This window comes from Uloborus diversus, chromosome 5, assembly GCF_026930045.1.
Source record: "Uloborus diversus isolate 005 chromosome 5, Udiv.v.3.1, whole genome shotgun sequence".
Lineage (NCBI taxonomy): Eukaryota > Metazoa > Arthropoda > Arachnida > Araneae > Uloboridae > Uloborus > Uloborus diversus.
Window position 1 is genome coordinate 117,543,967 of NC_072735.1, and position 138,527 is coordinate 117,682,493.

General features: G+C 32.5%; 2 protein-coding genes and 1 long non-coding RNA gene across 5 annotated transcripts; 2 read left to right on the forward strand and 1 right to left on the reverse strand.

Annotated features, from left to right (window-relative positions):
* Nucleotides 1-26,487: 26,487 nt before the first annotated feature.
* LOC129222840 (son of sevenless homolog 2-like) lies at nucleotides 26,488-110,115 on the reverse strand. The gene is made up of 27 exons (XM_054857391.1): nucleotides 109,982-110,115; nucleotides 101,999-102,056; nucleotides 95,738-95,815; nucleotides 91,670-91,841; nucleotides 84,239-84,499; nucleotides 81,473-81,556; nucleotides 81,302-81,382; nucleotides 80,584-80,778; nucleotides 78,067-78,207; nucleotides 77,356-77,466; nucleotides 76,293-76,391; nucleotides 76,065-76,192; nucleotides 74,322-74,452; nucleotides 72,406-72,600; nucleotides 71,994-72,111; nucleotides 60,300-60,383; nucleotides 59,608-59,817; nucleotides 57,034-57,174; nucleotides 55,071-55,227; nucleotides 49,006-49,113; nucleotides 48,769-48,924; nucleotides 48,502-48,684; nucleotides 45,977-46,094; nucleotides 45,204-45,373; nucleotides 37,555-37,671; nucleotides 34,726-34,984; nucleotides 26,488-27,475 (listed from the first exon to the last, which is right to left on the reverse strand). The coding sequence occupies exons 4-27, from the start codon at nucleotides 91,766-91,768 to the stop codon at nucleotides 26,850-26,852; spliced, it is 3,972 nt and encodes a 1,323-aa protein (XP_054713366.1). The 5' UTR covers nucleotides 91,769-91,841; nucleotides 95,738-95,815; nucleotides 101,999-102,056; nucleotides 109,982-110,115; the 3' UTR covers nucleotides 26,488-26,849.
* Nucleotides 110,116-110,966: 851 nt separating this feature from the next.
* On the forward strand, nucleotides 110,967-112,675 carry LOC129221941 (uncharacterized). Of its 3 annotated transcripts, none has more exons than XM_054856328.1 (4): nucleotides 110,967-111,581; nucleotides 111,770-111,858; nucleotides 111,988-112,095; nucleotides 112,372-112,675. In XM_054856328.1, exons 1-3 carry the CDS (start codon nucleotides 111,299-111,301, stop codon nucleotides 112,024-112,026), a joined length of 411 nt encoding a protein of 136 aa, XP_054712303.1. In that variant the 5' UTR covers nucleotides 110,967-111,298; the 3' UTR covers nucleotides 112,027-112,095; nucleotides 112,372-112,675. The 3 variants fall into 3 exon arrangements, with proteins under 3 accessions (XP_054712303.1, XP_054712302.1, XP_054712301.1); XM_054856327.1 differs by lacking the exon at nucleotides 112,372-112,675 and adding an exon at nucleotides 112,345-112,360; XM_054856326.1 differs by lacking the exons at nucleotides 111,988-112,095; nucleotides 112,372-112,675 and having other exon boundaries at nucleotides 111,770-111,921.
* Nucleotides 112,676-116,548: 3,873 nt separating this feature from the next.
* Nucleotides 116,549-133,955, forward strand: LOC129221942 (uncharacterized). The gene is made up of 3 exons (XR_008580554.1): nucleotides 116,549-117,724; nucleotides 121,020-121,157; nucleotides 127,889-133,955. It is a non-coding gene; the product is annotated as an uncharacterized LOC129221942 (long non-coding RNA).
* The last annotated feature ends 4,572 nt before the right edge of the window (nucleotides 133,956-138,527 follow it).

Genomic DNA, 138,527 nt, shown 5'->3' on the forward strand with positions numbered 1-138,527 from the left:
TGGAAGACATCAGGAAATTCAAATTGTTGTTTAATATTCTGGACGAACTGCATAGAACCGTTTTGAGTTTTTAATTTCTAGAGTTACTTGGGTATTCAATCCAATAAGGATTACCAGACGTAATTAGTTTTCAAAAAGAATAAGGGCTTTTTCTTCTATAATGGGTTTATTTTTGGCCAACAAAGGCATCAATTGGTGTTCATTTGACGGCCCCAGAAAAAGCTGGTTTTGCAAACGCTCCAGCTTTCCCAAGTTTTGATCACTTGCCGAAATAAGTGGCTCACAACAATAACTAACCAAAGACAAGATGAAAGTATTATAAGTAGTGTTTAAAGTTGATCTATCACAACCGAAAGGGAATCAGCTAGTCTTGTTAAAACAGTCAATCTGCTCTGAAAGCGGCTTGAAATTGAGTCAATATGAAACTTCCAGTTCAATTTTTCGTCGAATGTTACCCCCAAATAATTAAAGCTGTTAGTATGGATAAGAGCAGCATTTTTGTATTTCAGATCTGGGAGGAATTTCTGATGGGTCAGCGAAAATGACTGAGTAGCAGTCTTTTCCAAATTCACTGTTATATTGTTTTCAGAGTCTCAATCTGAAAGTATATCAAGATTCCGATTGGTTGTAGTTCTAATCGCAGAATTTGCGTTTCGCTTTGGTGCCTGTGTCCAAATAAAATAACAAGGTCATCTGCAAAGAGCAGACAATGGGCACTTTTAACGGTCTTTATGGTAGATACTAAATTATTGATATACATGTTGAACAAGGTGCAACTCCCGACTGCACCTTGTGGCAGACCTGTTTGAAGAATAGAATATCTGGAGAAATCTTTACCATATATCTGACTCTGCAGATGCGTTGATCAGTGAAAGACATATTTACACTTACTCCAGCATCAAGTAATTTTTTGTGCATTTTCTTTCCCCAGCACTTTTAAAATCAATAAAAACAGCTGTTAAAATGTTTCGATTGTCCAAAGCGTCCTTTATAAATTGGTTTAAGTACGCAACCTGATCTTATGTTAATCGGTTTTTTTTTTTTTTTTTTTTTGTTTTTTTGTTTTTTTTTTTTTTTTTTCGAAATCCAGCTTGTTCTTTGGCCAATGTTTCCATCTTCCAAGAACAAGTTTAACCTGAGATGTTTTTTTCAAAGGACACTAGTAAGAGAAAGCTATCAAGTTGCTTTGGATCCTTATTTTCCTTTAGGGTAGGTGTGACCACGGCTCTTTTCCATTGCACGAGTACACAACCTGTCTCCCAAATTTTATTAAAAATGTATAAGGTAGTATATCTGGCATTGTCACTCAATTGCTTACGAAATTCTACGTGAATATCATCCTCTCCTGGTTGTTTTCTTACTCCCTGACATACAATGGCCGAACATAATTCATCAAGAGTGAAAGGAGTCGTGAAAATAGCATGACTATTTCCAGAGCTATTTAACGTTTGTTCAGCTTCTTTAATTTTCCTAATTTGTCTTGACATATTTCGAGCGTAAGGCTCTTTCTTCTGCATCATAGAGTAAGTTTGGCCAAAAGTATTAGTTACAGCTTTAATTTTGAAAAGGCAACAAGAATTTGTATGTTTTCGTACTATCTTCCTTATAATTGATATTAGAAATAAATCTATCAAACGATTTCCGTTTTGCCTCCAGGATGACTTTTCTAAATACAGCCACTTGCTTTCTCCACAACGCTACTTCACCCTGTCATGTTTTTTTAGATAGTTCTGCTTTTCTTCTTAAACGATCCCGCTTAGCTTTAATTTAAATCTAGTTCTTCAGACCAGAAACGTTTGTAACACTTTACTCATCCTCTTGGGATAGCAAGCAACAAGCTAAGATAGCCTTGTTTATGAATGATACAGTCCGGCCGGGATGAAGGGAGGAATCAAAATTATTCGTATGTAAGTTTTCTTCAATTAGTTTCCGTAAACCTTCTCAATCTGCTTTTTTAAAGTTTCATGATTTACGTTGACTAGGTAAAGACTTGGTCTTAGCTTCTGGTAAAACAGTAAACGCAATAACTTGTCTATGTCCAGAGCCCGGGTCCTCAATGAAAATTAGTTTCGAAAAGGCAGTCAAATCAGTAGAAATACACAATAAAACTGGTGTGCTTCCATATCCATTGTGGTGTATATAAATTGGTAGTTCAGAAGAATTATAGATAAGCTCAAGAGAGCTAGAATTTAGAAGGTACTCAACCTCCTTTCCAGCAGCATTCAAATCACTATATCCCCACCGCATTGAAATCCCCAACAACAATCGTCTTTTTATCGATGGATAGTGTAGTCAAGTTAGGTTTGCTTCATGGGGGGGGATGTAAATAGCATAAGTCTTAAAAAGAAAATTCTCCTTCTAGACCTTTATCTTAACAATTTCACTTTTGTCAGCGGAATCTCCCATTTCCTGCAAATTTCAAAGCCTGACATCAAATTACCTTTAATACCCACCAGTATTCTACTTGCGATTTTCCGATACTTAGGGTGGAGAAGATAGACATTGTATCCTGGAAATGGGTAGAATTTAATGGTGTTAATAAAGTAAGGTTTGCTTCCATAATGGCAAACACATCAATCATTTTCTCTGATAGTGTATGAATTAGATCAATCCTCTTGGATTGGGACATGCCACCAGCGTGCCACTGTAAGACAACGAGGCCATCATTAAAAACATTGCCAAAATGACGGCGGGAGAAAATGCCGAAAGTTGTAGACCATTTTGCCGTAACAAGAACGTTGCCCAGGATGCTCCTCCCTTTTCATTTTAAGCAAACCGAATTCATAGACAGAGAAAACTGGGAAATTTTTGCTTGATTTTCCCACCATTTTTTTTTTTCACAAGAACGATTTTTTTTTAATCGTACATTACCTACTCACGTATAGTTCCAGAAATTTAGTTTAAAAAAAACGAACTTTAATGTTGAAGGGTCATCTCAGACACGCGGCAAAATTTACGAAATATATTTTCCCGAACGAAACTTGAAAAGGACACTCTAAAATCTGATATTTTTTCTCTTTAATTCGTACTGAAAACGAAAGAAATAAATTCTGACACTTTCTGGTACCTTTTTATTTATTCGAATGGTCGTAGGCGCTTAGAACTAGAGCACAAGTGATTAATCAAATTCGACTAGAGCGCCGAATACCAAATAATTTCCGAATAGTTGATACATCGTAAAATCTATAGATCGTCGAACGAAAGACTGTAATAACACTGCAAGAACTTAAAAGGCACATTGCTATTGACATAAATTCAATGCAAAAGCTACAATTAACAACTATTGAAATTGCGAAAACGAAACCATTGCAAACAATAATTGCTTTCACGAAAACAAACTCTTTCCAGTAGTAAAGAATCGTTTTTTTTTGGGGGGGGGGAGGGGGTTGAATAGTTTAGGTTTTAAGCTTTGAAGTGGTTCTTTCATTTAATATTTTTTAACATTTCGAAATTTTTAAGCATCTCTGAACTGTTTTCTTCATGTTTTAAGAGGCATTACTACTTATTATCGTAATTTGGGTTTATTAGACAATCGGGATAAAGCGTTTTTTTTAGAGATCCAGAAAACTGAGAAATTCGGATATCTATGATAGCGATGGTCGCCGAAAATCCCCGATAGTTGGTTCTCCACTGCATAAAATTAAATGAATGGATTAAAAACTACAAAGCTTGAAAACAAAAAAAAGTCGAAATCCTGTCTTTTAAGATTTTGTTTCATAAATTTTTATTTAAAGGGGTTTGTTCCGAAAAAATGCTGTATTTTTTATCAATTCGTGAGTAAATTGTTATTTTTTTTTTTTTTTTTTTTTGGAATATTATTGAATTAAATCTATCTAGGTGATTTAATATTTACTTTATTACTTTTGAGTTTTGACTCACCGAAGAGCAGATTAAAAATAAAAATATACAGTGGACTCTCTGTAAACATTGGACACATTTTGATGGTCCCGGCGAAACTCCATAGACTTAACATAAGCTGAACTCTGTAAGCTGAACGCCTTATAATATATGAACATCCCAGTATTATGAACGCTATTTTTAACCCCCTTCAATTGTCATCTCTCAATGTACTGAACTTGTTCACAATCAGTAATCTGGAATTGCTATGAACCAAATTGGAAAACCTGAAATACCTTCACAATTTTAGCACAGTTATTGAAGAGTATTAAGAAGTTGAAGAGAAGAAGAAAAAATATTTTTGCGGATATTGTGCTACATTAACATAAAATTATTCAGCTGAGCAACCTTTTCACTTAAACAGTTGGATGATAACAAGTACCTTGCATGAGAAAACACAATACAAAAGCAAGTTAAACACTATTTTTTTTACAGGCATTCTAATATTTTAAGGATGAATGTTACTCAGAGTTGTGTGGAGTCGGAAGGAAAATATGCCAAAAAACTTCCAGGAAAGCGCCCTCACCGTAATCCAGAAGAAACACCATTCCCCCATTCTCAAAGATCTTCTTAACTTTCGTTTTCAGGGCTTCAACTGTGAAAATGTTCCAGAGATCCCCTGAACCTTTCCTCCCACCCACTAATAGCACCAAAGGGGGCCTAAAACTTCGTGTTTAGACCTCGACTTAGGAAAAAAAATGAGAATGAAGTCTTTAAACTCGATTTCCCAACACCATCGACAGTCATCTATATATAAACTCAACTTTTTCGGAGCTTCAATTTCAAAAAATTGTTTGTTCCCAAACATGGCCTAGAATCGTATTTTTAAAACTTCGATTTTGAAAAAAATCCGGAGAGGGCCCTCGAATCTCTTCACTCAAACATCACCAAAAATTGTCTAAAGCTGCGTTGATAGAAAAATAATTTTGAAAACTCTCTAGGGGAGAAAAGTTGGTCCCCCCCCCCCCCACAATAAATTTCATCTGACGACGCCAATGGAGAAAGGCCGGGTACATGTACCCTTGGAGCAAATTTAACACAGCTTTTTACGAATAGCTCTTACTATACTTATATTTCGACTTCGCTTAATTTTAAATTTTAATTTCACATTGGCTACTTTAGAATTAACCTTAAAATTCAGATTTTAAGATTAACCGCAATTTTTCTGTGTTGTAACCTAAAAATCATATGCTTATTTTATTTCATACTTTTTAGTGAGAACCAAGCTTATACATATCTTCTTCAGATTAAAAAAACAGAAATATTCTATCGGATCTTTTGGATTCGCGCTTTCACAACAACACTTATTTGAACTTACCCAATACCCTCAGAAGTTTCCTCCCTAGCTACGGTTCCCGATTTGTTCAAGGGATAAATTCCTTTAACTATTTTATTACTAAGATCGAAGTGAAAAATAAATTATTATTTTTATTTGAAAGTGAGCAAAACCGTTTGCCGACAGTTGCTATTAGTTAAAGCAAGTTAAAAAACAAGCAAACTAGCTATTACAGAAAGTTCAAGAGCCAGTTGGTTGTCAACGAGTTATTTTCTTATTAGTAGGCCTTTATACATGTAATTGAACCAATTGGTAGTTAGTGTTTAAAAAAATGCAAGGAGAGTCAGTCAGAGCATTTTTTAAGGAATTTTCACTAGGCGACATAATAAGTTGAAAATAATTAAATGTCTAACTGTTGCTATAATATCTTTTTATATCCGTCGTGAGATCAAAAACGTAGGGAACGTATGGAACTAGCGGCTCTTTAATTATTTCAAGCGTATCTTAAATACATACAAAGATAATAGGTTCAGCTTCTGGTTTATGAGTAAACCTTTAATAGATCTAAATATTGACAAAAAGATCCTAATTGTAAGTAGTCGAGCTCGCTTATTAGATTACCAGGAAAAGAGAATATGTTGCGTTATAATATTAACTCCGAAATAAAGGGGTCCAAATTTTCAAATTTGTAGTCTTAAAAACCCATTTTAGACGATCTTTGGTAATGTTAGGAGAGAAGTGGCTTGGTGGCGCTCCCCTATCTATGGGGAGATTTCAAGGCTCTTCCCAGGAAATTTTTCTCATTTGTAATCTTAGAAATGCATTCTAACTGTCTTTCGTAATATTAAGGGGTCGGAGGACCCCACCGCCCTCTCTCACTCATTTTTCAAAATTGAAACCTTTAAAAAACGCAAATATTATCTCCAATTATGTAAAGAAGAGTGAGGTTCGGGGGTTCTCCGGCGGAATTTTTTTGCAATTGTAGTGCTAAAAACGCAGGTTAATACCATATTTTCATATGTTACGTGAAGGAAAGACTCGAAGCCCCTCACTAGGAAATTTTTTTTCCTAACTTGCTGCCTTAAAAATGCATTCTAATTATCTTTGGTGACGGTAGGGGAGAAATGTTTGGAGAGCCCCCTCAGAGATTGTTTGAAATTGTAACTCTGAAAATGCTGTTTTAAACGATCTATGGTGATTTAAGAGGAAAGGAGATTGAAAGGCCTCCCATCCCAGAAGATTTCCCATCTCGGGAAAATTTTCTAATTTTTAAACATAAAATCGCATTCTAGACTACCTTTGGTAAGGTTAGGGATATAGATAATTAAAAAGAACACAAAACACACTGCATATTTTGAACAAAAGCAATTTTGTTTGCTAAAGAAGTAATGCTGGAGTCAGATGCCCAGAGTGGCAGAATACATTTAACTCGCTGGTTTCGAACTCAAAGGAACGTATTATCGCGGTTCGTTCACTAATTTTTCTTTGATAGAATCAATAATATATATATATATTTTTTTAATGTGTAGTTAAAATGAAAGAAATCATATGGCAGTTTCTTGGAGAAACCACAATTATTAACGGAAATGGCACATCTTAACAAAGTCTAACCATATGTGTCGTGAGTGTTACCTAGTAAACAAGTTCTAAAATTCAATTCAAAAAAACAAAAGAAATGCATAATAACTCTATTAAAATTTGTAGCTTACTTAAAAGCAATGTTATCTTCCTAACAATATTATTTTAAAATATTTTTTTCTTTTCATTTATTATTTTGACAGGTAGTGAAAATATGATACTTGGTAACACTCATGATGATGAATATTGTGCATTTTTATTTAAAAAATATTATTTTTTTTAATGCGATTCAAGGGACAAATTTATTCATAAAATATATGATTTTTGTAAAAATAAACACTTAAATACTTCGTAGAAATACTGTCATGTTGTCCAGTAGCACTCATGACATTGAAGGTGAAAAATTTACTTGTAAAGTAAAATATCTCTAGTTGTATGAAATACTAAGCTCAAATGAGGCAGTGAGAAGCAAAGGGATGCACGTGGACATTTTCAAGTTTCGAGTAAAGCGCGTATAAAGATTACGTCCTAGGTAGGCTTTCATTGGATTTTTTTTCTAAATATGCTATACAGCAGCACCTACCACGGTACTCTACTAGTACCATCTCTTGCCAGAAGACACAGAAGGGGTTCACCTACCATTTGCACTGGTTATCTCCAAATTTTTAATTTTGCCACTTGCATCCCTTCGCTTCTCACTGCCTCAAATATGATTGTACCCTTAAAAATAAACTGTTACAAGAAATTTTTCCCGAAAGAAATAAAACAGTTGATGATATTTATGTTTGAAATTTTTCAAATGTTGTTTAGGCAAAAGTTTGGAAAATGCCCCTGGTGATTTATTTCTGCATAACCAAGAACAGACGCATCAAATATGCACATTTGAAACGAAACAGATGTGCTTGTTGCAAATAGGAACATATAACAATTAGTATTTTTTAAATATGTCGAGTTGTGATACAAGCGAACGTTTGGCTAGCATTTACCACTTTCTAGAAGTCAAATAAATGCATGGTCGCATCCAGCTTTCAGTTTCGGAGGGATCATATCCTCATATATATAATAGCAAATGATCGAGTAACCCGCGTGTTTCAACAATGAAACTTGCGCCACGGCATGATAATTTGATAATATGTTTTGGCAATGTTTAACATGCAGGGAAAGACTTTATTGTGACAAGGCTGAACTCGATCCGGCAACTTAACAGTTTTACTGTTAAGACTGTCATTTCAAGGGGATAAAGAAAAGAAAAAATGGTCAACAATGAACGCTACCTACTAGAGTTTTGGGTTAATCCACTGGAGTTATGGTTACAATTTTAAGTATCAAAATATCACCAAACAGGCATCGGCTTCGTTCAAATGTAGAAGCAATTTTCACCCGTCATACCTTGACGGGTGATTTTCTAATTAGTAAATAATATTCATGAACTTATAGAAGTAGATTCATATTGACCAGAAGGAATATTTAAAAAATAAACAAATAAATAAAACATTTTAAAATAAATTCATGAAAACTTTGTTATGAAACATCGAATGAATGTGTGTTTGGGGGGGAGGGGCATTCAATTTACCGGGCCCCTTCAAAAGATTTTTCTGTATCCGCCCCTACCCCATGCTACTGAGCGTTTATTCTAAAAAGAATTATGGATGAATGTGGCAGGTTTAGGAGGGGGGGGGGGAGTGCGAACTAAACCATATGAACTAAAGTAATGTTGGCCCGCCTCATCTCCAAAAATTTGCAATGTGGCCCATGAGTAAAAAAGGTTGAAAACCCCCGCTCTAAACCATATCCCGACATTCTTCTCCTTGTGAATAAAATATGACAACGTATATAAAGTACAAATACAAAATGAAAAAAGGTTAAAAAACCAGCAAACAGCTGTTTCGGCACTCTAAAATACAAATGCCATCATCAGTGCAAATAAAAACGAAGAGAGGTTCAACCCGACTAAAACACAGTCGAGGCAAACATTGGAATGAGAGACGAGTTGTAAAAGATATGAGAGCAGTACCGGAAACGATGACGTCAGGGTTACGTCAGAACTACAGAGGACAGTTGCACTCAGGAGAAAACGTCACGGACAAAAAATAAATCAAATAACAGACTTCCAAACATTAGGAAAAGGGGGAGTGCTAGACAAATCATTGACGATTAAATTAGCATTTTTCCATATGTAATATGACTCCCAAAAATCTAAATCATGAATGGACGAACACTCGTGAATAACTTTGGCGGAAGAAAAAATAAAATTATGGCCACAAGACCAACAATGTTGAGCAATAGAGGAGCGTTTGAGATCCTGTTTTTTGACGTAGTTTTCGTGTTCTTTTATCCGGAATTTGAGGGATCGTCGAGTCTGCCCAATGTAGGCTAATTTGCACTGGCAGGAAACACTATAAATGCCCCATTTGTCAAGGTTCTGAACAGGGTGTTTAAGCTGTGAAAATTTTAATTTATTAACAGGAGAAAAAGTGACGGAAAAATGAAACTTTTTTAAGCTTTAAGTTCCACACAGAAGGATTCAATCCGTCATCTCATTTCTAACAACATCAACTTCAATTCACAGTTCCATAACAACAAGCTATATAATGTAACTCGTACCGTAAGAGATTTATGTGCTAACTCTGATTTAGTCATTACAAACGCTGATAAGGGGGGCCAAATTGTTGTTCTAAACAAAAAAGATTATATCAACAAATGCAATAACTTAATTTTAGACGGGCCATATGAAAAAATCAAACAAGATCCTTGTGGTAAAGAATTAAAAACTATCAGTAACGCCATTAAGTCATCTCCGTTGATTCCAGATTTTCACAAAAAACGCTTGATTCCTTCTGTTGCACAATGTTCCAGATTCTACGCTTTGCCTAAAGTGCATAAACCACTCATTCCTCTCCGTCCCATTGTTTCCAACATTGGTAGTGCTTCTTACAAATTGGCCAAATTTTTAGTTTCCGTTTTTTCACCTCTTCTTTCCAGCAATTGTTTTACTGTTCGGAACTCTCTTGACTTTGTTCGCAAACTTCGAATTTTTCGGCTAAATAACCATAGAATGGCCTCTTTTGATGTGAAATCACTCTTCACTAACGTGCCTGTTGAAGGTGCGTTAGACTGCCTTAAAATGAGATTAACTGAACATCACTTTTCCGATTTTGAGATCAATGAATTATGCAATTTAACACGTTCTTGCTTAAAACTAAACACGTTTATTTTCGACGGTAATTTTTTCCGTATGACTGAAGGTCTTGCTATGGGCAACCCTTTGAGTCCAATTCTAAGTGATTTGTACATGCACTATTTCGAACTTAAATTATTTAAAATTATACAATTTGATTTTTACGTCAGGTACGTTGACGACATTTTTGTGCTTTTGGACTCATCTGTCAGTGACCTTGATAACCTTTTATCCATCCTAAATACTATTGACCCACATATTCAATTTACTGTTGAATTGGAATCTGGAAATCATCTTTCTTTTCTTGATGTGTCCATCACTCGTCATAACAATATGTTTACAACTACTGTTTTCCGTAAACCCTTTGCTGTTTCTCTTCCCCCCCCACAGGTTATCCGTTCACCCTCCTAAACAAAAATTGGCTGCTTTTAGATCTTTTATTTACCGTGCTTTAGCCATTTGTTCAAATTCCAATTTACTTTCATCAGAACTGAATTACCTACGAGGTATTGCGGTTGATCGGGGATTCACATCAGATATTATTGATACCATTTATAAGAAGCTATGTAGCTCAGCTAACAAAAATCAAACACTTGCTCCTGTGAACTATTCGAGTTCCGTTGTCTTACCCTTTTTTCCTAAAATCAGTCTACAAATTGCCAAAATCTTAAAAAAGTTTCATTTTTCCGTCACTTTTTCTCCTGTTAATAAATTAAAATTTTCACAGCTTAAACACCCTGTTCAGAACCTTGACAAATGGGGCATTTATAGTGTTTCCTGCCAGTGCAAATTAGCCTACATTGGGCAGACTCGACGATCCCTCAAATTCCGGATAAAAGAACACGAAAACTACGTCAAAAAACAGGATCTCAAACGCTCCTCTATTGCTCAACATTGTTGGTCTTGTGGCCATAATTTTATTTTTTCTTCCGCCAAAGTTATTCACGAGTGTTCGTCCATTCATGATTTAGATTTTTGGGAGTCATATTACATATGGAAAAATGCTAATTTAATCGTCAATGATTTGTCTAGCACTCCCCCTTTTCCTAATGTTTGGAAGTCTGTTATTTGATTTATTTTTTGTCCGTGACGTTTTCTCCTGAGTGCAACTGTCCTCTGTAGTTCTGACGTAACCCTGACGTCATCGTTTCCGGTACTGCTCTCATATCTTTTACAACTCGTCTCTCATTCCAATGTTTGCCTCGACTGTGTTTTAGTCGGGTTGAACCTCTCTTCGTTTTTATTTGCACTGATGATGGCATTTGTATTTTAGAGTGCCGAAACAGCTGTTTGCTGGTTTTTTAACCTTTTTTCATTTTGTATTTGTACTTTATATACGTTGTCATATTTTATTCACTATGCAGTACAAAGTTTTCGACTACTTTTTATGTATTCTTCTCCTTATTTATCCAGACATATATTAAAACAAAAAGCGTATGTATTTGAATTAAATAACAAATTAAAATCAAAGTCTAATCATTTATTTCTCTTACCTTTTTGGTGAAGGAAAGAACAACGTTTCATGCTGAGTGGTGGCGAGAAAAAAAAAATTCTGTCAACAGAAACGCCTTTCGTTCTTACACTCTTACTCTAAACTGCCCATTTTGTTTAGAAGATAGAAGCCCTCAAGTTCCCGCTAAAAATCATCACACCCCGAGTGAATCACTGATTAGTCTGGAATTTACACCACTGAGAGTCTGATCGAGGTAGAATGATGACTGGATGGCGACAACGATTAGCACCCCTTAACCCGCAGGGGATGACATGTTTTCGTACCCAGTCGGGCGATTTTAAACGAGTAGGAAAAAAAGAGAAAAACTGCTTTCGGTTGAGCGCTGGAAAATGCCCGATGTCTGTTGCTCAAGAGGAAAAAAAAAAGAAAGGTTTGAAATCCGTTTAACAAAAATGAGGAGTGGAATCATTGTTGAATTTTCCAATGTCGCCCAGTAGTTTGATTTTGCATCTTCTAGGCGACAGAATTTTTTCACTACGCGACATTGGTGTCGCGTAGTACCTATGTTAAAAAATGCTCTGGAGTCAGTGAAAATTAAAGAAAAAAAGGAGCCCAGGGTCGGCATGTTTTTCAGAGCCCAGAAATTTTTCAAGGAGGGGGCGGTTGATTAATTAATTTACCTACGTGTTTAATTAAAACATGCTTGGGGGGGGCACAATATTTTTATCTACTTTGGGCACAATATTTTTTATCTACTTGGGGAACAATATATTTATCTCTGTATTCCTTTTTCCTAACATTGCCAAAAATCGTCTGATACTGTATTTCTGAAACTTCAACTCTGAAAGATTTCCGAGAAGGAGATTTTAATTCAAACCCTATTTCTTTAACCTATTCTTATAAATATTAATCTATTTTCTCTAAAATAATTTTTACTTATTTACTTTTCTAGAAAAGTTCTGTGTTACGCCAATGACATGCCACATACACTAACAAACACATACACACAAACTAAATAAATAAATGAAATAAAATATAAACAGAATAAAATAAAATCATTTAAATTAAAAATAAATGAATAAATTTAAAATACCCCCCCCCCCCGTCTATCTTAAAAACTGGTAGAGCTCACTTGGAAAAGTGTTGACCATAGTCCATTAATGCAATAGAATACATATGCATGCATTTCAGTCTTCCTATATAATGAACAAAGCCTTAATCTGAACTCTTGTTTGGTCCCATGAGTGTTCAGAATAGAGAGAGTCCACTGTATTCCACTTTTACTTTCTGTTCCTCTTGAACTTGTACTGTGGGGTGTTGTTCCTTTTACTTCGTTTTCGAAGTGAAGGAAATATTGTGTTCACGAAAATATTTCCCCAAATTACAAATTAAATTTAGAAATTAGTACACTGCGTGGCAAAAAAAAAAAAACTCTCAAAATGCTTCAGACATTTTTTCTGCCGACTCTTACGCAAAATGAAACCCTGAATCCATTTATAACAACTGTTTTCCCCCATCACCCACCACTTATTGGAGATAGCGCCTTCCGTTTTTTTCCCCTACTGTTTCATAGCCTTTATTTTTATTTGAAGGGAACATTTTTTTACCAATAACAATCTTCTGAGGGACTAGAGAGGTAAAAAGTTCAAAAGCATGAATTTTTGTAGCAAGGAGAGAGACCTTATGGGGGTACCTCCCCCCCCCCAAAAAAAAAATGATTTTTAAAAAATCATCAAAAACTATCTCGTTTTTTTCTAACCCGAGTATTGACCTTACTCCTACAAGATGCATATCCAAGAAAATGTCATGTTACACATTTTTTTTTAAATCTTGGAAGCATTGCATGTTACATACGAGTCGCATTGCAGATCTTCAGTAAAAAAACATTTTGTATCACAGTGCCATAGCCAGACTTTCGTTTCGGAGGGGGTTTTACCAATACATTCTTTGAAACATTTATATGGTCTACCAAATTTCGTTTCATGTGTATTCTATTGATTTTTGTTTCAATAGACTATCTAAATGGAAGGAGGGGATGTTCGTGCAAAACACCATATTGTAACATAATAAATGAATTTCTCAATAACTACCATCAACACACAATGAGTGTGTACAATTTTTCAGTCATACTAATTTCATTTCAAATGAAATTGAAATAATAATAATAACAATATTATTTTTGTCACTGAAAAATAAATTAAAAAAAAAAAAAAAAATAATAATGTGTTAATTTATGGCCTTTTCTTTTGGATGAAAAATTTCGGAGGCGATTTAAACCCTATTAACCAAACCACCCCCTTGCATACGGCCCTGCTGTATTATTTATATTTCTTCAAGTTACATTCACAGATATAATAAGGATTGGAAATATAGCTTAATGTTGCTTTTGTCTTGTGTATGAAACTATAATAAGGTCTTTAATATTTCCAAAAATTTGGGGGATGGATTTTGCGAGTTCTGGTGCCTGTAGTACAGGCCTTCTCTTCACTTTTTTTTATAGGTGGATTACCGAATTTGGAGACTTTCAAGAGCCATCTCACATTGTAATCATTTGAAACCCCTCATCATATAAGTTCTCTTATTATAGACATTATAAAACTCAAACTTAATCTAATCAATTAAAATTAGTTGTCTACTATGTTGTAGTTCACCAGTATCTAGAACAGCTAATTCGTCAGTGTTATTACATCAACAAAGATTGTATGAAAAATAACTTTTTAATCTCTCAGATTAATAATAAGTTACTAGTTGTTTTGAAACGAAGTAATATTTGATCACTGCAAAAATGGTTTCTCTAGAAACTTTTCTATTTTATGCATTTGCATTATTGTGGATCACATAATTATGTCAGAACACATTCAATACAAAAAGCTTAGCTGTGATTGTCTTTCCCAATGAAAAATGAAATATTCAAATAATTTTCATATTAAACATTTATTACAAGAATTGGTACAAAAAACACCAAAAGTAAAGAGCACAATAAAATATCATTAAAAATAGGAATACTGAAAGTACATAAGAAAATATTCATTTCTTAGAAATTGGATCTCTAAGGTACTGCTTCGGCAATACCCTCACTTTCTATGATCAAAGCTCGTTCTAAAATCACTCTTCCTTCTTTGTAGCGTTGATTTTCTTCTATTGCGTACTCGTAAACCCAGCCCAACTTTTTATCACAGCCTTTGCAAGAAACATCTCGTACCAAATGGCGTCCAGTGAGCATTATACGACCTTGAACTTCACTGAAATATGAAACAATAAATTATATTTTACACTTTTAAAAGAAAGATATTTAATTAATAAAAAGAAAGCAGTGCTGAATATTTAAAATTGGAAAAATTAACACATTGGACAGTTAATAAGAAATAAATATCTTTGTGCAGAGAAATAAAAGGAAGTAAACAAAGTTTTTTCAATACACAGGGTCAGATTAAGGCATGGAACACTGGCCTAGGGCACCAAATTAGTAGCAAATGTTCTTACTAATTGTAGTAATTTCATGCTTTTACTAAACTAAGATACAAATATTAAATCTAGAAAACCCCATTTTCTCTAGAAAATTTTATTGTAAATGGTTCTGAATGCTATTTTTTGAACTTCATTCAGAGGGGAAAAGTTAAAGTAAACTCTTGTTCTATCAAATTTAGCATTATTGGTTACTAGTCCTCTTTGGCGACCAGATGGTTCTCCTTTTTACGCCTTCGCTTTTCTATGCAAGCAGCTACCTACGGCTGCTGTTAGGCTAACTTGTCATTCACCTTTTTATGCCAAGTTTGCCACCTTTGGCAGAGGTATTAATCAATCTATCTCTATCTTTTTCAATATTGATTTGAATAAAATGTTTTTTATATCTATCTCCAGTTGCGTTTTGTGATATTCACCTTTTTACGCCAAGATTGACGCCTTCGGGGGCTATCTACCCATGCGATCTATTATCTCTCTCTATTTATTTTAACCTTCCTGCTCATTCCCTAATAAAAACGAAGATCACTCAAAAGACCGCTTTTGTTATTTAATTAAAAAGCACAAAAAAAAGGTCCTCTCCTTTGTTCCCATAGTGTGCAAAAAGTAGCATTTGCCAAAGAGAAGAAAAAAAGAACTGGCTGTCTTAATTAAATAAAATGCGTACAACCATGTTTCGTAAGGTAGTATTGATACAGCAAAACGTCCAGTGGGGAGGGGGGGGGGAGAAAGAAAAGAAATAAATGGCTGCAATCCCAAGTAAAACTGGTATGTTGTGGCCATCACGAAACTTTTTTCTATATCTTTCTTATAATTCTGATCTCTCCCCATGCTTGACGAGGAAGCAGTATTCCTAAAGAAATTAAACTGTTCAAGTTAGATGTCTAAATCAGGTGTATATATATATATATATATATATATATATAATGAAAAATACATATTACTTAAGTTGGCCAGATTGAATAATTTTATCTCCATCTGATAACCATGAACAGCATATCTGAGTTTAACAAAAAAAATTACAACAATATAAAGTCCCATATCCAAATGGGTCTATTTCTCAGACATTTTTTAACAATCTAAGTATACAATATCTTCCCCTTTGCTAATTATCCTTAATTTCTCATGAAACAAAGTGCCAAAAAAAAAAATGTGTTTTTTTTAATGTAAGAGTAAGGGGCATATTCAACTATAACAGGTTTTGATGTAATTGAATAAGATCAATTGTATCTACCAATAGTGAAGCCAGAAATTCACGTTACCCTACCTAGAAATAAATTCCGTTCTACACTGCTGATAGATAAAATTCGATCGAATCAAACATAATCCAGTAGAATGTGACCTTTAGACAGAATACAGGAACTGAATTACAAGATGGTACCAAACATTTGAACGATTCATAGTTGCATATTTCCTAATACATGTGAAAATTAGAAACTCACAAAATGTAAATACATAAGAAATTCTCAATGTAATTAAATATACCTGCTAATGGTAATTATAACTTTGTTGAGCTAAAAGCTGGCCCACTACTGCAGGCCAGATTTTATGAGATCACGGATATAGTTTGGAGACCCCTGGCTAAAAGAATAGCCATCTTGCAAATGACAAAGAAAATGCTTCAAGTTCTTAGCTGAAATGCTTTGCTATTTAATGTTATACATTTAAAGTTAATAATATGAAATCACAAGAAATTTTCAAATAAAAGCTTAGTACCTATAAACTAGATTGACAACTTTGTTAAACAGGAAAGCTCGGCCTGTTGCGCCAGTAAATCTTGTGCTAATAAGTTCATTTCTGTTAGTTAAAACAGTTTCACAGCTGGCACATAAAATTAGTCGAGAGCCACCAATGTGCCTCAAAAACAGCTTCCCCATTTTTTTGACAAAAATCTGAAAAATAAACAAAAACCTTAATAGAAAAACATGGTTCAACTTGAGAACATATTCATAGCATGATTTTTTAATTTTGCTGTAGATCTTGAAAGAAAAACTATTTTATAGTAGAAAATCTAACTTGCTCAAGAACATCTGAACTAAATTTAAGAGCTAAACTCTACTCTTCAGAACTAACCTACCAAAAAATGACGGGAATATCATTTTTTATTTTCAATTACCTATCTACTCGAGAACCTTAGTTATGAATTTTAAATCTGATACCAAATTAATTTTAATGACATTTAAAGATTCCCTGCTTCATCAATCAAAAGAACAAATTCATAAAACATCAACAAAATTGCCTTTTTCTTAACTTATTTTTTAAGTTTAGAAATTAATTTCAAGCATAACAAAAAATAAATAAAAAACAGCTCAGGTAGAACATCCAGATTCCAGAGGCTGCAGTCTCACTTGTTTTTGGCTCATCATTCATTAATAGCCATAATTGAGATACAAACTAATAACCTCAAATGTAAGTTGAGTATGTCTTCCCAATGGCAGCTTAAAATATTTTAGCACACCAGTGAGAGGTCAGTAAACATAACTTGGCTCACTCCAGAAAAAGAGCTGATAAAAGCTAGGGTATAATTCAATACTCTAGTTTAAACTTCACTTCTTTTTATCTTGCTAAAATATTTTTAGCTACCAGTAATATACTGAGCTTCTAGAGGTTATTTGTTTGTAGCTTGTTTATGGCTATTCTAACAAAAAAAAAAAGGCCAATTTTCTCAGTTACCTAACTTGTCCCGGTAGTTAATTCGAAATAAAACATAGTATATAAAATAAAATTTATACGGTTTATATACATAAACAATTCCTTTTCAACTTTTGGACCGAATAGAATGAAGCTTAACAGCACAGGAAACGTATTAATTTCTTGTATAGATGGCATATTTAAAATTTAATGCTATACATCCGAAATAACTTATTTTATTTAACGATTTCCTCAATTTAATGATACATTTCAGCGGTCCGGATCTAACTGCATAGAATATATATGTTCCTCGATTTAACGATAACTTTTTCCAGTCCCTTGACAATCGTTAAATCGGGGTTATACTGCATGATAAAAAGTATACAAGCGACTTTTTACGGATTTAAAAGAATTTTAAAAAGATAAAATGGCATAGCATGTCTTTTAAACCATCGAAAATTCTCAGTTTCGATGTCACTGCAATATTTCCTATCATAAACCCGACAAATGAGTTGAAAATATTGAAATAAAACTTTACATGGGCAGTCAAACACAGAAATACCGAAACAAAAACGAAGACAAAAAACAACGAACAACGGTTGATCTTGTTGCCAATCCTACCAAAATCTATGTTCAGAAGATATCCGCTGAGTTGCAGAGAAATCTGGAGCGCGAACTGAGCAGAGCAGTCGAACAGTATTCGCAACTCCAACAAACTATAGGCGACGCTGCAGTCACTGTCTAATGGCGGATGAAAAAACTAAAACAAACGCACGCCGTAACGTATAAATTGCTTCTAAACTTAGGAAATGACAGAAATTTTTGTCCGCATGTATGATTTTTTGTTCTTTATTCATTTGAAAAGATTTTTCAAAGTCTTTTGGTTATTCTGACCCATTGAGAAAGAGATTAGAAATCAAAAAGTATTACGAAAGTAAAAAAATTGATGCAGAACACACAGTAAGTTGTTCTGAAGCAGCCATTTTCACGATGTTGAATTCGGTATTCATAAATTTTTGGTTCGCTTCGAACAGCATTTTCATTTTATACTGTTTTTTTATACATTAGTACATATTATGTCCAATTTCGTGACATTTCCGGCATTTATTGACATTTTTGTGACATTTCCGGCATTTGGTGACATTTTTGTCACATAATGCACATGCGTGACAGACTGTCAAGAGTAACATTTAACTCTAGATAATTTATTTCTATGACTATATAATTGGATATCAAAAGAAATCATCATGCATTTAATTCATTCGTCATGGAAATGATTTAACTGATATGTGAAATCTCGTCAAGATACATTCATTCGTTATGGAAATGATTTAACTAATATGCAAAATCTTGTCAAGATACATTATAAAACCATAACCATAGACTAATAATAAGAGTAGACCGAGCTATGGCAACCCTTTTGCTGCTTATAAACCAAACCATGTGACTGGTGGATATTCGGAACTCCAGCGCTCGAATACGCTACCTTGCGGTGATTTATAAAACTGCGTCTGCACCTAAAACATTGCCACGTTGCGCATCACGTGTGTCTGTTGACGTAAACGCGGTCAGTTTGTTCTGAGTAACGCATTCAACATGTCTAAGAACGCCTTCAACAACAGAAATTAATTCGTCCCTTAGTAGTATTCTCGAGCTTCTCAAAATAATTTCGAAAGCTTCTAAGCTTCTCAAAAGTATTAAATGGTGGAAGCGTAAACAAGAAAACTCTGGATTAACAAAATTGGATAACGTTATACCAGGTAAAATTTTTTATTGTTTTGTATGAATTTGTAAGAATATGGGGGTTTTTTTAATCTTAAATTAATTAAACTTACCATATTTTACAGCAGCATTTAGTTGGAATGGACAGTATGCAAAATATTTTCTTGAATATATTATCGTAGAACAAAATGAATAACCGAGAAAGAATTTACTTTATTCCTTTTATTCTCAGCTGAAAGGTTTCGCCAAATTTGTTTAGGGTTATTAATTTTTAGTATTGTGCGAGCAAAGTAGCCTTGGCGAGATTTCGCGTTTTTAGTTAAACCATTTTTAATTTTTATCATGAGTGGAATAAAATGGTAGTAAGATTACAGAATTCGATAAGTGAAAGGAAATAATGGTCAATCAACTGAAAAGAAAACTACCACCATATATCCGTGAGAATTTTGTTGATGATTTGCATAACATGACACAATTAAATCGTAACTCAGAAATTAGAAAAATCGAAACAGAAAATTTTTAAATGAACCGATTCGGGAATTCGAGAGAAATAACTCAACTACAAATGGAAAAAAAAATAAGCTCTAGCCAAGCAAGGCAAAAAAGTATCATCTTCTTTCGATAACAATTTGTAATGTCACATTGAATTTTCTAGCATTAATTGTTATTCTTGTCAGGCCACAATTATTATTTAGTTTTATCAAGAATTGATAAATATCGAATTCAACATCGTGGAAATAGCTGCTTAGAACTACGAACTACGTAGTTTGCATGAATCTTTGACGTTTAGTAATGCTTCTTGAATTCTCATTTCTTTCTACGTGGGCCAGAATATCCACAAGACTTTGAAAATTAATTTTAAAAGAATAAAGCGAAAAAATCATACATAACAACAAAAATCACAACACTTTTAGCATTTTCTTCGTTACCATGTGCGTTTGTTGTAGTTTTCAATTCCGCCATTAGACAGTGACTTCAGTGCCCCCTATAGTTCGTTGGAGTTGCGAATCCTAGCAACAGCGGGCGTTAATCGTAGCAGACGATCAACGCCAGCGCGAAATAAAATAAATAGAATTTATGGAACACGGAAGAATGATCTTTTATGGAGTCCGATTTGTAAATTTGTTATTCTAATTTGTAAATATTTTGTTAATATAGTGAGTTTTTCGTTTAGATAGCATTGTGCATTTTCTTTAGTCAATTTCAATAACTCTCTAAGCAATAAAAGACGCAAGCGACCAAGAAGAATCAGCAAACGGTAAGATTTTTACCTACAGTTTCAATTTAAGATACCGATTAGTACATTTTTGCGTTAACGCAAAACGTTTACGCTATTTCGTTCACGCCAACGCTGACAGCTCCAAATGAAATAAAAATTGTCGAAAACTGATCAAAAACTATTACTAATGTCAAAATAATGCATAACTAAAAGAAAAACAGTTCAATCTCTGCACCTGGAAGTTTTTTTAATGAAAACACATTGTCTTGAAATACATGTCGAATGCCAAACTATAGATAATGCTGCCATCTAGCAACCATGCTGCCAGGGGTCCGGAGGTTTTTCCCCCGAGAAATTTTCGAAAAAAAATCTGTATTTTGAGGCCTTATATTAGGTAATTGAGACTACAAAAATATGAAGAAAAAAAAAGGCAAACAAAGTCTTTTAAAAGTTATACATTCTTTTGCAAATCAAGATCAAACAAAATAAAAACTGCTTGCTCGACAAATCATAGAACTTAATGGACAGAGAGGAAAAACGAGAGAGGAGAAAAGAGAAGCACCCCGCCCCATCTGCTCATATCGGCTTTTAGTGAAGTTTGTTTTTGATCACTTCCCCTACCCCCATTTTTTTTTTCATTAAATGCCCTACAGTATGAAACTTGTACAAAAGGTTTAAAAGAAATGGTGTAGACATTCAGAAAATAAGAACGGAAGAGCAATATTCTGGCCATTTGGACAATTCATACTTTATTTTCTTGATAAGATACAAAATTGAAGAACTTTTCAAGGAATTTCAAAAACTTAAATGATTTTCAAAGACTCTCGAACAGTTGAAATTATTTGAAGCTCTTTATTTACGCTTTTCAGAAGCTGATTGCACAATCTTACAAAATGATTATAACTTTGTAAGACACACCCGTTTTAAGTTAAAAATAAATGCAACGAAATATTTCTTGAAACAAACTTTTTTTTTCAATCACAAGTAGTGCAGAAAATGAAAGAGAGTAGAGTGTTTTTTTTCTCTCATACTAAAGGTATTAACAGTATGCAGTAGAAGTAAGGAAAAAAAAACAAGCAATAACAAAAGAACTTCCATGATACTGAATTTGGCATTAAATAAATGCAAGACAAGAAACATATCAGTCACAAAAATGATCTTGAAAATTATGCTACAAAAACGCGAGAATCGTGATTTTTTCATTTTTTACTCAGGATGTATCAAGGAGCTGAATATGGCACATCTTGGTAACAAAATACTCGCCTAATCGGAAACTAGGGGCCCAGCCTTTGGGGAGTCCCCGGCTCGAATCAGTACAGTGCAAGTTTTATAACAGTTTTAGGGGGAGGAGGGCAGGGTCGTGCACAGAGGGGAGAAGGGACACCTGTTGGCCCGGGCCCGAGCTTAAATGGGGCCCAATATTTTAAAAAGTAGGGTTGAAAATATGGGTAAACAATATGGAGGGGGCCCAAAAAAAAAGCATTTGTGACAGCCCCAAAATTTCTGTGCACGTCCCTGGAGGAGGAAGTGCACAGAGTCAGTTTGGTAGACTTGAAAAATCTACCGAACTGACAAAGGGCCTGCCTTAACCCTGGCCTGCCCTGAATTGAATTGGGAAAGAGAGCAGGAAGTCCTAATTAAAGGTCTAAATTTCAAGTGTGCCTTGCAGCTAATGAGGACTAGAACTGCTTTTTCTGTATTTCTTCAAAATATTATAAATTTTGAATAGTAGCAAAATTAAGAATTAAAAAAAAACTTTGTTATTTTCCTTTTCTGACATTAGGAATTGAAAAAAAAACCATCTTCTGTTTTACGGTACAAAACATTTCGGGTTTCGGGGGGGGGGGCGGGCCCGTCAGGCCCTTCCCCCTCTGGATACGGCCCTGCTATGACCATAACCCTATAAGCAGATTTTTGGCAAAACTCTTCTACCGATAATGACAGCTTTTGCAGAGCAATAAAATAAAGTTGGCGCGATATTTTAGCGATAAAAATTCCAAGCTTTTATTTTTTACTGTTTAAATTCTTAACGTTCTTTTTGGATTTTTCAATCTGTTCTGCGGTAAATATTTTCAAGAAAATTTATTTTGCATGCTGTCCATTTCAGTTGGATGCTATAGTAACAAGGTTATTTAAATCATTTATGTGGAATTAGGTTAAGGAAAAGCAGTAATTTTTCAGCATGGCCCTATAGTGTCCAGTCAATATTGTTTAGTCCGCTTTTTCACATCGAATTGAAAAACTGATATTTATTCAAATTCACTCAGAACAAGATAAATGAAATGTGTACTCACAGTTCATATCAAATACTTTTGATGTTACGCTGTTGCGAATGACGGTTTCAAATGATGAATTACGCAAATAAAAACAAATACACATAACAAACTGTTTGTTTTGCCCAAAATGAACTCGTGGAACTCAATGTTTTAGTTTTTTCGCAGTTTTGTAAATCACCGCAAGGTAGCGTATTCGAGCTCTGGAGTTGCGAATCGCACTTTTTTCAGCCCTGGCCCAGGCTACGCCATGGAGCTATACGCTCGCCGACCTTCACTGGTAGCTTACCTGTAGGTTGATCACATAACGCTACTGAAGTCAGCGCATCGGAACTAACGACATTATTTGTCATGTGATCAACCAGCCGGTAAGCTACCGGTCGATAAACGAACGCAAGCCTAAAGTTCCTCACGTTTTCATACAGGGACTCTATTTCATTCTAGCATGCGATGATTGATTATTCGCAAATAAAAGAGTTTACAGAGCCACCACCTCCTATAGAGAAAGCCCAATCACTAGTTTCGTCACTTGACCGAAAAAGGCTGACTCAGAGGAAATTTCCCAATGAAAATCGCTTTAATTTATGTCTCTTAACATACTAAAGCTATTATTATAACTGCCTTATGAAAGTTTAAAATCGAATACAAAATTTCAGACACACAAATACTAAAACGAAGAATGAAATTGAACGCTTTTGTTTGCTGAAGGTTTATCTACGTTTATACACAACATGCATAAAGAAAACATAAATTAGTTTTGTGTAGGAGCTGGCTATGATAGTCTTTTGGCAGTCATTAAGAATTTTTCTCTGCTATTCTTTGCAGAGCATTAACACATCCATGATAACTTGCGTCATTTCCATATAGAATCTTCCTTCACTAACAAATCAGAAAGATCATTTCTATTGTCTAGGAAGGAATGGCTCAAAATTTTCAATGTGAACGCTTTTGGTTGTGCGTCACCGACGTCTGTATTATCGTTGGTTTTCGCCTTCTTTGTCACTCCTAAAAGCTCTTCTTCCTGTGAGTTCTGAACTGTGTGAGTTTAATAACTGTACTTCTGGAAAGAGTTCTGGAACCAATCGCATAAAATGTCTCCAGTGACCGAAGCTCGGTTATTAGCACAAAGGAAGTTGATTACGCGTAATCTGCAATCTTTAGAAGTTTGGATTTTGAAAGAGGGGAAAATTTTATCTGTTTGCATTGCCGCATCCACGTGAAACCGAAACTCATCCGCGTTAAATAAAATAAAGGTGTCAAATCTTAAACCGCGTAAAATAAACCTGCGTAAAACGAGGGTCTACTGTATTTAAAAGGAAAAACATGGGGGAGCATGCACTAGGCACTGCATGACTATAAGAAGTATAAAAAGTACGTACATATAAATATTTTTACACGAAAAAAAAGCTATCGAGGATTTTGCGTTTTGAATATTTAGTGAATTTACTATTAACAGAATCAAAATTTGATTATAATATATGAAGTTTAAATATTTCGCGAGTCCAGTTATTCACTATTCCAGACTGATGAATTCATAGCAAGGTTATTACCGGTTGTATGGGGCTCTGAAGACAGCTCTTTTTTTTTTTTAATCCATACCAGAAGAGGAGCAATTCCTTGAACAGCACTCCTAGAGTTATTGATTCACTAAAATTACTTTGTAACCACGAAATATTTAACTCGCCACAGTCACCATTAATAAACACGGATGATCTTCGATCTTCTGGAATCGAACCTGAAGCACTTCGCTTTTAAGTCCGCCGATCAGGCTAACCCGATCTTCTCTGGACGTGATTCGAGTCCCTACCTAAAAACGCATTGCAAATTGCATGAAGTTCTGCCCCCGTAAGTCTAGCTTAAAGTTGATAACTTCAGCTTAATACTAAGCTTCACATCACTTAATACTCAAATTTTGTTCATTGTAATGGGAATTTCGTTGCGTTGTAACGAGTTCATTTTTTAAAGTTAGGTTCATATATTCATATCCGCAGTTTCAAATAAAATATCACGCAATCGTTGCGAAAATATTCTAATCGAATTCATTAATTTGTTGCTCTGTTAAAATAAAGAGGCTGCTTTCGGAAACGGTTCAGTGGTTACAATGGGCGGTTTTATACGAGTGTTGGGAGAGGGGCAATACCCTCCCAGTTTTGGGAGGACTTTTTATAGTAACAAAAACACTTTCTAAAATCTCAAAGCAAAAAATCCTGATTTCTTTTTGCTTTTTTTGAATAGTTTGGAAGTGAAAATGAAGAGAATAACAAAGGTCCTTGATAGGAGAGGGAAAAAAAAAAGAAAAAGAAACGAAGCACCTTTCATAATGCACTCAAAAGGACAAAATAACTTTTAGGGTTAGAAAGGAATTGGAATAATTGAAAACTTCAAGAATACTTAAATTGTCCTTTCTGACTCAGAAGTTATTGTCCTTTTGAGTGCAGTAGGAAAAGAGCTTAGTATGTTAAAAAAACTCTGCTATTTTATTCTTTTTAGGGTAAATGTATTTCAAAAATGGAATAATGTTATCATCTAGAAACTTCACTTTATTTTTCGATATAAATGCTTCATACTAAAAGAAAGAAAGAAAAAAAAAAAAAAAACTACATATGTGTCTAAAACTTCAAGCAATTGGCACTAAAAATTAATCCTTGTTCTTCTCTAGGATTTATTTGTGCTTATTTCATTAGAAGCATTTAAATATTCAAGGTTTCCTAAACTAATTTATGTTTCACAACATACAACTTACTCGTGATAAAGATCCTATGTCTCTTTACTTAGCCCTGTTATCGATTATCGGCATAGATGAAGATATAAATCCTAAGAAAGCAATGACAGTATAAATTTCATGCTTGCTACAGAGACGCCTTGATTCAAAATTTTCATAATGATTACTATTAAAATTGCTGTTGTAAGGCAACAAATTTTTGTAACAATTTAATCACTTAATAGGGAAATTACATGAAATTGACTGTTTTCCATCCTATTCAAAATAGTTTTATTTCAGAATTAATATTTTTAGCGTTTTTATTTTTGTATCTAACATTCAACAAATCAATTAGTGAAATCCCCAAGTCTCTAAGTGGTCTAGTTGCTGAGATATAAGCAAAAGCAGGCCTCAGAATTTCTGTGACAAAAGGCCAAGTATAATAAAACTGCTTAAAAAACTTCTATGCAAAATGCTCTATGTGCAAAACCTTTTCCTTTCATTTTAGTACAAAAAATATTTTTCTGCTGCAATTGGTTCAGGGTTGTATGGTAAAAAGTACTAAAAACTGCTAAGAAAACTTTTTTGGAAATAAATTGCAGCCAAAGTTACTTCCTGATAATGTAGCTTTCTATGGAAAAAAATGGTTAAAATCGGTACAGTAGTTTTGGAACCTATTCAATATAAACAAACAAATCTTTCCTCTTTTTAGTAATACTGTAAGCCAAGCGACCACGCCCTTTAGCGAGTAGCAGATTTTTTTTTTTGCAATTATAAATGTTTTACCAACTTAACAAAAGAAATATCAAATTTCTTTTTTTGAAGAAGGTGAAATATTTTTATTATAACATAGTTAAAATTTAGAAAAGGTGCTTTATACCTATCCCGGGATGAGCTTACAAAAAAACTGGAAAAAGAGAACAAAAAGTGCTAACTTGCAGTTTCATCGAATATTTTAATTCCAATCCAATGCATTTTATAATGTAATGTTAAATTGTAATTAACCATATTCAAAACATTTTTATTCACAAAACATTTATGTGAGTGTGGAGATGTTTAGTTCACAAGTTGGAAATTGAAGAACTAATAAATACAACTACAACAAGGATCACTTTTTATTCAATAACGAAGTTTATTCATCACTGGTACTGTGCTTTTTTATATTAATCAGCATCTTTAATGAAAATTATAATACATTATGCACTTCTAAATATTTACAAAGGAATCTGAATTTTGCTTTGAGCAATTTCACTTTTTTTTCTGTACTGGCTTTGAACCAAACATTTAAACAAAATTACTGCCTTAAAAAAATCATGATGTTGAAATATGCCTATATACATACATAAGTGTTATGTACAAATGGAATTCCCATTATTTTTTCATCTTCATTTTGATTCTAGGAAAAATAATTTTTCATATATACACTATAGCACAATGTGAAACTATAATTAATTAAAGGCTACCTAGGAGCATGATTATTCATTAAAAGAGTCTGCCTATGAGTCTTTGGAGGCAACTGTGGCGTTGATCTACCAGAATGTGGTGGTGGCAACAATGTAATAGGATTGTCCAACACTCCAACAGATGTATGATGAGCCACCGGGATAGGAGATAGAGAAAAAGGAGTGCTTGTAGAAGGAACAGTAGCATCATTTAATGATGACTGTGACAAGCGTCTAGGCGTATTTTGTGGTATGTTGGCAACGTCCAAAGCAGAGTTTCTTCTTGGCAAAGTAACTTCACTCGAAGAGTTACACCAACTGCTGCTGTATGGTCTGGGTATAGGAGGAAAATTGGAAGCAGAATGCATTCGAGGCAGAGTTCCAGAACATCCTCCTAAGTCTCTTCGTGGTGGCAATGGTGGAGGACTGGTTTCTCGAGGTGGCAACAAGGGCGCATCTGTTGCTTGTTTACTACGCGGAGATGTGTCCCCAACAGATGACTCTCTTTTCCGTCTTGGGGGCAGAGGAGGAGGAGGCAAGGAAGGCGGGCTGGGAAGAGGAGGTGGAGGAGGAGGAATATTACTTGATGCAAAAGATGGGCTTGATGGATAACTTCCCGGGGCTTCAGGTATAGCTATAGTTCCTGCAAATAAAAATCATTAAAAATAAGTTACACAAATAAATTAGATTAAAAAAAACAGGCAAAACAGCTGGTTAACAGTTAAAAAATGAATTTATTACAATTATTAGATATTAGGTACTGTTAAGCAATTTAAAAGAGAGGGAGATTCATGCAGTCATAAATTTTAAAGTCCTCCTTTAAAAAAATATTTTTATGCTTTAGCAGGTTAGGAATTAATAAACTTGGAAGAGAAAAAAGATTTTTTGAATAAAATAAGCATTCAGTAAAAAAGGCATTTGTTGCACAAAATCAAAGAACTTACAATTCAAACAAAAACACCTGTAAATCTGGTATATTTTTTCATTATTTAGTTGTCTGTAAAGTTAGAAGAATAATCATAAATAGTTATAAGCTTACATGCAATAAATATGCTTTCATATGCAGATTCTTGCACTTTATCATTTGTCTGCTAATATTTCATCTTTTTTGTTCATACGGCAATGCACATATCATCCCCTTAGAGTAACAGTAGGATAACTTAGTGTTATTTCTGGGATTAGATGTCTTAGTGTTGCTCTGAGGTGACGATATTAGAGATGCGCAAGTTGATCGGCAGTAATCAACCATAATCGTCCAAATTTAACAGATTAATCAGGAAAGAAAATATTTTATAAATATTTTTTAAATTTTTATGTATTTTTTGCACAAGAAACCAAGATAAATAAATTTATTAACAATAAATGAATGTAATTTTGTGCAACATGAGTATAACATGTAACATTAAAGTAGTGTACAGCCTAAAATAAAGACAAACAATATAGTCCAGTCAATAGGTAGAAAAAAACGGGCTTGGCTTACAAAAAATGGGGTCCAAGATTTTTTTTTAAATTTATATATACTAGAGCCAATATGAAAAAACCAAGTTATCCAACACGAAAGACCTTGGGAGAAGTTTTGGGGGCCGAAAACCCCCCAAAATGTGTGACTTTTTGTGGTATTTTCAAAATATCTCAAAAATGGTTAAAATTACAAAAAACTTCCAATACAAATGTTAAAGAGGATTAAATTTCCTTCAACTTTTGTCATTACAATATTTTTGTAGCATGAAAAGCAAGCGAGTTACAGCTACTTGAAAGTCGCACTTTTTCTGAACCTCTCAGCGAAGTGCGTGAAAGCGCATCAGATAATGGAGGAAAAAAGTAGAAACGCCGGCAGCCTTGGAAATCATTTGTCTTTCGCAGCAGAGGGTGAATGCCTCTGTTCCCTTTAATTAAAAAAAAACACCCTAGTCCTATCCCCCCCCCCTTTTTTTCTCTCTCCAAATGCGATGTATCGACTCAATAACTAGTCACAGGGGTAGAAGTGATCAACTTGTCACATATAGGACATTTTCCACAAAAAATATAGGACAAATATAAGACACATTATATGAATAGTTTCGCTATGAAAAATAAAATAATACATACATATTATTTATTTATTCTTATCAATGATTTTGTTTAAAAAAAACCTTCAAAAAAAAAATTATAACTTACACCTGAAATGACTTTCCTGTAGTTGAAAGAATAATTTTTGAAAAAAGTGTACTTTGTAGACAAAAAAAAAAAAAAAAAAAAAAGTGAAATTTATTGATAATTAACACAGCAACTCACAATTTTTGCAGGGATAGAAGTGTCTCAAACATAACTTATATAAATAAATAAAAACCGTCTTTGTATTGAGAACTAACAAGAAATAACCAATGCTTTGTAGCACAAACATAGATATTTTGTTCTATAAAATTCCACGAAAAGAAAAGATTGCAAAAAGACTATTATAACATTCCGATCAGAAAATGCACTGAACACGAAAATATACCCGCGAAAACAAAAACCAAAAACATGAAAACAAAACCAAAAAAACCACGCTGGAAAACAAAACAAACTGCTGTTGCCAAACGCAAAATTCTAAAACCAACTTCAGAATTCGTTCTCGAAACTCCACCCACTACAGTGACGTCATATTGCTGTGGCCAATGAGAGAAGATGCCTGTTGCAGGATTTAGTGAGTTGTGTTTTTTAATTTGAAATTCGTTTGCACACGTACTTTCGACGAAAAATCCGATGTCAGATAGTTTGTTTACTGTTGTTTTAAAGAAATAAATTGGATAAAAAACAGGAATATAGGAAATATAGGACATTTTCCAAAAGTATAGGAAATATAGGACAGTTTTCATACTTTTTTTGAAAATATAGGAAATATAGGATATATAGGACCACTTTGACCCCTGTAGTCATGTTGGTCACTTCAGAGTTCGAGCGAGAGTATCTTTTATCAATCTGTGTGATCTGTATTACAATTTTTTCCCCTAGAAATGATTATGCCTGACCAAGTTTTTTTTTTAAATTTAATTTAATTTTATTTTTATTTATTTATTTATTTATTTTTTTGCGAAATCAGTTTGAATGAATGCGAAATAAAGAGTGTGAAGGAGAAGGGGTTAGAAAATCTTCAAAGATGCAGCGCAAAACGTCAAAATGAAGAACATCAGCGTTTTTTGAAGGACCTAAAAGAAGTGACAATTCACACTGCCTGTCATAAATGCTAAATTAATGAGCAATCAATCTCTTCTCTTGAAAGATTTGTGGCAAATTATAACAACAAGAATCGTCTTATTCAACTTCTTGAGACATATTTTGAAGAGTGTGGCATTAAAATCAGGCAGCTTCTAGAAGATGCCAACTTACTTACTACTCTTTCAAAGGCGAAGGAAATTGAAAAGGTTGTTATAGTGGGCGAGAGGATATAGATCTGTTGGTGCTGATGACAGCTTTAGGACAGCCTTTCAGTAACTTGTTCTGTTTAAAACCTGGAAGAGGGAATGCTTGTGATTTGTTTTTCCCCCCCACTAAATCCTTTAAGTTTGACCCCAGCAATATTCTTTTCATCCATGCGTTTATTGGGTGTGACACGACTTCGGCAATTTTTGGTCAAGGCAAAATTAAGTTGTACAACATATCCAAAAAAAAAAAAAAAACTCCTGAAATTAAGGAAGCTATTGAAGTATTTATAGACGCAATCAGTCATCATGATGCCATAGCTGCAACTGGAGAAAACATTTTGAAAATATTATACACAGGTGACGTAAAGTATTTGAACCTATCTTTGGATACTTTGCGATTCAATCTTTTTATAAAACTAGTATACAGGGCTAAAATAAATCTTGCAGGGCTACCTCCAACGTGCGGGGATGCTGGACGTTATCACTCATATCGGTGCTACCACCAAATTCAAAGTTGGTTGGGCAACGTAATTGATCCAGAGAAATGGGGTTGGGAAAGCAGAACGTAAGGTCTAATGCCTGTTGACACGAAAAGAGATTCAGTTACTCAGAATCTTTTGAAGATTGTACCTTGTACCTGCAAGAAAAATTGTACTAGAGCCTGTTCTTGTCACAAGGCAGGTTTAAAATGCTCCAGCACGTGCAAACACTGCAGTGGTACAAATTCTTAAAATGTTGCAGAAATTTCATTTTTGGGTGAGATTGCCGAAGAAGATGATTTGTTCCAGGAGCTTTTGGAATCACCGCAACAAGGAGATGAACAATTAAAGGACCACAGTTTCTTTCCACTCCCTACAGATTCTGAACCCGGAGAACCTGGGCCTTCAAAACGGCTTCGAAGAAGATTTATAGACGTATATATACAGAGTATTTTGTTGTCCTTTCTTTATTTGCTTTAAGGACGAATGAATTTCCCTGTAATTTAAATGTATGTATTAAGCTTCTACAGTTGGATTTTCATTTTGAAAGGTAATTCTTTTGGGTTTTTCATGCCTCAAAAAGTCAGTTTCTGCAGAATTTTTTCATAGTGTTCATTACGTATAACTATTGTACCTTCAATTATGCATTATTATGTCTATTGTTTGCTTATTATCACCCTAATATTTATTCATTCATATTTATATTCAAATATCGCATTTTCGCTTGTAATGGAATAGATGGTACGAATTATGTGCTTTAAATGAATGCGAAGTTTATGTAATTCAATTACAAACTGCAATATAAATCATATGTTTTTGGAGTCTGATGAAGACTACCTCTGTCAGACCAGAAATATTAGTTTGTGAACGGTGGAGGAGGGTTTATTATTATTATTGTAGCATAGGATGCATAATTGTGTTGATTGTGCTTGCTTAATAGCTGCCTAATATTCATTCCTTCACATTAATATTTAAAAATCACATCTTTGTTTGCAATAATTAGACTAGAATGTACGAATTATGTGCCTCAAATGAATGTGTAATCCAGTTACAAACTACAATATATCATCTGTTATTGGAGTCTGATGAAGACTACCTCTGTCAGATCAGAAATGTTACTCTGTGAGCAGTGGGGAAGGTTCTTTTTTTCATTATTGCATCGTCGTATGTGCTTTAAATAAGTCTGTATATATGTATTTCAGTTTCATAATACATAGTCTGTTTTTGGAGTCTATAGTGAGAACTAATTTATCAGCCAGAATTGCTACTCTGTGTCCGGCGGGGGGGGGGGCTGGAGCAAGAGACTCAAATTACTCAAGATGTCGATAAACTCTCCTGAAACTTAAGTTTCTATTCAAGTTCTAATAATTACGACGCCTTGCTTTCGGTGTGAAAGCTTTTTTTTTCGGAGTGGAGAAAAATGACCTATTTTCAAAGAGCTATAGCAAGCTTGCTATTTGCGCTACAAAAAAGTTGTAAATACAAAAGTTGTAGGCAATTTTATGTTCTTTAAACTTTATATTTAATACTTTTTTCTAAGTTGAACCATTTCGGAGATATTTTCAAAAAAACAAAAAAAGTCATAAATTTTTGTGGTTTTTCGGTCCCCAAAAGTTCTCCCGGGGTCTTTCGTGCTGGATAACTTGGTTTTTTCATGTCGGCACCAATATGTACAAATTAAAAAAAAAAAAAAATCTTTGACCCCATTTTTTGCAAGGTAAAATGTATTAGTCTATTTGTATTAGTCTATTGACTGGACTAATACAAAATTTGCATAAAATTGAATGAAATATTGAATCTAACCCTCACAGTTGACAGTCACATAACACTATAATGAAGAATTGAATATGGTAACTTTTAAATTGTAATGTAAAAACAGGAGTACTTCAGGATTGCTAGAATATAAACTTTTTTTTGCTGGTTCATGTACATTTCCTCCCACTAGATAACTCTTCACTTTATTTCATTATTTCAATAATTATTTGATTTTTTAAAATTTCATGTACATGCTTAAAGAGTTTTATATTTTCTGAACAAAAATTGATGGTTAAAGTAACGTTAAAATTTGTTTGTTCTGAAAAAATACGCGTATTTTTAATGTTGCAACATGCTTCGTATGTCAATATATTTTAACAATAAACTGAATATTTGCTCACAGAAATTGAATGAAATTGCAAAAATTTATTTGAAAAAGAAAAATTTGTCAATGCAGAAATTGTAGAACTAAAAACCATCATCATCATTAATTGTTTGCTAACTACCACTAATTGGTAAGTAAGGCAGTGAGAAGCAAAGGGATGTAAGTGGACATTTTCAAGTTTTGAGTAAAACGCGTTTAAAAGATAGCATCCCAGGTAAGATTTCATTGAATTTTTTTTCTAAATCATGCTGCATAGCAGCAACTACCACGGCTACTAGCACCATCTCTTGCCCAAAGACAGAGGAGAGGTTCACCTACCAGTGTGCTGGTTATCTCCAAATTTTTAATTTTGCCACTTACATCCCTTTTTTCTCACTGCCTCAATTGATCAATTTGCTAATCGACACATCCCCAGCACATATCAATATCCCCCTTCCTAACCAAGACTCAGGTTAAGAAGCTACAGAGGCTCAGCTACAGAGCCCTCTCCCTTCATTTGATGAAACTTGCATCTCAACTATGAAAACTACAATTTTAGCAAGCATTTCATGTACCTAATTAAACTTTTAAAATTAATTAAGTTTAAAATTAGGGGAAAATTTACAAAACAAGAATTTTTGAATACAAATAACAGTTTACAAAAAACTAAAAAGATACACTGCAATTCTTACTAATCTCACTCGAAATGCAATTGATGGGTTGTAGTTTTCAAAGGAAATAAGTACAAAATAAATCTTTAAGATAAAAATCTGCCCCCCCCCCCACTTCTAAAATAACTATATTCATTGAAATTTCATGTTTTTTTAAGACATAAAATTGCTATTTTTAAACTGCTTTCATTTTTTATGCATTCGTTACTTTCATTTTGTTTTATATAATGACATCTGAAATAAATATATTTTCAATTTCAAAGTTATGTTATAAAATGTTCAGAGTTTTTGTTGCTTGAAAAAAGAAAAAAAAGCATAATTTTTTCCTGTGACAAATCATTTATTAACATAAAAATCAGATTTGAAAATATCATGATATTTTCGAAAATATCCAATATTTTGATATTTTTCGGATATTTTGATGTATATCCAATATTCAATTAGCACAAACTAAAGTCTTCAAAATAGTAAATGCATCCTCAAATCACTCTTTATTTTCTTATATTATATTTACAATACGTAGACTTAAAATTAAGGTTTCTTTCATTATTTATAAATGCAAAATTTCTTTTACATTTCTATCAATTTTAATGGAGTTGATTTAGCATTAGTTGTTTTACTCATTTTTCTTCTGTTAGCTACTTTTACACTTATAGGATTCAGAAATAAATAATATGACTGCACATAGACTAATGCATAAGACATTTCCTTATTTTCTGGGCAATGTTTAATATTTAACTAGCAATTTTAATAAGAATTAAAATTGTTATATTATTAATAATTTTATGAATATAAAATACAAGTAAAAAAGGAATATTATATGACTATTATATTAATGATGTATTAATACATCATAAAAATATAGTACACAACTTTTTAGTTATTTTTAATCACAAATCAACAATATTACTATGATTAATATAATTTTTGTATTGAAAATACTGTGGTTGAAAAATATAAATATTGAAAATATCAAAATATCATGATATTTTCCAAATAAATATCGGATATATATCATGATATATATCGACCGATATATATCGGCAAACCCTGATAAAAATAATATTTTTCTTCATACAAAATAACATAATATAATTTCTCCTGTGACAAGGTTGTTCCACCAGTTTTGCCATGTCACCTCTTGTTTACAAAATACTAATATAATAATGATCAACAAGTACTGCAAAAAACATAACTCCCCCCCTTTTATTATAAATAACAAGAACATGAAAACCAAATACCTGTGCCAATCATAACAGGAGCAAACACACTATGATCACTATTCATGCCACCAGCTGAAAAGGGAGGTGTAAGAGGTGTTGAAGGATTTGGAGGAGTAACAACACAAGACTGAGCATCATCATCATCTTGATTATTTTGTTGACTACTTATACTAAAACTACGAGAATCAGATGGCAAGCTTGTTGGATGGTGACCAGAACGAGACAAACGTGGCTTTATACCGGGAGATTTTAATGGCAAATCAGGCCATTTGCGAGGCTGTAAATGAAAAAAATGAAATAAAATAAATCAGTATTTCAAATATATAGTGTAGTAACAAAAAAATCATGCAATATGTCAATATGTATCAAAATGAGCATTGTTGAAAAGTTTTTAAAAGTTCAATTGCATTAATTACGTTCATGGATTTTTTCTGGTTTGTTTGTTTCAACTTTGTTTTATATACAGCTTTTGCATAAAAAACAATATGATTTTTGGAAAGGGTTGAGAATAAATGTTAAGCATTCCTATAAATACTACATATTTAACAAACACAGCAGTATGTTTAGTTTTAAAAAATGTATAAGGTTGTTCAGCTGTGTTTTAGTATTTTTTGATTGGTTTTAAATTTGTTGATACTTTCAGTCCCACTTCATCTAGTAACAGATAAACAAATAAAACAAACTTATAAGAATAAAACCCCCTGGAACCAAATAACATGCATAATTAAAGATCCTTGTTTAATGGAATAACTTTCCCGGATAGTTTAATAAGATTGATCTGCTTTGTAAATATTGTTGCTATTTTTTAAAAAATAACAACAAAAGAATAAAATTCATGAAAAGAAAGAAAACCAAATTAATTTTTTTCCTTTTTGGGACAATGCTAAAAGCACTAAGTGGAGGGTTCCATAAGGCTTTAGAATGTAAAGGCAATATTTCTCTCAGAAAACGCAACTGACAAAATATGGCATCTTGGTGGGGATTATAATGTTCTTTATAATTTGAAAAAAGTGACACAAAAGTGCTCTCAAAACACTTTGAGTAAGCAAGCTCTGTTTGACTTTTTCAAAAAATAATGTAGGGAAAGTGTGCAAAAACAAAGATTTTGAAGTTAAGTTAGTAGTTACCATTGAGAAGGAATACTAATGGAGGGAGCCATAGCAAATGTCTCAGTGAAATAAGCTTGGGACCCAATGTTTCACAGGTCAGGTGACTTGTTTCGCTGGAAAGTTGTCGAGTTTTGGCACGCAATCGCTCTTTTGGCACTAAATATTTTTCAGACGACCCGATGGCGCTTATTATAAAGTCGGGGTCTCAAATCAGAGCAACTCTGGCTCCAAATCCTTTACCGCATAAAAATAAATAAATAAATAACGGATATAAATACAGGCCTATCATTCAAACTCCCTCTCCCCACTTCTTTCCGGATTTTAAAATATAATGTAGTTGCATTTTTCATGTATTTTGATGAATTATTCCCTGAAATGACGGGCATGTACAAATAGTTTAAAGTGTTATGTTATTGACTGAAAATTTATGGATTCATATGTATTGTAATCAATGTTTTGAAATGATTTCATAGGCAGGCATACTAGTATTTAAATTGAAGCATAAAAATAGCAAATCTTTATTCTTGCGCATCTGCTGTTCACTGGAGCTTGGCGAGAAGATACTTGCCAACAAAGCAAATGTACACATAATGCTTAAGAGCCGTTAAAATAATTACTTGTTGAGTAAAAAGTGTTTCTATAGAACTAAAATGTTATTTGCACTCAAGATACAAAGTTTTATATCTTTTATAGGTAAAATAAATACAAAAATTTGAAAATTATAGGCAACTGTGGAATATGATACTCATTGAATGCACATAAATGATATTTTTTCTTTATTTAGAAGTAAAAAACATTTGTACATGCTAGGGAAAAGTTACTGGACCTCCTGGTGTGGCTTTTTCCTCACAGTTTACAATGCTAGAATACTGCACTATTACTATAAATCTAATTTTCCCCTTCTACAGTTAAAGGTTGTTATTATGCATGGCTTCAGCTAATGAAAACTTCTTCAGCGGTTGCGGTCAACTCCAAATTGCTCCCCAGGTCACATGGTACTTTTGCCGTATCGGGATAGTAGGGTTGCACTCTCTCCATCTATTCCTTCTCAATGGTAGTTACTTGGCTTTTTTAAAACGTTCATCCGTATTAACGATATAAATTCGTATCTAATTATACTATTTTGTTGTTTATTGAGCTGATTTCAAAAAATGTTAGCCACTAACATTCATGCGCTATTTTAATTAAATCTTTCTCAAAAAAGGAAAGAAATGATAACTTACTCTTATTTTTTTAAAACCAAACTCCATTTTTGCTACATGCAGATCAAAATGAGCTCAAGTGCAAATATTGCATTGCCCACCGATGACTTCATTTGGACAACTGGCTCAAAGGAACTGGTTCGAGTTAAAGTTCTAAGTTTCTTTTTCTAAACCGTGTGAGTTTCTATGATTTTTTTTTTAATTTGGCAACAGCTGTAGTTTTGCACTACCAATAAGATTATTTCCTTTGCATGAGGGAAGAATGCTTTATAATAAGAAAGACTCCCACTTGAGACAGACATGTGACTCAATCAGGATAAAAAATACTGAAATTGCAAGCCTGTGGGAATTAACCACAACATTGTTTGTGTATATTGCACTACAACTAAAAGCTCTCCCATGTATTTTTATGTCTATATAGTAGACTATTTTAATTCAATGCATTAAATTAACTGGGACATGTTGAACTTAAAGTTAATGAAACCTTATTAGTGGATATGTTGGGTTAGGATGATTTAAGTGAAAACAATACTTACAAATTTAGGAGGTTGCTTGCATCCACGAGGTTCTATTTCAAGAGATTTATTGTACAAGTAATCATTAAAAGCTTTCTCTGTGCGTCCTTCCAAAGGATCTAAATTTTCAAGGTACCTCTAAAAGATAAAGATCAAAATGAATATATAAATTAGGAGAGAAGATTAAAATAAAAAACTCATTGATTTAAAATTAAAAAGAGGTGCAGACTGCTTTAGCAAAATAGATTAAATATTTCACATGTTATGGCAATATGAACTCTATGGAGGTGGCCATAAGCAGTTAGTTTACTATGCTATTAAAATCTGTGTGTGTTATCCTTATTTGCATCAGATTGTCAATGTCTCCCAAGCCGATATAGAATGTTCAAGAAAGTCATTCCTTTCAACTCATGTCTTCAAAACTTAAAACGTTCTGCATTAAAATATAAATTTGGTTTCCAAGCTATACAAAGTCTTGAATTTATAAAATTATTTTACAGGAAATTCCCGATTATCGGCGGTTCGGATTATCCACAGGTCTTTTAATTTTTTAAAAAACTTATGAGTGTGTTATTGTTCTCATTTAGATTTTAAATATATATTTTTTATATTCAATGTCAGTACATACAATGTAGCAATGTTTTTAGTTATAATTTAAAAGCATGTGTGAGTGTTATTAATATTTTTTCGCTATTGTATCACTTCTTATCTATTATTTGGATTATCTGGGGCTATCAAGCCACTCTATTTCACAGATAATTGGGTGTTTACTGTATACAATTATTACATCAAGTATATATTATCTTTGAAACATTACTCTATAGCCTCGTTTTTGAATTAGATAAGTCAAGTCTTCGATAACTCAATTTTTTTTTGCTTTTCCTGCAACTTTGACGCATCACATTTTCACTGTAATAGTATTTTAGCAAAGGAACAAGGATTACTTAGTGCATAAACTTAATATGAAGAGTAGAGATGTACCGAGTAGCACTTTGGCCGAGTAGCTGAGTACCGAGTACTCGGCCTTTCACGACTCGGCCGAGTTACCAAGTACCAATTATGTTTTAACAAGAACCACCGACACACATGTGATGAATTTTGAACTTATTGGAATAGTAGTATAGACCTCCTTGTCCATATAATAGTTTTTAAAACTAAATTCCTGGTGAAATTTAATTACGCATTATATAAACAATTTTGTTTGTCAAAAATTTTACCAAAAAATGATTTTTAAAATTAAAAATAAATAAATAAAAGGTATGATTAATCAAGTTGGAATTAAAACAAATTACAGTAAAATCCCTCTAATGCGGACACTAACAGGACAATTTTTTTTGTCCGCAATAGAGAGGTGTCCGCAGGAGAGGGATTTAATAATGTTATTTGCATTGGAACTGGGGAATTAAAAATTATCCGCATAAGAGGGGTGTCCGTTAGGAGGGGTTTCACTGTACACCAATCAATTATAGTTCTAGCCCGCCAAACATAAATATTTTTTTAAAGCAGATAAAACAAATGTGCAAGAACACTGCAGACACATGTTTCCGCCCCCCCCCTTACAAGGAATGTCTTTTTCAGTGCATAACATGCTAGAGAAGGTAAAGACATTCAACAAAAAAAATCCAACTTTTGTCGGATGCTTTTAAATCCACGAGCTCCCATTTTGTGCATAGAAAAAGGAATTCCTTGTAACTTCCAAAACACATATCTGCAGTGTTCCTACACTGTGCTTTTAACATTGTTTTATTTCCTTTAATTTTTTAAGCAAAGGTATTTTTATATTTTGTATAACTAATTTTTGTTTGTAGCAAATATCCATTTTTAATATAAAAATTCCATATTTTCTATACTTGCCTTTTTTTGCATAATTTTTAATAAACAAGTTTAATAAACTTTGGGGACATTAAAAGAAAGATTTATACCATTGAAGCATTACAAACTTCATTATTTTCAAAATTTAAATTTGACTTATAAATTTCAATTGTAAATTATTGCAGAATATAATGCTTGCTCTTTTTTTTTAATATAAATTTTGGTATCTGTCTTGGACAATATTCAATTTTTTGCAACTACTCGGTATTGGCCAAGTATCTGATCAGAATTTGGCCGAGTACCGAGTACTCGGCAAATTGGCCGAGTATGCCAAGTACCGAGTAATTACCGAGTACTCGGTACGTCTCTAATGAAGAGCAAGCAAGATTATGAGTGATGTTAATCACTCATAATCAATCATTAATTGGTTACAACACTCAATAATTGTAGTTAATCCAATACAATTAAAAATTGAGCCAAGAAATGTAGGTATAGTAAAAGCTATTTCTACAAAACGGTATACCACCGCATTTTGTGTAAAATTTACTCCAGATGTACAAGTACCCGACCTCTCTCCGCAATATAGTACAATATTTTTTTTGAAATTTTTAAGATGAATTTGAACATTTATTGGGGAAATTTTTCAAAATTCAAGTACAGTCGACTCCCCTACAACGTGATCCGACTTAAGCGAAATGGCTATAATGTGAGTTTTTCAAGAACAATGAATTTTAGAGCTAAAGCGAATTTCTCGCTCTCAACACGAAAATATTTGGAAAGGAATCGTAATGCTAAGTATCGGCTTTGTTATTGACTACTAAACATTGACTTCGTAAATGTATTTTCATCCTTTTAGCATCACTGACAGCGCAAGTTCCAACCCACCGCACGGCACAGCTTTATTAGTGTATCACCATTCCTCATTTTTCATTTATTTATTCTAAATATGAAAGCTAATGAAATATTGTGGCACCTACATACGCTGTTTTATCTAAAGTTTGAAGATGGAAACAAAAAGCAAAAGTTTGTGGCAATTTAATTAAAGGTAAATATTCTTGATATGTTTGAACAACTAAGAAGTAAATCGAAGGTAGCACGACAATTGGGAATGAGTGAATTTTCCATACGGATAATTAAAAATCAAGAGAAGGCAATCCGTATCAATGAAGACCTTAATATGAAGCTCGCAGAGTAGTTGTTTAAGCAAAATGCAAACAATATGAAATTGGAATCTGCTCTATTTCTGACGGAATCTACTCTAATTTGTATTGTAGTTTATAGAGACCTTGAAAGAGTGGTGTTACCATACACTGAAGTGACAAAAGTCATGGGATACGTCTTAATATCGTGTAGGTCCTCCTTTCGCCCGGCGAAGTGCAGCAACTCAACGTGGCATGAACTCAACAAGTTGTTGGAAGTCTTCTGCAGCAATATTGAGCCATGCTGTCTCTATAGACGTCTATAATTGAGAAAGTGTTGATGGTGCAGGATTTTGGTCACGAACAGACCTCTCGATGATGTCCCATAAATGCTCGATGGGATTCATGTCGGGCGATCTAGGTGGCCAGATCATTCGCTGGAATTGTCCAGAATGTTCTTCAAACCAATCGCGAACAGTTGTGGACCAGTGAAATGGTGCATTGTCATCCATAAAAATCCCATCGTTGTTGGGGTACATGAAGTCCATGAATGGCTGCAAGTGATCTCCAAGTAGCTGAACATAAGCATTTCCAGTCACTGTTTGGTTCAGTCGCACCAGAGGACCAAGTCCATGCCATGTAAAAACAGCCCACACCATTATGCTGCCACCACCAGCTTGAACAGTGCCTTGTTGACAATTTGGGTCCATGGCTTCGTGGGGTCTGCGCCACACTCGAACCCTACCATCAGCTCTTAGCAACTGAAATCGTGACTCATCGGACCAGGCCACGGTTTTCCATTCATCTAGGGACCAACCGATATGCTCACGTGACCACGAGAGTCGCTGAAAGCGATGTCGTGCTGTCAGTAAAGGCACTCGAGTCGGTCTTCTGCTGGTATATCCCAAGGAAGACAAATTTCGCCGCACAGTCCTACCGGACACGTCCCTCGTACATCCCTCATTGATTTCTGTGGTTATTTGACGCAGTGTTGCTTGTCTGCTAGCTTTCACAACTCTACACAGACGTTGCCGATCTCGGTCGTTAAGTGCACGCGATCGACCACTGCGCTGTCCATGGTGGGATGTTATGCCTGAAATTCGATACTCTCGGCACACTCTTGACACAGTAGACCTGGGAACGTTGAATTCCCTAACGATATCCGAAATGGCATGACCCATGCGTCTAGCTCCAACTAACATTCCGCGTTCAAAATCTGTTAATTCCCGTTGTGCGGTCATAATCACGTCAAAATCTCTTCACATGAACAACCTGAACACAAATGAAAGCTCTGCGAAAGCACTGCGCATTTATACCTGTTCTACGCGATGCTACTGCCATCTGTATATTTGCATATTGCTATCCCATGAATTTTGTCACTTCAGTGCAGATGTAAATGTTACAAAAGGAAATGCGAGGCTACTGTATTTAAAAATATATTAGAATGACGATCAGACTGCGTAGCATAAATCATCATCTTTAATTTTTAAGTTATAAATGTAACTTATTGTATCTACTGAAAAAGTACTCTTACAGTGCAGTGCTTTATTATTACTACATATTATCGTACTGTTTTTTTATGTCTATCCGTCCCATTGATCATTGATTTTGTGCATCATAACAGTATTTTACGTTGAATACTGCAGCCTTTTTAAAAAAAATACAGTAAAAATTCAGCTTTTTATGTAAAAAATATTAATATATAGTTACAAAATGGTCTAACAGTTTAATAGGTATTTAAAAATGTCTAACATGATTGGGTATGTTAATAAAAAAATCATAAAAACAACACTTTTGCACAACGCGAAATTTCAACCTATCCGAGAAGTCTAGGAACATATCCCTCGCGTAAGTCAGGATCCTCGACTGTGTGTTTTTCAATTTTTATAAACTCTGAAATTAAGTTGAGGTGTCATCCACCAGATGGGTGTCACCTGGGGGGGGGGGGGGTGACCGTCCCCCCAAGAAAAGTGTTCTGATTTTGCAAAAAAGTTTTTTCTCTCTCAAAACTCTTTCTCTCATTCTTCACTGTGCTTTCAAAAATTGAAAGCACAGGATCTGATCAACATCTATTTGTTAAACAGAGGAGCAAATTAATCCTTTTAGTTTTTTTTTAATGGGATTTTTAAGTAATCTCATTTTAGAAACCGCAACTATTGAAAAAAGTGATTTTCAAATTGAATTTTTAACGTTGTATGCATCTTAGGTTTACAATAAAATACAACGCAAAAATTTCATAAAAGAGAATTGATATTTCAATCTCAGTTTATGGGTTTTCCCCCTTCCCATGAGAGGGGGGGGGGGATGGTTTGAAAAAAAATAATATAAAGCCGGAGTCGGAGGTTTCAAAATTCTGGAGTCGGAGTCGGCCAATTTTCTTCGACTCCGCAGCCCTGAGGCAGGATTTACATATAAGCTGAGCAAGCTATAGTTTAGGGCCTCCTTTTTGTTAGGGGCCACCAACTTCTGAAAAGTTGCATTATTCATTTCAAAAAAAGTACTTGCAAAAGTAAATTTCATTTTCTAGTGCTTGAAAACCCTGTAAATTTTTAAAAGTGTGACAACTAAACACGAATGGGGGGGGGGGGGGAAGTACCAATATATGTCAAATTCAGCTACTTGCTACATTTTGCATCAAAAATTTAAAAATCATAGTCCTCATATTTCTGAAACATGTTACAATTTTTTGCGACTTTTATGTTTCATGTCTTGCTGTTTATTTAATTCCGAATGCAATATTTTGAAATTCTTTTGTTACTGCTGGCTTTTTTCTTACTGCTACTGCATATTGTCAGTCCTTATATATATATATATATATATATATATATATATATATATATATATATATATATATATATATATATATATATATATATATATATATATAAACCTACCTCTATTCTTTTTTGTTTTCTGCCCCACTAGGGTTAGGGAAAATAATGATTCCTTTTTGAACAAAACTAGGAGTTTGCAATCAAGTACTAAAATATCAGAGACTGGAAAGTACAAATGAAGAGCCTTAAATCATTTTAATTGTTCTAGATTTCTTGAAAATAGTTAGATAAGTCTTTAAAATCCTTAGCAAAGTGGGTTCCAATTTTATTTCTTATCAAAGGCATTAATTTTAATTTATACACTTGACTATACAATGAATTGTCCAAATGGGCAGTATGTTACTCTCTTATTACCTATTTTCTAAATCTGCACATCACTTCTTTTAAAGCATTTTTTACTGTATTGATCATTTTATTACTGGATTCATTGTGGTATTTGTCGGTGGTATGAAGGGGTGATTAAAAACCAATTGTACTGAAAGCCGATTTGAGCAAGTAACAATGCATTGTCGTTTCTCTTCCCTCAATCTTTCTGTCATTGATTTGTCGAATCGAAAACAATTGTTGCTGTGTTCTAGCTTAATTTGCGAAAGAGTATATAACTTTAAAAAAAGTTTTGTTTGCCTATTTCTGTCCCGATATTTTTGCAGTTCAAACTACACTTCATAATGCTTCAAAATGCATAATTTTATATCTATTTTTCAAAATTTCTTACGGGGGAGAAACCCCCCGGACCTCACACAATGGGGTCGTTTCCAAAATTTTAAAAGTATTTTTTTCTGAAAGAACATGCTTAAAAACATAAGATTTCACCAATTTTTTAAATAATTTGACTAAGTTTAATATTTTTAAAAAATTACTTTAATCGGTGCGCTTTCATTGTTTAACGCTTCTGCCGATGACATCACAAATAATGAAATGCCATTCACTGTTGCCATTCAGAAAAGCACAATATTTAATTTGCATTTTTACTCACGTGTACTGGCAACGATACGGTTGATAGCAAGCGTAGAGGCAATTTTTAATTCGCTGCTTGAATATCATAACGTGGAAACGCAGTGAAAAATGCACCAAAGGACATCATTTGTGACGTCATAAAGACCACGCCCTGTTTGAAAAATTGGACATTTTGAAAAATTAAAAAAAAACTGTTGGTAAAATAAAAGTATTTTCTAGGTCCATTTCATTTTTTTTGCTTTTTCTGTCAATTTCTGTGACCATAGGTAGTACTTTTGACTGAAGGAAACAACCCCATTGGGGATATTCTATGCTCCACTTAAAGGGAAGCCTTGCATCACTCTCTTGATACCATTCCCTTTCTTAAGGTCAATCCAAAAACCACAGCAGGAAAAAGGGGCCCCCTACCTGAAAGAGTTTAGGGCTCCATTAATTCTAAATCTGGCTCTGGTCATGACCCCCACCCCCCTCCTAAATCCTTGACACTTTTATGTATTCATATTGTGTTCAAACAATTTATGAATATTCAGCAGTAGTATATTGGTCGCCAACGGCGGTCAAGCAGCCATATTTCATGAGCCCTGTTGGGAACTAAACACTGGGGGTTCTGTGTTCGGCTGACCACCTAACCTGAACATCTGCCTTGCACCACAGAGCCCTTGAACATGAGAACTGAGAATGGTCCCAATTGGTTGTCGTGCCACGGAATTTAGTTTTATATATTTTTTAGAAACATACGTATGAGATCAACAGTAGGTATAATTTCATTTCGCTTATAATTCAATAAATTTTTTATTTCAACTGTGAAAAAAATAGATCATATTTTACAAATTTAGTGTTGGAAAATTTTAAATAATGCTGAACATACAATAAAAATGCTTACACTTTTTATAATATTTCTTCCAATTAAAACTATAAAATAACGTACCTTAATCTCACTTTGAACTGTTAGACAATAAGGTTGATTTTGATACTGTTGTATTTCACCAGTTATTTCAGCAACTTTGCGACGTTTGCTAAAATTTATTAATCCTTCCACATTAGGTAAAAAATCTGGATTACCTTCCTCAATATGAAGAATATTTGTTAAGTACATACCTGATGAAATAAATCAGAACAAACATAATTAGACTGAATGAAAGACAAACATGTATGATAAAACACGAAAAACATTACAAGGCATATACTAAATTTTTTTATACAACTATTAATACAGAATTTGACTTTACTATAATGTTAAAGCAAATACTAAACACATCAATTTTCAAACACTAACTGCCGTGCAGAAATATCTACAATTTTTTTTTGTTTGTTAAGGGCATTTTTGGCATTTAACTTGCTTTAATTTATAGTGCTAACACGCTTATTTGGTTTCTGCCCAAAATTAAGTATAAAAAGAAACTTAAAGCTCTTATATTTTACTGGTGTTTATGAGAAATCAAAAACTCATTCCTTCAAACAACTCTTATTACTCATTTTTATACATACTGCCATTTACATAATATGAGAGAATGAGAAAATAAGTTCATGCACAAATTTCTTTGAAGCTTTAAAAAATTAGAATAATTAGTACGTATACAAGGGAGCAGTCACGTGTTGCCCACTTTTGAAACTAATTCCTCTACTTTTTTGAAGTTTTATAATACAAGTAAAGTATTGCATCTAACTACACATGCATAATTTTTAGTTACTGATATTTACCAAAAAAGGGAACACATGGAGGGTTGATTGATCTTAGTTTTTCTTGATATTTCTTAAAATGATCCGAGTTCAGTTCTTGAGCATCTTCCAAAGCCTTTTTTAAACTACACTTAACATTCTAAAAACAAAGATGAATTTTCATTTCAATTTCAAACCACAGCACTACATCTAAAACTATTACTTATAATTAGAGATGCACCCAAGGGTGCCCATATGCAAAATGTTTAGGGGGGCTCAAAAATTTTCCCCAAGGTTTAGCCATAGGGTTATCAGTTATTTTACCCATAGAAATCTATTTCAGTACAGATTAGAGATATTAAAATTTGACATTTTTAATAACTTATTCATTAATGGCTGGAAAAGAAATTTTTATACATTTTTGCAAAGAAAAAAAGCATTAAAAGCAGGGAAGATCTCACTTCTAAGGGGGGGGGGCTTGAGCCCCCCTTTGCCCCCTATATGGGCACCCTCGGATGCACTCAATATCATATTTTTTTCACTTTTATCATAATTAGTAACAATTTGAAATTATTTTGCACTGTTGTACTATATTGCAACTTACATCAATGTATAAAAAAATATGTTTGTTTACCAATTATCAAACACTTAAATTTGTTTAGTATTTGGTTACCAAATATTCGGTTTGTCTGCCGACTATGCAGCATACTGAATTAGTGAATCTCTACTTATAACTAACAAGAAAAAAGTTTACCATGACTGAAAAAGACAGTTCAATTTCATTTTGTGCAGGGTTGGCAAGTTTTTGCCGGGGGCAGAAAAAACCATGGAAAAAACCACGGTTTTTACCGCCCGGCAAAAATAGGTTTTTGCCAGTTTTTGCCAAAGTGGCAAAAATAGATTTTGTGTTAACAACTTACGGACAGTCTTTTTTTCCTTTTCATATAAAAGTAAAAGCATGTAAAGATTTTGATAAAAATTTCAATTTAATTATTTTTATACTTTAGAAAAAATTTAAGGTTTAACTTACTTTTAAAATTATGGAGCATTTTTACTTCTAAATTTTTAAACATTAACATAAAATTTCAGTTTGTAACATCTAAGACAAATAATTAACTTACAATGAAAATGTAATTAGTTTGTTTAGTATTCTGTAAAAAATGCTATAAAAAATATCTATATGAAGTATACTTAATCAAGATACAACTATAAAATAAAAGTAATTAAAAAGCAAAATACACATTTCTTTAGATTGAAATATCACTTAAATCATCCTAGTCTATGCCATCTTCGTCAAAACCTATTTGTTGTTAAAGCATGGCATAGCAATAAACTAGTTTCGTGAGAGAAGCAACGGACAATTTTTGATTGTACAAAAGAAAAATTTGAAAAATATCTATTGCAGCAGAACTTGCAGGACACATTTGAAGAGTTGCGATTAGTGTGCAGAAATCTTTAGGTACTGTACTGCATGTAAATGCATTATTTCTTTAGTGAGGAAAAGTTAATATTTTTCTATATTCAACTAAATATTCTGTTATTAAATAAATAGCTAAAAAATCTTAGTGGGATAAAAAAAAAGTGATTAATTAACCCCTTGAGGACCAGCTCTCGGAAAATGAAGCGCAGCTACGGGACCAAACGTTCTGAAATAGAATGCCGCCATTGGCCCGAGCATTTACAGCAGTTAAGCCTAACTGAACAAAAATATTCATATAAAATCAGCATCTCAAAATAATGGCTTGAAATTTTAATTTTGCTTAAACAATGTACTACTGATTACTAATTATTAATATAAAGACTATTACATTATTATAAGGAAGTGAAATAAGTAGAATACTAAAACTTTAACCATGTGCACGAAATTAAATGATATGTGCACAAAAACAAAGTTAGAGTTTGACATCGTGAGTGTGGAATCAAAGAAAAAGAAACGTAGCAAAAAAATATGTTCCTTATGTAATTTTGATTAAAACAACTTAGGTCAACGAATTTAAACTAGTTATATTTCTCACGCGACAAGTCTCAAAACTGCTTCATAATTTACTCGAAAACATTCCCTTTCACTCACTTCGCTAACCATTTTTATTGCAGTTTTCCATTCTCCAAATGAAAAAGAATAAATACAGAAGAACAATATCAGAAAGGATTCAAAAATAATCATAAACTTCTGGCCTCTTGAAATCATTCCTGTACTCTCATTGAATGGGGAATCCCAAAAGTCTGGAACACATACGCAAAAATATTTTAACCTTCCTTCCCTCCCCCATAATTTATTCAACTAGATGTATATCTCTTTCAATTACTCGTAAAAAAAAGAGAAGCAAAGATATAAACAAGAGCAATTGAGACCTCATAAATCATGATCAGTGATTCACTGATGTTTACATAAAAAAAAAAAAACCCATTGAGAGGCCCAAATAAGAAACTAAAGCGTGTACATGAAGGTCAATTACCATGTGACTCGAATATGATCAAAGTTATAGCCATTTAGTGCCATCTATTATCGTTTAAATATTCAATTCAATCGTTAAAAAAGAAAAAAAATCAAAAGAAGTACACCTTACATTTAATGTATGTTCAAGGCGATGTACACAGGCCGAATTCATTGCACCAACTACTTCTAAAACACCAGTAAAATTATTCAAATCTTGTAAAACCATCATAATTTCTAATACTCTGGAAGCTACAGCAACACGTTCTTCAAAATTTTCAGTCTCAACAATGCATTTCATTAACCAAAAACTAAACTGTAAAAGAAAAAAATAATAAGTATGAATTTGGATTAAGTAAAAAAACTTTATTATATGAAATTGAAGTTCACAATTGCTTACATTTGAAGAATGATGGATCATTTTTAATAAATTAGGAGATGTTTTCATTTTGTCTTTCTTTGTCCATACACTTCCAACTAATTCAGAGGGCTTCACACTTCGATACAACTCAAATTCCAGTAGTGTTAATTGCCGAGCTATTTCTATTGGATGCAACTAGAACAAGATTTCAAAATTAGAAGAATCATGCATAAATAAACAAAAGCAAAGCAAACTATTCAGAGAAAAACAACTTACAGTTAATAAATCAAACTTTTCATAAGTATTACTAAGGAACCATTCAATAGGTGGTGGTATCTTTTCAAAGCCAAACGTTATTTCTCGAGGTTCTTCAACAGATTCCAACTAGAAGTAAAAAGAAAAAATGAAACCAGAATTTTTAAAAAATCAAATACTTTCTATGATACATTATATTTATACTTTAACACAATGAAAATTTATAGCAGATACTTTTTTGAAATCCATAACAGAAAGTGAGTAATATATGATTTTCCTTAAAAATGTATGTATAAAAAATGTTTGGCAATATTTATGAATGCAACCATAAATAAAAAGATTGACAAAATAAAATTAAATTCTATACTAAAATATTCAGAATGAAAATCCATTCAATTCAAAATGTAAAGAAAAACTTCAAACATTCATAAGACAGTTTGTATAATCATTCAATTACTTTTATTCACAGCAATATTTGAGCTAGTTAACTTGTTCATCAATTTATTTACACACACAAGTAACACTTGTAAGGCTGAAATGAGAAGGTGGAAAGTGTATCACCCCAGTTATCCAAGCATCAACTAAGATGAGATCTAAAGATCTAAGTAATCTTAATGGGTTACAAATACATTTTTTATTATATAAAGGTCCATAAAAGAACTATAGATATTTAGAAATTCATAATGAGTTAATGGTATGAGTTAGGTTAGGTCAGTTAATTGAGAAGAAGAACAGTAGTTCATCTACCAACAATTTTTTAATAATAATTTTTATTTTAGTATATTTTTGGTTCACAACATGTGAATTCTCACATCCGTAGCATGTCATACACCTTGTGTGACTGTTTATGTTGCTTAATAACTTGTTTATTTAAAAGTATATACTTATTTATTTATTATTCCTTTCACAAGTGTCTCAAATACTAATTGTTTAAGCATATTTAATTTTTTAATATTGTGTTTTAGTTTGTTTAAGTAGGACAAGGAGTCATGTCACACAATAAATTCTCACCTCCATTACCGAAACACAAAATGACATTCCTCATTAATACATGGCAGCAATGACATCAAATTTCATTTTCCATGATGCAAGAGAGCCCCCTTGTTTATGTTCAGCCATAGTGGAAGTTGTGAGATTTTTGTCGAAAAACAAGAAGATAGATTTTGCTTAAAAAACTTAGCGTGGTTATTCTGACTTCTCACTTTCGTGAACATTAATTTCAAAGATGTAAATAAATGTAAAAAAAAAAAGAAGTGAACATGTTTTCATATGCTTAACAAGCAGATTGTAGCAAAAAAAAAAAAAAGCCCTGAAAAATGTATCTATTAGGCCTACATTAATGGAAAATTCCTCACCTCCGTGACAGATCTTATCAATGTCATTATTTCTGAGGTGAAAATAAATGATGGAGGAGAAATACATCAATAATAGGCATTCTACCAATCAATAATAGGCATCAATAATAGGCATTCTGCCAGTATATCCTCAAATTTATTAAATACAGTGAAACCTCCCTTAACGGACACCTCTAATTAATGGACATTTTTGCAAGTCCCAGTCCCTCAATATAGGCCATTCCATGTAATTCACTCTGAATAACGGACACTCCGAATAACGGGCAGTTATTTCACAAAAAATTTCCCTTGGGATCGTGGCACTTCCGTTTCTTTTTCTTTTCACAGAATATCTTAGTAACTGTTTGCATCAGAAAGCTTTTCATCCTCCACAACTGATATTCCCCCCCCCCCCCGTCATTTCCTTATCACTGTTTCTTGGAATTAAAAGGGTGGTGATGGGTAGAGGCAGCGATTGGGGCCTAAAAGTTGGGGGCAGAAAAAAAAGAACTAAAAGGCATGGTACTTTTTGCGGGCAGCAAAAAATGAAAATAAAATAAAAGTCATGATTTTGTAACGGCTAGTTTTGAGAGTATTGAAGCAGATAAGTGAAAACTGATGTCAGTCTAACAATTAACGTACGTTTTTCTTAAGATTTTAATGAATTTTGTACACAATATTTATTCAAAAGTTAAGATAAAAAAGAGGAAACTGGGCGCTTTTTCTGAGGCTCTCGGGAGATGCAATTGAGCAGACCGGCGCCGGTAGTAGTCGGCTTTATGGCGCCGCGGTTTCGTTGGGTTGTTAAATTTTTAGACATGAAAAAGATTTACCCATATTCAAGGTCATATTGCCAACTGTCAATCATGCATCATGCAATAGTGATACTCGAGATAAAATAAATAAATTAACCATAAAAAGTGTGTGTGTGGGGGGGGGGGAAGGGTGCTCCGCCGTTGGTAATGCAAAAAAGAGATGTCAAACTGTTTTAACTGTTTACTTTAATTGATTAAATGCTTTTTAAAACAAGTGTGTGCTGTCAGTATACCTTTATTAAGAAAAAACAGATTAATTACACTTGACGTAAAATGTAGTAAACCTTTTGCAATTGTTTCGATATTGTTCTAAAAAGGGAACAACAGCCCATTTTGAAAAAGGTAAATTAAGTAGTTCCTCCTAATAGCGGACACCTCCCAATAACGGACAAAACTTCTGGTCCCTTGACTGTCCGCTATTGGGAGGTTTCACTGTACTATTTTTGACATACATTTGAAACTATTAATTAAGCCATACTTTACCTAAGAGAGTTTAACATTATGTCCCCACTAATCATAAAAATAGCTACTGTTTGCACCCCCCAATTAACAAAATTACTACTTTGATATTAAATTGGTCTCTATTTTTAAACATGAAAAGTTTCTTATTTTTTTATTTCCGTGAACAAGGCATTTTTTATTTTTTTAAATTTATGAATAAAATAATTGGAACTTTGCTGAGCCATTGTTTATGGTTACTTCTAGTAGGTAACACTTTCATGTAAGAATTAAAAAAAAAAAAGAAAACAAAAGGTTTCTAAATTGTAAAATATTTGCGTTCAAAAGTTACGTTTTCTGGAGAATGACCCATACTTGATTCAGCAATAAGTGTATTGCAGGGGTGCACAGCCCGGGGGGGGGGGGAATAGGGGGTCATAATGCAGACTGCGACATTGAAATTTGTAGGGGGGGGGTGTTTTGAGGGGTATTTTTCTCATTTGGGGGGTGGACTCTTGATTTTGAGGAGGGTCTTCATGATCTTTAGGGAGTGCACCCTTTCTCTTAGGGGGGCACCCCTGTGTATTGGAAGGTCAAGGCCTATTTCTTAGTCTCCCAGAAGCCCTTATTTGACTCCATGAAACTTTTTTTTTTTGGAGGGGGGATACAAGTAAAGAATAATGCTTACGATGATGAGAGAATTAAGGATATAAGAGATATTTGATATTCATGTCCTATTGCTCTCAGGCAAAAGTTTGACAGCATCACATATTATAATGGATTTAAAATTTATAATGCAATGTACCACATTTAGCATGACAAATCAAAATATTTTATTAATATAAACAGGGTGATTGTGTTCCGGTATTTTACCGAATTTCCGGTATTTTTATGTCCGAAAGTACCGAAATTATGTTTTTTTTTTTAATGCTTTTATCTCCCTACCTCCGCAATTTTTTAAAATTATACAGGGTGATTCTGAATTCATCATCAATATTTGGTGGGGAGGTAGGGAATAGGAAAAGAACACTATTTCACATAGGAAAGCATGGGCACAAACGAACGCATGACGGTGTAGAGGGCGGTGTGTGTCCGCATCTCCCATGAACGCGCATAGCTGTCTGCCGTGTGCAGCCAGTCGTCATTCGACAAGGTGACTTCGCAGAAGTAACATGAACCGGTACACGTTTCAAGAACTTGCAGATATGCATCTAACTTACGGTGCCGCAGGAGAAAGCTGTCTTAGCTAGGCAAATGTATGCAGAGCTCTACCCCAACCGGCGCGTGCCACAGCATCAAATGTTTTCACGTGTGCATCGACAACTGTGCGAAACTGGATCATTTGCTGGTATTAATGTTGATCGAGGCAGGCGCCGATCAACACGGACAGTTTCAGTCGAGGAAGCTGTCCTACAGTCTATCGAAGAACAGCCAAGTTCTAGCACACGAGGTATTGCTCGCCAGTTTGGAGTTTCACAATCGTCAGTGTGGCGGATACTACACGAGGAACGTTTACATCCTTTTCATTTGCACACAGTGCAGTTACTGGAAGCAGAGGACTATCCCAAGCGTGTTACTTTTTGTCAGTGGTTCATGCAGAGAACAGCCGTTGATCCCAATTTCCCAACGTATGTTCTTTTCACAGATGAAGCGTCCTTCACTCGTGAAGGTGTCTTCAACACACACAATTCGCATGTGTGGGCTAATCAGAATCCACACGGTACGAGAGTTCGAGCTGCGCAACAACGCTTTGCCGTCAATGTGTGGACTGGGATCGTCGGCGACTGTTTGCTGGGACCGTATTTACTACCATCCCGTTTAGATTGCGCAAACTACCTCATATTTCTTCAGACTGTGTTACCGGGTCTTATGAACGAGGTTCCTGCTGTTATTCTCCGGCGAATGTGGTTCCAGCATGACGGCGCTCCAGCACATTTCGCAAATGATGTGCGTTGTTACCTGACCAGAAAATTTGGAGCTCAATGGATTGGTCGCGGTGGACCGGTTTGTTGGCCACCACGGTCACCGGATTTATCTCCAATAGACTTCTTTGTATGGGGTGCCATGAAAACCATGGTGTACGAGACCCCTGTTGCCAGTGATATGGACCTTGTAGCACGCATATCGGTTGCCGCCGCAAACATCCGGGAAACGCCAGGCATATTCCAGAAAGTTCGGTTGTCCATGCAACGTCGTTGTGAGGCATGTAATCTAGCAAATGGTCAGAATTTCGAGCACCTCTTGTAAGTCTGTACAAAAGATGCACAAATAAATGTTTTTTCTCTTACCACTTTCTTGTTATGTTTTCTTTCCATCATTTAACCGGATTCATATTGCCCTACTATATGACGTCTGCGCCCATGCTTTCCTATGTGAAATAGTGTTCTTTTCCTATTCCCTACCTCCCCACCAAATATTGATGATGAATTCAGAATCACCCTGTATAATACTCATCAAATATACCTGCAAGAGCTTAAGATGGACAAATGTCAAGATAATTTGTATAACACCAGCTCAAAAGTAACTTTGCAACCCATTAAAAATTTAATCAAATGTACACACAATATTTTGAGTCAGAACTATTTAATACTATGGCCAAGGTGCACTTAAGTAATAGGGTCCAAGAGTACCCCCCCTCCCGTCTCTCGCTTTGAAACTTTCAGGTATTTTTTGATGAACTCACAATCACCCCTGTATGAAGTATAGTGGGGGGGGGGGTGCACCAAAAGAAGTTCCTGCCCTGTATCCCAAAAAGTCTTAGTCGGGACTTGCCTGTACTGCTTAAATATGTCCTGATCTTGATTCTTATTAAGAAGACCCAATTGAAGGTCTTAGTTCAGAAATAATGGTATTTCTAATGTGGAAAAGACATATGAAAAAGGGTTAAACATATGTACTGCTGTGGGAAGCTAAAGCACAGTACATGAAATTTTTTCTTTCTTTTTTTTTTTCATTTTTATCATTTATTATACTCTAGCTTTATTGTGCAAGCTTGCTTATTTGATTCCCACTGAAAATAAAGCATGAAAAACAGGTCAAACTCCAACATTTCTCTATTGTTAATATGGAATATAAACCTTGTTTCTTCAAATACCTCAAAACTTCATTTTTGTAGATACTGTGTTTAACCTTCCCACTGCTCTGGACGTGTAATAACTATTTTCTATAAATATATCAATAAAACAGAATAAGGGGAGGGGGTCACCAAATGCACATTTCTTGATCATTTTTGTGTAAGTTTCTTTACTTTATTTTGAAATAATTGCTTATTGAAATTTACAACACAGTATTGCAAAAAATTTTCATATGATCATCCATGTTACTAAGAGGGGAGGGGGGGAGATAAATCATATTTAACATCAAAACAATATATAAATTTGAAAAAAATCTAACTTTAGTGATATAATTACACAAAAAATTATAAAAGTACATAACAAAAGGAAACTATCAAAACCTTTGATGCTTAATATTTTACTGAGGCTTTAAAAGCAAAACTAACCCGTCTTAACACCACTTTGTTGATAGATTCAACCCATTTCCTCATACTTTTGCCTTTCACTTTTTCCAGAAAAGTACGGAGAGCAGAAAGTAGACTTGGATCTCGCTCAAAATCATAGAAGTGGTGGTCTACCCAATGCCGTAGAACATTCAAAACTCTAAAAGATGATTCAATATATAATATTAGCATTTTTTTAGATATCAGTATATATGAAAAAGAAGGCAATTAGTAAATATTTTGAATGTTGAGATTAGTTGTGAAGCAAAAAGATGTTTTCAAAACTAATCGTCAAATAAATCAAGAAGCAATATTTTGAATTTGTTGTGTAGCGCTTGCTCATTGCTCGATGCGCTCATACTATTGAGAAGAGATAAAATGAAAGGACTTTCTTACATGAACCAAAGACCCCAAGTCACATGATTAAATTTTAAAGCAAAGCGTTGGAAGAAATCGGTTTCTTTCACTAGTTATACACAAAATGTGTCAACCATTCACCGTTGTTGAGTCTTCGTGATTTGGAGTCGTAGCCTCAGCTTTTGCTAAGCCAATGATTGGACTTGCTCCCTTCATTCATATTCCTGCTCTACAACTCATACTCAAATCCAGACACGTCATTACAGATTCAGTGCTAGACATCATCTATTCTTTCTTAGTTACTTTTTTTTCCTTTAAACCAGGGGTGCAGAAAATGTTTTTACTGCCAACATTTCCCCCAATCTATATGAAAATTTCACAACATGCTTTATGTTTCAGATAAAAATTCATTCATTAATATAGCTATAGATAATTTTGAAAAAAAGAAAATGAACAGTTGCATCTTTAAAACTTAATAGAATGAACTGGTGACTAGTAAGAACTAGGTATCTAAAAAGTAAATTAAGTAAATACATACATAAGTTTTAATTAAAATCTCCTATCTAATATTTATTATTAAATGTTAATTATTATCCAACAAATAGTTAATGAAAATATAAAGAGTGGTGAAGCGAAAGAAAATGCATTCAAAAGACACTTTCGAAAAAAATCAGAAAATTAAAAAAAAAAAAAAATCGAATCTGCAAAATTCCCTAGATGTTCAAATTTCCCCCAATCCTAGATCGCCGCATCGGACATATTCTGCACCCGTGCTTTAAAACTTGTACACACTCTTAAAATAAATTTGAATCAGCAACTTTTTAAAAAGTAATATAAATTTCAAATCAAATCTATTAATGAGAATTTTTTTCTAAAAAGGGGTATGTGTTAAAATAATATTTATTTGTATGTGTATTATTTTAAATAATACATATATGAAGTAAGATTTAAGATTTTCAAAAATAGAGATTTCTTATTTTTAACTGACACATTATTTTCTCTGATTATCTTTCCCTGGTTTGTACTCTACTTAAAGCTGTAAGCCTCTAGTGATTCATAGGGACACTTTGTGTGTGGACAAATATAAGGGTACAAGGTGGCCAGTCATTTAGGCTACAACTAAAGCAAATATTATCAAATACAATTTCAGTTCACATTTTCTCAAAAATGCATACAATTTCAGACTTTAAAAAAAAATATGCCTTTCTTTAAATGTATTAATTTTGAGTTAATTTTAGGGATAAAAGAGTTGAGGGGGGGGGGATAATTTTACAAACAAATTACAAATTCCAGAAAATAAAGACACATCATTCTTTTTAGGGTATAATAAATATTTATATAATCTTATATCAAAGAGACTATGAAGCTAGTAACGTTTCATACATTTTGTTAAAAAGAATTAAAATAAAAGCCAGTTATGAATGCAATAAATAGAGATTGAACTTAATGTACTAATCTAAAGTTCTAAAAACTAAAAGGTTCAAATCACAATCCACAAACAATTTTGCAATTATATTCTTACATGAAAGATAAAAACTACATTTTTCTGTTGCAACGCTAATGAAAAACAAATCTAAGATAAAATCAAAATTCAAATAAAAGAAATTACCTAAACTGAACTGGCTGGCAATACTCTTTACGAAAACGCTTCAGGTCTTCACGATATGAGTTTTTGTAATTTTCAATTTCAATTCCACACAAGGAACCATCCAAAAGGGCAGGAGGAGGAGGTGGTTCAGTTATTTCAAACGTAAGAATGAGTTAAGAATGCTTAACATGAATAGATAATGTAATGCATGCATATAGTATCACTAAACTTCAGTTAAATTTTCATTAAAAAAACAAATCATATTTAATACATAATAAAATAAAAGTATAGATAGCTTTTAACTTAAAGCATAAGTAGCAGTAGTTATCACAATTTAGATTATCAGATTATTTAAAGTACATTTTAAAAACAAAATAAAATTAATAAAAATACAAGATAAAAAAAAAGTTGAAAGCTGAACTAAATACCATTTTGAATAATATATTAGGTGAATTATAAATGGAACACAAGCATTAGTGGAAGCATTTAATATTTACAGCAATTTGCAAATCAGAGCTTCTTTAAGTTACTGACTTTTTTATATTTTTACAAAGCTCAATAATGAGAACTACAGTAAATCATAATGAATACGTCTTTTTACATTTATACGTTTTTTCCTGATTCATTCCTATTCCTTTTAATGCAAAAGTACATTGTTTAAGCATCACAAAAAAAAAAAAAAAGTTACACTACTTTTCCCTTAATGAAGCTTCAAAATGTTCTGCTTCGTGCAAAATTAATTTTGCACAAAATTACAGATTCCAGCGAAAAAATGTTCAGGAGTTACAAGGAACCAACAGTTAAAAATAGAATTACACAGGTGAACAAAATAATGTTTTTTTTTGGGTGCCTAGAGATTGAGAACTGATTTTGGAAGTGTTTGGGGCTCTAAAATGAATATGAAATTATTTTTTCTCTAGCAGCTCTACTTTTCCATATAAGTACTGCTGTTTTACTCAAAATGGGCAGGTATAACTCCATTTTGCACACTTCTAAAGCAAGTATAGACTTCTGAAGCCTATACTTGCTTAAAGCATATTTTCTTTATAGCCAGTTTGCAGTCCAGTTACTTTGAGGAAAATTCACTACATGGAGTACATATCTAGCAAGTTTAGTAACAATACTTCAACGAATTAATGTTAATTCTCAAGTTCTTGTTTTGCATACATTTGCTTCTAGTGATCTGTGACAAGTTGAATTTTGTATATAATATTTTCAGAATCCGATTAAAATAGGGGATGACTCTGAACGAACATTGTTTGGGGTTCTTGTGCAGTCAAACCTTATAAACATTAACGGAGAAACATAAATGGTTGTTTCAGGGGTTTTGAGGTGTTAAACCACTCATTCAAAACATTTGTTGTGAGACACAGTATCTTACATTTGTAAAAAAAAGGTATATCTTTACTAAAAATAAAGCTGAAAGTTTGTCTGGATCTCTCTGATGCGCATAGCGCCTAGACAGTTCTGCAGATTTTCATGAAATTTGGCACAAAGTTAGTTTGTAGAATGGGCGTGTGCACTTTAAAGTGATTTTTTCGAAAATTTGATTTTGTTCTTTTTCTATTCCAATTTTAAGAAAACTTTACCGAGCAAATTATCACAATGTGGAACAGTTAAATTAAGAAATTATCATAACGTGGAACTGTAACATTATCGAGCAAATGAACATTACAAATTGATGAGAAATTCGTAATCTATTATTTGTAAATATACAGGCGAACTGAATGACCTTTTAATTTTCAATTACGGGCAAAGCCGTGTGGGTACCGCTAGTATATATATAAAGAAGAGTGCCTGAATGTTCTTTATTTTTCTTAAATAGTTGACTACCACAATTTTAGTCTTTTTGGGACCTTTAAAAATCGGGGGGAACATGGCCAAGTGCCTAATTGATCTTTTTGTAAATTGAATTATGATTATTTGTATAATGCAATGGGAATAAAATTTCCATGTTTTGTTTTGTGTTTGATCTACGGTTGTAACTTAAACAATAGTCAAGTATATTTCAATGTTATATCTTAGAAATTCGAGCTCCTGGGCAAAAACTCTTGTCATCTATGGACTCAGGGCACCAATTTCATACGAAATCAGTTCCAAACACCCGGGCACCAAAATGACTATTCCCTGTGTTATCGGAGTTAAATTTGTAAAACTAAAAGTAACATTGCATTTACATACCGTTTCACTCAATCTCTTGAGCAAAGCATAAACGATGCTTTACTGTATATGGTAAAAGCTAAAAATATAGGCAAAAGGAGAAAACTTCTTTTAGCATCACTTCTCTCTAGCCCTAATTTTTAGAAGAAATGAAATATTTTTGCAAAATTCTGTACTTCTTAAAATTTTATTTAGCTTATATCCTTTAGTTTATTGGCTTTTAAAAGGTGTGTGGTTATGAGTTACAGAAGATTTTAACACACACACACACAAAAAAAAAAAAAAAAAAAGTTTATTTCTTTAAAAATGAAACCAGTAATTAAAGCCCTAAAATAAATTAGAAAGGTAAATTTAGTGTCATTATTTTGTAGCACACAACCATATTTGCTCAAAAAGCAATGGTAGCTTTACATAACAGTATTTTCAAAAGGATATCTTTCAATCAATAGGTCAAGTAAATCTGATGGCTGGCAGAAAGACCGATATGTTGTTAAAAAAGTACGCACAAACATAGGATCAGCATACATGTGATAAGTCAGTCTTTCAACAAGTTTCAATAGTGTTGCTCCTTTTATGATTGGAACACCATTATTAGATTTATTTTCTTCAAAAATAATGTTTGTTTCAGAATCTTCCACAGCAAACCTGCAACAAAAAAGGAAGCCAGTTAACCTCAAATACAATTTTTGTCATAACAATGAATTCTCATACCTCAAAACCAGAAATTTTAATATTAAATTCAGAAAATTTTTAATTTCAATTTTGTCCTTTTAAGCATTTTTTTTTTCATATTTCTCTTTTTCTTTCATTAGACGTCATGCAATTTTTGGCAAAGCATGTGCTCAACATTGGTATATTTCCTAAAAATAGTTGTTTTTTTTTCATACTTGATGGAAATGGTGTTTGAAGGTCAATTGATTAATTAGCTTCACTTTTAAAAATCAAACAAGCAAAAATCAGGACAATACAAGTTAGATGGCTGCCTCAGACTTCGAGATAAGCAGAATGAACTTCGAATTAGCGAAAAGAAAATCAATTATACAACCTTTACAGCAATTTGGGACCATCCAAAAACTTTTGACATAAGCAGAAAATCAAATAAATCAAAAGTGAATCAAAATTATTACCTATATTCATCATCAGCTGGCAGTCTAAGAGGATGCTTTTTTTCTTCATCTAATAATATGCTATCTAAAGTTCTTTCCAGCATGCTGTAAACAGACATTAAAAATTAAATGAATTTATATTTAAAAAAAAAGATATGGGTATGATGTAAAAAAACTCAAAGTTTCTGATACAAATGCACTTTTGTGGGAATACTAGCTTTTACACACAGCTTTGCTCATGTTGATGTAGATTTTTTCAATTGATTCAGGTTAATGGTCAAACAGGCAGAGGTCAAATAGTTACTAAAAATTGGTTTGTCCCCAGTTTCACCCACATTTCTAACTTCTTACCCCCCTTTAATATATCAAAAGGTTCAATTAAAACTGAAAACGTTGGGGGGGGGGGGGTAGTAAATGAAATGTCAGTGAAACTGGGGAGACACCCAAAAAATCACACAATATAAATTAGGAAAACGTATAGGAGTAGTAAAGAAGTTAGTACGGGTAATTCTAAAAATTTCAATTCGAGTGAGGTCAACAATTCTTAAATCAAGTCGAATATTTCCCTTATTATCCTGATCCCCATCAAATGGCATCCAGCGCTACGCTGGCTATGTAAACTATTGCATAGCTTCTTGCCGAAGAAAAAAATAAAGCTCAAGCGAAGCATGTCCCTCCTGAATAAATAAAGAGAAATACGACTAAAATTGTAAAGGCAATCGTCCCAAAATAGGGTAAACAGTCACTACAAATCCTGATTCTAATAATATCCCTTTAGAGGGAGAACATCAAATCTTTAAAATCCCCATAGAAGGAAATCAACTGTTTTTAAATAACGTCAATGGTCCTGTTTAAAATACCAAAAAGTTCAGAGTAAAAATACCATTAAATCAGAGCAAGCACAACCTTTTTTTTTTTTTGTTTATATTTCAATGGGACAATAGTACAAAAAACTTCATATTTCAGAAAAAGAAACATTCCTTAAAGTCTATCAGAATGGTGATATCAGCATCTGAAAATCTCGGTCATGATTAATTCCAAAAGTCTTCATCAGTAAAAGGTCAGATAGCATAAAAAACAAATTAAAGAAAAGAACAATATTCTACATTGTCACCAATAAAATAAGGACATTAATTCCAAAAATTCCTAATTAGGATCATCAATCCTTAAAATTCCATACACAAAAAAGAAAAATGGAAATTAAACGTTTCAAAAAATTCAAAATAATTCACCAATGCACTAAAGTAGTCGCCTGACAAGACTGAAAGATTAAAAAAAATGTTTTACTAATTTGGAAGATTAATTTTAACTTCAATACCTTATAGTACAGGGTGGCGACAGGAACTGGAAAAAAAAGTTCCAGACTTTTCCCTGTTAAGTTCACTAAATTTCTCTGATTTACGTTATCAATGATAATGGTTTCCTTTCTTTGCCCTACTTGAAAAGCATTGCATATTAAATAAAATGCAGTGTTTAAAACGGTTTAAGCTGTTAATTAAAAATATATTTTGAAAAAATGCTCCTTTTTTGGTAAAAATAGTATATTAAACTATTGCCAGAGAAATTGAAGGAAATCTAAAACAAATATTTTATTTCCAGGAACCAGTTAACATAAGAATTCTAAGAAATTATTAAAACCACTCTTAAAGACATATCTAATCATGATAAAACAGAAAAATTTTAATGGCAATAATCTTGAACTGAATTTTTCAAACAGTGTAATTGTTGCTGGAAGAATAACAAGCAATAGTTTAAGCATAGAAATAATGTGGTTTTACTTACGTAAATATAGCTACCGTGTGCAGGTAAACGGAAGTATCTGCAGAAATTAGTTTTCGAGATATTTGAAGAAATGTGTGGTAAATTCAGTACTAACAATAGGAAAATGTTAGAATTAGCCGTTTTTTTCGCACCTCTTTTCCAGCGGGAACCAAAGAAGCAAGTGTGTACCGTAAAGATAATGTGCACATAACAAAATGCAAAAAAATAAAAATGTGCAGTTACTGCCCTTTACCTACACACGGCAGAACATACATATTTATGTAAAACAAATTGAAATCTTTCAACAACCAACCATATTGAGCAATACTCTAATCAAGAACTTAGGTTTTAATGAATAAATACTGCATTTTAACTATTAAAAAACAATAAAAATATTTGCATATGTACACAATTTAATTTCAATTGATTTCATTTGTTGTCGAAAAAAATCTTAGATTACTTTAGTAGCAAACAGCATTGAAATGCAAAAACAATTGAGGCAGTGAGAAGCAAAGGGATGCAAGTGGACTATTTTAAGTTTCGAGTAACACACGGTTAAAGATCAGATCCTAGGTAGGCTTTGATTGAAATTTTTGTCTAAATCATGTTGTACAGCAGCACCTACTAGGGCTACTAGTACAATCTCTTGCCCCAAGACAGAGGAGAGGTTCACCTACCATTTGTGCTGGTAATCTCCAAATTTTTAATTTTGCTACTTGCGTCCCTTTGCTTCTCACTACCTCAATTGTTAATTTCAATAATTTAAAAAACAAGATTTTTCTTGAAATCGTGATAACAGTATGCTAATTATTTCAAGACAATGAGTATAGGCAAGGGAGCAAAGTCATTAATGACTGCTTCCTCTTTGCCTGTAGGGTTGTTTATTTTATGTAGCAAGGAATGCATGGAAGGAAAATTCAAGCTAGGTAAAATAAACAACTTTACAGATGCAGAAGCAATCTTAGGAAACTCATCCTAAGATTGAATTATTTGACCTTGAGGAAAGGATGCACAAATATGCAGCACTGTATACTCGCACCTCAATAATTTTACTTTTTAAAACAAATAATTGGCGGAAAATTCGTAGGGAATCAAAGTACAGTAGAGTCTTGAAAATCCAAGTCCCCAAAGTCCGAGGTTTCGCTTAATTCGGGGGTACTTGGTTGATAATTTTAGGATACAATTTTTACAGACAAAAAATATTTTAATCTGAAAATCGAAACATTTTGCTATGTAGCACTTTCTTAACAACATACAATAAGGTAATAACATGATATTGAAAAGCCTATGTCAATAACAGTTGCCAAGAAATATTCATTGACTGTTAGAGATGAAATAAGAGATGCCTTGGAGAAAGTAAAAAGTTAGTTGATACAAAAAATAACTTGAAATTAAAACAGTTTTGCCTCAAAGATCGAACAAACATCTCTTTTAGAACATCCGATTGCAATTAAGATGGGAAGTACAAAACTTGGCGCTGTACGATTCGTATATACGAAAGTTTCTCCTCCTATGACTGACGTTTTTGTATTATGTGAGGCACATACGCACGCTCACACATAGACACAAGCGCAAAACTCATCAAAATTTATTCAAGGACGATCAAAGGCCATTTTTTAGTTGCCTGCAAATTTACACGCAAACACGTGCAGACATCAAGAAAAATAAGCAATCAGAACTCGTTTAGAGTCAATTGAAATATAGATTTATCTTGAAATTTGAGGGATAAACTTTTCGAGGAGACAATATTTCCTTTTCATAGGGTAAGAAGTAAACAGTGCATGTCCTTATGTAGTCCAAACAATTTTTTGGATAATCTGAGTTTTCAGTAATCCGAGGCGGCGCTAGCCCTAATTACCTCAGATTTTCAAGACTACTGCACTTCATTTTGAAAGGGGAAAATTTTTTCTTTTCTTCATTTGATCAATTTTCCCTGAATTTTTGGTAATTTTTCAAAATTTCCTGATATTTCCCTGAGTGATAACGTTCTCTGACTTTTCCCTGATCTGTTCCTGTAGTATTTAATGATTTTTTTTACCAAAATTTATTTGGCAGAATTTTCTACATTTTAATGCAACTTTTGTTATGGCTGCAGCGCCAAGAATTTTGAACACTTGCAGGGGTCGATCCAGGTTTTATTTTTTGGGTCCTCATTTTGTGAAAAGGCAAAATATTTTTGTGAAATTTCGTTATTTTTGTGAAAAAGCAAAATATTTTTGTGAATTTTCTTTATTTTTGTAAAAAAGACCTTCTCGTGATTTTTTTCTTGGAAAAGATTACATTAAAGCATTTTTAGCTGTCGTATCGTTATAGAAAAGCCCTAGACAGATTTCAGGGGTGATTGCAAGTTCTTGAAGAATACCTGAAAGCTGTCAAGAGAAAATGCGCTGGGGGAGGGGGGAAGTAAGACCCTTAACATTTTATTCGTAATTTGACACATATATTACATTTATTGCTTTTTACAAATATACATATGCAAGGCACACTTTCTTAAGGTGAAAGTCTCACAACAGATTTCCTGTTTGCCCCTCTCAAATACTTTAAGAGCAATGAAAATTGCACATGCTGCTGAACGTAATGATAACTCCTAATAAATACAAAATGAACAGACTCAAAGATATCACATATTTCTTAACACAGAAGTGAAATACTCATTAAAGATTCCATGCATGTGTTTGAAAAACTTAAAAGTAATTAAAACCCAAAATAATACTGCACCAGCATTCAGCGTTTAATTTTTTGACTTTTGACGTTCTTGCAGAGTAGGTATTTTGTTTAAAACTTTGCAATTTAATGATGTTAATAAATATATAAGAAATTTTATTTGTTTGCCTCTTAACAAGGTACAGTAAACATCAAAAATGCGAAAAATTCGTTTACCATGGCGGATGTAAGGAAATCAAGATCTTCAAAAGAAATAAAAATATAAAAACAGCATGTAAAATAATTTTATTTTAAGTTAAGTTATTTTAGAATTGGATTTTGAAACTCAACACAAATTAATACTAAATATATATTGCGTAATCAAAGTAAAATTTAGGATTTTCCTGAAAACAAGCTACCAATCACAAGTGTCCCTCTCCCGTCCCCCCTCTGACGCTCTGAAGCAAAAACACCCCACGCAGCAAGCAAAAAGATAAGATGGGGGAAGGTGGAAGAGGCTCCCGCGTAGATGCGTACACATTTGCGGTTAAAAAATATTGTGAAAAGGCTGCCTTCTTATAAATTTTTGTGAAGGGGCTGCTTTTACGACGCGGAATTTTGTGAATGGGGCCGCTTTTGCGATGGGGAATTTTGTGAATGGGGCCGCTTCTGCGACGCGGAATTTTGTGAATGGGGCCGCTTTTGCCATGCGGAATTTTGTGAAGGGGCCGCAAAGCGGCCCCAATTTGGCGCTGGATCGACCCCTGACTTGTCACGACCATGCTATTGTAAGACTTTTCATCAAATAAGTTCTAAAAATGTCATTTTATTTCATTTCATTTTTGCCATTGAAAGCAGCGTTAAAATGTAATGTAACAAATCAAAATCCATTATTTATTGCAAAAGGACCACATTACCATACATTAGCCAAAGAATTGCCAAGTTTATGAAACTGCGTAAAATATTTTATTTATTTAATTCATAAGATATGATTTTTAATTCGGTATGGGCGAGAAATAAATCTTTCTCCAAGGGTAATTGAGAAAAGGGGGCAGACATGATTTAATGGCTTTCTTTATTAAGTTATCAACCAGATTATCAGGGTTCGTACTCAAATTCAGAAATAAAATGGAGGAGTTTAGAAAGAGTATATTGAGCTTTTGAAGGAGTACTAATGGGCTGTCCTTGATTGATGTTACACTTTTTTACAACATTCTTCCCCCTTTCTTACAAAGTGTCACACTTCACGTCACTCATCCCTTTTTCACATGCCATATTTTTTATAAACATATTGTTATACTAACTGTCTCATGTCACTTTTTGTCACCCATTCTCTTTGCCTTGTCACAATTTCATGAACCTCTCTCCCCCTCAAGGCATGACATCACTTGTGGAGGACCCTTTTTGCAATATTATAACTGCGATTTACAAAAACAATTGTTTTTTTTAACACAATCACTTAATATAGTTCATCTACTTATGTATTTTTAAATATTTAAATGACTAGGGGGCTCTGTCCCCTGCTCGCTGACACTCACCAACACCCGAAGATTGCTTCGCAATCTTATTTGATAAGCAAAGATTTAAATCGCCAATTAAAAAGAAACAGATTAAAAACGCATTACGATCCCATCCCATAATCCCCATTTGATCAAAAAACACCCCTTCCCTGGATTTCAAAATAACTTGTACCAACTGGTTGAGTCGTAAGGGCTAAGATGCTCATGAACATTGAAAAACTGCAGTTTTGTATGTTTAAAAAGTTGCTTTCATATTCGTGGTCTCTAGTATTTTCCTCTTTAGCTCGGGGCTTGAATTAAGTTGAACCTAAGATTTTCTGTTAAAATCGAAACCCTTAAAGTTTGAATAAGAAAGAAGAAACATGCGAATCGAAAGACGCAACTATGGCAACGCCAAATAAAACATCAATAATTTTAATGAAGATGAGATTACTCAAACTTGATTTTTAACAGCTTGTAACTTTTTTTCATTTGGAGATACAAGCTTAGTTTTTCAAACAAAGGTCGATTTAGATCTGGAGTAAAAAAAGTCGCTGTTTTCAGTCATGTCGAAAAGAAAACTGTGGGGCAATTCCTTCACTTTTTACTGATAGATTTAATGAAGAAAGTAGTGCCTAATCCTTAGCTAAGCCTAAAAAAGTTCGAGCTAAAAACGCAATTAAATCACATCCTATTTAAGTTAGAGCATTGAAACAAAATTCTACCCTTTCCAACGATATATATAATATTAATATGTGCAAGTAATTTTTCACCCCTTTAATAGGCAATAATAGGTAATTTACGCAAAATTTGAGCTTAAAAAATTAATTACAAAAAAAAATTACTTCAAATTAAAAAAAAAATAAAACCCCATGTGCACATCCCCGGGGCTCGAAGTAATTTTGTACAAAATTTCAAGGCTGTAGGCGCTATGGGGTCTCCTGGACGCACGTCCGCCACAGACTTCCTTCCAGAATTTCTTTGAAACCTTACTTTTATATACTATAAAAAGATAATAAGCCAAACTGACTTTTGCTGCTTAGAGCGTGGTGGAGGGAAAAGCAATAATCATAAAACTTGAAAAAATAGCTAAGCACCATTTAAGCGTGTTTTACTTCACTTATGAAATGTCTTAGTCATCTAATGATACTCTCAACTTCAACTTTTATGCCTTCTTTGAAAAATTTGTAAATCACATCGTGATGAAAAAAATATACGAAATTACTTCATTAAAATCGCTCTTATACGTTCGCCCTTGTGACAAAGTTAAGTTGTCCATCGAAATATTTTAAGTTACTGTCATAGAAAAAGATTATGTAGTTCTGAACTAAAAAAAGAGGAGTTTTGAAGGAGTTGAAACCAAATAAGGAGTTTGAAGGGCTCTTCAAAAAAATTTCCTAAATGAAGGAGTATTGGAGGAGTTTTGAAGGAGCGTACGAACCCTGATTATTGTGCATTTTATCGAAAGTTTTAAGCTTGCCCTCTTGCAACTTTTAAAATCCATCGAAAGTTTTAAAAAATCTCTCCCAAACAGTTTTTTTTTTCTGAAAGTTTGTGAATGTATTGGGTCATTCCATAGAAATGTCAACCTCAACCTCAGAATTTTTTTTCCACAAAGCCTTAATTGTGACCTATCATTTCATTCAGCATACATTCTAATATAAAAATCCAATAACAGTTTGCAAAAATTTCATTCAGTGTTTTTCTTCTGGCTCAAAACGTGCGAGGTTGTAGAAAAGGCTTAGGATGTGCAAAAAACATGCGTCTACGTTTTCTTGTGTAATGTAAAAATCTTTGCAAATTTTTAAAAAAACTATGTTTATTCTAAATGAATAGATGTTGGCCCAATAAAATTGACTGTTCTTTTTGCATGCATTATAAGATAAGTCTTTTAATTAGTTTGGTTATTTCACTGAAAATATTTACGTTACGTTAGTCACGAAAATGTACTATTTTCTGCTTAAAAACTAAACCAGATGATTGATCCAAACAGCACTTTTTATTTTCTTACATCTGTGTCATATCTACTTAAAAAGTGCAAAATATTCATTTTAGTATCAGTAGATGTAAAATAATTAGTGTGACTAACGTAACATTTGAGCTGTGACTAACGTAACATTTGAGCTGTGACTAACGTAACGGTTTGCATGTGACTAACGTAACATTTTAAAAATGACTGCTAATATTTAAAATTTATTTAATTTAATGTAAATTTTCATGTACAATTTTGAACATGTAGGCATTCTATATTGATTAAAAAAATAAAGGGTGAAAAATAACAGTAATATTACAATGTAGACCTTCTGTTTACTTAGAAAAATACAGTCGAGCCTCCATATATCGAACTTCCACATATCGAAATTTTCTATGTATCGAAATCCCAGCAAATTTCAATGTTCGTTACATAGAAAAATTGTTTCTATATATCGAAAAAATCTCTATATATCGAAATACTTTTCGAGACATACGTAGATTTTTTTTTCCACTTTAGACTGTTTAACTCATGAAAAATGAAGGTTAGGGAAGAAAATTATGTTCACTAAAGATTACTAAGAAACTCATAAGAAATCTGGGTTTGAGGGGTGTGTAGATAGGTCGTTGTTCTGGTCTGGAGTTCTTAAATTCCCTCAAGTTTATTTCAAATCTTAGAAGTGACCACTAATACTGTAAAATCAGTTTCAAATTATCCTTTTTGTCTGTTGATTATCAATCCTAGTCTTTTTAGCTTCAGTAAAAATCATTCAAAGTTAAGTAGATTGATTTTTTTACTTTTCTCCCGATTACATTGTCAAAACCAAAATCCAGTCATGTTGCGAATCAAGTTGAACTGCCGAAGAATGAAGATGCATGAAGGCACAAAAATTTAATTTCTGTTAATTTTTCAGTAATTAACTTTCGTTTAATCTGATGCTCGTATAAATTAGAAATTAGGTTTCATGCTCGAAAATTAGCTTTAATTTAAATGTTTTAGGAGATTTTTATGATAAAATAAGATCGTTTCTATATATCGAAATTTCTATATATCGAATTTTTTTCCGGCAATTTGCTACTTCGATATATGGAGGTCCGACTGTACTTTTTTTAATGGTCTTTATGAAGATACTTCCAATTTAAAGAATTATTAAAAAAGAAAAAAGTGAGTAAAGTAAAATGAATACTCTGCTGAATGTGTATTCAACACAAGAATCCAAGCTTAAGAATTAAGATAATAGAAATACAGTCTTAACAAAGAAAAACGTCTCTTTTTTTAGAAAATACATCTCCACTTATTATTAAAATGAAGTAACGGTTGCTCGTTGGAAAACATTTGAAGATGTTATATGATACAGTGACAATAAGCGCTGCTGTCATATATTACAGAAAATGCAAGAATGATCATTTAGAAATTCAAACATTTGCGGTGATATCTGGAAATAAAATGCATTCTGATAAAACGTTCGAATATTTTTTTTCAATATTACATTTTAATTCAAAAGGATGCACAACACTATTCGTTCGATGAATCAGTAAACCTTAAAAAATAATATGCCATTGAAAAGTATTACGGAGTTTCTTATACCGATAACTAGTATATCAGCAGAATACTAGAATTCAGTGAAACTAGTTGCAAAAAGTTAATTTTTTAAAAGAGAGATATTTAGGATTTAATTAGACCAAGAATGATGTTATTTAGTTTGTAAAAGCAGTTTTTTTATTTGTTTTTTTTTTCGCACATTCAAATTGAGTTAATTGAACTGAATCCTTCCATTCAATTTCTTACACTAATATAGAAAAAAAGTAAATAAAAAACCATAATACAACACAAAAAGGTTTCTAAAAAGTGTAAAAGTAATATAAGAGCTAGAAATTAATTATAAAAAGTTTTTTTATATGCATTCATTGCTTGTTATTTGATGGTTACGTTAGTCACAATACGTTAGTCACACACAGTTTTTCGGAAAAGAACCATTTAGGGCCAAAAAAGATTCATCTGTAACAAATCTGAAGTACGATTTTAAAAATAGATTGTTTACCTCTTACAAATATATCGGCCAACTTTAAATGTCTGTGTAAGTTTCAGAAAAAATTAACTCGTAACATAAGCATTGTTTCTCAGGGTTGCAAAAATGTTACGTTAGTCACAATGCCTTTTTTGGTGAAAAAACACCTGCTAGCGTTTATTTTGCTTCAAATTCTTGGTAGAAAAAAAAATAGTCATCTTGTAAATTTTAGATCTGCATATTAAACCAAAACACATTTATTTTTACTCCCGGTGGAAGTAAAAGGAGTTTGAAAATCAGCTGCGAATGTTACGTTAGTCACTATGGAATGACCCTATTTCAATATTGAGACTTTAGTTGGCGAATGCAATGATTATTTTTGATGCATTGATGATTGGTGTCAAAACATTTGGGGACAAATGGAAACATTTCTAAGAGTATTTGAAATCTTCCTGCCAAAATTCAGGGTTGGCTGAGTAATACATAAGGGCCTATAAGTAAAAGGTGTTGATAGATATACATGTATGTTTTTTGAAGTAAAAAGCCGTTTGTACCAGACCCATGAATTTGTTTTCAGCAAAATGTATCACTTTGGCGACAAAATGACTGTCTTAGCAAAAACGCTTTGCAATATAACTCTTAAGAAGTCAAGAAAAGCCATGTTTTATAACGTGAAACTATTACTTCCTGCCCTGGCAAAAACACATCGCAATATAAGTGCCGACACTCGTAAATACTGAAAACAGACAAATGAAGTTGAATGTATATTTACAGATGAGAATATGTACAAATACTTGGTTATAATATGTATGTCTAAAAGAGAAATATCAGAACTCATTTTACAACTCTCTTATATAACGATTCAAATCATAACTACCAGCTTCTTACACTCAAAAATCTTAAGAACTCAAAATAAGCACAACGTCAGACAGTAGCAGCGTCGCCCAGCTTTGCACGGTCTACCTCGAAAATAAAAGTTATGTCAACAATCACTTTTGAACAAAAAAAAAATCTAAAATTTTGGGGCAGATTCCGGAAAAATAACCAAAAAGGGAGCATTTTAAATCCCCTGATCACAGGAAAAGCTTTAAAACTAAACCGATAACTTGATTTGTTCATATTTGAGAAAAAAATGGCAACAGTTCTTTCTTCTCAATGATTTTCTTCATGCTACAAATTTCAATAAAAGCATTGTTACGTTTAGTTGAGATGAAGCACTGAATAATAATTTGAATGGAGGAAAGCCTTTGAAACATAGGAATTTTATGTCGAAATCTAAGCTTCATAATTAATAGTTTTTAATTGATATCTTTGCTAATTTTTATCGGAAGATTATGTTAAATAGCCAAACATGAAGACAGGGAAATTATGAATCCATCGATACCTGGTTCCATGGTCAGTTTACTGGCATTTGGGAGAAATAACACGGACAAATATATACATACATACAAAGATACATATGCTCAGTTTTTAATTATATAAGATTTAAATATAGAGAATTTTTATTCCTCGTCTGAAGTTTTAAGCACAAGTTTTCATAAAATTCGATTTTTCAGATATATCAAATTTAGATCAGCAGCATCTATATTTCAAACTATCTCAATTTGTCTCATAAAATTGAAGCTGAGAAAGGTTTTACAGCATCATTATAACTCAGAAAAATCAAGCTCTAAGTAATAATGAAACTAAATTACAAATTTTTAATCAAAAATTATCAAGCCGACACAGTTAAAACAAAATAAATTACTTTAACACTTGAAAAACATAACCTAAAAAATTAATTTTAAATTTACAATTTAAAAATTAGTTTATTGTAAATGTATTCAGCATACCTTCTTGTATTCAGCATGATTAAATTAGCCATCCAATTACTTTTTTCCTCAGCAGTTTTGGCAAACAAGATAATGTGTAACTGGTCTCTTGGCGCGATTTCAAAAGCATTTTTTAACTCTGAAAAACACAAAAGAAACTAGAAAGTGAGAAACAATAGTAAAATATGAAACAGTAAATAATCATTAAAATATGCAGCATTTAAAATGATATATCATATGTAGTTCTCTAAGAATTTTAGATCCTAGAGGCAAAGAGAAATTAATTTAGACATTGTGTACTGCACTTTCAAGCTTGAAAAAACTTTTCCAAGCCAAAAAAAAAAAAAAAAAAAACCCCATCAAATAATGAAACATTTTTTACATTATATTCTTTCTGCTGTTTTGTTACATTATTTAAGGCATTTGTACTCACCTTCACTATCATCTTTATCAATTATTTCAATTTTTCGAAGATAATATTTTTCTTTAAGGCGATATTCTGCTACAGGGCCAGTAACACTGGAGCGTTTGTTGTTTGGCTTACAAAGAATCATCAAGCCATCAAAGAGAAAAACTTGTCTTTCAGTCAGTCTACGACCACCAGATCCTACTTTTCCTAAAATGCCATCTGAAAAAAGAGAAAAGAATTCTACAAAAACTGCATATTATTTAGAATGATAGGATAACAAATAGGTATGACCAGTGGAATTAAGTATATATATATATATATATATATATATATATATATATATAAAGGAACACCAACACATGACTTTGTTGCAGTTAGGTTTCTAGATCAACCATGATTGCAATTTGAACTACACTGAGAATGAATACCCAACAAATTACAATGACAGCATGCACTCTTTATATTTACAACATTAAATTATCTCCTTCAATCTTTGGATTGACACATTTCTAATTTTCAAATTGCTTTTTAGTAAATAGAAAACTATGGGGGTGTGGGGGGGGATCTTTTGGTTTTTGACAAAATAAATTGTTGATTTTTTTGTAAAACTAGTATTCACTAAGCTGTTTTTGCAGCTTTGATCTAAAATTGGAAATGTGTATTATAAGTATTTTAAATAGTTGTTATTATTCTATTATTCTATTTTAAGATTTTTATTTGTTCTTCAAATTTTCTTCTATAATGGATTCGTCATGCACTGGTAGATATTAAAAGCAGACTTTTGATAACTTAAAGGAAATTGTATAGATGCACTGACATTAAAGTTTTGTTTCAAGAAGCCCAAAACCTCCCAAGTATGTTTATAAAAGCAATCTATTTCCCAATAAGGTCAAGAATACTACAAGTTAGGAGGGTGTTTTAAAGAATTTTAACTTCATGAAATTGTAATGGGTAAATTCTGTGAATTTTAATGAATTGTATGCATTTTAATTGTTGCATATAGGTGATCTGATTATTTTAACTTTTAAAATTTAACATACATTGATAAGACAGCTGAATTGACATTATTTAACAGAAAATATTATGTACATCATATTTGCATATAGTTTTAGCAGTACAGTGACATCTATTAGCAAACTTTCTAACTAGTTCCTTTTTTTTTATAAACTTCAACTGCATAACCTACATATTTTAGCTTTGAAATTTGACCCTTGACACAGTTCTTAAAATATTAACAAGGTTGGCTGTTCTGGACACAGATGCTACAGCAAGGCAAGCTTAAATTATTGTGCCTCTTCCTACATCTGAGAGGTTGAACATTATTACGCTTTGGTAGAAACACTATTTTCTCATACAACTCTTCCACTGCCAAATGCTTAACTGGTACCTTCCCTTTGACCGGCACTAGTTGGCACACTTGTGACAATTAGCGGCCATTTGTTGGACGGCCAAAGGACGACTTATTTTTAAATGGATTGCAAAATTTTATGCGATTCCTTAAAGGCAAGATAATGAACTTCTGTGCAATTTGAGTGAATAATTCCATGAAAAAGAAATTCACGATTTTGCTTGTGCCCCTTGTGTTGAACCTATTCATAATGTGCTAGCTTTTGTTACGTTTTTCACGTAATTTATACAATGCCAATTTACGTAGCAGAAGAAAACAGTTATATTTTTAAGGATGAAACTAGAGTATTTTTCTCTCTTGAGACACAATACAAATTATTAACTATTCATATAAACATGAAAAAAAAATCTATATCAAAATTTATAGTTAACTAGAACGAAATTTCATTTATGGTACTAGAATTTTGATGCTCCCATATGCTATAAAAATTAACAGTATCTTTATCGGCAATATAATACTTTGAAAAATATACAGCACTAATTTAAAATGGGAAACATTTTACATGCATAATAAATGAAAATTTAAAACTTACCCATCACAAAATCATTACAACATTGTCCTATGTCTTTTCCTTCCCATCCATCTATACTCCTTTGTAACTCATTCATTTTCTGAATAGATGCTTGTCGATTAGTCCTGTAATACATCCTAGAAAACGCTTCCCTGAAATAATGAGATTCTTATAAGTGAAGAGCTAAACACATGTACAAGCTAAGTGATTTTCAAACAAATGGATTTTTTTGAGTGGCCAAACATTATCTCCTCTGATAAAAGCAACTTGAAGAAACTGAGGTGATGGGGGCATGGGCAGTGGTGTTCCCATAGGGTATACTCCATATACGCCGTATACTCTCAAACATTATTTAGACATATAGCCCATACCCTAAAGTCTCAAAATGTTTCATATTATAGCATAGTATGTATATGATGGCATACACATATTGTGCTTAACTGATTACTGGGAGTATACCCTCAGAAAATTTGATGGGAACATCACTGGGCATGGGTGTAGTGAGAAAGGAATGATTTGGGAAATAACACTAAAACACTAAATTACGCTTGTACTCGGCCAAGAGCAAGTATCTGTTTTGCGAAATTCTCTCCCTAGCTTTTTCATTTACAATTTTCAGCATTACATTTTGAGCAAATATTTCAATTTTTTGAGTGAACCTTTTCTGAAGAGTGCCATCATATTTACGGCAATTTATAATCTATTGACTAAATGGTCGTAATCAAGATAACCAATGGAGATTGCTGTATTTCAGCTTGTTTTGAGTTAAAATCAGGCTCAACATTTTAGAAACAAGTAAAGTGCTTGAAATGAATAAATAACTTTGTGCAACAAAGTAACAGTAGTAAACAATAGAAACAAAGCACAATCAATGTGTTAATATATGCCTTAATTTCTCTCTCTCTCTCTCTCTCTCTATGCTGTTTCTTGAGTTAGTCAAACGTTTTTAGCAGAAAAATTAGCCTTTTAAATGTTTTAACATCTGCACTATGAGATAGTGATTTTTCTATTACTTTGGTAATTCCGACTAACTATTTATGCTAATAACATAGTAAAACCATGAGCACCTCGCATAACCAATGATTTGAAGAACAAACAAAAGAGAATAAAGTGTCCCTCTTAGCGAGCAACATTTTGAACAATAAACTTCATGGAAGAAGCTGTGACTAGATGGTTTTGTCAAAAGCAATATCAAAGGTTTTAAAAAGTATCTTCTGAGCCTGTAATTGACTAAAACACCTGTCCAAGATTCAGAGCGATCAATATAATTATAATGTATTCTAACAAGAATTTCTGGACAAGAATTCATCCGAAGTGCAGGAAGAAACTGACCCAGCAGAACAGCAATAGATAAGCTGAAAGCAATAGAACTGTTGAAACCATGGGAAATTTCTACTTCATACATAAACAAACATCAAATATATAAGACTTTAGCTACATGTGTTGTGAATTCATTTAAAAATCAGGCCATAGTGCTAACTTGAGAAAATCTCAATGTGTAAAAGATGTATGTTGTTTTGACAACAAACACATAAATCAAGTCATAAATTTTACTAACAGCAGCAAGGGGAATGCTGTTCTTAGCGAACTTGAATGTTCAATTTTCAAAAAAAAAAAAAAAAAAAAACTTTTAGTGTACTATTTGTTTATTATTTCAACAAATTTTTTGGAATACCAGAAAATACATCACTTTATAAGATGATGGCTATCATACTAAAAATGATTACTTCTACAAATTGGTACCAGTGTAAAACAATAGATTACCCTTGCTTCCTTTTGGGCAGTATGTTAGCACACAATCTCTCCAACTCTGCTTTTAATGGTTGAAAAACACCTTCCGCTTGTTCTAAACTTTCACGATCTTCTGCTGATGGTGTTAGCTTTTTTAGCACCTTAAAAAAATAAAGGAACATATAAATAATATTAATTAAAGAAACTACTGAAAGTTTGGCGTTACATTTACAACTGCTATTCTCTGACAAAACAACATACCTTTAAGCAATCAAAGTATTGGAAACAATGAAATACAGGTCCTAACAGTAATTTTGGAAGAACATATTTTACTGCTTGTGTGAAACCATGGCCAGCACTCTGAAATAGTCAATTATAAAATTAAAACAAAAATATGCACTACATTCATACTCATCATTCAACGGATAGGAAAAAACAGCGATATGCATTGAATAGAGTATATGCTCTTGCCCTCCACTCCCCTTACCCTCTAGAAATCAATCAGATTATGAGAATTAGTATAGTATACAATTAAAATTGTTATAAGACATGGTTCATTAGGTGAGAAAAAAAATTTGGAAGTTTTTTTCAACTGAAATTTGTATTGTGTAAATGAAACAAAAACATGATGGCTTAAAAAATTCAAATCTTCCCATTGCATAAAAGTCATTGGTTGAAAACAAAGTAATTTTAATATGCACCATAACAAAGTTGTAACTTTGGATTTTGAACTTTCTGGACCTCAAATTCACTGGAGATAAAAATGTGTAATCCAACATCACATTTATTAGAACAAATGAAAAATTACATAACATAATTGTTGATGTGCCAGTTGTCTTATTAAGCAAAATTATAAACAAATTATTTTCTTTACTTTCTTTTCTTATGAACACATCTTGACAATTCCAGGAAAAAATACAAAAGCATTCAAATACTGATTTATTATTATTATTGATATATATTTTTTTTCACAATAACATATTTTAAAGTTTTCAAGAATTATTACTACAGGTGATGACAGAATTTTGGAATTCTGAAAAAGTAAATACATAAAAATACATAAAAAAAATAACACTAAATATTACAAAAAATTAACTTTCTATTAAACAATATCATATAAGTCATATTTCACAAATTTTCACTATTTTAGGACTAAACCTGTATAAAAGCAAATCAAGCTTTAGAGAGTTCTTCATCAAACTTACACCTTTCATTATGAAATCCATAAACAAAATCATGAATTCTTTCTTACTTTTATAGATTGTTCCACAAACATATAGATTTTTTTAATGTTAAAACATTTTTTGTTGGAACTTTTACTCACTTGCAGGGAATGACGAACATTTGGCAACTGAAGTAATGACATTAATTTTTCTCTACTTTCAGGCATCAATATATCATGAGCATATTTGTCATAGACATCAAATTCTTGATACTGAAAAAAAAAAAAAAAAAACATACGCACATAACATTCAGAATATGAAAATAATTATGGTTCAACATAACTTATTCTTCAGTTTTAAAAAACACTAATAGCAAATAAGTAAAACAGTTAGATGTGAGAAAAATATACTATACTTTAATTATAAATTAATATAATTAAAATAACAGCAATATTACCTCAAAGTTATCACGTTGGTAAAAGGCAGTTCATGACGTTTTTACAGGATTTGGTATGGACTAATTCAACATTTCAAGACAGCTTTTTAAAATTTTAATTTTTTATGTTGACTCTGAGCACAGGTATTACAGAAAAGGACAAATTAATGCCACATTTAATTTTTTTATTATTTTTTTTTATATCAATTGTGCTGTATTGACATTTTGAATAGGGGTTTAAAATGAAGTTTCTTAAAAAAGTATTTTTATAAGAACATGCCTGTTACTCAGATTTTTCAATCATTGGCTTGACAAAGTTTATTTTTTGCAGTTGAATAACTCAAAGGTAGAAGCAAAAATAATTTTTTGTTACACAGATTAATAGTGTAATAGAAACTTTTTTCACAATAAAAGTGCATAAATATATAGAACATACCTCTGCAAGTTCTTCATAACAAGCTCCAATAGAGGGATTTCTATTTTCTTCAGCCATTTCAAGGGCATCTTCAAAAGTACCCAATAAAGTGACAGAAAAATCATAAATTTCCAAAATATTGCTAAATATGGCATCCAAATCCTATAAAAGAAATTTAAATTTTAATACATTTTCTCTTGTAACCAGTGGTATAGTTTAGGGAGAAAGCATCTATCTACCTTTTGAATTTTATACTAGCGTCCCACCACTCCCCAAAAGTTAAAAAAAAGCTTCACCCCCCCACTTATTGATTTCATTATCTTATGCTCATATCTGCATGCCATTTCAAATTTTTTTTTTCTTCCAGGATTACTCAACTACTTGTAACATTATACAAAATATCTCTTTTGTGTGACTTAAACTTAATGACAATTTTTCAATCAAAATGATAAAGCACAAGCTAACTTGAAGTACTAAAAGTTTTATAAAAACAAATTAAACAGAGCAAAATTTAGATTACGAGTTATTCAATATAATAAAATGGATTATGATAAAGGTTCTCAAAGTTTTTCAAGAACAGTCTTGAAAGATTGACGTTCCTTTTAATTTGAGGTTCTTTATTTATATTTTGAGTTAAATATTTAGTGGCTAAATAAATTATTTTTATTAAAATTTTTAAACAATAACATTTTACTGCTGTAAAACTTACATAACTGTACAGCAGTAAATAATAAGAGAGCATTTTGGGGTTTTTATCAACAATACTCTCAAAGTGGTACGAAATTTTCATCAACAACGAGGTGTGAATTTAGCAATCCTTTGGCAAAAATAAAATGATACGTAAAATGACTTATAATTCACACTGATTTGCCACAAGGAATGCATAATTTTGGAAGATCCAATTGTAATCAAGAAAGGATGAACAAAACTTTAGTCCACCCTATATGTAATTGAAATTGAAACCTCTTACAACACCCTTTTTGTATTATGCAAGGCATGTGCTTACGCAAGCACATCAATACAGATCATCACATCAAAACCCAACTCGTTAGAAGGAATTCGGGCAGTTAAAATGCATTCTGCTACTCTACAGATTTTGAAACAAATATGTACAGACATTGGATATAAAAAAGTCAAAATACGTTTATGAGTAATAAGAAAGAAATTTATGTTCAAATTCAAGTGATAATTTTCATGCAATACTTCCTTTTCTTTGTAGAAGGAAGTAAAACGTCCTAGTCCTTTATGTTGTTCGAATAGTGTAAAATTTAAATCAGGATGTTTTTTGCTGCTAATCCGAACGTTCAGCAATCTGAGGTGGTGTTAGCCTCAGATTTTCAAAACTGTATTTACAATTTTCAATAAGCTGACAGTAGTGGTTAGAGGCTGGCCTCTTATACCTAAAGGGGCAGGTTTGAACCTGGTTCGAGTCAATGGACTTTCAAGATGCAGGAAATTAACAGCATTCGTATCATATGATTATCCGGTGGATAAAAGACAAGTACTTGTTTGGCTTTGAGTCCTCTTGGCAAAATTAAGTTCCAAGTGCAGTTTTCTATTGAAGAGAGGTGCTTTCATCTATTGGAGAAACTGGCAGTCGAAAATCTTATTGTAATAGAATCCACTGATAAAAGAATGGATTCTATAACAGGGGATCACATAGTCTGAAAAAGGCCTTTAATGAAGCCAGATTAGAAAGAAGAGAAGACAATTTTTGAAGAAATAAAATCTCGGAAATTAGAGGCAAAAACTTAAAGCTTAAGATTAAGGTTTTCGTTTAAATTTCAAAAGTACTTTAATTGTATTCAATCCATCATTTTGTGATGTAGTAGTGATGCATAGTGAGCTACATCACATCACCCAGTGTGGAAATGAGGTAGTACAACAATAAAAATCTCTAAGCAAACAATATCAAACAACACTCAAATGCAGTTAGTGGGTGGGAAACCTGCTACTCTATTTAATTAAGCACATTGTAGGTGGCGCAACCATCGTCTATTTTACATGAGCGTGTTGAAAATCTAATCATTTGCATAACACAGCACCTTCTTCCTTTTGTGCAAATTTAAAGTGCGTAGCACATTGCCTTCTTGGAGTAGCAGTTCTAATGGCCAGTAGTTATCTCTTGCGCTGCTTCGGCATGTATTGGGCATTTTATGCAACTCTAATTTTGAGACTGACAGAGAACAATGGATGAACTACTCCTCACTGAATGAAGAAAACATAGAGTCAATAATGGCAGGCTAGAAAGTTGTTGCCAGTATACATCTAACTATGTGAGATTTTTATTGTTTTTAACATAGAGGAGTTGTACTGCAAATGCTCAGTTCCACTTTAGTAAAATGAAATTACCGATTTATTGTATTTTGTTGTTCTTCTCCCCTGTTTAGAATTTCCAATTTTTTGCATTCTATGGATTTCGATGAGGAATAATCGAGTGGCTCGGTCAGAAACACACCATTTTCTGCGCTAATTTTTTAAAACACACTATAAAAGACAATTAAGTACACCAAGTACAAATACAACCAAATCACTTACTTTGCTCTTAGGAAAGATTTTAACAAAGGGTTCTCTGAATACTTTAATTATCATATTAAGGTCTCTTATGTATTGTTTTTCTTCATGTATAAGATCTTTTACAACTTCATCATAAGTTAAAGAAGTTCGTCTAGTGGGTTCTTCTTCTATGCTCAATGCTACGTCTTCATCTTGGTAAAACATGTCCATGAGGACCTTAAAAAGTATGAACAATAACAAGAATTAGATTCATATGACACATTAGGAACATTGATGAGCTCTTGGTAAAGACATTAAAACTGAAATTGTACACCTTTTAGAACTCCCTGCAACTAAAACTCAAGAAATTGTCTGCAAATTATTTTTTGAAAAACAATTTTAAACTTTTTTCAAGTAAGAAAAATTTGTACTCCAATATTTTTGCTCAGTACAGATTAAATACATTTTAATAATTAACTTAAGTTTGAGAAAGGGTTTAAAAAAAAAACCCTTGAATGGATCACATTAAGTTTTAATTAAATATGGTAGCATGAAAGTTCAAGCAAATAACATGGGACGTTTGAAATAGAATAGTATTAAGTATTTATTCTTTAAAAATGAGCTTAAAAACAAATAGCAATAAGTATTCAAGAAAATAAAAATTGGCTTCAAAAAAGTCAAATGCAAAATATTTGATAAATTTGAGTGAACCACTTCTTCTTGTAAGTATCAATTTTATAATGTACAGATTTTTATTTACCTTATCAGCACACATAGCAACTTTAATATCTTGACAAGTAATTTCCACATGGCGAATATTTTTTACATAATTTCCAGCCAACTAAGAGAAAAAAATACTAACATCAGATTCTAAAGTTTTTAATGTACTATGTAATAAAAAATCACAATAAAAATGAACAAATGATTATACCTTTAATATATCAGCTGATATATACTCTAGAACTGCAACAATGTACTGCGTCACCTGGAGATCAACTTTATAGCCAAGTATTTCCTGAAAAATATTTATTTAAATATCAACATAGCTACATACAATAAAGCATGTTTAAATTCATACAGTATAAATCAATGAGAATACATATATTCTAACCTCAATTTAATGATTGTCAAGGGACTGGAAAAAGTTATCATTAAATCAAGGATATCCTTAAATCAAGGAGCATAGATATTCAATGGGGTCAAATCGGGTCCAGTGAAATGTACCATTAAATTGAGGAAGTCATTAAATCGAGTATCGTTAAATCGAAATTATACTGTATGCCTAAAATAAAAGATTTAATTTCTGCACAGTATTTTCAAACTGCAGACAATTGGAAGTTTAGAAACTGGAAGCATTTTATACTATAGTTTATATTTGCTGTTTTAGCATTTTCACACCAGATTCTAAGCCATTATAATTCAGTCTAAAATGATTGGATTAGTAAAGTAATAATTAAAGAATTATATTCTTGTTGAGCATTTTATTCATTATGCTATACTTTGACAACATGCCTAAGACATATACAAAAAAACAATGCATGGATTCCAGATAAATTTATTTAAGCATAAGCTTTATGAATGGATTATTTATAGACTTACAGATTAACAGACAAAAAAAGACAGTGAAAGTTAAAGATATTTAAGGGAAAACACAGAAGCGAACATAAAATCATGAAACAGTTGAACAGACATTTAATTTCATTATTCAGGGTTGCCATGGAAGTTCAAGAATGAAATTCCCAGACATTTCTAGGTTTTCCAGGTTTTTTTTTGAGAAAAATTCCAGGTTATCGATCTCCACCTTCATTTTGCAACATTAATATATGCATCTTAAATTTTGATAAAACTTACCTCATTTTCAAACTTTACAAACAATTGTTACCAAATTTAATTTACTCAAGCTGAAATAATCAAAAATATGTACTAAGGGTGGTTCAATTTTTTTTTCTCTCTCAGGTCGAGTCCAAGACACCCCTTATCTTTTTTAAACTTACTAATAGTATTGTGCTTTAAAAGTTTTAGCTTCTTACTCAAATTTTAAGAGGTTGCTCAATGATCCCTTAATTTAACATTAGCCCTAGAATAGAAAAAGTCACAAATTTAGAAACATTTAATTTCCCCAGCTGTTTTTTTTTATGTAAGTAATTATTTTATTGCAATGAATATGCATATAACTCGTGTAGATTATAGTGTGTAACATTGTTTTTTCAGTTCAATGTATTTTTTTAACCCCCTCCCCATACTTATAAAGTTTGGGGAGAGGGTCCAGCACCGGCTTTCAGTTGGAATAGGAAGTTAAAATTCTTCCAGTATTTTACCATCCACAAGTCTAAAAACATTGAGTGGTGTCCTGTTTTCTAGGAGAAACCTTTTTTTTTTTAAAGAGTATTTTTGAACTAACCTAATGTACTAACACAAGTGAAGCAAATAACTGTAATAAAGAATTAATGTAAATGTAGCATATCTAGTGAAAGAACTGTGAAATTAACAATTGTGACATCTGTATCACAAAAATAAAGTTAATTGCTAAAATAATCTGAACTAAAAAAATATGAAACCTAAACTTTTACAATTAATTGCCTTTCACCCCTCCAATCCATTGAATTCAAAGAGCTTTTAGTTTTTGGCCTGTAAAAAAATCATGCATCTTTTAGCTTCACATATTTCCCCTGTTTGTTGCTTATAAAACAGGGGTGCTCCCCCCTTCCAAGTTCAATGGCACAACCCCCCCCCCCCCCCCGCAATATTTCTGAACGCCTTAGCACTTTTTTTATTTTCAACTCTCTTTTTTTATTTATTTTTTTTTACCTATTTATTTATTTTTAATTATTATTGTTTTGAAAGAAAAGTGTGCTCGCTCCTCCACAATAAAATACACACACACAGATGAAAATAATAAAGTAAAATAATATGAGTAAATAATTTGAATAAAAATAAAGTAAAATAAATAATTAAAAAATCCCCCCCCCCCAAAAAAAAAAATTTGATGGCGCAACTTGTGCTATAATCACTCCTGTGGGCACCCTTTCATAAAGTTAAATTTTGAGCAATGATCAGAAACTTCTCTGATGTGCAGATTTTTTTTAATCGGATTTCTTTTATTTTGAAAGAAAGAAGCACATTGAAAGTCTTTAAATATCACTACTAAAATACTAAAAGATTAGCGATACTTCTGTAAAAAAAACTTTCTAAGTTTAAAATTGTCTAATGAACTAAATTTACAGAACAAAATTGTTTAGAAGAATACGATTTCATTCATCAATTTAAAGAAATAATATAAAATATGAAAAGATTATTGCAGTTCATTAAGAACTTCAGTCGCACTCGCAGACAAAACAATGTGCTGTGTATCATAACAACTTCAGAACTGCTGATGTAAACAAGAAGCGTTTAAAAGAACTGCAGGGGGAAGAAGAAAGAGGGGAATGACAAAACAGGAATGGCGGGGGAAAAAAACAATGTTGAAAGTTTTTTTTTGGATGTCATAGACTGCGGGCCGCGCTAAGAACGATCAAGATCGCTAAGAACGATCAAGATCGATCGGAAATATGCAATTTTTCATTTTCCCTGACATTTCCCTGATTTTCGGCCATTTTCATTTTCCCTGACAATTCCAGGTTTTCCCGTGCGTGGCAACCCTGATTATTAAGCTTTTTTTTAAAAAAAACAAAGGTTATGGTGTAATTTTATAGGTTACCTTTTGTAAAAGAGGGTGTATTTTTTCAACTGGAAGAACAAGTGGAGACTTTTTCTTCCCCTTTTCAATAGCATTCTGAGCATCACCAATGGCCCATTTATCAATAGGATGGGGAAAAGTTTTTTGAACTCGTTCTTCCACATCTTGAACAGTATGAGGTTGTGCTGCACACAGCATTCCAAGAAGACGAAGAATCAATGTTTCAATATATCTTAAAGCATCATCTTTAGCTTTTAAAGATGGATGCACTTGAAATTGGACCTTGATTTAAAGAAGAAAAAAAAAGAAAATTAATGTAACAAAATTCAAATACTTTTGAAGGTGCATTTCAAGTTAGTTTAAATAGTGATGTTCCCATCAACTTTTCTGAGGGTATAGTCCCAGTAATCCATTATGCACAATATGTGTATGTGATCATATACATAATATGTCCAGATATTCTTGAGGGTATAACCCAAGGGTGATGAGTTCTGGGTTTTCTAGGGAGAAGAAAAAACTTGTAAAATTCAAGTTTCATATTTTCCTTATGTTTTAAAAATTAACTTTAATTAACTACCAAGCAACAATTAATAACTGCTTTTTATGTGCAGATATAAGTGTCCCTTGGTAAAAATTGTAACCGGTAGCTAAATCATTCCATTGCTTTAAGAAAATTTAAAAATTATGATGATAGAATCTGACTTACAAGGGTAGTTCTTAAAAGGTGGGAACAAAAAGTTAATTCTGAGCAATTTTTAAAATTTTGAAATTTGACATCAATTTTGGTTTTATTGCATAGTATGTACATCTAGAACATCATATACAAACAAAAAAAGACAACAGGTATTTATAAAAATTAATAAATAGCAAATTTAATGATCGGTCTGTAGGTAACAGATTTTGGACATACAGTTGTCCAGTAGGTAACAGATTAACATCATCATAATGAAAGTTTCAGTTTTTGAACTTTCCCAATGAAAATTTTATCTCTTTTTAAATTCTGCAATGAAAAATAGAGGCTTTATGAAGTACATGAATGACTTTATACATTGGTCTTTAAATAATAGAATTTTGTTATGGTTTTGTAGACTTCGATAACCCCCCCCCCCCCCATCCATTTTCCCAGACCAGGTGATAAAGTCAACAAAACCTACGCTGTTGGCGAAAACTGGTATTCCCCGCCGGTAATCCTTTGCTTATCGTACGCTGTGAGTTATCATCAATTGGTGTTTGCTTGGCGATTTTTGCCGCCGTTTTGTTTACTTAAATGTGTTTGTTACGATCGAAACTTTTATTTCTACTGTTATTTATGTAATATTCAATGCATAAAATATTAATTGTGCAAAATACCAATGGATTAAAGAAATTAACATTAAAATAGCCTTTTTTTATTAAGGTTACAAGACAAAAGATCATTTATAATATTGAATAAATGGACAGAATTATAGGCGTCTAGATTTTAACGCAATTTGGACATCTCAAATATGTTTAAGAAAAATGATTTTGCTTCAAAGATACTGCATAAAAACATATGAAAACACTTTAAAATAATTAAAAATTGATTTTGAGGATAAAAAAATATCTTTAAAACATATAAATTATATATTTAGTTCTCAAATAATAACATTGTTCAGATCATAACTTTTGGACATACAAACTTCAACTTCCTTTTTTTCTAAAATCGTAAAAAGTTTTGCAATTTGCAGAAAATATTATCAAAAAATTATTCAGTTTGAGATTCATACCCTTAATTTTTAAACGCGTGGAAATAATTAAAAAAAAATTTTTTTCATGGTTCATTTGCTCAGTTAACGTTTTGAATGTCCAAAAATGTGCCTCTTAGCAGAGAAAATTTTTTTAAAAGGGTATTTGAAGAGCATTTTTTCTATAGTTTATGTCAATTCTTGTCTCCATATAATATTATAATTTAACTCAAAATTTTTTGAGTAAATTAAAATGAAAGTTATTTGGTGTTAAAGCTTCAAAGTTGAGGTCTGTGCTTGTTCCCACCTTTTGAGAACTAACCACAAATGAAAAGTTTTGAAGCTTGAGGGTATAACGCTATGTGTCTAAAAAGAGTTTGAGAGTATATGGCATATATGGAGTGTACCCTATGGGAACATCACTGAGTTTAAATTTAATTATGAGTAGGAAAGACTTACACAATACAGAGTTGTGATTTTCATAAAGTAAATTTCATAAAGTAAAAAATCAGGAGATTTTTGACAGCAAAAATACTAATTTTAAAGATTTTCCTGCATAAAGAATAGATGTTATTGGTATGAAAATCACCAAAGTATTGAAATTAAGCACTTTATCCTTTGAAAGAACTGCAACAGCTTATTACTTTTTCACCTTATCAATGTAAAATACACTTCATAATTTTCTAATCTTTAAATAAATTAAGTCTAACACACTTAAAAAAGTTACCTACTGATATGAAACATTTTTGCTGTATAATCAGAACAAATCAGGTATCCTCGGTAATGAAGTTCATTTCGCAGAATTATAGAATAAAAGTTGGTTCCAAAAAAAAAAGTAACCAGACCCAGTAACCTTGCTTTCCCAAATTTTACAACGTTGAGCTTGATTAAACAAGTTTTGAGTACCCCTGAATTTTGCTACGCCTTTTTTTTTCAAACGTTATGAATAATTACAGGGAGAGGGGATTCAACTTTCTGGCTTGGGATGGAATAATTACTAGAATTATACAATATAAATCTATACAATATGAATTTTGTTTTTTTGTCACTTAGGTAGGGGGGGCCGGGGGTTTCTCCCCGGAAAATTTTCGAAACCAGTTTTGGACGATCTCTGGTGATGTTAGGGGGATAAAAGGTTTGGTGGGCCCTTCCCGGTAATTTTTCAGTATTGAAACTTTAAAAGTGCAATTGTAGATTATCTAACGTTGTGTTAAGGAGGGCTCTCCTTTGTTTTCAAAATTGTAGTTCTAAAAGCGCAGTTTTAGACCATCTGTGGTAACGTTAGGGAAATAAGAGATCCTATAGGGCTCGCCCCAGGAAAATTTTAAAAATTAAAGACTTAAAAACGCTATCTATGGTTGGGGAAAAAGCAGTTTTCTAAAATTGAAGCTCTAAAATCGCAATTGTAGCCGACCTTTGAGACGTTAAGAAAAATAGTTTCCGAGAGCTCTCTCGGAATTTTCTCGAAATTGCAGCCCTGAAAACCAAATTTAAGATGATTTTTTAATAATGTTGAAGAGAGTGGGGGGGAGGGGGGTAGAGGGGCAATCTACTTAAATTTTCGAGCTTGTAGCTTTAAAAACGCAGTTTTAATGGATCTTGAAAATGTTAGTGGAAGGTGAATTTCGGTGCCATTCCCCCGGCAATTTTTTAAAACACCAAATAAGCACTTCTAGGCTTGTCTTTGATTGTGTTAAGGAAGGGGGAATCAGGGGCTCTCTCCTATAAATTTTTCAAAATTGCAGTTCTCGAAATGCAGCTTTAGATGACTCTTGTTGATAAAGAGGGTGTTATTCTGGCGTTACAGTGGAGGCACTCTCCCGGAAGTTTTCTAAAATTGATGTCACATAGCCAAAAAAGATGGATCACACACACCGTGACAGATTTTTTCGGAAATCCTCAAAAATGGATTCAGCAATTCAGCAACATCGAAAATCAAAACTCGAGAACTTTAATGAATCAAATATTCTTCTATACATATCAGACATAGAAGAAAGTAAATATGATTTACGAAAAATAATTTAAACACCTTAAGAACAGACTGTTCTACTTCCATCAGCGAAATCCAACATCACCGAAAGTTTTAATAAAAATAATCTAATGATAAATTGATAAATAATCAATTTAAAAATGGTAGAGAAGATGGGAGTAAAGTGAAATGAGAAAAATTCTTTATAAGCTTAAGCTAGTTAATGAAGAAAATATATTAATTGTCGATTGGAGGGATAAAAAATATGTTATTCGCAAACTTCAAAACTAGTTCTTGACGATTGTCAAGATGCAAATGAATCAGTGAAAAACTAAGAGCATACTGGTCTGAATTATTACCAACAATAAAACATTTTCAATCTCTCTCCCTCTCATCACTGTCACACGTATTCATCATGCAAAATCGTGCTACTTCTAGAAAATTAATAAAAAACTGAAAAGAAATCAAATCGTCTGATCCAGCTTTGAAACGGACACCAACTCCATGCCGTCTATGATGTTCCCTTCATTGAAAAAAGATACACGGTCATTAAATTTTGAAAGAGTACCAGTGCTGTCGCTAGGTCAAAAAACTGGGGGGGGGGGGGGGGGTAAGCTTTTGGCAGCCCCTTAATTGTTTCAAACTCATCATGTTCAAATATGCAGAGAGAGAGAGAAGATTAGGCTTCTGGTTTAGCAGAGAAAGTCATATTACTAGACCTTAGTACTAGCAATATAAATTTAATCGTAAGGATAATATTCAATCAGAATAAGGTTGCGTTGGAGGGCTACCTTCTTGCATTATTTCGAAATTGAGGACATAAAAATGCAGTTTTAGACTATATTTTAAGCTTGGGAGGAAGGGGAGAGGAGGTACAGGATAGCCTCTCCCGATAATTTTTCCAAATTTAAGTTCCCAACACAATCCTACGTTATATTTAATCATGTTCAGAAGAGGGGCTCTGGGGGCCCTCCCCCGAGAGTTTTCAAGATTGTTATTTGAAAAACAGTTTTACACAATCTATGGTGATGTTAAGGGAGGAAGACTCTCTGGGTCATCGTTCTAACATTTTTTAAAATACAAACTTCAAGCACACCTTCCCAATTGTGAATTATTTCTGATTATGACACGTAAAGGGGGGGGGGGGGGTCCGGGGGTATTCCCCCGGGAAAAACTTGAAAATTGCATTTTGAAAAATGCAGTTTTAGACAATCTATGGTGATTTTAAAGGGAAAAGAGATGTGGGGGCCACCCCCTCCCAGAATGTTTTGAAATTTTGAAGCCTTAAAAATGCGATTGTCGATACTTTTGCTAAAATTTAGTGCATCGTCAGTTTCTTGAAAATAAAGCTCCGAAAACGTAATTTAAGCCAACCTTCGATGAAAGGGGGGGGGGGGGGAGTTTTGAAGGGGCTCGCGACCAGAAATGTTTTGTAATTGAAATATTGAAGCACTATAAGCGAGATTTAAGACATTTTTGATGATGCTGGCGAGCGAGAGAGCAGGGTGGGGCATTCTCTGAAAAAAATTTCGATCTGTTGAAACCGCAGTTTTTGAAGCTTTTTTGATAACGTTAAGGAGTGGAGAGATTTTGAGTCCTCCCCTGGCAAATTTTCAAAATTGAAATTCAATTAACGCAATCGTAGATGATTTTAAATAATGTTAGAGGGATAGAAGGTTTTGGAGATCACCCCCGAAAATTTTTTTGAATTGAAGCTTTAACAATGAAATTTTTGAAGATCTTCGGTAGTATTTGGAGGATGACAGTTTCGGGAATTCTGAGGGAGTTTTTTTGAAATTTAAGTCCAAAAGACGAAATTTATTTTGCCTTGAATGATGATGAATGATTAATTGAGAGGACGTTTCTCGGAGGTTACGTCGGGAGCACTCACGGTTTTTCGAAAATTGCAGTCCTAAATACTCAGGTGTAGGCCATCTTTAATGACGTTAGGGTAAAGGATGGGCTTGAGAACGTTTTCCCGGGATTTTTTCAAAACCTAAGTTTTTAAAAACTCATTTCGAGGCCAACTTTGGGGACGTAAAAAGAAGGGTTTGGAGTTCCCCACTCTTCCTTTCAGTTTGGCTACGTCCCTCCTATCTTCATTGTAAATTTCAATTATTGATATACATATTGTGGTAATATTTTTTTCCAATTTTCCTCTGCCAAACACGTTTATATTTGCTTGGATTTTCCATAATGAAGTTTTCCAATTCCCAGCTTAATATTTTTGTTTTCTTGCAATAGAAGTGTTTACGGACTTAGAAAAAGGACTTTTAACATTTTGAACGGATGTGGTAATTTTCTGCGATACCTTAGGTCTCTATTCCGCTTCATTTTAATTTAAATATACCACCTGCATCTCTTGATCAAGCTTTGATTTACTTACGATTTTTACATTCAAACATTTAAAATTTTTGGTGTGAGTATTCATTACAATACTCTGGATCGCTGTTTGCATTTAACTGTTTTTTTTCCCTCTCTCTCTCTATTTCAAATTTATTTCGGCGACCCATACATTTTTGTACTCTTAGCAACGATTTTCAGGAAATTTTTTATCAAAAAAAAGGGAATCTTTCGGCGACTCCTATTCTATGGGCTGTCCTATTTATTCATGTTTTTTTTTTTTTTTAACTGAAGAACCATGAAGCACGGTTTTGTATAACCAGGGCCGCCGAAAGACAAGGCGTGCACCGTGTTAGTTTGGCGCCGGTCCTCCCTCCCATTATGCTAATTTTACTCTATGCACAATAATTTGAGCCGTGCCCATAGTTTCCGACTAGGCAGACATACCCACTCTGCGGCCCAGTGAAAAGTGTGCTGTACTGAATACTCTTTTTTTTTTGTGTTAATAAAAATGTTTGAAGCTTACATTTCTGCGGCCCTTACTTAGATACTCTTAATAAAAGAGAATCATGGATGTTCCTAAATTGTATTTTAAGGTTACATTTTCTATTAAAATTTTACAGAAAAAATACTTTTTTGTCACTATTATTTCAATTGTTCATTTATAACTAATATTTTAATTTTTCAAAACAACGGAGAGTTTCCCTTTTTCTTCGTTAGTTGCATCGCCAAAATGATACTGGCTGCCCCATTTCTGAAAAACTGGGGGGGGGGGGCTATGGGAACGGCCCTGAGGGCTACATGAAACAATGCATTATTAATGCATCTATTTCTTGTTGAATGAGTTAGAATATTTTTTCTTTCCAAAATTCAAAGATTTCATGTTCTAAAGAAAAAAAAAACCTTCTGGAAAAAAAATCCCCCCAAAAATTTTGATGGCGCAACTTGCGCCATATTCCCCCCCCTGTGGGCACCCCTGCCAGTAACAATTATAGTAAGATTAAAAAATAATAATAAATAAATTGAAGTGCTACATTGCTATTGCATTTATATGCAGTAGAAGCAGATTTTGCTTTTCAATATGGTGGGTTAAAGATTCTGCTCATGAATTGCTGATGCAATTTTTATTCATACCTTTACATTTCAGTATTTTCAGCAGTCCCACTTATTGCCTCTTTCTCTCTCTATTTAAAAATTAAAAAAACAGTCTCATGAAATGAACTACAAGTCATTCAAACCTTGATATCTAGAAATCTAAGGAGGAGGGGGAGGGGGGGGGGAGTCCCTTGCATTTTAAACAAAAACTTTCAAAATCCCTTTCACTATAACGAAAAATTATCCAGGTTTTCAGAAAAACTACATACATACAAAACTTAAATTCTGATGAATAAGCTGTAAAAGTGTGAGTAAAAAGTAAGTAATGAAAAATCAAATTACCTTTGACAAAGCATTTACAAGCAAACATTTCCATTTTCCTGAATTTTCTTCACTATCAAAATCATAAACTTGATCAGTCTCACGACTTGAAGGAAACATGTCAGTGTCAAGAAAAAGAAATGTGGATCACTAAACAGCTCAGCTAGGATCCATTTCAAAGTTGGGAAAATTTCTAGATGAATAAAAACATGAAATGAATTTAAAATAATGAATTGAATTCCAAAGTGCCCGACTTGTTTAAAAAAAATCCCTTTTTAACTACCATTACTTAGTTTAAGTGCCTTTACGAATAAATTCCTATTACAACGAACAAAACTTGAATTTTGCTGCAACGGGATTTCAGTGCGTGTGTGGTATATACAGTAGAACCTCTCAATAAGGGACACTAAGGGGACCAGACATTTTGTCCCTTAAATAGAGGTGTCCCTTATTCGGAGGTGGATGGATTGATGCATGCTGTAGTATATGCTAAGTAGTATAATATCACAATAAGCATTACCTATTAACACTTAAGATTAAATACTGAAAATATCTCATTATGGTAAATAAAATTCATAATTATTCACATTTCTAAGTTTATATTATTTTATTAATTAAAATTTAATAAAAATATTTATAATGCCAAAGTTTTTGTTGCATACAGAAATAATTTTGAAGTGATTCATTACATGTTTTTGCTTTATGTTATGTAATTTACAATGTAAATACTGTGTGAATTGCAATTAATGTTCAAATTTCTTAAGTTTTATATACAAAGCTAATTAGTTGCCGTTAACTCTTCGTCGGCTCTGAACCAACTTCAATAAATTGTTGAGAGGGCAAATTATGCATTTTAATTTCAGCAAGTTTTTTAAAAATACATTATTTTTTTCCTTCACATATGTTTATGTCAAACTTACCTCAATTAGTTTTTAGAGGAAAAGTGAAACTTGAATTCCTGTAAATTCACTATTTCTTATGTGCTTATACATTATTTCTTGCTTTTTTTTCTTGTTTTTGTTTTGTGATTGTCCCTTAAATAGAGTGTCCCTTAATTAGAGGTAAATACATGGAAGTCCCTATTCAAAGGGACTGGGACCTTAAAAAATGTCCCTTAAATAGAGGTGTCCCTTATTCAGAGGTGTCCTTTAATGGAGGTTCTACTGTATATAAATAGATAGATGGACAGATAGATATATTAAGGTGGTCCTTATTTTTGAAGTTGTAGATATTTTATGCAACACCCCCTCAATTTTTTCCATTATACAAATAAATGATCCTTGCAAAATTTTAAGACAATCCATGAATATTAACCCGCACCTCTAGGGTCCTCTTTTTTGAGTTTCGAAGAAAAAATTGCGGATTTTCTCATTTTTATGTAAAAATATTCTTACGTTTCATATTTAAAACAATTTTAAACCTCAACAGATGTTGCTACTTCCAGACCAACCATTCTCTCATTTTCACTCTATAAAATTTTACATGTTACAGAGCGTATATTTACACCAATGGCCTTCGTCAGGCATACTGCTATTCTGCGCTCGTTTCAAACCAAGTGGCAGAGGAACATTTCTTTCCACCAAGATGGACTCAAGAGATTTTAAAAGCCATTAATGAATGGCTCAGGCCTTTAATGAATGATCTTTGACAACAACAAATTGCCTCCTCTAGGCTTTGGGGGTGTTGATTTACAAAATTTCCTGTATGTATGATAGGCGTGGCAAATAGGGTCACTAGGTTTCAATGCTATAAATATAAGCAATGGTAATTATATTTTAATTCGCTGTTCTTTAGTTATAAATATACTTAAATGTTCATGCAACATTTAATTCTTAAAATATAAATTTTGAAAAATCCTCGATTTCTCTAACATAATAATACACTGTATTTTCCATACCTAAAATATAAAATTCCAGATCGGAATAATGTAAAAATCTATACTTTAAATTAATTTTCTTCTATTTCAGTACTTAATCCTTTATTATCATCAAATTCTCCTTGCAATTCACAAGATTTAGAAACTGAAATGGGTTTCTGTTGTAACCTTTTCAACCTTTTTTTCTACATCTGGTCTACCACAAAGTAAAAAAGCTTGACAATTATTGATATCTGCTCACCTCTCATCACTGTTAGACAAATGCCACATTAGGAACAAAGATGCTGTTCATTTATTAACAGTCTACGTAGATGCAGTAAATTTATATCCAAATGACCTTGTGATCAATCGTACATCCCTGAGATATTTCTTCAGTTGTACGGTTTGAATAAAATTAATTATTAGTACCTGGACGACCGAGCCTTGCATGGTTTTAATAGAATTATTTGTCAACTAGTGTTTTTCTAAGGTTCGATAATATTTTCAAATATACTTGAAAAGCATCACGTTAACGAAATATTAAGGTTCTCGCCAATCTTTGGATATGCTTCCGAGAAACGAGATAGATATACACCTGTAAACACTTCATCAGCATTATAATCATTTCAGCTATAAGAAGCCTACTACTGAATATAGGCCTCCTCTTCCCTACAGACATCCACCTAGGGAAGCTCTGAGCTGGTTGCGTATAAATATTTAATTCACGGTATTTGCCAAAAAAGTAGTTTCTAAGACCAAACATGGCGACAATAAATATGAAAAAATGGATTGAAAATGCGCCGCGACCTTCTTATAACACTAAACAACTAAAGAAGATTCTGAATGCAATTAAATCAACATTTTGCTTTAAACTATCTGTTACATTTTAGTTTCCACTACACAATTTTCCTGTCATAATTTAAAAGATTTTGAACTTGCAGCTAATTATACTATGGTGAAATCGTTTTTAACCCAAAACTACCTTCCGTACTATGTTGCAATTCACAATTTTATCCCAATTGAGATTTTCATTTGAAAGAAGTACTTTTAGTGTGGTAGGTCACTTTACACCAGAAAATGCTACATACAGCGTACTATCCGTAAAAACTGATGATTGATGATCCCACAAACCACTCCAAAAAATTATAACAAGAAAATATAAACAGTCTCATGACATATATTTTTTCGAAATAAAATTTAGATGCATAATTTAAAAAAAACATATAAAACTGTTTGAAGTGTAAAAAAGGAAATAAGTAAATAAAATAAGACGTTCAAGCAATAGTTTTTCTTAAAAAAAAAGCCTTACATCAACTTAATGCTTTTGAATTTGTTTTTAGCCAAGTGTGATTAAAATTAGCCGAAGTGAATAATATCAGCCAAACCTGGCAACCCTAAGCAAGTTCAAAATTTTAAAGCGAGAAAAGACAAATTTTCATTGTTATGGTTGCAAATTGTCTGTCTTATGAGTCAATTCAGTTACTTCAAGGCTTAACTTAATTAAAGACTTGATATTAAAAACTGTTTTTTTGTAAAAAATTGCGTTTTTACATAAAAAACACTGATGTAGATGAACTTTGAATGCAAAACTACAATTAAATCCAAAATTTCATCGAAATCGTTAGAGTCATTTTTGAGATACGAAATATAAATATATATACATACCCACAAGAATTGCTCGTTTAAAGATATAAGATAATAACAAAAAAATCTTATAATTTTTATTAAGATCAAGTTTCTCAAAGATTAGCGAGAAATGAAATTTTAGCCATAAGTAACCCAATCGGCAATTTTTCATGCAATCTTGCAACACTGTGCGCATTAAGAAGCACGGTTTAAATAAAATATCCCCCTCACTCAAGCTGATAAACAAAGCACTGTCTCAAGGTGGGAAAAATTTAATTTAAATAGTTCAAAATGCACTATAAAACAAATCAAACCAATAAATTCTTATGTGTTCTGCATCAAAAGATCTCCACAATTAAGTTTGCTTAAAGAAAATCTACTAGTTAGATCAGTATTTGCATAAGATTCAAATTCCCCATAGAGTCCTAGACACCAGAGAGTTCCACTGAATGCAAAAAATAAAAATTATTTTTGTTAAATATTTTTCTTCCTTATTTCCAATAAAATCTAGGGAAAACCGAACCATTCCAGCCTCAGCTCCCCCCTCCCCTCCATCCATTAACCAAAAACATTTAAATGCATAAAAATACTTAAAAGTATTTTCTTACTTAGAATGCTTGGTTTCTTTCATTTTCTTGAACAAGAGGCACTATTCACCATTTTCTCCACAAACTTTGTTCTTGAAGCTATGTACGTATAAAAATTTTCATACCATTATACATTAAAAAAAGAAATCAAATTTCTCAAAATTAGATATTAAAAAGTATAATCTTTGAAATAAAAGAAATTTGAAATCGAAAAATTAAACTTGGAATTAATAATCCATATGATGGAATCCATGTGAATTCAATCAGGGCATTTACCTTGAAAGTCTTTGAACTTTTTTAATGTAACATATACGTTAAAACTGATTAAATAGTAAGATCCGGAAATTTTTAGTTTTATCCAATAAAATTTCAGGGCTGAGATAAAGGCCACCTAAGAAGGTGGCATGGGCATCATTTGTCACTTGTGACTTTTGGCTTAGGGGTGGTAACTTACTGCTAAATACCCAAGCCTTGTCTTCAATTCACGAGTCGAACTACACTATGCTATGCACACTTGCTGGTGAGGATAAATTTATTTTATCTACCAGTTTATTGGTTTGTATAGTTCCTGAGATAAAGAACTTTTTAGATTTTAGCAATAAGTTACCACCTTTAAGTCAGGGCCAAAACTGAACCATATGGCATTCAACAGACAGCTCGGTTATCACATCCAAAGGTTACAGTTTTGTTCTTATTAGAACTCCTCTGTTTGGAATAGTGAATAGCCAAGCTCGTAGTTTCAACTTTTTGTACTGGTTACTTGTCAATAAAAAAACAAAGGTCCTGCACCGAATTAATTCGGAATTGCAGCTATACATAAAACAAATACTGTATTACCTTGCATTATCCAGAATGCCGGAAAATTTGAATTTTTGGCATTCCGGATTGCCGGATAATTCGAGGTTTATTTTGCAACAAAACAAAAGATAATTTTTCCTATTCAGTTCCAATCAGAAGGCAAACCAACGTAAGGAAAATAATAAATAAATCCCGAAAGTAACCTTCTTTCAAAAAAAAAAAAAGTGCATTGCATATAATATGTGCTTGTTATTTATGGTAGGTCATTATATTAATAGATTTAATTATATGCCAATAAAGTAATCAATTCATAAGCAATCATCGTTACTGCAATTTGTTCATAATTTTCTTTAAATAAATTATTTTAGGTTCCTTTCAGAGAGTTAATTTTTATTTATTGGACAGCTATGGTAAATTCTTTAGCACTGGATTTAGGGGCGGAAACTTACTGTTTACATGTTTGCTTACTTACTTTTAATGTAATTTTTATAAAATCATTTTTTATTAAACAATATTTTTCTTACCTGAAACACACCGCCAACTCAGTCATTCCAGCCGAGGACTGCAGTTTCCTGCTTATTAGCACTCATCAGCTCGGCATAGGAAGTGACTGAGCGGGAGGTGGAAAACATCTTAAGGAAGCCAAGAGTGCCAAACAAACTGGTAGCTAATATAGAATCAGAACTGACCAGACGAGTGACCAAAACAATGGTTTGGTTCAACTCCAAGATAGAAGGATGAGTGCTAATAAGAACAAAACTGCGGTCCTCGGCAGGGGCGGCAAATAGGGGGGTCAAGAGGGGGCGGTCGCACCCCCAAAATTTTTGCGCAGAATGATAGAAAATGGGTGAATTCAATTTATGTAAGTCGGAAATCAATGTTCATTAAAAGAAATCTCGCTGGTTCTCAGTCAAACTCGACACATTCCCAGACTATAAAAAGTGTTTTTCGTTATTTGGATAATGATTTAGGAATTCTTGAAGTATTTTCCGGCCTTTTCAGAACTTAGAAAACTGATAGAGAACCATGGTTAATTTTATTAACTAAAGAGGACATTTTCTCATATAGGGTAAATATTTCATACTTGTGTGCCCAGTGTAACGATGGTATGTCCAATATGAGAGGCTCGTGCAAATTGGTGTGGCTGCATGGTTTTCACAAGAAAATTTCTTGATATTTTACATTCACTTTACGCTCATTTTTTAATGTATATTTATTTAATGTCCACCGCTTTCTTCTGCTAGAAACATGTTTCAGCTGCTCAATGAATTATATGCTTTCAAAAAAACTTCTTAAAAATGCATGTGATTATTGAATTTAAAAAAAAAAACATATCAACAAATACCTGTTATGCGTATAATTATGCAAGCTCGGAGTGACACAAAATGGTCTTCAAGAGTAAAAACCATAAAAATATTTCTCTATAACTTCAAAGCAGTGATTTGACGACTGGAAGAATTATTACAAAACGATTCTTTCAATGATGAAAAAGCTCATGCCTTTTAGCATGTTTGATCTCGTTTGAATTTTTATTCAATTTTTTTGTACTAAGGAAAGTTTTTGAAAAATACTTTACTCTATTAAAACATCTTCAATCCGTTACCCTTAATTTTCGAACTATTTAAGTCACAGTTCAATCTACAACTGATCTGTGCACCACACTACCATAGTTCAATTTACAATTGAAACAGAAAATAGATTTTACATAGATGTGTGTTTCAATCAAGCGTGAAACTTAAAAAAAAAAAAAAGACAAAAATTCACATGATGATGTGAAGTCAAATATTGATTTTTAAATTTTGTATGAAGTAATAGATTCAGTTTCGAATGAAATTAACACAAGACTTAATGATAATTATTTTTCTGTATGGTTGGCTGTATATTATCTGGATTGGATTTTTGAAACGAAAAATAAAATGTTCCAGTTATGAGTAAAATTTTTAGCACGAGGCATGAAAAATTACAAGCAATATAGCAACAGACTGGTTATCACATCCAAGACTGCAGTTTCGTCCTTGTTATGGACTCATCAGTCTTGAATAGTGAATAACAGAGCTGGAGGCAGATGACATCTCATTGAAGCTGAGAGCACCGACGAGATTAGATTATTCACTGATGAAAAATTAAGCAACTTACAATTTTTGAAGTTGCCCTGGGTGATTTTGAAAAGCAAGATATAAAAAGTGTTTTCATACATCACTTTGTTACTTCAATTATCTAGCTAGTAGAGAAAGATTTTTTATGTCTCAGGAGGTTAGAGAATTATTTTCGAAGCACAATGGGCAAAATATTCAAACGAACTCATACATTCTAAAAAGCATGAGCTTTCCCACCATGTTTTATATTTAGCTGTACTGGCAAAACAGCATGACATTGGGCACTGATAGATTAGTAACACGATTCCCTGCTCTTCCGAATTCCAAAAATCATGCATTAAAACTTTTTCAAAAGGTATAAAAACTTTAGTATCGAGATGTTTTGTATAACTTATTAGAAAGTGAATCAAAATTTTAATTATTTCTAAACACTAATTTTTATTCATATTAAACCGATTTTATGACCACTTCCTGTTAGCTAATGTGTGCTTGGTACCGCACTGTGGTAGTACATATTTAAGAATCTCGACCCCCCAAATGAAATGCTGAAATGCCGCCCCTGGTCCTTGGCTGGAACGTCTGAGCTGGCAGTGTATTTAATGTATTTCTGCCTTAGCCCTGGCTAAAGGGCGGTAACTTACAGAAAATATTTTTCTTGTTAAAATAACAAATTACACTGATAGACAATATTTTTACAAAATTAAACTGTTTATTAATACTAATAGGATATGAAGAGAACTTATATTTATTTTTTAGCTAAACATATATTTTTTTATATGTACAATTATTTTTTTTTCCCAAGCTCGATTTTTCCGGAATGCCGGAAAAGACCAGGCAAGTGTTATAGAAAATCTGCCGACTCCCCGAGTTTTGCGGCATAACGGATAATGCGAAGTAATACGGTAAGCCTTTTCCCTTATTAATTTGCTTTTGCCTTCAGTACGATTTATTTTAAATTCATAATTGAACATAATGTAGATATTTAGGATGATAAATTGAAATGCATTCTTATTTCCCACATAGTAGATTGGCTATGGTAGAAAATACCGGAAACTGCATTTTTTGATAAAATCATGAAACTTGGCATACATGTAGACAATGTCCTTACAAACATTTTAAGAAGGGGAGACATTTCAATTAACCAATTATACTCCCATCTCCTTTCACCACCACATCGTTTTGCTTGTAAGCATGGTCCAAACCAATTACAGAAAACACATTCATTGTCTTTTTTACAACAAACATTCCATCTTCGAAGGCTTTGTGTACGTTTGGAAGTTTTGTGGGTTAAAGAAGAAATATCTTTTATGAAAACTGGCAACCCATAGTTACTAAAATGCATATGTACATCGTTTAGTATAGCAATAAAATGAGAAAAAACACATAATCAACTCCTTCAAAGTTTCAGTAATAATATTAAAGTTGGTTGAAATCTATGATCTAATAAATATTAATATTAAAAGCCCCAGCTTAAATACCGCGCTCCAAAATTTGAACGTTGGGATGATGCTTTCTCTTTTTTGGATTTTTAAGATAAAAACTTTTCTGACAAAAGTGTCTTAATAGCATCGATGTGAATCTTTTTGTAAGAAGTATTTAGAGACATTTTATTATACACTTTATCAATCGATTAATGGAGAATTAACAACAGAAACAACAATAATAATAGTAATAAGAAGGATAAATTTAAAATCCAAACTTTAAATTTCTTTCTATTAGAATTATGTTGTCTTGACATTAATTTCATCCATTTTATTTCAAGTCCTTATTCTTTTATACCCATTGGAAATAGTTCGATTATGCGTGCTCAGTCATAAAAAACGAAACGCATCATGGCTAGATAATTGGACAGTTCGGGCAATTAGAGTTTGGATAATTGGAACCCTACTTTGATATAACCCTAATTAAATATATCTTTAAATTCAGAAACCAGTAATTATGTTATGAGGGGGGAAAATTTACATCAGAGAATTTACAATTTAAAGATATCGTTTTTTTTTAAAACCTCCTTTTGTGAAGTTATTTCTAAAATTAGACTTTTAGTGGAGCCTTAAACGGTAAAAAATTAACATCTATGGAGTGATACAACCAATGATTAAAAAAATTATAATACAATTTTTTTTCAAAAAAAATCGCTATTTTTGGTTTTAGACCAAAAATGGACGCCAGGGTGTGGGGGGGGGGGAAGTTTGGAATGTCTTCCCTTCTTAAAATATTTGTGTATACAATGTCTACAAACATGCCAAGACAAAAATACAAAAAAATTCTGTTTTAAATTAACATAAAATAAAAATACAAATTATTGTAGTTACAAAAATTTAACTCAATACAGTCGAATCTCGATAATTCGAAGCGTATAACAAGAATATTCTTTTATCTCGAAGTTTTCATCAGGGTTCGTACTCAATTTCAGAAATAAAAATGAAGGATTTTTGGAGGAGTTTTGAAAGAGTAAAATGAGATTTTGAAGGAATACTAATGGGCTGTCCTTAAATGGTGTTACACTTTTATTCATTGTATTTGACCCCCTTCCCCTTTGTTACAAAATGTCACACTTCACCTTACTACTCCTCGTCACATGTCATAACATAGTGTTGTAACAACTGTGTGATGTCATTTTTTTATCAGTCTTTCTCTAAGAATTCATGAACCCGGCTCCCCCTCAAGTTATGACATCAAACATAGATGAACCTTTTTACATTGTCAGAACTGTGATTTCCTAAATAATTGTTTTCTTTAACACAATTGCTTAATATAGTACATCTACTTATGCATTTTTAAATATTTAAATAATAATTAGACAAACTGACTTTTTCTGCTGAGAGTGTGGTGGAGGGAAAAAGCAATAATTATAAAACTTGAAAAAATAGCTAAGCACCATTTAAGCATGTTTTACTTCACTTATGAAATGTCTTAGTCATCTAATAATATTTTCACCTTCAACTTTTATGACTCCTATGCTCAATTTGTAAATCACATCTTTATGAAAAAAATAAATATACGAAATTACTACATCAAAATCTTAAATATACCTTTGCCCTAGACGATGTTAAGTTGTCGTTTGAAGTATTTTGAGTCACTGTCATAGAGAAAAATTATGTAGTCTTGAACTAAAAAAGAAGGAGTTTTGAAGGAATTAAAACCAAAATGAAGGAGTTTGAAGGGCCCTTTAGGAAAATTTCCTGAATGTAGGAATATTGGAGGAGTTTTGAAGGAGTGTACGAACCCTTTTTATTGGGTCCCAAACGTTTGAGATTGTTGTGGAAATTACCCATAATTCGAGCATTTTAGCTTGTCAATTGGGACTTAAAGTTATAGAGAGTCGACTGTATTTGATATTAGGTACATCTCTAATGTATATGCAACAAAATCTAACTATATTGCTTACCATTTGGTGTTCCACAGCCAAATGCGTGGAAAAAAAATGGCAAATAGCTAAGGTCAATCTGAAATATCCAAAAAAAGAAAAAGTTCTTTTAACCTAGTGAAATTGTTAATAACAAGTAAATAAATAAAATATCTTGCACAACATGCACCAATTATACAATATTTAAACTATTATACTGTACATACATTTTCAAAATGAGATTCATTTTCCTGGTTTTCTTTTCATACAAGGCTGTGTTCAGAGGAGGGTTCTACAAGCACAACCTCTACCATTACAGAAATAATCCAAGTAAACAAATAACTTTACTTTTAATTAAGATTAAAATTAGATTTACGACAATATTTATCTTACCATTAAACAACTAAGTACAATTATGCAAGAGAAATTCAATGATAAAAGAACTGTTGAATCAATCTAGCATAACTAAGCATTTAAAGTAATATTTGCATTTTCTATCTGGAATGGAAAAAAATAAACCAAAAGATTTAAAAAATATATTTAACAGTTGTAATTGCTGTTTACTAGTTTAAGCCAAATTCAGTGAGTTATTCTATTGTTATTTACTCTCCATTTTCTTTTGCTGCACATTAATTAATAAATTGATTAAAAAAGCATTTTACTAAAACAGTAAAAGATTAGTGTTTCAATGATTCGTTGGATATTTTAAGTAAAAAGCATAAAAAAATAATTACATTATAGTTGAGATTATTTACGATTAAACGAGCTACGTCTGATCCCTGTAAATGAAAAACATCTATTTTTGCCACTGAGGCAAGTGTTGGCAAAATTGTACTACGGCAAGGACAGTTCTTACAAGCTTTTCCCACCTTTGGCAAAAACATGACAATCCTAGCTTTGAGATATTGTCTGACCGCAACATTTAGGCACCTGTCGGTCATCTGAGAAAATGAGTCTATTCTTTGACCGGAACCTGTTCACGTGTAAGTAATATGTTTCAAAAGATCTAAATAAATGCATAACTTTGTGCTAGAAGGTTTCAAATTTCAATTTTTCCTGAGTGGAAATAAGCTCATCAGACCCCCCCCCCTCCCTCAAAGATCTGGGTTTTTTCATCCGTTCCTATATATCTGTTGGGACTAAGGATTAACTATTGAGCTCTACTACTAAGAGGAGAGCAAACTCAGAGGTCTGTTTTCAGGGTTGGCTTTCTGCCGGCAGAAACTAGTTTTTGCCGTGCCAGTGGCAGAAACAGGTTATAACCGGTTAAAACCGGCAGAAACTGGCAAAAACTTAAAGTCGTTTAAAAAAACTAAAGTAATTACTAAATGATATTTGTTTAAACTAAAAAATTAAACTTCATTTCATCATTGTAAAAAATAAAATGTTATGCTACTGCCCTTGATTTAGTTCAGAAAGGGAACTTTTCAATTACTGATGCTCGTAATATTTGGATTAATCTAACAAAGGACGAAACTCATATGGGTTCCTAGGATAGAGGAATGACTTACAGAATTAAACTGGCATTACTGTTTGTAATTTGCTCGCAAATAAGCTTCATCTAAGTTGCTTGTGATTGAAATTTTGTGCTTCAAAAAGAAAGTGTCAAATTTTACTTCCCAATATTAATCTAGATTTTGTACTTAATATCACAGCTTTGCAAATCAAATTGGCCCCACTTCTCGAAACTCATTTTTCCAGTCGAATTTTTACCACTACCCTAGTTACTACATGATGGACCTGTTTAAAAAAATATACAATTTGAAAGTTTTATGAATACTACTTGTTCTTTGATGCGTTGCCTGCTAGCTCTTCTGTTGCAAGAATATTCTAAAGTTTCTCATTCTTGTATATTAAATTGAGAAACTATTTAGATTTTTGGAACCACCTTTTCCAAGAAGCAACTGCAGGATCCAAACAATGTAACATTTGATTCTGAATTAGAATAATATTGTAAATTAAACTGTGCTTTGGTTAACAATTATTTTTTCCATGGTTTTCTACTGTCGATCAATAGTTTTTTTTTTTTTTGTCATTTTGAGAGTTTTTGCCAGTTTTTGCCAGTTTCTGCCGAAAATGTGGCAGAAAGTGGTTTTTGCCATGCCGGTTTTAACCGGTTTCTACCAGTGGTTTTAACCGCTCTGGCAGAAACTTGCCAGCCCTGGTTTTAATATGCAACACGTTTTGCCATACTAGCAGGAAATTCAGACCACAAGCTTCAATGCAGAAGAATGGGAAGTTTTTCTCCTCTTAGTATTATAGCTCAATGGGAAACGCAGGACCATGCATTAATCAGACTCTGCTCTCATTAAGGTCTGATCCATTCACATATAGGGTGCGGCAACTATTTGAGGACATACATTGTAGGAGTCACATTTTTCTATAACGTAGATTTTTTCATTGGAGAAACATATGGAAGACCCTATTCTTACTCAGGAAAAGAAGAGGCATGCCATTATTGTCTCCTTGGGTGCAAGGCAGATCGATTCAGAAATTGCAGGATTCTTAAAAGTTGCCTGATCACTTGTTTACGAAACTCATAGAGAATTGGGAGCTGTAATGGAGATGTAATAGTAGTCAACGTTCTGACAGAGTCAGGACGCTAGAATTTGTCAGCCGATCCAAACTGCTACTAATGAGAATTCCGGAAAATCGATGAGGGCACTTGCTGATGAGCAGCATGTTGATGGACGTTTGGTTCATGAGGACCTCCGTTACAAATCATACATGATGCGGAGAGAACAATTTATGTCTGACAGAACCAAGGTCTAGTTCTTAATCAACTAGAGTTCCAGATCCTTCTGAACAAGCTCAAGCATTCTGAAGACAGGGTCCATACTCTAATTGGATGAAAAAATTCCATGACTTTTCCAAAACTTTTTCATGACTTCAATGAAAATTTTCATGACCTTGTTACACGAAGGGAATAGCACTATTTAATATCTAACTTGTTAATTTTTGGAAATGAGCATTAATGTGAAGGTCACAGCCTCATTGAAGCACTTACTTATAATGGAAAAAATATAAGTGTTCACTTAAAAACCTAAACTATTCTTATTTGTCTTCATCATATAAATTTAAGTAAAGTAAAAATGCAGTGAAAGGAATATGATGATGCTTAAATGTCTAACATTTTTTTTTATACACTGGCAGAATGATATTGAATGGGACAAAGGTTGAATGAGTCAGCAATAAGTTTCAATAAATTTGCTTCAAAAGTTGCCTTTCAGTGTCAACAGGGCATTTAATCATCCACGTAACTTGATAGTATTTTGCTTCTTTAAAGTAAAGCCAAATAGTTTAGTTCTTTATGTTTCTAAACCAGATCTTTCACCAGACCTTCTTTGAAAAAAAAAACATTCAGCAATAAATCAATCTTCTGATTCAAACGTATACTTGTTTTGTTTACTTATTTGCACATTTTCAAATGCATATAAATTAATAGGTTCAGAAATTCCAGAACATGTTTGAATCCTGACATTGAGCATAGCAGTGGGTCGCATGGATTAGTTTTGTGGGCTGTATGTATATGTTGGGCACTACTGTTTTAGAGTATTAGAATTCTTCTTTTTCTGTATTCTATCGACTGAGTGAATATCTTTATTTTCTAAAACCATCAACAAATTAAGGTAAACTGTGATAGATTTAATAATATAGTTCTTATGAGTGATGTAATTGGACTCGGATGTAATTGAATTTTTTTTTTGAGTGGGCGCGGCAAAACCAAGAAGGTGCAAGTTCGCTACTTCAGAATATGAAACATAAGTGTTGAAAATAACAGTTAATTCATATATATATATATATATATATATATATATATATATATATATATATATATATATATATATATATATATAAGTGATGTCAAAGCAGTAAAATCACATCACAAAAAAAAGGCAAGCGGCTGCGACAGAAGTGGATGCAATAGGATTTCAAAATTCAGATTTGATTTTGGGATCGTTCAATTTTCCACTTTTAATAGCTTTTATGTGCTGCACAGTTAAATCACTCAAGATTTTCAATGCTCTTTTAGTTACTGTTACTTTCTCTTTGTCTAGGACATTTTTCCATGACTTGAAATAACTTTCCATGACTTTCAATGAAAATTTCAATTTTTCATGACTTTTCCAGGTCTGAAATTCGCTTATTCTTTCTCCATGACTTTCCAGGATTTCCATGACCCGTACGAAATCTGTGAAGAGCCAGGACTGCCTTGGATTGTTCTCAGATGACAAGAACTTTGTTCAGAGCCGAAAGGTGAACGCTAGCGTTAGAAATCAGTAAAAAATCCTACTGGTCCCTCGGACCAGTCAACGTGAATATGCACTGGTCCTCAAACAACATCATTGGTCCACTTTAAATTTAACAATAAATATGTTTGTAGCAAAAAATTACTTATTATAACATTTATTAAGTTTTAGCTCACTAATAAAACACTTAAGTGCAAAATTACTGTACTGCGAATGAAGTTCAAAATGGTAAACATAATATCAAATAACAATGTAACATTTAATATTAAATAACAATGCAAAACAGATAAGCAACAAGTACATACATTTTTTTTTCTTCTGATGAGGATTTTTTAATACACTAGAATGGTTCAAATTTTAAAATTTTTAATTGGCAAAGTTTGGCAATAAACATTTAAATCTGTATTCAGTAAATTACCGCCCAATGGACAGGGCTAAAGCAGAAATAGCTCAGTCACTTTCCTATGCCGGGCTGATGAGTGCTAATAAGCACGAAATTGCAGTCCTCGGCTGGAAATGACTGAGCTGGCGGTGTAGTTCATGTATTTAAATCTGTAGTCTTAAACAGCCAAGTATATACAGTCTGAAAACCAACTTCATTGAATAACACTTAAAATAGGCTACCAAAAATTTGTGAACTTAATTTGACCATTTTTATTTTGCTTCAGGACGTTATTTTTTCCTCCAAGTATGAATAAAATGGAAATGTGCGACTTAAAATTGGATAAAACTTTTGAAATTAAAATTAACTGTAAAAGAAGTCAACCAATGGTTTGACTAATAAATAGCTAAACATTGGCTATGCTCATGCTTTTGGATTTTACCAAGCAGAGCGTGATCAAAAATAGCCAGCAGTTGGTGGTTCCATGGACCACTGATTATTTTTCTTATGGTAATCTGCGACAGGTGTCACTGGTCTGGGACCAGTGGAACAGCAGTAATTTGTAATGCTGGGTGAACCGAAAAAATGATGGATGTGTAAAAGCCCCGATGGTTATGCATACCAATTTTTCACCATCAGTGATAGTTCTTGGTGTTGTTAGTAGCGAAGGAGATGTGATGCTTCCTTTTTATTTTTGTCAAGGTGAAAGAGTTAATGCCGTTGCTTGTACCGAGGTATTAGACACGGTTGTTAAGCCCTGAATCACAACTGTAGTATGTGAGAGGTCTTTTGTTTTCTAACATGAATTGACACCATCCCATACAGTCCGAACAACCAACCCGAAATGGGGCATACAGCAGACTCGTTTTATGCGGGAGTTACGTTTCACGGAAATGCCACGTAAATCGAAACTGCGTAAATTAAGACCTAATAATAGTAGAGTATTAAAATAGGGTTTTGGTTCCATAGATAAAAAAATACTTCATTCTAGTGATGACTAATTATATAATAAGTTTAATGTGTACTTATATCGATTTTTATGCATAACATGCATAAAGAAAACATACATTAATTTCATGTTCTGATTATAAAGAGGAGCTGGCAATGATAATCTTTTGGCAGTCATTAAGAATTTTTCTCTGTAATTCTTTGTAGAGCATTAACGCATACATGACCACTTGTGTCACTTCCATGGTAGACTCTTCCTTCACTAACAAATCAGAAAGATCATTTCTATTGTCTAGGAATAGCTCAAAATTTTCAATCTGAACGTTTTTGGTTGTGTGTCACTAATGTCAGTATTCTCGTTGGTTTTGGTCTCCTTTGTCACTCCTAAAATCTCTTCTTCCAGTTAGTTTTGAACTGCGTGAGTTTAATCACTTTACTTCTGGAAAGAGTTTTTAACTAATCACATAAACTGTCTCCAGTGGCCCAAGCACAATTATTAGCACGCCAAAAATGTTTATTACGTTAAATCTGCAATATTTAGGAGTTTGGACTTTAAAAGAGGGGAAAATTTTACCTGTTTGCATTGCCACATTCGTATAAAATCAAAACTCACCCACATAAAATAAAATAAAGGTGTGAAATCTTAAACCAACTAAAATAAACCCGCATAAAACGAAAATCTACTGTATACAAAAAAGTTTCATGTTTTTGTCAGCCTAAATTTTGATCCCCCAGCTCCTTGGATCTCAATCCATTCGATGGTTATGTGTAGGAGGAACATCGTATAAAATCAAAACTCACCCACAAAATAAAATAAAGGTGTGAAATCTTAAACCATCTAAAATAAACCCGCATAAAACGAGAGTCTACTGTATACAAAAAAGTTTCATGTTTTTGTCAGCCTAATTTTGATCCCCATCTCCTTGGATCTCAATCCATTCGATGGTTATGTGTAGGAGGAACATTCTCTCCCACAACACGGTTGTAGCTCTCAGAGCCATTATTGGGAAACTGTCAAAAATTCCGAAGACTCATCTCATTACTGCTTGCAGCCGGTTTCTACAATGTATAGAAGCTGTTATTACCACTGCTGATAGGTTTATTGAATGATGTTGTCCTATATGTATCTAACCACCTGTATGAAAACTTTAATACCTAATAGATGATCAATTTGTTCTCAAATACCTGATGCACCACGTATAATATTTAAAGAAGAGACCACCCCACACTAAAACAATTAAGAAATTTAGGCATTGTTGGTGATTTACAAATACAGCAGATTTTCCTTTTAAATGTTCTTTATCCAGGCAGTCACATTCCAACAGCTTCAATTTTATTTTCTGATAAAATAATAATACATTTTGAATCAAATATTTTTCCTAATTTCTTAACAATGCACTTTCTTTTGAGAATATTGAATTTGAGATGTTCTAACTTTAATTCAAATAGATTCTTTGAACACAACATTTTAGGAAACTGTTAATAATTGCAACAAAAAATTAATTTTAAAATCATAAAGCTTGCACAAGACCAAATCATAAAATGATATTCAATATTACTTTCCATGAAAATTTCCTGGATAATTTTGAGTTTCAAGTCAAGTAATCATACCAGATACATCTTAACAATTCACTGAGCCAAAATTCTAAACTATAATAAGAAGTATTTAAAGGTAGATTTAAAAACTAGACTGAATGAAATGAAAATTTTTGTTGAAAATTACAATTCTCTGCAGAACCCTAGGCAATTTAAAGATCACACCTCTCAGCTTTTAATAAATTGAAAAACGAGATAATAATAAGCTTACTATCCGAGAAGAAACTGAAATAGTGATATAAACAAAGCGTGAATTTTTATCAAAATAAAAAGTGAAAGCAAGAATTAATGCTAAAAGAAATAATAAAAACGCAATTAAATTGTCCAAAAATATTAAAAAATTGGCAAATTATAAATAAAATACCTTCAATAAAGTATTGAAGACAATGTTGATCGAGATTAATGCTTTTTAGTTGAAGACGTGCCTTCATTAAAGTAAACAAATGAATCTGAAAATGCTACCCTTCAACAAATTCTCTCCCCTCTTTAAACGAAAAATAAAGTTTGTTCGTAAAAAATACATGAATGAGTTACATTTTTCGCCACGAAATTCAAATTATTTATACATAGCTTGAGAGTGAAAAGTATTGACTTTGAGAGATAAGTAACATTTAAAGCACAATTACGAAATATATGAAAAAATAAAATGCCATACATGCGTTGTAGCTTAGATCCCCAAAATACTACGGTCTAAAACATTATTTTATCATCTGAGTGATAAAATTTTTAATATTTTATACATAACATTAAATTTATTTAACTTCGAAACAACGATGCACTTTTCCTTTTAACTTGCATCTAATTATGATTGAAAGATGACAAGATGCAACTTCAAAGAAAACAACTTACTTGCTGATAATGGTACTAATTAAACATGTTCTTCCCTCAAATGAAAGCAGGCGTACATTCCAATAATGAAACCTTTAAATTTACCTTTGATACCTCTAGATATGGCGAAACCACAGCAACAACTCACTGTACAAGTTGGGGAAAAATTCCAGAAGGCTGCAAACAAATAATCTTAGCGCAAACCGTACCCGTCTGAGTTCTGAGATATTTCATTTGTTGTTTTTCTTTCTTGCTTTTTCTGTGCTAATGAACTGTACAAGGCAGTGGATTATGATAATATTAACAAGATAATGGTTTTGATTTGCCCCCCTTTCCCTGCATTTTTTCACAAATGAAAATTGTTTCGTCAAATTGGTTCAATTCTGCTCTCTTCTGCTAATGCTAAACGAAATAAGTGTAATAAGTGAGGAGAGTCCCTCAATGTTTTCTTTTGCTGACTCAAAAATCCTGAAATATGATGAAGCTATTTTTTGATCAAATTCTTTTATTCTAATGTAATGGAAATCAAACAGATTTTTTTCAGTAGTCTGTCATTATTTGGATGAATTCATTCCAAGAAAACGAAATACATATCCGAATTTTTTTTATTCCTCTAAGGAATGCTTGTACTTCTGATAACATTTTCGGCGTGGCTCATAGATAAGAACAAATTACGGATAAGACATTACTGAAATCAACGCCCCTATAATTAATATTATGGAGACGTTGACTGGAATATAGACAGAGCTAAACATATTTTACATTAATAGTTTCGTGAGTGCAAGAATTTAAAGATCTGTTAATGATCTGAAGAAAACCCGAATCTTGATTAACATTTGCTTAAAATCCATCACAATTTTATAAAGAATACATCGTTAAGTTGTCAAGTTTTGAAACTTTTTTAAACTATAATTTTAAATAATAATTAGTATAAGAGAAGAAGATGCATTCTGTTATGCGTCATAATCTCATGACGTCAAAACCAGTGACGCACTGTATTCTTTCACGTATCCTGGCAATCTGTGAAGTCCTGAGTCGCCATTTTGCTCTGTTGATATTTTAATGTAAGTTCAGTTATTATTTCGAAGAATTTCAAAATAATACGTCATAATACTTTTGGAACGTGCATCGCATCAGTTGTACATCAAAATCTCAAAATTCTGGACTATTGATGGTGAAAAATCGCATCTCCTAGGAGGGTCCTGTTCTCGCTGTTAAGCCTCGTTTCCTCATCTTCCAAGGCGCTGTAAAGTATTGAATTTTCTTCTTTATTAATATCATTTGGTAACTTTTGCATTCACCGTATAGGTGATTTCTGAAAGTTCCACTAAGTTTCTCATGTGTGAAGTCATTGATATGTGCAAAAGCAACATGCAAACCGACGAATTGCTGGACATGATCTCCAGTATTGCACGAAAGAAATTGCGAGTAAGAGGAAATTTGCGGCTGGAAGCAATGCTAGAATCAACGTACAAATGGTTGGATCGTGAATTGAAAGAAAAACAACAAAGTCGAAAGCGAAAATGGGAAGAAATCAAAACAGATTTGTGCAAAAGGGCAAGAATTGATGGTGACCTGAATTCCATGGACACTGATGATAGTTCATTTGAAGAACTTCTAGGTTTGAGTGATTTTTTTACAAGTTTAAAAGCAGTTTGTGTTTCATCTGATAAGAATTTATGATATCCAGAACTATTTAATTTTTTATTGTAAATATTTAAAAACATATATTCATTGTAAATATGAACATATTTTAGTCAACAAGGTCCTGCCCTTGTTTTATGTTATTCATCTACATTTCTTTTACAGCAAGCCAAATCAGTTTCTTATTCTGTGATATTACTCTGTGGGAACCACTGTGCTGTATGGTAACCCAGAGATGGATTCAAAGAGCAATGGTAATAGTGTTCTGCAAATGTTTTGCATCGTTTATTGTAAATAAATTAATTTATACTCATTAATTTGTGCAGTAATTTTATTATTTGACTGTGAACTTTCAATTGCTTTTTGATTTTGTTTTAATGCAGCTATCTTCTTGCGTGGAAGTTTTGGGACAGCAAATATGATCAATGGTCGATTCTTCTCATATTACTTGACACGAAATGAAATGTTTCTTCGGCTGAAACTTGCTGCAGGTAATGCATACATATCGTATTCTGCAATAAAACTGCATTGGGAACTACCTTAATTTAAAATTCTTAGGTTTTAAACTTGTCCTTAAAATTTTTCGATTAAGAACTACAGTCTCTGAGATTCAATGTTTATTTTGTATGAATATCAATATCATTGTTATATTGGGTAAAAACTATATTAGCTTTGTTTTACTGATTGCGCATATTCTTTCATAGTCAGGAGTTTGAAAAAAATTTTCTACTTTAACATAGATTTTCAGATTTTGTCTTACTTCATAGCTCATCATCAACACAAAAAAAAGAACAGCTTTGCTCTCGAGGCCTGTGAATTTCAGCATGGAACTGAAATGAAGGCTTTTTACTGACTCAGCATTGACGTAAAAGGATTGCAGGTATCAGTTCGTGAATCTTTGGATTTCTAACACCACAATTTTGAATGTAAAATAGTATTTTTTCCATGGCATTTAATGTTTAAATCCTTTTTTATAACTATGAAGGTATTTCATGCTTATCAGAATTCCTTCTTGAATTATAAGTTTTTTTTTTGTGTATGTATAAAGTTTTCATTGTGAAACAAATATGAAATTTTATTTGAATGCCATATAAAACCTTTCCTTTAAAAATCGATCATTTGAGAAGTTTTCTTACTTTAGTCTGCATATCAAGTAGTTATCCTTGTCCAATGTCCATTTCATATCTATAAAACATGGAGGCATAAATCATGGTAGGTTGTTTAATATTTTAGCATTCTGTTTCAGAAATGATTTATTGCTAATTGATTTGAATGGGATATATTTCAGAAAGATATTGACTGAATATGAAGTTTTCTGTGTTAAGTGATAACTTATCGAAATCAAGCATGAGATGATCAAAGTTTCTCAGTTTCATTGATCTGTGAGGAATTTTTTAAATTGGTAATGCTCTTAAGTTTCTCAATAGAGAAGTAATTAAAGTTGGATGTACCAACTGTAAAACCACGTATTTTTGCAAAAATGAAGATTTAGGCAATTTTTATATAAACTGAAACTAAAATTAGACAAGTTGATATCTCAAGACTTAAAAGTTACCGATTGCAAAAGCCTCTCGAAAATAAGTTCTTTTACTGTATGTTACAAAATTATGATCATCACATCTGCTGTCATTTTGAAATAGTTTTAAAAGCCACTACTGGCGTGAGCAAGATTTAAATAAATTTTATTCAGAAATGGGTGAGCAGCAGTGCTGCCTGAGTTTTTTTTTATTTATTTTTTAACCGACAGGGTTTGTATGCTCCTTCAAAACTCCTTTTTTAGTTCAAGACTACATAACGTTCCTCTATAACAGTAACTTAAAATACTTGGATCAACAACTTAACTTCGTCACAAGAGCGAAGGTATAAGGGCAGTTTTAATGTAGTACTTTGGTTTATTTATTTTGTTCAGAAATATGTGATTTACAAATTAATCATAAAAGTCATAGAAGTTGAAAGTGAAAATATTATTACATAAACTAAGACATTTCATTAGTGAAGTAAAACATGCTTAAATGGTGCTTGGCTACTTTTTTAAATTTTATGATTATTGTTTTACCCTCCACCACACTCTCAGCAGCAAAAGTTAGGTTGAATAATTATTTAAATTTTAAAAATACATTAGTAGATGTACTACATTAAGTGATTCTGTCAAAAGAACAATTGTTCAGTAAATCACTGTTATAACATTGTAAAAAGGTCATCACAAGTGACATCATGCTTTGAGGGGGAGGGAGACGGGTTCATGAAGTTGTGACGAGGAAGAGATAGGAGGACAATAAGTGACATCAGTCTAGGAAATCACATGATTTAAAAAAATTTCTGCATCAAAGCGCCAAACCTCTAATGTAGTATGTTGTTGCCAAGAGCAAAAATATGTAAAGTTGTATGGGAGTCCGAGTGGAGTAAGGCAGGCAATGCAGGACCTGATGCGCCAACCTTACAACTAACACATTCTTGCATCAGCAAGAAAGTGTCAAACGATGAAAGTGCTTCATGGAAATAAAAATTACAACCTTGTGTTTTGAGATGACAATTAACCTATTTTTAAATGCAAATAGTCATGATCTGATGGAAGTAATTACATCTTGCTTATAAAAGGGTTTCCTTGAATCATTTTTTTTAATGGTGAGTGATATAATAAACTTTGCAATATATTTTCCATCAAGAGCATTAAAAATTTTCATTTCCTGCAAGTTGTGGGAGAAGTGCAGGTCTTTGGTATATAATACTTCCATCCAGAGATGTCCAAAATTTAAACTTTAGGGAATGAAAGATTTTTTAATTTGTCAAATGACACTCTGAGTTATGCCGAATGATAAATTATGAGCATGGACACAAACATCTAATGAGAAAAACCATGAAAATCATTGCCAATTTCGCAATGCCGTCTCCAAATTTAATCAAATCTGCGGAAGACAAAAACACTGTCGAAAAAGGACATTTTTCAGTGACCTCCCATCAAGGTTCCCCTGCTTCCACCACCGTTTTGGAATGACTAAGAGCAACGATGGTAGAACAGTATCTGTAAATCAGCGCTTGGATTTGTAGCTGGTGTGGTATTGATGCATTGGTTTAGAGAGATCCTAAACTGGCTTAATAGTGTGGGATTACAATACTGGTTTTTTACAATGTATCTCCCAGCCCGAGAGTAGAGTGCTTTATGCAACCCCAGTGTATTTTTCTATTATGCTTATGACATGGATGAGATTTTTTCTGTTTTAGCCGGAATTCCGGCTTTTTCTTTTGTCTTTTAAAACCTTTCCTCCTTTTTTAGCTTCTTTCAGGCCTTATTTTGCTCAAAAATCGGAAAAAAATAAGATTTTCAAATTTTCGTTCCCGGATTTCTTTGAATCTTCATCCTCTGCGATATCTGCCAAAAATGTATGTTTTGGAATCCTGCCAACGATGTCAAACAGGTGTTGTGCTGAAATTTTCATGCCTAGGTTTTTTGCATCCTGCAAGTATTTCAATAGGGAAGTTGCAACCTATTAAATGTTCATATTTTGGCTATGAGATATTGTTCATTTGACCCTCAAAACTAAAAAATTCACCATCACCAAATTTTAAATACCCTGGTTGATTTTTAATGAAGTTTTAAAAACCCACGCTCAAAAGTGCGCTCTTCTGAAACGTCACAGGGCGCGAATGGGCAGCCTTCCGCCGAAGATCCCTTGTTTTCGCTAGGGACATTTTGAGCACGCTGATATTTTTATTTTTTAGAAATTCAATAATCCTTTTGAACACACTATGGAAACCGGATTCGTTAAAGCACAATCTAAATAATCTTCCTCGTGTAACATCAATGATGATATTCGAATATTTCCGAGAGGTTTAATGTTCCCGAAACGTGAGGAGATAAGCCTTTTACATTTCGTCTTCGAAGTCGAATGCGTGACCTTCGGCTTCTCCAATATGGGAGGAGATTCCCATGACATCACTTCCTATGCCATTTGACGTCACAAGCGGCTGAACTTTAAAAATTAATTTAAAAAAAAACTAATCGTATGGCAAAAAATTTTTCACCTATGATGTTCATACATGTTACTCTATCATATAAAAATAAAATTGAAAAATCAAAAACTTCCCTATTATTTTAAATGTTGGGGTTCGTTTTTTATTATATGCAATCTTATATCTGCTTATTTTATTCATCATTTCAATAATATTTTTATTTCTTTAATTTATTTTAGAAGAAATGCAATAGTCAATCAAAAAATGTGGCATAGCACCCACAGTCTCGAATTTTATTGAAACTTCGCATGGTTACTTTTTTGTGTATTTAAAAGAAAGTAAAAAATATTTAAGATGAATCTCAAACCGTTTAGGCTTTATGGTTAAAAGTTTTGAGATTTCATGATTAAATGAGGCAGCTGCAAGTTCTTTTGATTCCGAAAGCTTATTAGGAAGTTTTTAAAAACAAATTTTGGGTTCCAAGCCAAGGAAAAAGATAACCAATCGTTTCGCACTATTGTGTGAAGCAGCCAGGATTGACCTCTGACTCCCCCAACCCTTTGTTCAAGAACTCAGGGCCTCTTTTTCAAAGTTTAGATTTATTTAGGAATAAACAGTTTTGAAAGGAAATGTTACAATGCAGCAAATTGTACAAAATTATTACTTATAATCTATTAAATATGTATTACCTTTAAAACTGGTAAATTAGCCTTTTTTTATTGAATTTTTGAATATGGCTTTCAGGTTCTATTTTGATGCGGTTTTGGATATCATCCCTTTTACAAAAATTTTATTGGATTTCCTTCTTTTTGCTCTCTGACCTCTCATCCCTGTTACGAGTTTGAAATATCAACTGAAAGAACCACAAAATTGGCAAACAAGCAATTAGTTAAAAAATATATCTGAATTGTCTGCAAAATAAAAATAACAGCGTTCTTGGGTTTGTGTATGCAAAGCATTGAATTATTTTCTGATTATATAGTGTAAATTAATGATGCAAATCCATACTTTAAAAATTCGCCATCACTTTTGACAACTTTTTGCTGCATACACGTTTTCCGTGACATGAAATGCCAATGTAATTTATCGTAATATCTGGCAACAATTGTTTTCTTTATTAGCGTAGTTCATGAAATTGTCTTGAACCTAAAAATCTTCAACTAAAAAAAGAAGGAAAAAAAAAATTCAAAATGGGTTACTATCTTCCAAAAGTTGTTATTCAAAACAATGTTAATGTATAGTAAGCCTTTAACCAAACTACCAGTTATTCAAAATTCATTTGTGTGGCTAGTAGTTGTACAACTTTACATTACATTCACTTTAGGATTTTCATTCAGTGGCGGCTTGTGGGAGGGGCCAGAGAGAGTCCGGCCTGACACTTTTTTGCAACACCCTTCTGGCAATCATGAATATCTTTCATGATGTACTTACTAGTTTAAGTATTTTGTGGCTTGTCCTTGCTTAAACTGAATTTATTTTTATTCATTTTAACAAATATTTTTTAAAGAAATTTAAAAAAGGGGGAATGGGTGCGAATGCACCTTAAGTCGCCACACATGATCTGGCCCCCTAACTTTTTCAAGGCATGAGCCGCCACTGTTTTCATTGAAATTAAATTTCATTTTAGTTGCTGTGTTGTAGTTGGAATTGCTGAACAATGATTGTATCGAAACCAAAATATTAAAATAAGGCCCAGGTTTTGCTTTGATTAATACTCAAAACTGGAAAAAAAAAAACAGAGAGATTACTGTAAAAGCCCTCATTTACGTGAGCCCATTGCAGCAGCAAAAAATTTAAGCCATGCAAAATATTTTAACCTTTTATTTCACTTCAGTATAAAATTCGCAAAATTTCCAGCTCTTGAAATCACTAATATCTTGATGTTGGCAAAAATTAGGGCTCACAAAAATATGTGCTTTTACAGTACAATTTTAGGACAACATTGGTCAAGAAAGCATAACTGGTCAATTTTGTATAGCAGGCTCTTGTCTCCAAAAATCTGATACAGCAATGTGCTATTACATCTTGCTTTTTTTCAGAATTTTTTATGATTAAACTTGATTACTCATTGGAAAAGTGACGACATCATTACCAAGCCTAAGCTACCGAGAGGATCTGGCTAATTGTTCAATCAGTTACAGTTAAAAGACAAGTTTTTTCAAGACTTAGGTAAAAAAACATTTGAATGTATTGACCAAACAAATTTCAAATATAAGGGGTTTTTTTTTGGATTTTATATATATTTTAACAGTAACTTGAAGTTATTCTAACTGTATCAGCAAAGATTTTATCTTGAAACAGAAAAAATTGCTTATTACAGGGGGCTCAAACTTTTTCGGCACCCTTTGAAGATTTAAAATGTTTTCACATCACCCTAGTCCATCTTTGTAAACAACTAATTAGTCGTTATTTTCAGGGGGGGGGGGGAGATTCCTACAACTGTGTAGTGCACATATGCAGCACAGGGCCATATCCTCCTCCGAAATGCTCCAGTGTTATAAGGCAAAGTAATAAGGGGAACTATGGTCCTACCGTACTACAAACTACTTTTCTAGGTACTGGGGGAGGGGAGGGGGGTAAGAAATTGAGGGCACACAACGAAAGTTTTCTTTTTGAATTCGTCAACTACCTAATTTAGGTTTCAAGAACAGTATGCAACTTATTTTTATTCCAGTTAAACTTCAGGTAACCAATCATGTAGAAACAAAATTAACCGTCAACTAAGTTCAATTGATGTTGGCATCATTTTCCTGCAACAACTTTTGCTGCACTATTGTCTGGTACTTAAAAATGGCTTCTTGATAACGTTTTTTCATCAGTTAGGCTTTTTGATGACTATGAAAGAGGTTGTAGGGAATTGTTATACTGTATATAAAAAGATTATTTACTTACTGGGAACTATTTGGTGCACCCATTGATTCCACAAACACATCGCGGCACCCCTCACCTCATCCTAGGGCATAGTTTAAGAACCCCTGGCTTATTAATTTGTTCAAATTACGTTTTGCCTTCAAATGCTTTATCTCAGAGCTATAATTATAAAATTTTTAATCATTTAAACAAAGCAAATGAGTATCTCAACAATTAAATAGCAAGTACTTTTGTTAAATTTTTTCCATTTTGTAACTACAATGTCCAAGTAATTTTAGCTCAAAGAAATAAATTTAAACAACCAGCATTGTCTTATTTAATTTCTATAATCCGTTTCATGGTTGTTGGCTGGTTTGTCCATTTCAAAATTGACCTGTAACAAAACCAAGGTTGCTGCGACTAAGCTTTGGCAAAACATTGTTTTAAGTATTTTGCAAGCGGCTTGAGAAAAAACTTTTTTGTAATGCCAGTAAAAATTAGCCTGACTACACAATGAGAAATTATTTAATACTGTTTTTATATAAAAGAAAAATAACTGGCTGATTGACAGGAATTTTTGCAGTATTTGTACAAAACAGATGTGAATTTCTGTCTATGAAAATATAGAAAATCTGAGTACTTGATTCACATTGTAAAATATATTTGCTTTAGTTATGGTTCACCTCTAAGTAAAGTGACCTTTGATGTCCTGTTAAAAAAAAAAGGTTATGGAATTACGAAATCTAAAGCTATCCTGGGATCTTGTTTAGAGATATCATTTTAAGAAAACGTTGAAAATTATTTAGTAGTTCAAATGAGTGTGAGACTACATGATATCGGACCAAACAGCAATTTTTTTTTGAACTGATCTGACATAGGACTATAAACTTGACAACAAGATGTGTAAATGAAGTTTTCGTTGAAAAGACAATCTAGGTGAAGTCTGACCATCAATGCAATGGAAAGCCAAACATCTGGTTTACAAGCAGAAATGGATGCATCTATTAATTTTAATGATGCTAGCTTTTACAGATGTATGTTAGCCTTTAAATTAAGCAGAGTCATGTGAAATTAACGGAGCACATGCATCAAATTTTAAATTTTTCTTCTTGATGTACATAGCCTCGTCTCAACTTGACGTTTGTAAATTCCATATCATTCATGGTCAGACTATACCTTTATGTAACAATTTCTTCAATGAATGATTTTAACTTTAAAGAATTTAAGTGATTATTCTTTCTTCTCTTTTTTTGGAACTGTATAACATATGAGGTCTGGCCAGAGGAAATTTGTCCGTTAACAGACCCCTCACAAAATTACGATTAACCAAAACGGTTGTTTCACAAATTATTTGTCGAAAAAGCAAATCTGAAATGAGAGAGGAAAAATAATACATATTTCGTGTGTGATCAAATAGTTTTTGGAACCACTTTTTAAAAATGAAATGTAGTTTTTTTCCTTACTTTAAATTTTTGGTTAATATGTTGGTAATTATTAACAATATTCATCATGTACACCTTGAAAATGCCATTCTAAAATTATTTTATTGTAAATTCTTTTATTAGCCTTTTTATATTTTGATGCCCTCATTCTGAAAAAAATGTGATCTCTTAGCATCCAGTGTGAGACTAGAATTCTACTCATTTTTGATGATTACTATGCTTGGTTAGCAGGCAAATAAAGGAAATTTCTTTTAGTTTTTAATCATAGCTCAATATTTTCAAACAAAATTCCTTTCTTAAAAGGGCCTAAAAGTTAATAGCTGAATGATTCTTTTCGTTTTGTTTGCTTCAACTCTTTGTCGAATGATATTAACATTATGTTTTGTCTTAGACCTCTAAAATGAAAATTTTTTTGAAGAAATTTTTTTATATACCGATTTTTTCTGCATCAACTATGGAAATAAACTATGGAATTCTCTCATATAATACGGAGAGAAAAGAAATTTCTTTTTATTTTTGTAAATGTCACAAAATAGAAAAGCTTTATACAAAATGCCATATTCTTGAACATTGTGTGTCTAACAGTTAAAAATGTTGTGCTGTCTGAATTTTATTATTTTTTCAATTATTTTAAGTTTTTCCTAGATACATAACGTCTTAAGTTAATATTTCTAGTATGATAAGGACAGTTTAGAACATTTTGAAATAATACATAGACATAGATTCATTAGTGTTGCCCCCTATCACCAGAAAAGTAATACCCCCCCCCCCCTCCTATACTATGAAAACTTTCAGGAATTATATTCTCCCCAGAAAAGAGAAACAAACCCCCACTTGAAAATTTCCATGGCACAGCGCTGTACAATGCACCTTCCCCCCCCAGAACACATTACTATATATCTAAATTTAAAAATTTCAAATTATTTCATTTACCCAAAAATTATCAGACTTTTCAAAAATTGGACTCTGAGAAATCCTGGACCGACCCCTGCATAATATATTAGCAATAAAATATAACAGCATAAAATACAGGGAAATATTCAGAAGTAAATGTTGCTATAATGATTGAAAAGTATAATGAAAAAAATGCTGTGAATGAAATTGAAAAAAAAAAAAAAAAAATCTTTATATTTTGACTTGTGCTTTAAAATGTTTTAATATTCCTTTAATAGAAACAGAACTGGAAAGTTGTGATAGACATAATTGATAAGTCTGCTAAAAAATGCACCATACAGCATGATTCGTTTGTTTAATAGTGACATCAAAGGGAAGGAATCGGAGTTTTCATGCTTCAAATGAAGTCAAAAATGGTAAATAGCCGCTGATTTTTATTCCATGATTTTACGATACGCTACGAGTTAGTGTTCCATAAATTTTTGTCAAAGACATGTTCCAACCTTTGTTGTATTTATATGCAAGAAAAAGTTATGTCAAATACTAATATTTAGACTCATAAGTTTTATGCTTATAGCCTTAGTGACTTTATAGTGTGGCTAAAATTGGCAGTGTTTGATACAATGGTTAGTTGTTGCATGTCATTGTTGATAATAGTTATCCTTCTCGGTTTTTCAGCTTTAAAATAATTTAAAAGGCTGGTGAACATACTGAAAAGCTTGTGTATTAAAGTAAATTTTTCTTCTCAAAGTTCATTTCTCTTCTCTTTTCATCTGCTACAGATATATATATGAGCCTCTCAAAAGCCAATGCAGTTAAGTCCAAAACACAGAAATTGAGAAAATTAGTATTTTTTGATACATTAGTTTTTAAAATTCTTGGTTTATTAATTAAATTAGAAAATTGTATAAAGTCTTTTTTCGAAGTGTAAACCCTGCAAAAGACAAGATATATACAGGATGTGTAAATAAAAACGTAAGTATTTATTGAAATAATGACAACATCTTAAAAATTTTAGGACTTATACCTTTTGGCAGCTGAAAAAGATAAGAAATTTATGCAAAAATAATAAAATAACATTTATTGTTATAAGTTTCATGTTTATTCATCGCTAGCAGTCTTGCTCTATATATCAATATTATCATTCGCCTTTTTACGTCAATGTTGCTGCTTTCGGCGGCTGCTTAAACAGATTTCGTGGCGGTATCGATCAATGTTCCCCGTAGTGTGCAAAAAGTAGCGCTTGCAAAAAATAAAAAACTTTTAAAAAAAAGGTGAAGAGAAGGCAAACGATTTCAGTTGGATCATGTGATGAGGTAAGTTCGGAACTAAAGCTCAAAACTCGCGGTCGCCAGTCGCCAAATGCGACCAATTTTCAAATTTTGGCGACCATTATTTTCACTTCAGTCGCCAATGTGGCTACCATTCGCCAATGCAACCTTCCCTGACCTAGAGTCTTGACATATGACCTTTCCCCAAATTCTTTTGTTCATTAAAAGTTCGGCTATCGGATCGCCGGGGGTGAAGGAGGGAAGGGGAGTATTGTCCAATTGTGGCTAATTGTGCTATGTGTTCATATTCTGAATAGAAAACAAAAATCGCAATCACAACGGCAAATTTTGATTGCTATTGAACATGCTATTTTGAAAACTCGGCTTTCTTTACACGCGATCGTAAATATACACAAATTTCATACACCAATTTAGTAAATTATGCTTTTTTGATCTTAAATTCATTTTTCAACTTTATTTTTCCTTAACAAATCGCTATTTCTTCGTTTTGCGGTATTTTTAAACTACGCGTTTTCAAAATGGCGTCACGTTGTTATTGTTCATTTTTACCAGTTAAGACGAAAATGTCCTTTCCAAAATAAAAAGAATTTTAATCTTGTACATTTGATTTACATATGAATAAACAAAAATGGCGCCTTTGAGTCAAAATGCACCGAGACAAGGTAAAAACGATATCGCTAAAAAAAATTTTTTTTTGCAAGATTTTTGATTTTTTGTTTTAATTTTGTTTGTTTTTCCTTTTTTTTTCTTTTTAAAATATAAAATCTACTGGAGGAGAGGACATATCCGTTTATTTACTTTATTTCTCCTTAAAAAAGTTATTTTTAAGTTTCGCGGTAAATTTTCAAAATGGCGCCGCGTTGTAGATTGTTATTTTCACCAGTTAGAAGAGGAAAATGTGTGCTCCAAAATAAATAAAGAGAAGTACAATCGTATTTATAAAACACATAAATAATATTAACAAAAATGGCACCCTTGCGTCTAGAGAAGGTGGAAAGAATACAGCTGAAACCCTTTTTTTCTTCTACTGGATCTTTTATTTCATTTTCTGTTTTTTTTCGTTTTGTTTTATATTGTTTACCTTTCTTTTATTTATTCATTTTTTGACACTCAGGCTTCGATTTTTATAAAATTCTGCATGCATTTGTAAAAACAAAAAAATATTTTGTAGAATCGCAAATGGTTTAGGTTTTACATTCTGTTCAAGTTTTTGGTATTTTGTTTTCTTTATCAAGGAACTAACTCGTGTTTTGGTTGAAAGCTGTAATGTTTCTAGAAGTTTTGAAAGCTGAAAAAAATTAATAATAATAATAATAATATTTTTTATTTATTTATTTTTTTATCGTGATGTGTTTTGCTTAAAGATGAATTAATGCAGATTATAGTTTGCAAAAGATGTGTTAAATAATATCTGGGCAGGGGTGCCTGTTCCCCCCAAGTTCGATCCCCCCCCCCTCCAAAATTTTTCCTCAACCCTCTTTTCCTTTTTTATTTTTAGCTCGCTTTTTATTTTATTTATTCTTTTATTATTTTCAATTTACGTATTTATTTTTAATTATTATTTTATAAGAAACGTTCTTTGCCACGCCAATGACATACACACATACTAAATAAATAAACGTAATAAAATAAATTAAATAGTTTAAACTAAAATAAAGTTTGGCTATCATTTTTTGAGATTTGGCTACCATTTTGTGAACACCTGGTAGCCATTGGCTACCAATTCAAAATTTGAGCATTGAGGTATATTCGGAACTCAGCCGTCAAGCGAACAGCTCAGGTCGTGTTCTGCATTAAAAAAATTAGAAAAAAAAACCATTGCGTATTTTTAAACTTTTTTCTTCTGAAGAGGGCAAAATGTTTTTTCCTATTACTAACTAAAATTTTAGAATTGAGGGTTCAGTACTTTTCGCAGGATGGGTTTGGAAAAAAACTAAACCCAGAAAAAATGTAAAATAGAGATTTTTTCAAAAATCTATAAAAATTACAAAAAGTGCTCTATCTTCAAAATTTTTTCACTCATATTTAAAACTAAATTTTTTACACTATAGTACGAAAAATATCCGTCTGGCGTGATTGGTTCGGGGTCTGTGAGGTTAAAAGTATTAAAAGTGTTAAAAATAACATAGAACATTAAATAACTTTTTTCTAATTAAAATTTTGAAAGTCGAAGCCCAAGGTGCACATTTTTGACAAAAACTACACCTGTATACCAAATTTCATCTTTCTAGGCCTTAAAGTTTGCCCGGGATGTGCGCCACAAACACACACACACATCTTATTTTATTATATGTATAGATAGATAACAAACATCATCTTCTTCCGAGTTATTTAAATGTAAATCTTGATCTCCACGTGTTGTCCTTAATGTTTTGTAAAAGTCGTAACTTAATGCTGCTTGGGTTTGACCTGTTCAATTTTATCCATCTCATATTAAGCCGATTGACTGTTAGTCCACTTGTTGATTTTTTTTTCTGTTGATAACAACTTCTTCCAATGGTTTTGTGGAAAAAAATTCTTGTGGATTAATTTCGACAACTCTAAAGGTTCTTTTACTATTTTGTATTATGATACCAATCACTAGGGTTATAAATATACGGAATTTTTTTGCACAAGCTTCTATAACTGCAAAATCAGCATCATTGAGCAAATAATTGTGCCCACTTAATAAAAATTTAAGCTCAATTGATTCAGCTTTTATATCTTCACTCTGAACCAATTTCAGTCAATTTAACAGTTTTTGTATTTCGATTCTGTCCTGAACATGAATCTGAATACATTATCATTTTTTGAAAATCCTTTGCGTGCAATTTAATGTGTTTAGTTAAACACGATGACACTTCTTGTGAACCTTTCGATGCTTGAGTTATAGACCAAACATACATATAGCCTTCGTTAGTCTTTAAATTATGGCAACCAAGATTGTATACATATAATTTTCTCTTGTAATAAGCCACTGATGTGGATAGTTTCGGAAATGGTAATGCTTTTTCTAAATCAAAACTAAGCACGTATATTTCGTCTGAAGCTCTTAGTCGATCATTAGCCAAACTATTACGATCATTAACCAAACTATTACGGGCACTATCTGCATTTTGCAAGTGTTCATCATGTTCAACTTCAGCTGCATTTTTTTCTTCGTCTATTGTAGATTGTTTTTTTATTACCAAATAATCACATTTTGCACAAGTATCTTTTGAAGGTTGCTTAAAATGTAAGTTAAATTTCGTCGAAAATATATGGTAATAAAACTTTTCCTTTACCGGTATAATTTGCTCTTCATTACATTGTTCGACATACAGGTTATACATTTTTGCAATAGAAAAGTCTGAATTTAAGTATCTGCGTCTGGGATTATGACTTCTTGTATAATGGCTTGAAATAGCAAGAAAGGAACTTATGTTTTCTTACATGGGAATCATCTATTTTGTTACCTGGAATATGTTGCCCCCGATGGTCCTTCAGATCTACCTTTGAACAGCAATTATATAGTCGCCCGTTAGTATGAAATATTTTTGACATAAAACAGCACCCTTAACCTCCATTACATTTGTATTACGAAATATATTGTACAAAATATGAGAAAATTAGATATCTTAGATGTAATAGATATCACACTGTTAATTATTGGGAAATAAACTACACACATGCAGTTCTTACACACTACTATGAAAAAACCTCAACTTGTTCGATGATGAATCAATTGCCCGTTAGTGAACGCAGGAGCCCCCATTCTTTCCCTCTACATTTACGTACACAACATAAAAAGCTAGTGCATTGTTGAACACTACTTTCAGATGTGTTTATCCCCTAGTAATAATACAGTGATTTATACTTTCCAGTTATTGCTTAACAGTTAAAATGAGATAGCAATTTCCTACACTTTCTTCTGCGATTTTATACCTCCACATACAACTAGCCCCTCAGACCTTAATTAAAAGCTTACCTTACTTAAAAGACATAAACTTAGTTATTCTTTTGTAGAAAAAAAGTTTATACGAGTGCATAAAAAAGGTTAATTACTATATTTGGAAAAAAAAAACTAGAAAAAACCGCGATGTAGTGAAGCTGCGAAAGTCAAAGCACGAAGTAGCGAGGGACGACTGTATTCTTTTATTTCGATTTTGATATTGTTTACCTTGTATCCTGTTTTGTTTCTCAATGTTTCTCGACCATTTCCCAGGATTCCTTCTGCATTTTCTACCAACTTTTCCGTTATTTTGATTATTTTCTGTATCTTCGTTATCTGGCGATGTATCAGAATCAATACGATTAACTCTCCTTGAATTAGAATGAAATATCGTATCACTTTCACTGTGTTCCATTTCCATTGACATTTTTAGTTTTTATAACCTTACAATAAATCTTTATTACTTTTAAAAGCTGAGTTTTCACAGTTAAAGAAAATTTATTTAATGTTTTTGATAACACAATTTTCGCACACTTCAACGTAATATTTTTGTGTTCTGATGCACATGCATAAAACTCAAAACAATTCTAATTAGAAGGTAACGGTTACATTAACTATGAATTTCTTGTTTTTCAGTGTTGCCAACAAATATTGAAAGAAGAAGAATTTAATTTTTATTTCAAAGTTTATGTAAAAAAATATTGATAAAAGGTAGACTTATTCACAATGGCTTCTGAAATGATTATACAATATATTCAGAAGCTATTAAAAAAAGGGCTGTCTAACCTAGAAAAAAGTAACCAACAAGTAAATCCTTTAATAATTAAGATTGTTATTTATTTCATCAAAATTTCTAAAAACCAGAAAAAATCAAAAAGTGGACTTAACCGCATTGACTTCTGAGGGGCTCACATATATATATGATGCCCAATAACCATTATTTACTATTGAAATTAAATGAAAATTATTTCCAGTATCTGTAGATAAAACAATGAAAACATTCATCTTTTACCAGAATTAGTATGCCTTCTGAAAAAAGTTCTGAAATTGAATCTTTTTTATATTAAGAGCCCTTATTATTCCGGATTTTTTGTTTTAACTCCTGATAATTTTTACCTGAAAAAGTGCTTCTTTAATCTCAAAATAAAAATCGAGCACTTGCTAATTTTACTTCCACGTTGCCTCTATGTAGACTGCCATTATTTAACCATACATTTGGTCACTTGTAATATGAGATTTTTCTGTTTTTACACCTCTTTCAGGCCTCACAGCACCCTTATTTTTCATAAAAACCTGAGACAATTCTGATTTTTTTTTTAATTTTCAAGCGTTGTTTTCTTATTCTTATGTTTCACTCTGTGGTTCAAATGTTTATGTTCAAGTTTTTTTCCTTTCTGAGCAACACATAGCTAAAAATGAAATCTCTTGTATAAGAATCAGAGCAAGTTAGTTCAAGAAATTGTTTCCTGAAGAATTACCAACATTTTAAAATCTTGTTGATCAAAATTGGGTGTATCTTTAGCTTTTAATAACGACTTTGCTTTGCTGTTTTAACAATGTATGTAATTTGAAATTTCTTTGCCAGTATTTAAACTGAAGTGAGAATTTCTAATCAATCTGCAAAGGATGAATGTATTCACCAGGTGCAGTACATTGTTTGCTGAAATATATTTCTTTTTAAATTTCATTTGCCGAAATAAACAGCTTGCTTTGCCAACTTTTCCTTCCAACTGTTGATTTTAATTTTCTCTGGCAAGTTAACTGCTGTAGATGATTCATCAGATAACATTGATTGGTTTAGAATTAATAGATCAGTGGAAATTCACTTTGTAATAGACAATCATAGTTGAAAATACTGTTCTATAGTATAGAATAATTCCTACAGTTAAAACCGAAATTGTATTCAGAACTATGTTGTTTATTGTGCTTTGTTTGCTATTAATAGTTGAATCTTAAAGACATGAAATCCTGCCTGTGTTAAGTAACAAGTATTGGATTGATCTCAAGAATTTTCAGCCACATTTGTTTCACAAGAAACAGATGGTAAGATTGGTTCACTTCTAAAAAATATTTTTTCTTTTTTGCAATATCAGCTCTATTTTTTTCAATTATTAGTTTCTCCTTATAATTCTTCATCCATGTGATTAAGAGTTTCTCCTTATAATGAATGCATTAATAGACAAAGCGCTAGAACTGTTTTAAAAATGGCCTTAGCATGTAATTTTTATTGGTATCAAATGTTGGATATTAATTTAAAAAATGCTTCATAAGTTTATTAGTTTTCAAATGAAGCCTATTGTTGATCTCTGAATTGAGCTTGATTCTTGATAAACATAAATTTGGATACATTTGTTCGAACTGGTGAAAGATATGTCTGACTGTAATGTTTCTTCTTCATTTGAATTTCAAATGTTCATTTAGGAGGAAATTTGGATAATTTAATTTTTTACAAAATTTTAACTCTGAAAACGAAACATTTGCAACATTTTGAACAACTAAAAAGAAACTTCACAAAATTCAAAGTTAAAAAATGGAACCTTGCTATATCTATTGTAAAAGTATCCAATTTTGTTGATCACACATGTTGATTTAACTTCCTCATAATTTATTTTCATTGCAAATATTAGTATCTTTATTTCTTACAGCTAAATAAATTTTACTGAATAGACAAGTATCTCATTCAGGAACCACACTAAGCATTCACAACTGCGCCAAATGTGATAAAATCGTAAATTTGGCAAACTAAAATTCTGATGTGGCAAATTTTATTGGCGAACAGAGCTCGTTGAAATTTCCAGAAAAAAAAAAAAACCTCCCTGATCCTCAAAAGATTGTCAAAAAAAAAAAAAAATAAATAAATAAAAATAAATAAATAAATAAAAAAATAAACGTAAATAAGTGTAATTTATCTTAAGTGTATGCTGTACCTTTAGAGTATAGTAAGTGCTAGCATTTAATATTCAATAAAATTATACTTAGTTCTCTGATTAAATATTTCTACAGGAAAAAAAATGTTAAAATCACACAATTAGTTAGTCTTTGGATAAGACTTTTAAAATCTAGCTACTACTAAATTTGGCTAATTTACTGGCTAACAATTCGAAATCCTCATCGCTGCCCCTGCACCAAAAAAGATACTAATGAAAAAATGTCCAGAAATGCCAAGAATGTAATGCAATACTGTAGAGAGAAAATGTCAGATGTCTTTAATTTTACAAAAACAACTTATGTTCTTAATACCAAAATTTGCAATGGCAGTTTAATTCTATTATGAATATTTGCCATAAAGTAATGTTCCTTTTATGCGTTTTTCAAAGGGCACAGTGCCCTGCCCGTTTTTTAAAAACCATTTTATTTATTTATTTTGAGGGGAAAAAAAGCTTGCACATGGAGCAAGAAACTAAAAATTAAAATGCTTGCCAAGCAGGAGCAGAAAAAAGTTCGTTTTTTTTTAAAGAGGGAATCAAATGAAACCAATCAGAAAATTTTCAAGTGACAGTGGTGATCAGTAAATGATTTCATTTTCCATAAAACGAGGTTAGGGCAAGGGTCTTTGTGATCCGAAATTTCGTAAAATTTTGCATGTTTTCAAAAGAAAAAAACCTCCTTCAAAAAAATTCCCCTTACTGTTATTTTTTGTTAAAAGCACAAAAGTGCTGAAAAGAACAATCTTTTTTTATCCATGACAAGAATATTTTTTGATATACTTTTTTACATTGGATCTCAGAGTTACTGAATAAATACCTAAATCATTTTCAACTTGACTTACAATTTTGGGTGTTTCATAAAAGAGAATTGCAAAAAAAGAAAAAGAAACCCATCAAGTTTTACTTCTTTTTTAGTCATTGAGCAATATTAACACTGGATTATAGATACTTTTTTATTTAATATTTCTCCTCACTCATGCATAAAAAACATATTCAATGCGCACTATACACAGTTGTCCCAAGGGGTGCCTATCTCCCCCATCCCCCCATGAGCAAGGGTGCACCCCTTAAGTATCACAAAGAGCCAGCCCCCTAAAAGGAGAAAAATACCCTTCAACCAATTAAAAATTTGAATGGCGCAGTCTCCCCCCCCCCCCCCCCCAAGGTAGGCATGCCTGGTTGTTCCAAAAAACTCTTGAGTAAGTGCCTTTTGATTCACAAAAAGTGCCCGTTTTAAAATTCCACCCTGCCCCTTTTTGAAAAAAATGTGAAAACTAGAACCGTGGTGGCCTGATCAGTAAGGCATCGGACTTGTGACCGGAGGGTCCCAGGTTCAATCCTTGCTGGTTGAAGATCCACCGTCGTCATTAATGGTGTCTGGGCGGCTTTAAATATGCTCGTGGTCACAATGTCGTTCAAATGGAAAGGATACCCCTAGGGGTGCTAGACCAGAAAGTTATTCGGCTTCTGGTCTGGTTCTAAATTATTGAACCGTCCGTAGCTGGTGCTGCCATCTATCGAGCTGTCTGAGCCAAATCAGACTTTCACCTAGAAATAGGTGCTCGATTAAAATGGAAGCCGTAACCCCTCTGTGTTAAAATCAAGTAGCATTGCTACTTGGGTTCAGATCTCCGAGTGGCATAAGTAACGACAACACCAGCTATAAGATGTACCATATTTTAAAAGAATGTATTTCAGCCAAACTTATTTAACGAAGTGCTGCATGGTGTTCCTATAAGTTAATGATATTCTGTTTTTTAAATTTTCCAAACTCCAATTTTTTGAAAACTTATTTATTTTAAGGATTAAAATGAATTTATGAACCTTCGAAGATTTCTAATACTTCAATTAAATTTTCATCACCTGTAACATGCTGAAGGAACTGCCTGTCAACATGGAAGGTATGTTACTGAAAGTTGAATGGCAGCGTATGAGATTTCAATTTTTTCGAATCTTGTATTTATTTTGTATGTTTAAAAAATTGGACACTCAGTAGCATGTGCTATGCAACAGTTTAGTTCTGGAAAAGAGGTGGAGAATATGAAGCAGTAAGCAAAAGGATGGTTTTTAAAATATTTTGAGCAAAACACTTGCAAAATTCAAACTCTGTCTGTCGTAAAAAGGTGAAGTGCAGTATCTGCTTTTTTTTTTTTTTTGAATTCTGCTTGATTGTACAGACTTGCATATTTGGTTACTGTTGAAAATGAAGCAAAAAAAAAAAAAAAAAAAAAAAAGCAAATTCCAATGTTTTTACTATTAGTGGGGAATTTCAACCATGTTTCCTCACATGTCTGAAACTCATTTCTGCAGATACGCAGATACCTGAGCTTCAATTTTCCATAGCAGCTGTGTTTTCAAAAGTTTTTCATAATCATGCTGCCTGTACTACTTAATGATTATCCCTTGCTCAAATCTGTAGTGTGATTCTTCTAATTTAATGTTGTCATTTACCCCACTTAGCATCTTTGTGCTTCTACAAGATAGGTTAATGAAACTAAAAAGTTGTATCAAAAATATTATTGTAAAAAAAATAAAAGAAAAACAATGCCTTTTAATTAGGTACAAAAGAGCATTTTATATGTGGAGATTGAAAGCTTTTTTTCTCATGTTATAAAATGTAGTTGCTGTTTTCTTTAAAAATATAGGTTATGACAGATCTTTTATTTGAGGTCTTAAGCACTTTCCTACAATCTCTTGTAATTTGTATGAGCTTCTTAAAATTTATCAGTGTGTAAAACCTGTTAACTCTCGTAACCAGTCAATTGCAAGAAGAAATTAATCACGAGAAATCTTGTGACCCATCCACAATGTGTTAAGGAATTGTAATACTAATTAAATTTGCGATATGTTTTAAGTTGCCCATCCTTCAGGTTATGGATGGATGAGAAAATATTAGAGCTACTTGCTTCTGAAAAATGAAATATTCCCACCTGTTTGTATATCCAGGATAAATTTACTACAATTGATACTTATGAAAATTATCCTTTACTTGTGTGTGCAGTGTTTGATTTGTTTGTATGGTGAAAAGTGTACTTTGTATGGAGTAACTTCTAAAATTGCCTTATTAGTTCAGTGACCATATGCATCACCCCTTACTTCTATTTCTGATTTTTTTTTGTGGGGAATACGATACAGTATAACTTCGATTTAATAGTACTCAATTCAACAATTTTCCCAATTTAATGATACATTTCTCTGGTTCAGGTTGACTTAATTAAATGTCTATGCTCCTCGATTTAACGATAATTTTTTTTTCACTCCCTTAACAATCGTTAAATCGAGGTTATACTGTATGTGTATAATATATTCCATGATTGATCTGGATCTCAAACTCCAAACGCAACCTACTTTTTAAGTTCTAAAAGTTTTTTTTTTTCGACCCCCGCAAATTTTAGCAATATGTTGTTTTAAATGAATCTTGATCTTGTTTCTTTCGGAACCTCCCCTTCCTCACATACATTCTAGTGGATCCTGAAGAGGTCTAAAGACACTCACCCCCTCTCATTTTTTCTGTTTCTCATTTCTGCCTCTGTTGTGTCATGGAAGCCTTGTATGTTTTATGGTACGTCAAACTAAAGTCTTCAAAATAGTAAATGCATCTCCCTATTGCCAAGTTGTACGATTTAGCCATACATTGTAAGATTTTCAGAAGTTTTGTACGGTCTTATGGCTGATTTGTACGATTTTTAGGATTTTGGTTTTAATTTTATGATAAATTGCGAACGGAAGAATTATTTTGAACAAGTTTTAGATAATTTATGAAAGCTGCAAAGCCAGCAACTTTTAGTTCAAATTTTAAGTTCAAAAAAAATTAAATTTTATTTATTTATGCTTAAAGTTATGTTTTTTTGCTTATAAAAGCACAAATCAAATCAAGGTCAGGATTTGAAAATATTATAATAATTTAAATTTTAATACTTTGTTTTATGATGGTCAAAAAGGGTAGAAATGTAACCACCTCGCACATTGTAAGAATTTTTAAGCTGGCATGTTGGCAGCTATGCATCCCCAAATTACTCTTTATTTTCTTAAATTGTTCTCACAATATGTAGACTTAAAATTTTGGTTTCTTTCATTATTTATATCTAATATTTAATTTTTATCAATATTAGTGAAGTTAGAAGTTTAATTTTGCATTAGCTATTTTACTCATTTTTCTTATGTTAGCTACTTAAATAGTTATATGATACAGAAATAAAAAATGCATTGGTCGATGCACAGTCATAAGAAATTTTCTTTTTTCTGCCTTAATATTTAATTAGGCACTTTTAATACGAATTGAAATTGTTGCGTTACAAAAAAATTAATGAGCATAAAATAAAATTTAAAAAGGAATATTATATTACTTTGTTATATTGATGATGTATTAATATGTCATAGAAATATAGTACATAACTTTTTAGTTATTTTTAATGATGGAATATTGAACCTATAATCATAAACAACTCGCCAAAAAATCAGGAATACTAGATGCAAGCCCCCCCCCCCATCAAGTGACAAAGTTACTGGATTATAAGAAATAATACCAAATTTTACCTCAGTATGTTTCTTTGAAAAAAAAAAGTCACATGACCATTTTTAAAGAATGGGCAAGAAGGTGAATTGCTTAGAACAGTGGAACCTTGTATATTCGGACCAACTAGGGAGAAATACAGTCTGGATAATTTAGACAACAAAAAGTCTATGTAACCAAATTACATAGGATTATTTCAGGCAAACACTTGTCATTGATAGTTCAACTGCAGTGTTGTCGGACTGGTGCTTCAGGTATGCCATGATTTTTAGATTACTATAATTTATTACAGGTTTTATACAGGAGTTGAATATTTAATTTTGACAAAGGAAGAATCTTTTGATTATTTTTTCTGTTCTTACCATCATAATCCAAAATTATTATTTAAGTGAATTTAATTTTTTAAGGCTACAACCTTGATCCAGATGAAAGAATTATGATAATGTTATTTTATTTTTCATTTACATTCAGTTCTGAATTGCAAACTAATAATTTCACATTGCATCTAATTAGTGGAAGCTGTATGTCAGACTATGAATTATTTCAGGTTTTTTGTTTTACATATTTTGAATGTGTCAATAAAGTGTTTTTCAAAAGACTTGGTGTGAATTTTGATATTGTTTACACTAATCTTGAAAGTTTTAGTTTTGAGTTCACATATCAATGTCTGTTTTTGTCTATTTGAATTCGGAACTGATGTGATATACCCCACCCTTGGCGACTTTTTCCTGTTGGCGCCAAGAAAACGATGTATGACGACATATGTCATACAGCGTTCTTAGCGATGCTTTTTTAGCGCCAACAGGAAAAAATCAGATAAAACATGATCAAAGCATTTCAGAACACTATATTTAAAAAAAACAAAAACAAAACCACAACAAAAACATCACGAATATACACTTCAAAAATACTAAAAACTAGAAAGTTTTTGTACACAAAGAACAATTACTAGAAACTATTTAAAATACTGAAATCAATGAAATATATACCAATAGCTAAAAAAGAGCAAAGCGATTCAAATTGCGATGTTGAAAGCGGAAAACATCCTCAAAATCAATAACTATTTCAGCCAAAAAAAGCGCTTAGTTACTCAAATTTCGATGTAGAAATGTCTTAACAGAACATCCTAAACATAAACAATACAAAAATACCATACATTTATTCGCTATCCAGACATGCTTTCAAAATCTGGAGTCAACTTATTTTCAGAAATTCAGTTCCTAAAGGAGGCACGTAAATAGAATTTCTAAATAATTCGTGGCATCGATAAGAATTAACTTTTAGAACAAAATAACCGTAATATTTTTGTAAAATTAATTTACGTACAGTAAAAATAAAGTTAAAAACTACAAGAACCCCTCAAGGATTTGTAAAAACAATGAATTTCGGGAGGTTTTTTTTTTTGAATTCTAAAATAAACTTATTTTTTATGGTATAAATCCTCACACTCAGTCTAAAACAATACATCATATAACAATGGCACGTTGGAGTTAACTTTTAATTAACGTTCAAATTTGAAGAAACTGGCATTTTCTAATGTTTTTACTTCAAAATACAACTACTGAATTTAAACTAACCCAAAATAAGCTTTCCTGTAATGCACGGAACAACACGTATCTCTCCTGCGTGAAACTGAGTAAACAATCCAAGTAAACAAGTTTGAACAGATCTAAGATTGCCTTCGGGTTACCAAACACAGGTTAGTTTCGCCCGGGATGCCATGCTTAAAAAATTATCGCCAAATAGGCGAGAAAAATATTTCAATTTTATGCAAAAAATCGGATGTCGCCAAATGGGGGGGGGGGGGGTATATCACATCTGTACCTTTGAATTCGCATATAGTTATTTGATACAATATCAAATTGCGTCTGAAATATTTAATGAATATTTTTTTATCCTACTTATTTTAGTATTGAACAAAAACAATATAATTATTTCTTCAATAAACAAAAATGTTGAATACAGGGCAGGGTTCCCACAGTCCCTAAGTCCTCAGAAACTCCTTATTTTTCACTTTCAAAAATAAGGGCCCTTAAAAGAGTACTTAGTTTTTGCTCAAGGTCCTGAAAACCCTTTGAAAGTCCTTATTTTTCACTACTTCTGGCAACTTTCTAAACAGGGGCACGTTCTAAAGAAAAAATTCAAAAATGTCTATAATTGTTCGAGAACGAGGTTGTTTAAACGTAATTGTAGGCAATTTTTGAAGTTTGGAGAATGAAGAGGAATGGTTTAAGAGTCCTTGGGAGTGTTTGAACCCTTGGAATGTTTTGAAAGATACTGAAGTCGGGAAAAAAAAAGTTTAGGCTCTCTTTAGTAACGTTAAAAATATTGGAGAGAGGTCCTTTTTGTTGAAAAAATTACAAAACTGGAGTCTTAAAAGCTCTGTTTTATGCTATCTTTGTTTGAATTAGAGAGAGGGGATTCTGAGGCTCTCCTGAAAAATTTTTGCAACTGAAGTCTTAAAACTTTTAGGCTGGCTCTTGTCTTGAGTAATACTAAGGTAAAGGGCAGAGGAGTTCTTTGTAGAAAAAATTAAAATCAAGAGCCTTAAAGACTCAACTGTTGGCCATCTTTCATGAGTATAGTGGAGGGGTTCGGGGCTTGCCGACAAATTTTTGAAGCTGGATTAAAACTTATCAACTGAATTTAGCTCTAAGCTATCTTTCTATAACTTACGTATTTGGAGGCGGTCTTACGAAAATTTTTCGAATTTGTTCTCTTAAAATTTTGGATGGTCTTTGGTAGTGTAAAAATAGGGCGGGTGCTCTCTCCAGAAAAAAATCTGAAACTGAACCAATAAAAACACAAATGTAAGACATCTCCTGGTGAATTTATCTCAAGGATTTAAGGGGCTCTCTTACAAAAAAATTTTGAAGCTAGTATATTTAGAATTGCTTCAAGCTATCTTTGGTGATTCAAGGGTAAGGAAAATTTTGGGCTCTCGTCTGAAAAATTTGAAGTCTTAAAACTTTTAGGTTGTTTTTAGTGATGTAATATAGGAAGACTTAGAAGAAATTCTGAAACTGGAGTCTTAAAAACGCAAATTTAGGCATTTCGTAGATGTTTGGTGATTCTCTTCCAGCCTCCGGAAATGTTTCAGAATTGATGAGTTATTGTCCAAATTTTAAGCTGCTGTCTTTAGTTAAATTAGAGGTTGGTGAGATTCTCCCCAAAAAATTTCTAAAGCTGACCTATACGTAAAGAACACCACTTGAGGAAATTTTTAAGTGACATATGGGAGGAGAATTGGGAGCCACTCTGGCCAAAAATAGTTTTAGTATTGAAGTCTTAAAACTTTTAGGCTGTGTTTGGTAAGATAAAAGTAAGGCTCTTCTTTGAACGTTTTTGAAACTGGAGTGATTAAAATGCAAACTTGGGAAATTTTTGTGAAGTTTCGAGGGCTCTCCCTCAAAAATTGTTCGTAGCTGAAGTTTTAAAAACACTATTTTAGGCCATCTTTAGATGATTTAAGGCTAAGGGGATTCAGGCGCTATTCTGTAATTTTTTTGAAATGGAAATCTTGAGAGCCAGATTTAAAGCTAGCTTTTGTGAAGTTCAAGGAAAGGATAACAGTGGGGGTTGTTCTTCAAAAGTTTTTAAAAACTGAAGTCTGAAAGACTAGTAGGCTCTCTTTGGAGATGTAGGGAGAGTAGTAAACTAATTTTAAGTGGAAAAAACATTCGCTTTGTTAATGAAGTTTTTGCATTCCTATTAAATAATGTTTCCTAACAAATCAGCAGTCTCAATACATTTTGTGTTATTTTTGCTTATTTTGCATAGAAAAAATTAGTGCCTGAAATAGTATTATTGGCTAGGTGCATTTAAGTAATAAGGTGGAGTAGAAATATAACCTTATGAAAATGAAAAATTAAGAGAAATCGGACCAATTTAGTTGGATAGTGAGGAATAAGGGAATATGATTTTGTTCTTTCTGTGGTCACCTTGTGTATATCAAGGGCTAAAATTCAATTTCTTCAGTATGCCCGTATTGTAAAAGTTTGTGCTTCGAGTGCTGTGCTTATCTCAAAATTTATACTAATTGTTAACAAGCAATTCTTTCTAATATAAAATAATGAAAATTCTCCTTGGGGAATTTCCTGTCCGGACTATTTTCAAGGAAGGGATTTGAGAAAGTTCTGTATGTGTCATCCTGCCCTGAATTTTAACCCTTGAATAAATGATTCAAGATAGTGATTTATTAACTTCTGTGTAAATATTTAATCATACTAAAAACTTAACTATTAAAATAAATTCTATTAAATTAGTTTTCCTTTTCATGGACATCCATTTAAGAATGTTTTTTTTTTTGGAAAAAATTAAGAATTGAGATTTTTTCCCCCTTACATCAACTATTTTTAGTCTGACGTTGCAATGTTTATAAAGTTATTTTTCTGCAAAAAAATGCTTAAAAACTGAGGCATATTTGTATGATACATATGTATATAGATTTAAAGATAAATAAATTGATGAGTAGTTGATATTTTGAGGTCCTTAATTTACTTTAAAAAGTCCTTACTTTTTGTTTTGGTAAAGGAGTGGAAATCCTGCAGGGTTGGGTTTTTGTTCTGTCCAAAACTGGTTCCGGACAGGCCAGGTGTACAATTCCATTTCAGATCACTTTCTTGACCTCACCTTCTCTGATTTTAACAACATTCGATGTGAGGGACACATATGACAAGAAAAGGAATCCTGCCAATTTTTAAAATTCTACTTTAAAAATTTTACGAAATACAGGGTTGTTAAAAAACTGAAAAAGTACAAGTAAAATGAAAAGTTCGGACATTCAAATGACTGTAACTTCTCTCCTAAACATAGTAGAAAAGAATTCAAAAACCATTGAAAAGCTAAAAAGAAGTAGAGCTTTCTATTAATATAAAACATGACTTTCTTAGGCCTAAGTTTCAATAGACTGGGATCACAATGGCAAGGGGCTGAAAAAAAAAAAAAAAAAGGATTGTTCACATGTTTCACATTGTGGAATTCCATGTATCATGTTTGTCACCTTCTTGACTTCCTCACCATTTTCGATTCTAATAAAATTTCGTGTAAAATACACATGACAAGATAAGTAACCCTGCCAATTTTCAGAATTCTACGTCGAAAATATTTCTTCGAAATACAGAGATGTTAAAAAGTGCGAAATA

Coding starts and splice junctions, on each gene's coding strand:
- LOC129222840 (XM_054857391.1), bottom strand. CDS start 91,768: ATGTTTCCTTCAAGTCGTGAGACTGATCAAGTTTATGATTTTGATAGT. Junction 76,193..76,292: donor AATACTTTGATTGCTTAAAG/GTATGTTGTTTT, acceptor TATTTTTTTAAG/GTGCTAAAAAAGCTAACACC. Junction 74,453..76,064: donor CTGCCCAAAAGGAAGCAAGG/GTAATCTATTGT, acceptor TCATTATTTCAG/GGAAGCGTTTTCTAGGATGT.
- LOC129221941 (XM_054856326.1), top strand. CDS start 111,299: ATGTGTGAAGTCATTGATATGTGCAAAAGCAACATGCAAACCGACGAA. Junction 111,582..111,769: donor TTCATTTGAAGAACTTCTAG/GTTTGAGTGATT, acceptor TTTCTTTTACAG/CAAGCCAAATCAGTTTCTTA.